Here is a 121,896-nt window from a genome sequence, read left to right as displayed (position 1 = left end):
GTAACGTCTCCATTCCCTCCTTCAGGGAAAGAGGGTTACATATGTAACTGAGACATTTTCAAATCATAAGGGGGTATTACTGATGTATTTTTTTTATCATAGAATAAAACTTGAAAATATCTTTTGCTTTAACCACATACCTTATTTTAGGCAAAAGCCCATTTTAAAAAACTGACTTCAGGACGATGGAATCAGAGGAGCTAAAATGCTAACTGGTTTCACTCTGCAACTTGCTGTTGTATAAAAGATATTATAGTCTTCTAATTTGATTGGTTGAGCTGCAAATAGTACTCCACCTGTCTGTGTTTGTGCATTTCAGATGCTGCATCCCACTATGCCTACTTCTCTACTTTATAGTATGAAAGTATGAAAAAACAGTACAGCAAAAGAGTAGTATACATATTCGAATACATATTCGAAAAACAGTAGGCAAAAAGTACCCAGATGACCTATTACTACCGCAGAGTGTTTGGAGTGCACGTGCAATGGACACTGGAGAGGAGTTGTGAAAGGCAGGTAAGCAACTCAAGTTACGCAACTGTCTATATTAGTGAGACACTGAATTATTTCCTCAAATGATTCATTTTCCGAAACACTGAACAAAATGCAGGTCAATGGACCGGAAAAAAAGTTCTTGATGCTTTTTTGAAATTTGAACTTCTTTTAACTTGAGCAGAGTGTTTTTAGAATGCCATGTCATGCGCACAACGCTGCAAAAGAAGCAAGCACAATGGTCAAACACATCCGTCTAGTGCACCTTTACATAGAAAATCAATGGAAAAGCAGAAGTGGAATACAAAAACGCGTTCTGTGTGAACGGCCCCCATCGGTCTAGCACATTTTTAAATCGAAAGGCAGCACAGTGTAATGCAAAAATGCATTCAACTTCTGTGTGAAAATATGAGTTACCTGATATTAACTTCTTAAACTGTTGTATAAAAGCTTGTGTGTGATATTCAAAAATATTTTACGTTACGTTTGTTTTGCTGAAATCTAATTAGACCTCTCCTTCCAGGAAGCTTGAATTAAGGTCACCTGAAAATGCTGTCTGTGGGCCAGAAGTTGTTGGTGGAGTGTTGGGGGTGTTGCAATTTGGCATCCAAAGCTGCTCTCCCGAATGTTTTCCCACCAGCCCCTGGAAATTGATGGAGCAATGCTGCATAGGTAAAGAGTTTCCAATGTATGGAAAGCAATATAGCGCCACTCAGACCTGTCATGATGCCCATATAATAAATACTATATTTGGTTATAGTAGGCTACATATAGTCACACTACAGATCAGTCATGTAGAATACACTCTTAAAGAATAAATAAAAAACACTGCTTCTGGTTATTTGCTATGCATTTCGACAGATGAATAAAAAACCTTTCTCCCTCTATCACACATGCACAAGTGCACGTAAAAACAATCCTTCTATTCTTGGCCCTAATTATTGAGTCTAGTGATCATCCTTGTTGTGGTGAGAGTATCCTGGCAACCACATCCAGATATTGAAGGATTGAGTGTCATAACGACGATGTAACATTACTTGTGTGTCTAAAACTGTCACTTGGATGGATAACGCCGCTTATTGGTCACCTCATGACTTTGAAAATACAAAATTGGTCCATGTTGCTAAGAATTATGCATATTCTGAATTTAAAAAAAAACACACTGCAGCCAATTCAGTATAAATGACATACAATTTAAAAATTACAATTAGTAAATACATATAAAAAGGCATATAGACATTTTAATACTAGTGAATGACAACATGGATCCTGTGTGCTATTCCTGGGAGAAGTAAAACTGAACATTTTCCTTTATGCTGTTATGTCAAAGCTCTGCTTTTCAACTTAAGTTTTATTGATTTAATAAAGATTTAAAGTGTTAGTTTACCCAAAATTGAAAATTCCATCATCATTTACTCACCCTCATGTCTGAAAAAAAAAAACACTGTGGAACATAAAAGAAGGTATTTTGAATGTCTCATTTTTATATCCTTTTCAAAATATCTTTTGTGTTCTGCAGAAGTAAGTCATATATGTTTGAAATTACAGTACGACAGAACTTTCATTTTTGGGCGAACTATCATTTTAAAGATTATGGTAAAGAACACATCGGATAAATTGTGACAGTTCAAACAATACTGGAATTAAAAAGGAATGCAAAAAAAGTGGACAATGTTGGGAGGGCATATTTACAAAGACAATGATTTGTGGGATTTTACTTTAAAACTGTGTGGAATGCAATTAGAATAAAATATAAACCTAGAACATTCATCCTCATATTATGTGCTAATCATTTAGTAATAAAAATCTGAATTTAGAAATATAAAAACAAAACCCATGCAATGCAACATGCGCAAATTAGTATCATTCATATGATTTGAGAGCGAGCATAGTGTGATTCTTACAATAAAATCAACAGTTAGAATTGGTATTCATATAAATATGTCAATAAATAAAGCCACTGAGGAAATATCATGACATCTTTCCTTTTGTAGATCCAAGATCACAACTACATTTTTTCTATAGTCGGGAATCGCTCCACTAAACCAAGAAAAAGAAACTCCTTTGGTCCCTATCACCAAGTTGATCCTACGAGTCCTGAATTGGAGCCATTGTGAATGTGTTTAAAGATTATGTCACTGCAAAAATAGCCCACCAGTGTCTCTGTATACTTAACGGTTTCATGATGCATGTTTATCTGAATCCCCGAAAGGTCTCTGAATAATTCTTAGTTTTGTGCTAGTCTAAAATGAATGAGATGTGAGTCTCTGAACAAAAGTAATGCAATATTTCAAGCGAGGAGAAAAAGAACAAGTGCATTTTTTGCACTTTTACTGTGAATAAGGATACTGCGACTAACACCTTCACTGCCAAGTAAACAATACGGTATATTATCTTCTTCAACATATCTGCAGTTTGCACTCTGATGCCCAAATGTGTATGAAAAAACATACAACCAATGTCAACAAAACACTCCACTGAAGGTTTCTAAAAATACAGCTGTTCCCTGAAAACACTTGGAATCACACCCTGCCCCCCTGTTTCAATTTTGCAGGCATGACTGTTATTGGAATTTGCAGAAGCCACATTATCCAACACATTCTTATTGGTCAGTCTTTGCAAGCCCTGCCCTCACAGAAACCTTCCTACCTTCTTCAACACTAACTCGGGGTTCGGTTACCACAGTGGGTGAAAGAGTTACAACTCCACCACTGAAACCGATGAGCTCCGTCAGAAGCAAGCTGTGTTCGCTGTGCGGGTGCGTTTGTGTTAGTCACACAATCTCGTCTGATTCCAAGCCGTACTCCTCATAGAGAGCGTCCAGGATGGACAGCTGCTTCCCCATAGCTGGCAGGTAGAAGTCCAGATCTCGATGCATGCCGATCGTAAAACCCTCCTTCAGCTCATCACCTTCATGAGAAACCAGTGCAGCCATGAAGCCCTCATAGGACGGGGCGGCCCGTAGAGCCAGCTAACATAACACAGACAAACACACAAACAGAGTCAGAAAGGCCTAAGGGGATTTTTCCAAAACTGTATATTGTTATTTTTCAATGGAACACAAAACAATATTTTTAAAGGGGTCACTTTTACAAGATGTAAAATAAGTCTCCGATGTTCCCAGAGTGTGTATGTGAAGTTTTAGCTCAAAATACCCCACAGATAATTTATGGAAGCATGTTAAATTTGTCACTTTTTGAGGGTGAGCAAAAACGCTCCGTTTTGTGTGTGTCCCTTTAAATGCAAATGAGCTGCTGCTCCCAAGAAGAGAGCGGAGTTTCAAGAGCTCGTGTTAGCAGCTTCAATTACCTCACTCAGACTCACTGAAAATGTCAGAAACTGTTCAGCCTTTTATGTTCAAACCGGAGTCGGACAATGATGGAGAGACTCAAGAAGAAGTGACAACATGTAGAATGCAACAGGACATTTCTGAACGGATAGTTGATGAATTTATGTAGCTGATGTGGAGTTAACTATCTTAAAGTCATTGATTAGCATATTCTGTCATGATAATCTATAAATCGCTCATGTGGGAACTGCTGTAAAATGCCTACAGAGCCAGAGAATATATGCTGCCTGAAGATAGAAAAGGTATATTTTATTTTAATAAGGTTATAACTTATAACTGTGTTTACATAATATATGTGTGTGTACTGTGTATATTTATTATGTATATATAATATAAATACACAATACACACACACATATTATGTAAACACAAACTTTTATTTTGGATGCGATTAATCACGATTAATCGTTTGACAGCACTATTTTTATTTATTTATTTATTTTTATTTAATTTGAACGTACTTTAAACTGAACTTTCAAATTTTTTATTCCGATCAACTTTTGTCCTTTTTCAAGCTTGACAACCCCTGGTTATTATTATTGTTGTATGGAAAGAGCTGCATAACAATTCTTCTTCTTCAAAAAAAAAATAAATATTGGTGTTCGACAGAAAAAAATAACAACATACGAGTATGGAACGACACTAGGGCAAGTCAATTTTCAGACAAAAATATTCCTTTAAAATGGAAAAGCAGCTCTTAGCACAAAACTTACTGCAAAGACGCCTCGAACAACCCATCCGTGATATTGCCGTAATGTTTTTCCATATGCGTTATCTGAAAAAAAAAAAAAAAAAAAAACTTTGTCTCTAATGTCTCTGAACAGGAGACATTACAAAGCACTAATAACAACATAGGTGACGGACAGTTGTTTGGACATTCCGAACCATGGGTCACTTTCTTTTTACAACACAAACTGTTTTACACTTGATCATGTAACTTACTAAGAGCTCCCTGGATGTCCTTCATGCCTGTATTGATTTCAGAAAGGAATTCTTTGAGGAACTTGAGTCCCCGTTTAAGCCATAGCAGTGCTTCTGTGGCTGAGTTCCGCACCCGTGCCACCTCTGTCTCCACCTCGTGCAGCACGATGCTCTGTAGGGTGGGGAAACTCTCAGGATCGGACACTACCTTCTGCTGGATTTTCTGAAATAAGGAGGATCAACTCTTAGATCAAGTTATGATGCCCTCTAGTGGTTATGGTGACATCCCAAACAATTACAGAGACACTGAATGTGGACATTTGTTGACCCCAGGGCTGGCCCAGGCTGTGATGGTGCGCTAGGCGAGATTTTAGAAATAAAAAAAATAAAAAAATTACTGCAAATACTCATCTTTCATATGAACTGCAATTTACTATTATAAAACATGAATAGTAATAAATTTTAACATAAATATGAAGTAAATAAATGGTCATGATAAACAACAACTAACAAATACAGAAAAGTATCAGACTAGAATTAAACTACAAATTGACAAAATGCAATAAATTAGCTTCCCCATTTTTGAGCATACACTGGAAAATGACATACTTAAACTTAAATGTTTGCAATTCATGACTGCTAGTTATGGTTTCTTTTAAAAGAAGACACTTTGGAGTTTTTTGGTCAAGTAAAAGCAAGTAGCAATATAACTGAAATAAAAAAAATACATAATAGAAGCTTATATTTATATTTTAAATAAAATACACTACACTTTACTTGCAGTTTAAACAATGCTAATGGAAAAACTAATACCTATGGTAACTCCGCTGTCATGCATAATTAACGTGTTATGGTAATGTATTATAATCTCGTCATGTGTTTAAATTAGTCCAACATAACGCTGTCAACTTTTAAGTTTTTTCATTGATGTCAACTTTATTGTAAACGTTTTGTAATCTAAAGTACTAAAAGGATGGTGGCATAAACGCACACAAAGAGTGCTCCATTTAAATTCACTAAAAAGCTGTCATTCATCTCAGTTCATCTCAATCTCACAAAGTTCTGTTATAATCAATAAAGCCGTCTACACTGCACAATGAATCTCTTATTTACATCGTATCTACACTTCGTTTGTTATAATGAGAGGATTCGTAGGCGTGCAGAACTCAGCACTAAACAAAAAGTAGATTCTGACTAACGTAAACACCTCTGATTGGCCATTGCGTTCAAGAAATCAACAGACATGTCTGTGATTGGCTTCATTGCTCAACGCTACAAAAACATGTTGTAAATAGAAAGTCTTTGATACTTTCCAAAGCCCATACAAGCATTTGTCAAATCAGTCTGTCAATATGATATTGTTACAGTATTAACTGAAGGTGCTCTTGCTTTTATTTGAGGGTGCTTAGCACCCTCTAGTGCCCCTGTAGAATAGGGCCTTCCTCTTGTGCGGTGCCCCCCCTGTCATCTTGCACCCTAGAAAACCGCCTATGTTGCCTAAACCACGGGCCGGCCCTGGTTGACTGTGTTAGCCATAATCTCTAATCCAACCTTTGAAAACCTAATTCAAATAATATGGAAGAAACCCCACTACAAACCCATCTCAAATTCATCACGGGCATCACTTTGAGTGGTCAAGCCTATTAACTAAATTTTTGCTCTGACAATTTGCTAAAAAAAAAAAAAAAAAAAAAAAAAAAAAAGACATTCTGATTCAGTATGATTTGATTATATTGGCACAATTCAAAACGTACTTCAGAAATATGCTGAAGACACAAATATACACGTTTGTGAAATTTATAATTTGGAATACTGAAAAAAAAAAAAAAAAAAAAAAAACAATACTCCAAGTTTTAAATTCACAGGCTCAAGGAATTTTGTTTTTCCATGCATTTTAATAAAGAAATAAATGGGTTACATTAATTATTATATATTTTATATTATATATTTGTATTATTATTATAGTGAATCTATAATCCATAAACCCACTGCTCATGTAATTCAAAATATGCCACGTATTATTTACAGTTCTTGCTTTTATTAAAAAAAGGATGCATTGAGTTTCTTTGTTTGCATGTTACACTTACCTTAATGTTTCCCACAAAATCTATTTTAACTGGAGCAAAGACAGTTGGTCCAAGCTTGTCTGAGGGGAGAAAGCCTTTGTAAGTACTTTGTTAATTAAACTTATTTTTTGCCTAAACATAGACTAAAGTTCATAAGTTTGGGGTCAGTAAGAAATTAACACATTTATTCAGCAAGGATGGATTCATTGATTAAAATTGACAGTAATTTTTAGTCAGTAATTAACAGTAATAGAACTAACAATGTCACAAAAAAACTATTTCAAATAAATGCTGTTCTTTTGAACATTCTGTTTATCAAAGAATCCTGAAAATGTATCACAGTTTTCACAAAAATATTATGCCGCATTTCATTACTAATAATAATAATAATAATAAGAAATGTTTCTTGAGCACCAAAAAAAGCATATTAGAATTTTTTCTGAAGGATCATGTGACACAATCATGAGACTGAAGAAAATGCAGCCTTGGTGAGAATAAGAGACTTCTTACAAAAGCATTAAAAATTTTTTACCAACCCCAAACTTTTGAACGTCGTGTGTGTGTGTGTGTGTGTGTGTGTGTGTATATATATATTACACGTGTGTGTGTGGAAAATCACAGTATTTTTTAATTATTTGTGAAGAGCTATAAATGTTTGTGGGAAATAAATTTTCATGTCAGTTCATGATCTCTCTGTACACGGATCCATTCTTGATGTGCAAGTTAAAGCCTCCACCAGTCCTAACCCAATCACTTTCAGAAGCATCATGCCCATTCAAACTATATATTATATATATATATATATATATATATATATATATATATATATATAAAAGTGAGGTTAAAAACTGCAATAGACTGGTGCCCCTTCAAAAAAATAAATAAATAAATAAATAAAACATTACCACATTACTACTGTATGCTCTAAAGAAGAAAGTGTTGTACAAAAGCTTTTATAAGTGATTGCTGATACAGTTCGACTTTATTTCGTTGTTGTTTTAGGCCGCAGTTCTTGGTCAGATACTCACCGAACTGTCCCAGTATAAAGACATAGCAGAGCATGCATGACCATGCCTGAGGGAGAATGAGGGATTAACTGTGCAGACTAATATGAGATGCAGAATAATATAAGAAAAAAAATTAACTAAAATCAAGGGCACCTGGCGAGCTGACACATGCACTGAGTGTCAGAAAGCAATGTCCCCAGGAGCCTTTTACAACCTCTAATAAGCACAATACTAATGAGAGCAGAGAATGAGAAAGCCGACAGAACTGACAGAAGGAAAGAGACAAAGCATAGAAAGGGTGGAAAAGGGAGAGTGAAAGATAGAATGTCCTACCTAAAACTGGTACTATAGCATAGCAAGAATCCAAAAAGGCCTGTGTGGGAATACCACTGCCGTCCTCCAGTTTTATATCACTAAATCTACAAGAAAAAACCACAGACATTCACACAAGGAGAATACATGGGCATTAGTACACACATCAAAAGAAATCACATTTATTTGATTAAATAAAACACCAAATACAAAAGCAGGCATAGCCAAAGCAGAAGAAAACCAGATTGGAGCATGCAGTCCTTAATTAAGAACAGCACACATTAAATACAGGTTTAGTAAATGAAAACTTGTACAACCTTCACACAGTTGTATAATACTGAAAAGGTTTTTGCTTTGATAACACTGCTGGTTCAATTCAATTTAGTTTAAGCCCAATGAAGGTTGTTGGAACAGATTAGTGTTGTAGTTATATGATGACCTCATTATTACATAAAGAAGATGAAAGAATTATGTATAGCAAAAGAGTCTACAAACCCTCATATCACAGGCTGGGCCTCATTTTGAGTGATCAAAAGAAAACATACCATGGTGAACATTTAATCATGGACCATTTGTCTTTCAAATTTTTACATGTTGAAACCATTATATATGAAACTGTGAGACATTTAGTTTATTGTTTGGAACTTTCCACAAACAAGGTACAAATTACAGTCTTAAAACTTTCTTTTCCAGCAAGGAAGGTGCTTGTCTGTTAAATTCCGGAGGTCATTCAAATATTATATGAGTTGTTTTAACTCTGTTACCAAAATGTCACAATTGCATCATTTTAAAATACCCTTTTTAAAATTCATATATAAGCAAAATAGGTAATCCATTTTAGTCTGCTAACTTTGAGATCAATTATTGCTGTAATATTTGAAGTAACAATACAAGATGTAACAGTCAATATAAAAATGCATTATTAGTAAACTTTAGTTTATTTAGAAGGGAATTAGTTATCAAACTTGTGCTAGTTACATTTAAATGTAATGTATGCGTTTTATTTTCATATTACTCTTGCATTAAGACATTAACAAACAATTATGGGATTATTGAACAGAAATAATACAAGATAACTATTAGTGAAGTAGAAATTCAATGCTGCCATTTTGAGTGTGTCCGCATAATGTTGCAGCGGTCAAGTCTGAGCTTGCAGAAAATTCTGTTTTGTTTTTCTGACATGGCGTGAACGTGCCTACTTTATAGTTAACTAAAAAAATGGGATTTGTACCTCTAATGCTGTAAAAAAGTTATGGGAGAAAGTTATGTACCCTATTTGTGGGAAGTGCCTTTTTAAAACCATAATCTAACCAGGCAAAACACTACAAATTATCTCACAGACTTCTGCATTTCAGTCGATGCATTTTTCCTTTGGTTTTTATAAACTGTCCACCAAGTTTTCTGTGGTTTCACAGATTCTTTCAAAACACCTTAGCTTGCACTTAACCTAGACATTCCTTTAACATGGAACAGACAGGATTGATAACATTACTTTATTGCATTGCTGGTTCCTTAGAACACAATGTTACTCTATGGAGATTTCTAGTCCCTCAATCTAGATTTTCATTGAAATGTTGACTCTAACACATTTCTGTAAACAAAATTCTAAGGCCCCGTTTCACAGACAGGGCTTAGATTAAGCCAGGATTAGGCCTTAGTTCAATTAGAGCATTTAAGCGGCTTTTATAAACATGCCTTAGAAAAAAACATTACTGGTGTGCATCTTGAGACAAAACAGTTGCACTGACATATTTTAAGATGCTTTAAGGTGCTTTCAGTTAAAACAGCTCAAACATGCATTTTAGTCTGGGACTAGGTTTAAGCCTCGTCTGTGAAACCGGGGGTATGAGTAGTGTTAGCTATAACTTGACATTAGCATGACCATATCTAATTTTCAAAAAGAACACTGGATTCTGAATTGTGTAAATGTGTGCAGTACATTCATCTCGTTCCCTCAGAGGATCACAGCAACGGAGGCTCCTCATACCTGTGGCTCATGGTACTGAAGAATGTGTCCACCTTATCTTCCTCTTCCCGTTTGTTCTCAGACTGAAGCTCATTCACTTCAAGGTCTGCCTGGATTTCTTCAGTGGCCTTTTCTTCTTTGTTCTGTGTGGGGGTATGGGAGACTTCCTGTTGTTTTCCTTGGGCATGGTCTGCTTCTTCGGGCAGTTTGTCCTTCTCCTCTTCTACAGGTTCTTCAGGGTCATGTGTGCTTGATGAAGAGCCATTATGAGGCTCCATGGGCTCCTCTTGGTCCTCCATTAAACCACTTCCTAAACCAAACAAGACATAGACAAGATAGGAAATGAAAGTTGAGGTAAGTCCAAATGGAGCACATGTAACCAGTTCTGAATCCGAATGACTTAATGCTTGGCAAACCTGTAGGTGGTTCATTTTCTGTTCCACTCTCATGTGCTGATGTTCCTGAGGTGTTTATTAAGTCCTTTTGTCTGCATAACACACATTTTCAACATTTTAGAGAAACAAACAGCTGACCCACAAGAGTCCATTAACATTTCTGAACTCACATTTCTCCTGGGTGCTGACTTTTTGGATCAGTAGATTTGATCTATGGAAATAAGAAATATTTTAGGTTCTGACCAACTGAATTAGAATCCACAAGAGATTTGGTGATTATAGCATACCTTCTGAGGTTTGATGGTAGCCACAGGAGGAGAGCCTGGAGGGGTCTGACTCAGAAGGTCTGGATTGAATGTCCGGCTAGCAATCTGCATACATTCCTCCAGGGTCTTCAAGAAGGTGGTGCATGTGGACTTCACTAGATTTCCTGTCTCATCCCCTACCTGAAACCAACACATACCAAAACTGAATTTCCAGAGTCACTTGACCAGCCTGAGCAGTTCAGGGCAGATTTTTGACCCTTGATTTTGTGATAAAGACAAAGGACACACATTTAGGGTGTGTTCACACTTGGCAGGTTTGGTTCGATTAAAACAAACTCTGGTGCGATTGCTCTGTTAGTGCTGTTTATTTGAATAAGTGTGAACGCTGCCATCCGATCCCTGGTGCACACCAAACAAGTGGACCGAGATCCCTGAACAGATGGGTCTCGGTCCGCTTTCAAATGAACTCTGGCATAACGTCATAGTCGCGATGTTGCCCATCACAGTTCGGTACAGGCATAATAATCGCGTCTCCTCACAGCAGATCTTCATTTGTGTGTGTGACGGCGGGATTCCTGGTGCCGTTTTGACTCCTAAACATTTTCACAAGTTGTCAGCTCCATCATATGCATGCACATACAGCAAGTGCATTTATCCCAGCACACAGCATTGTTTCGGATGTTCGACAAGTTCCGGCACAAAATATACATTATAAAAGCAGTTTATTGTTTTTGTTTTGTATCTTTAGGTTCGGTGTTAAAAATGACAGTGTGAACGCTAAGCGAACCAGGACTAAATATATCATTTTCTTTTTTTGGTCCAGACCAAAAGAACCAAGAGAACCAAACTACAAGTGTGAACACATCCTTAGAATGATAAGGTATGGCAAGATAAACATATAACCCTGCATTACTGATGTTTGACGAGTTTGTAAATTGTTTAATGGTATGCATTTGTGTTTCCTCAATTATGTCCTTGAAATGTGCATAGTAAAGCAGACGGTAGTGAAGGTCGACTCTGAAAATCAACACAACACTCCCTTACCTCCCCGGAATCAGCTGTCATCTCCGCCAGAGGACTTTCTTGTATTTTGTTCACTTGCTGAAGGAGAAGGTCACAGTAAAGCCTTAGCTCAGACATTTTTGTTTTCAGAGCCTCTGTGCTTTCCTGGAGCTCTAAGAAAACAGAAGAGACTACTGTTGACACTCATTTTCTCCATAGACTTAGACTGACAATTCTTTGAAGAATTGCAAAATGAGGAAATATCATGATCTGAATGAGTTATGTAATTTCATTCGAAACCCATGAAATGGTTTGAAGCACAGTTTTGTTTCCTGTATTGTCTATCAAAACAGGAAGTTGAGGACAGGACAACAATATTTTTGGTAAATGTTTTCCTTGAAATATTTTCCTGGAATGTAAGAATCCTGGATATGTAAATATTTAATGTGTACCTGCTAAAAGTTAATTTTGTCATATTGTAGGAGCTTAAAGGCTTATAGACATGGACTAAAGACCAGAACACAATATACACTACCATATATTGGTTGCAATGCCCTATAAATTACTTTATCATATTTGACTGTCATATTAACAAAAGAAGAAAAGTTAGATGATCTACAGAGAATATCTTGTCTGCTTCAGCAGAAATACAACACTCACCCTTCTCTCTCTTGGTTCGGTTGTCTGTAAGACAGGCTTTTGCAGTTCCTAACGCCACAAGCCATTTCTGCCTCTCTGCTGCATTAATTGCCCTGAGATAAAAGTACTGTTCTCCTGGAATGATCAGATCAACCCTTGTGAAATCCGATGGGTGAACTACAATGGGCAAAGGGAGGACAAAGAACACGGATTAGCAAAGTATGCCTTTTGTAAGATCATTCACAATAGTTGTAATACAGTACTTGGGTGTTTCTTACACTACAAACAATTTGGGGCCTGTGGACTGTCCAAAATAGTCTCTTCACACGCTCCAACTAGTTTATTCCATTAGTCTAATCTGCTCACATTTAAAAAAATAATCTGATCATGTCTCATCTTTTATCTCAAGCAGCTCTTTACTGTTTCATCATGTATTAAGGAAAAATTGTTTGATGTAGTAGTGGCAGTAATACTTATACATCATTTTCACACAATAAATATCAAAATAGGTTGTGTTTACTTCACGGTTATAATCAGTGATGGGGGTAGCGCATTACAAGTAACTTGAGTTACGTAATCAGATTACTTTTGTAAAAGTAACTAGTAAAGTAACACATTACTTTTAAATTTACAACAAAATATCTTAGTTACTTTTTCAAATAAGTAACGCAAGTTACTTTGTTTTCCAATGTATTAACTGATAGCTCCCCTGTCTCCATATTGAGAGAAATCGTAAGTAAATGTAGAGGTGTTGTGTGCGATGTGTAAACATGATGGTTATTGTAGTTCTAGACTAAATGTGAGCATTTACTCATCTCACTTGCACATAAACAGAGTCAGTATTCCTCAAAATGAAGAAAAACAGTGAAACACAATCTCAGAATATTGCACAAAAACCTGCAATAATTAAATGTAATAAATTAAACAAATATACTTTATGTATTTAATCTCACTTTATTAACCAATGTCTTTGCTGCTGACCATCGATGATCCAATTCCACCATACTAATAAGCAAAAATGACTTTAGATTAACATCACATTTGTGATCAGCCTAAAGATTATTCATTTCACTTTTGGTGTGAAAGGGCCTTTACATTTGCCAAAAATAGAACTTTTTTGTTGCTATTAAAAAAACAAACAAGAAAGCCATCCCAGGTGAGAAAAAAATAACGCAAAAGTAATGTAACACATTACTTTCCATAGAAAGTAACTAAGTAACACAATTAGTTACTCTTTAGGGAGTAACGCGGTTGGCATTACTTTTAAAAGTAACTTTCCCCAACACTGATTATACTTTTATAATGTAGTTTTATAGCTGGGTTTGACAGTCTGGGTCTTAGAAAAGAGTAAATTGATAAAATCATAATTTGAAAAGTAGCAAAAATAAGTTCTGCGGACATGATAAAAAAAGTTTCCAAGACAGTTTTAATGTGAAATTCACAAAACAAAAATAACATCTGTAATCTGCATGAATGAAAATCAACCCCCGGGACATAAAAGTTCAGGAAGATGAAGAAACATCCACTTGCGTAAGCGTACTATTACGATATCCTGAAGCTTATAAAGAATAGGTGCTGCTTGTGATGTAACCAATATTAGGTTTCCTGCTCAGGTTAGGCATAAACTTTTCCTTACCCTGTATTTCACACACAGATATTTTGATGCTGCCCTTGCATCCTTTCCATGCATCTTCTTGAGAGTCATAGTAGGAAAGAGTGCCTCCTTCAAGAACAAACCAACGGGGCTGCCAACCTTCAAAAGACACAAAGGAGCAATAATGACATTTTACGCTCTAATTGACTCATGTAACAATGTATCTGATGACGTTTATGAACATAATATGGCTTGACTGGTTTTTCTAGTCAAGAGGCTTTTAACTGGCCATAGTCAGAAGTGAATAAAACACAATCCAAAACATAATTTTAAGAACTTTTTTGCAAATGGTTTTAACAGTTGAAATGTATGTGGTTGAGTTGGTCACTGCTTTGGAAAAAGCATCGACACAGACAGTTAAAGAGGATGATGGCTTAACTTCATTTATACACTACAGGAGCTAGCAAACAGGCTAATTGCTTTACAGACTTCTCTAATTTATAACGCATAACTTTAACTATCACAGGATACATACCACTAATATAGTTGGTCCATTTATAGAGAACTCCCTCCATGGTAGACCTTCTCTTGACAATTCATTACTTAGTCGTGGCAAGACTGAACCCAACACAGCCGCTTTGAAAAACTAGATAATTCTTACCTACGACAATCGTATGTAAAAGACGCAAAGTGACTGCTGGAAATCGAGATTACGGCAAACAATTGTCGTAAATGCTTCGAGAATACAAATCCATGTGATCATAGAAGGATCGGCCCATGTGTCTGACGTCAGTGGGATTTTCTTTTAGCACATCTCTGATTGGATACAGTCTGAGCATGTGGGCGTGGTTGTACTGGGGCTATGCGTTTAAGGCGTGTCTTCAAAGAAAGCTGACCAATAATAATACAGTGTTGTATTTTAGGGTGGTAACGTTTGCATTGGGATCTGGGAGTGTGACCTGAAGTCCGTCTAATTTCCCTGAGTCGATTCTTTTGAACAGGTCGTTTCAAAAATCATACTCAGCGAATCTTTTACGCCATTTCGTTGACATCTCAACGTGGCATATTACATTCTCTAAATTAAACGGTCGTTTAGTACGTTTTAGTTAATACAGCTCATAAAAACAAAAGGTAATAGGTTAGGGTTCGGGACAGCCACCTCCCAATTAAAAGTACCCAATAAATGATGATTTTATATATATTAAGCTTACTGATATTTTAAATATTATTGTGGGATTCAATAGATAATAGAAGGATCTTAGTAAACATCTAAAAAAAAAAAAAATATATATATATATATATATATATATATATGAAAAGTTAAAAGTGTTCACAGTCAGATCTAGTCAATAGCAGAAATGTTTATGACTGATTGTATGACATATTAAAATATATAAACTTTCATATATTTTAATATGTCATACAATCAGTCATAAACATTTCTGCTATTGACTAGATTTGACTGTGAACACTTTTCACTCCGTAGCTCGGAATTGTTCAGACAGGTTTGTGAACAGGTTCAAACAATTCATTGAAGAGAGTCGACTCAAAAGAATGATTCTTTAACGAATCGGACGAACATCGCTAGTTTGGGAAAGACCCCTGCAGAAACTTCGCTTGCCACGTAGTCGCGGCTGCACAACTTGTAGTTTGTGAAGCTTTCCATGCTTTGTTGTGTATGAAACATCAGCTGAACGCTTAGAGGTTGTTAAACTGTTCTTAATATTAAGATGATTCCAGAATTGTGGACATGCATTTTTTCTGCATTCTTCTTTTACGTGCATGGAGCAAAACTTCCGGAAGCAGAGGTGAAAATAGAAGTTCTATACAAACCTTTCCTTTGCCATCGTAAATCCAAATACGGGGATATTCTTCTGGTTCACTACGATGGCTTTCTGGAGAGTAATGGCACAATGTTTCATTCCAGGTGACATCTAATGAACCATCTATTGCATGTTCATAAACTTTAAATAGACTGCAAGAACAGACTTCATTAACATAACCCTACTCTTTTGCACTGAGAATTCCTTAGTTAACTGTGAAAATGTGTTTGTTGTCATTGAATACACAATATTAAAGCTTAAACAGTTATGTTTTGGAGCATAGTAGCTTGTTTCTTGCTGATCTAAGGTGAGCATTAGCTGGTCCTAAATACCATGGCCCAAAAACAGTTTGACCACCTTTAGCTGTTACCTGGTGTGTTGCTGGACCAAGATGGTCTAGTTTGGATCAGCTAATGACCAACTTAGACCAGATAGAAACCACCTATCATGTTCCAAAACACAGCTGCCAGCTCAAGCATGTCAAGTATGCATGTTTCTAGGGGGTTTCAAAGTGGGGTCCAGGGACCCCCATGGGGCCTCAAGGGAGTGATAGGGGGTCCATGGAAATATTTAGAGGAAAAAAAAAATAATAATGATAATAAAGAATACATAAAATATTTTAATTAACAATAAATAAAATTTAGATTACAATGAATAAATAAAAAGATACATAGAACAAAACAGAAAATCTTCCAAATAATATTTAGACTTACTCTTAATATTATTTGTTCTTGTTAATTGTTTTTGGCCTTTATACAAGAAACTAAATAGGTGCCTTTAAAATTTTAAGATGGGGATTCCTTGCATGTGGATGATTATATTTTGGGGGGTCCGTGGCATCTAAAGGATTGAAACCCCCTGCTCTAGCGTTTAATATTAACGCACGTCTTGTAATCGGCAGCCGTCATCACGGAGACAAAAACCCTGTCTGGTTCACATTGGGGATCCGTGAGGCGATCAAGGGTTGGGACAAGGGTCTTCAAGGCATGTGTGCGGGGGAGAAGAGGAAACTGACCATCCCTCCATCTCTTGCATATGGCAAAGAGGGCAAAGGTGTGCTAGCAAGACGCATATTTATAAAGCATTATTTGAGGAACTTTGGTTTCCTCCACATTCTGATATTGAACTTGTCATTGACGTTGCATTAAAGGTATAGTCCAGCCAAAAATGAATATTCTGTCATCATTTACTCACCCTCAAGTTGTTCTAAACCTGTATGAGTTGCTTTGTTCTGTTGAACACAAAAGAAGATATTTTGAAGCATTTGGGTAACCAAATAGTTGATGGTCCTCATTGAATTCCATAGTATGAAAAATAAATACCATGGAAGTCAATAGGGACCAGAAACTGTTTGGTTATCAACATTCTTCAAAATATCTTCTTTTGTGTTCAATAGAACTAAGAAACTCATACAGGTTTAGAACAACTTGAGGGTGAGTAAATGATGACAGAATTTTTATTTAAGGATGAACTAACCCTTTAAGTCTGTTTAAGGGTATGTTTACATGACAACGATGTACTAAAAATGGAAAAAAATTCCTTCACGTTTTTCGCGTACAGATGACAATATTGTCAAAACGATCCCCATTCGCACGGATCTGCTAAAATGAATAAAAACGCTGTATTATGCATGCCAGGCCACTAGTTGGCAATATCACTTTGTATGGAAACCAACGCTTTCTCACAACCAATTCGTACGTATTTTATGAGGTGGCTAATTTGTACTAATTCGTACAACCTCACTTGTACGAATTCATACGATTTGTCTAAACCCCAGTGACGGCTAGGTTTAGGGGCGGGTTTAGGGGTAGGTCATTCGTATGAATTCATACAAATTTGACAACTAGTAAAATACGTACGATTTAGCAAAAAACGTACAAATTCGTACGAGTGAGGTCGTACGAATTAGCCACCTCGCAAAATACGTACGAATTGCCGTGAGATCGGGTTGATAGAAACACTACACGCCTATAGACTGAACATGTAATACGCATGCGCATGACGTCACCGTTTTCACAAATTCCTGTTTTTGTAGTTTAGGATGCAATAATGGTATCATTTTCAAAAACATGCACTTTAAATCCTGTTTTCAAAAGTTAGCGTATTCAGGCCCTCAAAACACTGTTGTCATGTCAATGAACGGCCAAAACTCATAGAAAGTTTTCCATTTTTAGATGTGTCATGAAAACAGACCCTAAAAATCCCATAAAAATACAGATTACAGATCCAATTATCTATATTGTCAATGGTTATGCTCTGTTCTCAGGAAAAATCCCTCCAGAGAGCACTCTGATTTTTGACATTGAGATCATAGAGATCCGAAATGGGCCCAGGTCACATGAGTCCTTTCAGGAAATGGACCTCAATGATGACTGGAAACTTTCCAAATCAGAGGTTTGATCAGAACTGCGTGTCAAAAAGCATGAGTTTCATCATAGTAATTTATTTCAGAGAGTTATTTGTGTTATTCCTAAACACTTTTTTATTTCAGGTCAAAGAATACTTGCGCAAAGAGTTTGAAAGACATGGATACGCCCCCAATGACACCCATCATGAAGTGATGGTTGAGGACATCTTCCAAAAAGAAGATGAAGACAATGATGGATATATATCAGCCCGGGAGTTCACTTACAAACACGATGAACTATAAATACACACTCCTGCAAAACTGCACCAATGTTTACCTTCAGAAGATTCCAATATTTACCTTCAGAGATTTGCAGGTTGTCAGTATCATTTCACATCATGTTACAGTAGATATAAACAGTTTATCTACAGGTCACGTATTTAATTTTTTTTTTATTATTATTATTTTTTTAAATATACACTCAGGTGGTATAAGGTATTTTTGAGCTGTTTGTAGTATTTGAAGATTGTTGGTCTTCTTCAATGTCAAGATGTTAAATTCTGCTCAAAGAAAATGTTTTGTCCCTAAAGTGCCTGTTGAACATTTCCATGCTGATTTTTTAATAGTATGTGAGTGTGTTACTTAGAGCCAAATGAATTATGCAGTATTGTTTACAGTATTTCAAAGATGTTAAAGTTAATTTGTCAAGAGTTGCCTCTAAGTATTTCTTATAAAGTATAAAATAAAATAGTCTTGTGTGGTTCTTCACTGTTGACGTTGTAGTTTTATACACCATCACTAGAGGGAGCTCTTCTCTTAGCCTGTTCATGACACAAATGACTTGGTATCATATGCCAATCAAATGTAGTTGTGTGAATTTTTTTTGACTGATTGTCTGCAATGGCTCATAGTCATATGGTAGATATAGATAGAAACATACACTGTAGTGTTTAATAATGAACAAAGGGACAGAAAAAAACTCTGAGACACTCCGTTAAAATGCAGTCAAGTGGCCTTTCATTGACAGATGGCATAGTCATCATTACACACCTACATAATGCAGATGACTAGTTTGTGGTGCATTATAATTTGCATACAGCATTTACTCAGAGCCATGTTTAGCAACATTCCATTCTTTTACTATGGCATTACACAGTTACATAAACTTTTGCAACATTGGTTCAAGTTACATTTACAATTTGTGTGTTTATGTGTACCCAGTTTGCTCCAGTGGCTCCATCTCAAATCACTTTGGATAAAACCATCTGTTTAATTGACACTGATATTTACTCTTTACTAAATATAAATTTGAACAAGCTTGATATTTAAATAATTACATAAAAACTCATTTTTATGCATGCTGGGTAGCCTATATGGTTCTGATAATTGTTATTTATATTGCTATTGTAATGCAAATTAATGTATTATCATTTCTGAAATATTGTTCTACCAAATAATTTTTAGGAATGAGAGAGCTTCAGTGAATAACAAACCTGGCAAACATTCAAGTCTATGCACAACATGGACATATGAAACTCGACTTGGACTTCTTCTCGAAATAAAGCTGTTAGATACTAATAACTTCTCAAACGTACAATATTCAGTAGGTTAATGTAAATCAAACTAATTTCCCCTCGACAATCAGAAAAAAAACTACATATCAGGGTAAAATTCTACATCATATCTACTGTATTTCCTTCATTTACGGTAAAACACTTTTCTTTTAAAAATCCCTTTTTAAAATAAATAAAAGACTTCTTTTAAAAAAAAAAAAAAAAAAAAAAATTGCGAACAGCCAAACAATAAATACCTGCGCCTACAGAGTAGCCTAAACGTCTTTCTTTTTGTAGGCTTCTAACTGAATAATTCATCAATTTATATGAAGCGTTCAGCGTCTCTAAGAACCACCATCAGAAAAACAAAAAATCCCAGATACTGCACACTGCAGAGTGTAGCAGGTATCATTGTCAGTCACTGAAACAAGTCATTGGCTCCAGCAAATGATGTTTTCTTCATAACATCCTCTCTACACTAAAAAGCGAACGACGCAACGCGACAAAATTACAACGCTCTAGCCGCGTCGCTCACGTAAGTGTTTTGACAGATGGATATCTCAAGACTCCATTCACAAATTCCAAAAGACGCGTTGCGCGCCTGCAGTGTAGCTAAACAGCTTCATTATAATCAGGTGGTTCATTTTTTTTTTTCGTAAAGAACAGCATAAATTGGTTAGCTATGCTAGGCTACTTCGCGACAGCAATGTTTTTGTCATAAAAGTTGTTCTCGGGCATAGTGACCCGCACTCTTCGTTTCTCCTTGAAACGGCCAGACCGCGAAACTGTCCAATTTCTCCGGCACGTGTTTTCGTTGAAGGAGGGCTCCAGCTGAGAGTCGTCGTACGTCTCGTCGCTGATCAGATTGTTGTTTCTGCTCTCGCTGCCTGTTTGTTTCGCTGACGTCTTGTCCGAATTTCCAAATTCCTGTTGGGTTTCTTTGAAACTGTTCTTGTTTCTTCCAGTTAAGTTCTTCCACCAGGAGTGTCGGTCTGCCATTCTGTCTAATTCTTCAATTCACACTGAAATGCATATTATATTATTAAAGTTTATAAAACTTAACAAAATTATGTAGCCTATATATGTCCTCAAGATAGTTCTTTTTGTATCATCCTTCAGAAACACTCACCTCAGCAGCCAGTGTGTTAATGTCAGTCTTTCGTTTCTTTTAAGAAAACATCCAGCAGAACAACCTTGTGGCTTTTTTTGTCTATATCCAAACACACAGCATCAAATAGTGCTGCATCTCTCTGTCTAAACTATAATAAGTGATGCATTTGTTCATTTATACTTCACCTGCTGCTCACATGCCCTCTTTCCCTTCTCTCATTGGTTAGTTGAGCTCCTCCAGCTGCCCTCAGGAAGCTGGTTTCAGGTTCTCTCTTCACCTGTGATTTGGTGAAAAAGTTACTTTGGGGCATATACCGTCTTAGCTGCTTGTTCACACCCCTGAATTTGGAACAAGAAAACCGAGCCTAGAGAAAACCAACGCCTAAAGAGAGCTGACCAAGCACTAATTACAGCAACATATTTCACATACTGCAAATGTGAGGTGTTGCAGCTTCAAATAATAACACAAAAACTACTTTCAGATGTTCATTTCGACTGTCATTTTGAAGTCCAAAATCAAGGTCTTCACAGATTTAAAAGTAACCAGATTTACATAATTTAATAAATCAGCATTTGATAAATTACAATCATAATTACAATCATTCTTCACAGAAAATATCTTCAAAAAAATTGTAGAAAGGTCTTATATCAAATAAACTATTTGAAGGAAGTCAAACCAAGGTGACGGTACCGTTTGTCAATATTTTTTTCGAGGTGAACTGATCTCGCCTCAGGAGACTAAGATGAACACAATACACACAATTTTGTTTAGCGTAATTCTTGAAATGGGATCAAGTCCAAGGAGGAAGGAAAAAGCACTAAATAAATGCTCACAGAATTATTCCAGTCACAGATTGATCCATCCATTGTTGTCAGGGTGAACAAAAAACAATTTGAAGGCATGGGTTAAACACAGCATTATTAACACTGGATGAACAAAAAATAACTATTTACACTCCATGTAAAATTAAAAAGTGCTTTACACATGATCTTAATTGTCTTGTCATTATAGCACATATTATACATTTACCAACCTCATGACCCAAAAATATATATTTTTTTAAAATTCATACTTGACACAATTTGTCATTTTCACAATGCTAATTGACCATAGATTCATACGTCATGTAGAGCATTGAGGTCGATGCATCATACTTGTTTGGCATCAGAGAGAAAAAAAAGTACTTTGATTTGATTTAAACAAAATGCCCATCAATAATAATTCATTCAGTATTCAGCATGAATGTTGAATACACAATGTCACTCCATGTTTAAAAAAGGCAATTCTGACTTTTCCTGATTCTGAAAAAATCTCACAATTCTGACTTTTTTCTCGCAATTGCGAGTTATAAAGTCTGAATTGCGATACAAACCATTGCGAGACAAACAATTCTGAGAAAATTCAGAATTGTGAGATATAAACTCCGAATTGCGAGAACAAAATTCAGAATTGTCAGATATGTATTCACCATTGCAAGAAAAAAAGTCAGAATTGTGAGATAAAAGTCGCAATTGTTACTTCATGCTTAACAGCATTTGTTTGATATGGAAGCTTGTTTCCGCAACGGAATAAAAAAAAAGGTAATTGTGACATTTTATCTCACAATTCTGACTTTTTTTCTCACAATTGCGACTTTATATCTCACAATTCAGACTTTTTTCTTGTTAAACTAGCAAAATGCGAGTTATAATGTCTGAAAAGCGAGATATAAACACAATTTTGAGAAAAAAGTCAGCAAAAAGTCGCAATTACCTTTTTTTAATTCTGTGGCAGAAACAAGCTTCCATATCAAACAAATGCTGTTAATTGTGTTTATATCTCACAATTCTGATTTTTTTTTCTCATAATTGTGAGTTTATACCTCACAATTCTGACTTTATTACTTGCAATTCCAAGTTTCTAACTCATAATTCTGACTTTTTTTTTTCTCAGAATTGTGACATATAAACTCAGAAATGTGAGAAAAATCTCTGAATTGTTAGATATAAACTTGCAAATAAAAAGATAATTGTGACTTTATATCACAATTCTATTTTTCACAGAACTGCACGTTTTTGTCTCACAATTTGACTTGACTTTGTGAGTATATATTTCAAAATTCTGAGAACAAAATTCAGAATTGTGAGATATAAATTCGCCATTGCAAGAAAAAAAGTCAGAATTGTGAGATAAAAGTCGCAATTGCCTTTTTCTTTTTAGTTTTTATTCCGTAACGGAAACAATCTTCCATAGTTTGGGGTTTTGAAACACATTGAGTGAAATGTGCAATTAGGTCCAAATTTTGTATGATGTGAAAACATAATATCTTTGAAACGTGAGGCAGGCCGCTTTTTAAAATTTACAAGCTCTTGAAAGTCTTTAAAAGATGTCTTCATTTCAGCTGTTTAAAACAAGATGTCCTCATGCTCTATCAGGAGCTGAACAATCATTTTCTGGTATCTCATATCGTTGAGAGTGGTGAGCGTGTTCTGGTCCGGGGGCCTCATGAGCGTCGGGCCGAAAACGATTCCTAGGTTCTCTGAGTTCATATAATTGTCCTTCTCGTACATGGTGACCCTGATAAAGAGAGAAAAGACATGGAAAAAACACCTCAGACTATACAATTTTGATAATAAACATGCAGTTAAGTAACTGATATACTTTCCATGGATGGGGAAATGTGGCAAAGCTGGCTTGACAAGTTAGAGCTAAAGCACAAATCCTGAAGGAACATTGTAAAGGTTTTCTAGTTCTTGAAGTGCACTGAGCTAAAGTGCCATATTGGGTTTCCTGTTTCCTTATAATCAGTCTTAGAAGTTTTATATTGCAGGGTGACAGGAAGTAAACTCACTCTATAAAGCTGTAGGTAAAACGCTTAAATGCAACAAAAACCTGAACACCCACCGGCTCAATGTGGTACAGAGTCATGAAATAAACTATGAGACCGGTACCTTAGGGAGCAGTAAATGTGTCTGGAAATTCAATACATTTGTGGTTTTACCTCTTCAGGTGTGTCATCAGGTACCGCAGGGTCTCATAGTGGGCTGGAGGAAGTTGGAGGAGACCATCATGAACTCCCTCGAGTCTGGAGTCAGGGTCTGTTATTTCTGATCAGGCAAATGTTTTGAAAAATACTGTTCAGAATTCCTCAAAGTCAGATTTTATGCTAAAAACTGCCACTGGTTAACATAATTTACTGATGTTTAAGCACATACAATGGGTCATTTTTGTATTTTTGAAGTATATTTTCTTTTCTTTTTTTTTACACTACCATTCAAAAGTTTGTGGTCGGTAAGATTTTTAATGTCAAATCAAATCACAGATTACAAGAGAAAGTTCCTGGTTCAATGTCAGTGAATGTGTTCTGAAGTCTCTTACTGGCTGCCTGTATGAATTTGGAGTAGACGTCATATGTGATAACTGGAATGGGCAGATCTCGTAAATAAAGCTTCAGAGCTCCGGCGATTATATTGATGTCTGGGTAGATATTGGCACTGATGTCCGCTTTCTCACCATCTGCAGAGGAGAATTAGTTATTTGTTATGAATAACAGATGAATCACTATACTGTACCAAGAATACATTGTTTTGACTGGAAAAGCCTGGCTTTTTCCATCCAGGTTGAATGTTGGTAGAATAACAGTGACATAAATGATTGTGAGTTAATTCAAGCATGTAAACAAATGTGAAGAGACAATATTTGTTCAACACCTATAATACACATGATTACATCAGGTTTAATGCACCAATAATGTGAAGGTAGAAGAGTTATTCTACTACACACCTCTATCGAAGGCCAGCCGGACATCTTCAATGTGTTCTGTGAAGCCTGACACTCTGTAGAGACCCTCTGATTTCAAACCTGAAAGAAGCAGAAGCAACACATATTTATGTGAACTAACCAGACGGTGGATTTGGAGGCGGACGTGTCAACTAGTATTGATCAAACTAGGGCTGCAACAAGCAACTAATCAGATAATCAATCTGTCGATCAGGATGCTGGATATTCTGCAATCTGCACCCAGTTTATCTATCATCTATTCACCTGTGTGTATAGGAACGTCATCCCTCACTCACTTATTATGGAAAATTTATATGTGGAACAGTTATACAGTCCTTCACTCACTTTGAGATTCTTCAAAAAAGATAGACTCGTTCAATATTTTGGCTAAATTTGAAAGTCTCTTCTATTTTTATTTTCAAATTGTTGTGTTAACCATTACATTCTTAAAAGTAAAGGTTCTTTATTGTCATATATAGCTCCATGAAGAACCTTTAACATCCATGAAAACTTTCCAGTGCACAAAATGTTCTTTATAGTGGAAAAATGTTCTTAAAATCTCCTTCACACTTGGAAATTTGTTTTATTCTTCTAACTATTCACTGATAGGTTCTTTGGGGAACCCAAAATGGTTCTTCTATAGCATCACTGCAGAAACCCCGTTTTGGAACCTTTATTTTTAAGAGTGTATCCTCTGATAATGATACAATAATTGTACTTAAGCAGCACTTTTTTTTTCTGCCATGTTTACTGGCCAAAAATAATGATACTCTATTTGCATATCCATTCCAATTGTTCTGTTACAGGCATTTGCAAACTTTTGATGCCAAAGACCCCCAAAAATACTCTTCATAAAATACAAAAGCAGCTATATAATTTAATTTCATTGTGCAAGTATAATAAAGACAACATTTTGTATGCAAAATTAATTTGGATTTTATGCTGTCATAATATTAGCCAAAACAAATGATTAAAATATTTTCTAAACGTATTGATTCAAATAACATATTATTAAAACTTATTCATTTTCTATAAAAAATTTTAAAAAACGTATTCAGTTTTTATTTCTAGTGCTGTTTTTAAAACTAGGCTGTCAAAAGATAAATAATGGCTAATATATATTAACTTAATTCTTAAAGAATGCTCTCTTTAATGGAAGACGTCACCCAACAAGTCAAAATGTGAAGAATGTTTGCTTCTCTCCCTGTTGTTTTAAGTTAGGCATCTAAGGATTCTTCTTTTTGCATATCTTAATATATATGACAGGGAGACAGTGATTAAGTGCCTTGCTGAAGGCCACAGGTGCTAGAGAAGGTCTGAGCCTGGGATCTCCATATTGAAATGTTCTAACCATTAATAGCACTCCATTTTAGGCCCTGTTTACACCAGGTACTGTATTAAGAAGCGTTTTCATCAATCCGATCACAAGTAGACGACGCAAAATACAGGTGTAAACGGGGTCTAAAACATTTTGAGCTTGCCCACTTTCGACCACTTTCAGAGGTAGTCAAAAACGCATTCAACCGGATTCCTGTTGCATGCATTTTGAATGCGTTCAAACAGCCAAGATCGCCTACTCTCCGCCCACTGACCTAATGCGTAAACATTACGGGAAGCACACTAGCCAGATGGGATTTAAACTTTGGTTTGGTTTGAAGATGAAAATGTACCAAGCACAATGTTCTCTCACCACTCATGATTTCTAACACACACTCACAGCATTCGCCGTGGTCTTGCTGCTATCAGAGCAGAAACGAAAGCTGCTGCTCCCTCTATGTTTTTCTGTCGTCTCATTTCGCATTCCTATGTAAATTGTGTGAGCTTATTTCATCCATTAGATCAAAAGATTGGAAAAAGCCCATACATTTACCCGCCCACAGACCCTCCCCTTGAAGAAATCAGAACAGAAGTGGTCGAAAGTGAACAAAAGAAACGAGGGCTTGACATTAACTTTTTTGCTCACCAGCCACTGTGGCTAGTGGTTTTTCAAAGTTACCAGCCACTTAGCATTTTCACTGGCCACAATTTTGACATTGATACCATGGGGGGGCATCAATTTGGCAGCAGGTAAATTAGGCTGCTGTCACTTTAAGACCTGACACACAGATCCATTATACTGTTACACATCCGTTTCATAACTGACTGTGTTTACATGAATAACTCGCCAAGACCGGCATTTTGACATTATTTTGTGTGTATTTAAGTGCTATAAGCAGTGAAAAAGAACCTAATTTAGTACTGAGCGGCAGCTTCATGTGCGCGCTCTTTGGGTGTGAGCACAAAATATGCAGGAATGAGTAAAATTATACACAATACGCGCAATCCCATGCCAAAATTCAAGCCCTGTAACACCAAAAACTGGTATGATCTATCTATTCTGCGGAAAATGAGTACTGGAAGCGTTTCAGATATTTCAGTATCAATATGTATAGAAAAAAAACGATATTTTTTTCATCACTACATTGTACTTAGTTTATTATTTCAGATGCCTTTTTAAAAATTTATATAAAATTTAACCCACCATAGTGGCTAGTAAGAGTAACTGCATTACACAACACTGCTGAAATCCACCCACATTTGGCGGGTGTTAATGTCAAGCCCTGAAAGAGACGTATTAAAACACCAGGTGTAAACGGGTATGTGTCTCCCTCGTCTACTTGGGATCCAATCAACCAAAACGCTTCTTAATAGCAGGTGTAAACAGGGCCTTACAAGCGATCAGTACCTCTGTGCTCGATCTCTTTGATGCACATGTCCAGAACCATCGGCCGTGGCGTGTTGTGGGCTTTGACCAGAGTGGTTAGATCACAACTGAAGACCTTCTTGATCCTGCGCAGGTCCGGCTGACAGTCGCTAGGCACTAGTTTGGAGCACTGTTTGTGCACGTTCAGCCCACAGTCTGCAAGAGCAACAGGTCAAAAGGTTAGAAGAGCCTGACCCTGTTGTCTTCAAAGAGACAAAAAGACAGTCTCCAAGAGACTCGAGAGCCAAAGCGTGTGCGTGACCAAGGGGAATATCTTCAGGGGTAAAGTATACGTGCAGAGACAGGTGAGTGTCAGTCAAGCTGGGTGGTAAAGTGTGACAATATTTGTCACATGCTGCCGTGTGTTTGTGGCTCTGTCAATCAGAGAACATAACCTTAAGTGACTCTGGGAGAGTTTGCCAGCGGGCCTACATACATACACGTATGTGGGTGCAGGTGTATGTCAGGGTCCTCTTGTCACATACGTGATGAACACCTGCTGAAATTGAAAAACAATTCTTCTGCTTTTGTATCCGAATAATCTGAGTCAAGACTGAATTTTTGTGTCCAATTATTTTCATACATTTTGTTAATTAATGAATCACCACAATGAATCTGTGCTTGTACAGTTCATTTGAAAACTCATCTTGAGTTAACAGTAACTTGTTGTTAACAGTACTTAATGCATCAGGCACTAAGAATAAACAACTACATGTATATAATGTTTACGTCTTGTGGCAATCCTACTGAATCATTCACTTCCATTGTGTCTCACTGTAATCCAAAAAAGAGAGACAAGTGGAAAATAAATTTTGTGGTAAATTTCTGTGGATTGAGCCTAACTTTTATTGAACCTGGAATATTCTTAGAATGATAAAGGCTTTTGATCTGTTCATTATACAGATTATATAGGCTTGGACTATACCTGTCAAGTCACATGCTAACTTTATTCTGTTTTTGGTGCTTGAAACTTTTGGGTCAAATAATGATTAAAATGGACAAAAACAGCTAAAACATTATTTTATGCGTAAGAAAGAAAATGACATGAGTTTGCAAAGACATAAAGGTTAGTAAATGATGACAGGATTTTTTAATTTTTTAAGTTATAAATATACAATTGTTGTTCATCTTTGTTCATAGTATGTCAACTATTATTAATTTAAACTTATACTTTTTAGTATATGTTCAAACAATGCTGTAAAAGTTGGTCATTGTTAATTCATGTCAACCACTGCATGAACTAATGTTATCACTTAGAACCTTATTGTTAAAAGTGACCTTTTTCCTTATTACTGGTGCTTGTTCATACTCAGGTATTTGAAAAACCCCTTTAAGGATTAAACTTCGGCATGCCATCTGTGCGACAGACATGATACCTCAAATTATTTGACTCATAAAAACAGGTGTTGAACCAGAATATATTATGAATAGAATATCTAGGGAATATCATTAAGACTTAAAGGATTAGTTCACTTCTGAATGAAAATTTCCTGATAATTTACTCACCCCCATGTCATCCAAGATGTTCATGTCTTTTTTTCTTCAGTTGAAAAGTAATTAAGGTTTTTGAGGAACATTCCAGTATTTTTCTCCATATAGTGAACTTCAGTGGGATTCAATGGGTTGAAGGACAAAATTGCAGTTTCAGCGCAGCTTCAAAGGGCTCCACATGATCCCAGCTGAGGAATAAGAGTCTTATCTAGTGAAACAATCGGTCATTTTCTAAAAAAAAAAAAAAAAAAAAAAAATTATACTTTTTAACCACAAATGCTCGTCTTGCACTAGCTCTGCGATACGCACGCATGACATAATCACATTACAAAGGTCATGCGTGACGTAGGTGGAAGTACCGATCCAGTGACTACAAAGCGAACACGCAAAGATTAAGCTAAACGCCCTTAAAAGGGTAAAACAATGATGTCGGACGATTTTGATGTTGGAGAAGAAAATGAGATTAAGTTTTTCCCCTAACACGGTACTTCCACCTACATCACGTGTGATCTTCCAACGTAATGTGTGGCGCATCACAGAGCAGTGCAAGATGAGCATTTGTGGTTAAAAAGTATATAAATTTTTGTTTTTTTTTAGAAAATGACCGATCGTTTTGCTAGATAAGACCCTTATTCCTCAGCTGGGATTGTGTAGAGCCCTTTGAAGCTGCACTAAAACTGCAATCTGGACCTTCATCCATTGAACCCCACTGAAGTCCACTATATGGAGAAGAATCCTGGAATGTTTTACTCAAAAACCTTAATTTCTTTTCGACTGAAGAAAGAAAGACATGAACATCTTGGATGACATGGGGGTGAGTAAATTATCAGTAAATTTTAATTCAGAAGTGAACTAATCCTTGATTAGAGTTGGTTTTTTTTTGTCATTTGAGCCAGTAAGCAACCACCCAGCAACCACCCAGAACACCTTAGCAACCACATAGCAATGCCCTGGAAACCACACCCAAGCATCAGTGGTGTGTATAAAAAAAAAAAAAATTCTTGGTAGCAAGTATACCAATAATGAGTGCAAAAATGAGTGCCATTTAACTCAACAGATTTTTCATCACCATCAGAACATGATAAAAAGTGAGTAGATTTCATGTAATTTTAGCTGTAATAAACCTGGTTTGAATCCCTGCCTTGACACTGGGACAGTGGTGTGTATGAAGCAGAATGTGGTACTAGGGTGGTCTGTCTCCAGTAGCATTCACATGCTGTCCTACTGTTCTTCATCTTCAGCAATCCCATTAATCACTCTCTCTGTCTGTGTTACTGCCTGCTTGGACCCCTCCTTCACATCTTTAGGCCACAGAGAAAAAAGAAAAACAAAAAGAAAAAACCTCTCTGTTCCTCCATATGGGCCTGGGGACACATTCAACTCTGCTCTAATTCTCAATGTGTCTGATGACACTGGCTCGCCCGGGGGCCTGTGTGAAATAAGAGAGGCTCCTGTGTGAAAAGAAAAGGCTTGAATAATGGCCCGAATGGATGAGACCATTTACAGTGAAAAACCAACAGTAAAGCCTTGTGACTGGATTGAGTTTATGTACAGAGTGTTTTGGGAAAGTGCTGTCAAACAATAACAAGTGCCGTGTTAACATGAGATCTGACCAAACCCGTAATCACGGCATTAAGGTGCATTTGTCTATCTAGGGCACATCAGGGAACATCCTGTATTGAAGATGGTTATGGATTTAATATGGATTTAATTATTTTTATTTTTATTTTTTTTACATTTTTAACCAAAAAAAACAAAAAAAACAAGGCCAGATAAAGCAAGACAAAACGAAGCAAAAAAAGCAAGGTAAAGCAAAACAAAACAAAACAAAACAAATTTGTGACTTAAAGGGATAGTTCACCCTAAAATGAAAATTAAGTCATAATTTACTCACCCTGGTGTTGTTCTAATGCCATATGCCCTTCTTTCTTTTATGGACCACAAAAGGAGAATTTTCAAAAAATGTCCCGCTCGCGCTTGTCTATAATGGCAGTGAATAACTTCCAGCATCAAGCTTTTTAAAAAAGATGCAAAATGATCACAGAATGTATAATGCTCCTCGTGCCATATATCCCATGTGTTCTGGGGGTATACGATAGGATTTGGTGAAAAACAAACCAAAATTCAATGTATTATTTAACGAAAATCCTGACCTTGGCCATTGGTCTTCTCTGCATATCTGCACGACGTGCGCGTTCAAGATCAGCAAAAACATGACATGAAATACGCCTAGAAATCTCCAAAAAAGTATCCATGTACTTTACCGAGTCAAAAATCACCGGACCGGAACTCCGTTTGTCTGATGACAGTTAGAATAACAGCTGACAGATGTGAACGTGATAACTTCTCGTTACGTCGAACACAACACATATATATAGGAATTGCATGGATTGCATTTCATGTTGTGTTTTTGTTAATCTTGATTTCTACAACTCGTGAGCTTTTTCTGGGCAAGCATTTTATTTATTTTTTTCCTAGAGCAATTTTTTCCTGGCAAATTTAAATTAGATAAAATGTAATTTGTTTTTAAAAATTAACTAAATTTAAATAATGAGTCAATACATCATTAATACTGCTTTCAAAATGTGTTTTTGTCTTACTCTGATTCACTATGGTAAGCCTATTCTAAGTGTTTATATTTTAGCCCTGACGGGATGGTTTTCGCTGGAAATTGCGTACATACATCACTCGCCTGTGTGTGTCTCGTCATATCCGTAAATAGAGAAAAGTTGCTACTTTGACGCGTGTATGGTGTGAGGAAGTGGCATAGGTTAGTTGTCACAACGGTTTACATGGAGCAGCTAAATCTCAAACAAATGCCGAACAGAATCTGCTGGCAAAAAGAGAAGCTCGTACTTCTACAAAGTATCCAATAAAGTGTCATACTTTGTGATACAGTACAGTGTGTATGTGCATCTAAGCATGTGTTTACGTATGTCAAGTGTAGCCTGATTCATTAAAACATTCACTTCTAGGCTTAAGAGATATAACCAGTTTAAATGGAAAGGATCCATGGTTGTGGTAGAGATGTGCTGGAATTTATTTTCAATTAGGTAGCGTGTCTATTAATAGGTATAGCTACAGTAATGTCTTCAGCTAGTCAGCTTGAGATCCTTTCCATCTCAACTGGTTATATCTCTTAAGCCTAGTAGTGAATGTTTTATGAGCAGTAAGATAACCATATTCATCCGCAGAGCGGAGTGAACTGCAGCGCTAATGTGCACGAATGCGCACGTCATGCAGCTGTACACAGAAGACCAGCGACCGAGGTCAAGAATTTCATTAAATAATACATTCAATTTTAGTTTTTTTTTTTTTACCAAACCCTATCGTATACCACCAGAACACTTGGAATATACGCCACATGTCGCATGGGACCATTATGTGATACTTTTTTAAAAAGCTTGATGCTGGTCGCTATTCACTGCCATTATATGGACAGGCATGAGCCTGACATTTTAAAAAAAAATTCTCCTTTTGTAGTCCATAAAAGAAAGAAGGGCATACAGCATAAAAACAACACCAGTGTGAGTAAATGCTGAATTAATTTTCATTTTAAGGTGAACTATCCCTTTAAGGGCGATATAAGATCACCCTGTCAAGGTTTATTTTGTGATCTGACAGTACATTATCCCTTAATAAATGCCACAGCTAATATGAAATAAGAATGAACAATACTTTTAATAAAACATTAATTAATCTTGTTAATTAATTAATATCAATTTCATCAATTTGGTTAATTAATAATATTTAATATAGTTAATAATTTAGGTTACCTTCTATATACAAATACATTTTTAACAAAGTTGGGTGCATAAATTAAAGGCATAGTTTACCCCAAAAATCAAAAAACACAAACAAAACATCTTCTTTTGTGTTCCACAGTCATACAGGTTTGAATGGAACAACATGAGGGTGAGTAAATGATGACAGAATTTCCATTTTTTAGTTGAACAATCCCATTTACATTAGTTAATGTGTTATAATCAAACATGAATGAACAATATAAAACACTAATAATCAATGAACAACAGTATACTCTAGATTAAATGCCATAAAATGTTGTTCATTGTTAGTTCATGATACATAATTCATTCATTTTAAAGAATTTTACCTTATTGTAAAGTTATTGCATAATTCATACGCATCACTTCTACAAAGTAACCAATAAAGTGTCATACTTTGTTATACAGTACAGGGCGTATGTGCATCTAAGCATGTGTTTACGTATGTCAAGTGTAGCCTGATTCAATTGGCATTAAATCAAGGAGAATGTCCCGGTTTACCTGGGTGTGCCTCTCTCACAGTACTCTATGGTGTATACAGTACGTACATCTATAAATAGTCAACACTCAACAGAAGGCACTCAACTGGTTTGGACCAGGTGTCATTTAGGAATGCAGAATACTCACACATCAGCATACTAGTTAAAACCCTTATTGTCCCAGGTCTCACTTTCAGTATTTAGCTTTAGGTTTCCACAGCACGTTGGAAAATTTCTACAGGCAATTAGGCATTGTTACCAGAACGGCATGAGAAAATATCTGGATCCTGAGCGGCTATTGATTGTAACTTGATATGAACAATGCTCCTTGGCTGGTGCCATAATTCTGATGGACAGTTTATTTGTGTGGGATGGTTTGTGATTGGTGGAGGGTTACCTGAACAACGGACGCCCTGGGCGATAAGACCCCACATGAAGTTAGCACAGTATTCACACCAGTGCGGCCCTCTGAAGGTGTGCACCTACACCAAAGATAAAGTTGTCATCGTGAGTCAAACACACACACACAAGTCAAAACACATGCACACACACAAGGCCGGTGATTTGTTCATCTCTACATTTTCATTTTCAGTTAAAGCTCACAATGAAAGTTCCACAGAAAATGAATGATGATGGTTTCCAGTGTAATTCTCACTGTACCTGATAACTAACAAAGCGTGTCTCACTCAGACTGGACAAACATAAAGATCAAATCAACAGACCACACATTTATACTTAGACCTATAACGTATAAAGAATCACTGGCATTATTATATTGTAAACGTTGGCAGGGTACTGTTCAAAATTGTTTTGTATTTTATTTTATTGGCTAATTTAAATTAGATTAAATGTAATTTTGTTTTTATTTAAAGGTACACTAACTTTTTTTGTTCAAAATTAACCGAATCTAAATAATGAGTCAATACATCATTAAAACTGCTTTCAAAATGTTTTGCCTTACTCTGATTCACTATGGTAAGCCTATTATAAGTGTTTAAATTTTAACCCAGATGAGATGATTTTCGCTGTAAATTGCATACATATGTCACTCGCCTGTGTGTGTCTCATCGTATCCATAAATAGAGAAAAGTTGCTACTTTGACATGTATATGGTGTGGGAATGGCATAGGTTAGTTGTCACAATGAGTGAGAAAGGTTGACATGGATCAGCTAAATCGCAAACCTTTGGGGAATCATGTTTTAAACAAACGCCGAACAGAGGAGAGTCTTCTGGCAAAAAGACGACGTGACAGAGCTTGTAATAAAACAAGAATCAACATTGGCTTGGCTTTTCAGAGATGGCGAGAACTGAGGGATTTGAAATTGTTGTAAAAGCGAAGCAAAGATGGCATTTGTATTACTCAATAAGCGAGTAAGGTATTTTATTGAACAGATAAATTGCCATATGTAGTTCTCTAACAGAGTTCATTGTAAAGCATTATTGTGAAGGTTCATTTCATTATGGTTGTGGTAGAGATGTGCTGGAATTTATTTTCAAGGAAGTAGCGTGTCTATTAATGTGTATAGCTGCAGTAACATCTTCAGCTAGTCAGCTTGAGATCCTTTCCATCTAAACTGGTTATATCTCTTTTGCCTAGTAGTGAATGTTTTATGAGCAGTAGGATAATAATATTCATCCGCACAGTCACGCAGAGCTGAAGCACAATCAAAACAATGTTCTTCTGCAAAATGCATGCAGTTTTGTTTTGTTTTTTAACCACTAGAGGGCTAAAAGTTGCATAGTATACCTTTAATTTCAATTTCAAAACATGCATTTAAAACAAAACAAAAACATAAAACCAAAAAATTTCCACAGAACAAAAATATTTATTTATCAATTTGCCTCTCCAAAATATTTAAAAAGAAAATCAAAACAAAACAAAAAATAAATTCCACAAAACAAATCATAATAAATATAAATATATAAATATAAATAAATTAAAAATTAAATTAATTAAAATGACTTAATGGATAAATGAATAAATAAATACATTTATAAATAAATAAAAAAAGTTTAAATTTGCCACTTCCCCCCATGCAATGATCAAAAAAAGTTCTGGAAAGGACTGGGAAATATGACTAAATAGGTTAAAACGTTTGCCTGCATGACTATTCAGGCAAAATGTGTGTACACTAACTCTTGGGTCATAAATTCAGTGTATTGTTACATGCATGACGTTTAATGCAGTTTAGGAAACAATAGCCAGTGACGAGTTAAGTTGTTAAAGCTCAGGGAAGTGTCAACCCCACTATCTCTGTCAAACCCAGAGACAGAAACCAAGAACTCAAGGGTCAGTTTGATGACAGACACAAATTCGGAGACAACATTTCTCCTAGCTAAATTTCAGAGGAAAAAAATCAAGCCTGAAGTAAAGACTAGAGGGTGGTACTGAAAGAATGTAAATAGGGTAGACCCCCTGTATAGACACAGTCCTGATTTTATTTTTTAAATTATAATACATGTGAGTCAGATTACAGGATTGCTGGGGAAAATAATGTGTCTGGCATCTGTTACCAAGCTGCCGAAAGTCACACGCAAAGCATGTTCTCACGCACGCCCTTGTGCTGTCAAAACACAGCTCAAAGATGGACAAAAGAAAAGATGCAACACACAGAGTTTTGGAACAAAGCCCAGGTTTATGAATGCTGAAATATAAATATCATAATGAGAAAACACTTCATCTGTGTCCACAACTACTAGTTACAAAACCTAGTGATGTGTCTACATTCAAATTGAAATGATACTCAACAAGTGACATCTCTGTGCATCAAACAAATAGCACAAAATATACATAGCACACATAAAATATGGGCAATTGGGCAACTGTATTACTTCTAAACATTACAGTTTTTATTAATTATTTTTAGCATCAAAGAAAATGAAGTATTTACAATCAATAATAAATATTTCTCTCTTCTTTGTCCACCATCTTGGATTTACTCTTTGGCTGCAGCCGAAATCGCATACTTCCTTACTATATAGTAGGCGAAAAACAGTATGTTACAAAAGAAGTATGTCCGAATTCACAGTACTCATAAAAGAGTAGGCAAAAAGTACCCGGATGACCTACTACCTCCGGCAAGATTCTGAAGTGTGCATACGATGGACTACTATCCCATGAGGCCACGGGAGGGGATTTGTGAATGGCAGTGAAGCTGGTAGGTCATGTGATGAGGGCAACATGGCGAATGTAGTACGTCCAGATTACATTCATACTATATAGAACGTATTTTTTTTAGCAATTGTGAAGTAATTACTTATTTAAAATAAGTACCTACTCAAGAGAGTATGCGATTTCGGGTGCAGCCTTTCACTCAAGCTTTCTATGATTGCTTTCTTGAAGGATATATTCGGTCAAAACAAAATATCTCAGGAGCCAACATAAATTACATTGTCTTCGCTTCAGTTGTGCGCCAGTGATACCTTAAAAACTCTATCTACTGAGTGAGCTCACTAGGTTTTGGAACACAGCATGTGTGAGAACACTTATGAGGGAGGTGGATACTGAATAATCCATGATGCTCTTATGACTGCAGGTGACATCATGAGGAAGATGTTGCAAGAAAGCATCCAAGTGACATTCTGAAGTCAGATGATTGCTTTGTTTTGGTCTTTTAGGGTTTAAAAAAGGAAGTCAGATGACTATACACTGTTTATTCTCAGCCTTAGTCATTTTTCAGAAACTGAAAAGGCATGAAATGGGAGGCTCTATTCAGCAGCTCAGCAGCAAGAGGTTATTGATTTGTGCGATCAATCTTATCAGTCAATAGTGCTGTTAATGGATTAAAAGCCTAGGCAATTAGGCTCATAGGATAGATTTAGGCTTATTGATACAAGGCTCACAGTACCATGCATTTAAATGCTGTCAGCACATAAACATTTGAACGAGACATTAGTAAACATTCGAACCACCTCATAGTATCGGCAATTATATAGTGCAATAAAAGTGAATGATTTCATCAGGCTCACAATCAACATTTTGGTAGTTTTGAAACAAATTAAAGACTTCAAAAAACATCCTCAGTTTGTCCAATATCAACATTTAATACAGGCCATCGACTAAAATAACTGATAATTCTGCATGAAACATTTGTGTTAACATTAAAATTTACTTCATGTCAAAATGATCGCAATTATGAGATGACATCCTCGGACTCAGAAATTATTCTTTCATCATATTTCTTTTTCTCGCATTTTGGATCATCCTGTAAAATGGATCCACGTGCAACTTTGTTGTTGATGGGAGCAAAATACTTTTATTTAATTCTTCTATACTCTCTATGCTTTTGTAAAATATTTTAAAAAATGAATTAGACATATGTAGAGGTGGTTACCCAGCTACCTTTACCTGTCGAAGTTGCTGCCATTTTGGTTCTTATTACATGACGTCAATTGAGAGCATATGATCAGATAAACAGTTTTTAATAGTCAGTAATTTGTACACTACAGTGCAAAGGTTTGGGGTCAGTAAAATTTTTATTGTTTTTTAAAGAATTCTCTTATGCTCACCAAGGCTGCATTTATTTGATAAAAAAAAAACACACAGTAAAAACAGTTTTATTACAATTTAAAATAACTGTTTTCTATTTTAATATATTTAAAAATGTAATTTATTCCTATAATGTCAAAGCTGAATTTTCAGTATCATTACTCCAGTCTTCAGTGTCACATGATCCTTCAGAAATCATCCTAATATGCTGATTTGATGCTCAAGAAACATTTTTCAGTTTTCGCTGATTAATTTATGGGGAACTGTGATACACATTTTTTTAGAATTCTTTGTCACTTTTGAACAATTTAATGCATTTTTAATGAATTTAATTTTTTTTTTTTATCTTACCCCAAACTCTTGAACAGTAGTGTAGTTACCATAATTCTGACATGATGTACAGTAGTCGTAACACTTACCTTAAAGTTGTGGATCTTCTCGTAGTTGCAGTGTTTCTCCGGTCCGTCCTTGAGTGTGGTGCGTCTGCTTAGCGGTGACGGGGTGATCTGTGAACAAGCCAAAATCTTTAGAGGCTTCCAGAGGAGGGCACCTTTATTGCCCAGATTCACCCCCAGAGCTAACGCCAACAACTCCTGGTGCTTACGGTCCTTCTGCTTAGCTCTGTGAGGGGCTAATTCACCTTTTGCTGACCCCTTAGGGCCAACAACCAGGGCCCTGGGCCTCGAAAGATCCTGCATCTCCTCTGCAGAGGAAGATGAGAATGATGTGGAATGGGGGATAACAGTGGCAACTGTTGTACAGGAACTGAGTCAGTCCTTCACTCCTTGGCAATCTGGGCCGAATGAGAAGGGGGACAGCCTGGTCCTGCATGGGCAGGGCAGGGGCTGGGGGTTGGGGGTGTGGTGGGTGGGCTGCCTGGGGGCAGGAGTGTGTCTCAAACAATAGCACACATTCAGCACTGGCAACATGAGAGAGAGAGACATTGGGAGGAGTGAATGTGTCAGTCTTGTAGATACATCTCAGCAGGTTTCTTCAGTGTGATCAATAGAATCCAGAACACTGCAGGGTTATTATTGTTAACTATTATGTAGCCCCACACCTGACATGCAGAAAAAAAAATTGATTAAAATTTGGAACCAAAAATTATTCAGACACTTTGACCTGACCATGTTTTGCTTAAGTGTTATCTGACATAATTAAGATTATTTTTTTCTGACACAGTTTAACTCTGAGATCTTGTCATATTTCATTACCATTTTTTTAAACTATATCAAATAAACTGTATGAATGAATGAAATGTTCAAGGTGTCTGAATACATTTTGGTTTGACTGTGTATATATATATATATATATATATATATATATATATATATATATATATATAAAGCCTATACAGTAAGGGGTACAGTAACTCATTTGGGGGGGCATGGCCTGACTGAAGCACAGCACTTCCAGATGCGATTCGACTGCAGTTCCCCTTGAGTGCGGACAATCCTACATCTCAAAGCCAAGGACCTCAGCTTTACATGCAAGAAAATCAGACATTTACTCTGAGAAGAGTCAGTTCTCTCTCAAAAAAAGGTCTTTATTAGGTCTAGTCCCTGTCTAGCACGTACACTTTTATGTGGTTTATCCTTCTTGTCCTCTCTCCGTCTCTTCACTTCTGATCGTAACTTCAGTTACAAATCGCATCAGGATTTAGGCAGTTTACAGTCGTAATCCTGCATCACGGAAAAATCCTATAGTGCCAGAATCCCTTGTTTAAGGATTCAGACGTGCTTAGACCCCATTTAAACCTGGTCTTATGATCCGTTGCAGGTAAACTAATCAAAAGTGGGTAGCACAAAACATGACTCAAAATGCTTTGTGATCTGGATAACTCAATCCACATTTGGGGCTCACTGAAAAACAGTTGGTGTAGGATTTGCTTTAAACCAATGTTCACTGAGAAATTGCTACAAATAATTACAAAGAAATGCCAATACATTGAAATAAATGTGAAATTTTGAAGTATAAAAGGCATTGAAGAAGGTCAAACATTTGTCGTTCCTTAGTAAAGCTGAGAATTTGGATGTCTTTTTCATCTTTACAGTCTGTGGGCCTTTTTGCAACTTTTTGCCTATTTGGATTATTGTGGTTTATGCAACTACACTTTTTAGATTTTTTTAGGTGCTGTGAGTTTTTGATATTTTCCTCTGAAGTAGAAAGACTGAAATAGTACTTTCTTGTAAAACATACAATATCATTTTACAGTGAAGTCGAAACATCATATATGGTCAAAGGAAGCTTAACTGTACTTGCATGAACAAACCTCATTGGTTCTACTCAATAAAATTGTGGCAAAAGATTACAAGCAATTTTGTTAATTAAATTCAACATATAAGAATTGAGTTAGAATGAATCAAATTAATTCATTAAAAGTTATCCATTTAAAATGTGTAAAATTAGCAAACACCATTACAAAAACCACAAACTGACATAAAAAGCAAAGAGTCAAACTGGCCAACTAAAATAAACACTGATCACCATAATGGTGACCAAACATTTTTAATAAAATCAACACAAACATCTAAACCTCTGTTAATTCTTGTGTTTCTCTTTCCTTAAATGATTCTGCTTGTTATCATCAGGTGTCTTCAATGTTGGCAATAAAAAATAAAGAGTTCTTAATTCATCTTTGATGTATGTCTGTCTATTCAGATATTTTTGTTTAAATTTTACTCACTTTAAATGGTTGGCATTTAAGGAATTAATTTGATTAATTCTAACTCAATTCTAATTGTTGAATTTAATTAATAATATTGTTTGTAATCTGTTGCCAAAATTTTGAGAAGATATAGCGTATTACTTTTTACAGTGTAAGCAAGCAGCTCTGCAAATAAAAGCCTAAATAAAATCTGTTCATCATATATAAAGTGAACATCTCTTCAGAAGACTTGGATTAAACTGTTCATATGGATTACTTTTTATAATGTCTTTTTGAAGTGTCAAATTTTTGGTTGCATGGACTTTTAATGGAGGGACAGAAACATTTCAGGTTTAATTAAAATGAAAAATATCTTAATTTGTGTTTTGAAGATGAATGAATGCCTTATGGGTTTTAAATCACATAAGGATGAGTAAATAATGACAGAATTTTCCCTTAAGTACTGCCTACTTATAGTACCTGTCAATCATCTACTGTGTTAAAACAAGCATTTTAAACTTTTAAACATGCATTGTAAACAAGCAAATAAATTTGTCTTTAAAAGAAATTAAACTTCTGATCTTAAGACCATCAACCTTTGTAATCAGATTATCCAAGACAGATGATACTAAGTACCAGGTGTAAATAAGGACTCTAGACTAATTTTCAGGCTGGGGGACCATGACCCTTCTCAGCAGGAGGCTGATGCCGAATCCAGCAACATTGTCTGGGTATTTGCTGAAACATCCTGTGTAGAACACACATGAGACTTCCTCACCTCACAGATACAGCAAAACTGAGGGCCTAGTATGGGTGGCCGGTCATTTGCAAGATTACATCAATTACCAAAATGATGAGATTAGGAAAGAATAATAGAGATCTGATGAGTAAAAAAAAAAGAATGCTGAAGAGGAAGAAAAGCAACCTGGCTAAGGCTCACATATTCAAGATATGCCACATAGACATGATGTACCAGATTTCCTAGAAAAGTGAGGTGGAGATGAGTGGAAGCCTGTCAGGGTTGTGTTGAGTAAAAGTATGAGCACTGCTAAAAAAGTGCTGGCGTGGTTTTTATTGCTGCTGACCTCCACAGTGACACACATTTTTGTGTGCTGGGGGTACAGAGTAGTTAACATGTGTTCTATTGCTCGACTGATATGGGATTTTCACGGACGATGCCAATATATAGGGCACAATGCAGCTGATGGCCGATATAATGGCAATTTATTTAATCAATATAGAGCTGTTCAGTTTGTAGTCCTAAAACCAAAGAGAATGTTTGAGGAACGGATTCCCTCTGGAATTTCTTTTTACTAAAGCAGTAAACTGGAAAGTTTTTACTAAAGCAGTCTTTTGGTTTAGGAGTAAAATAAGGTTTTTTAAAATACAAATAAATACTTGCTAAAAAGTTGCTAAATGAGGACTAAGATGGTTTGCGAATGGCAGCTAAAAAAATGTTAGCAAATTTCAGAATTCACGTTTGAAACATGACTGTGTGTATTTTATGTTGTAGCACAAAACAAGAATGTCTCTTCAAGTAATGTTAAGCACAGAATCATACACAGAAAACCGCTATGCTAAAAACAACATGGCTAATTAGCCGGCAAGCCTATTGCCCATTAAAAATAAGTACACTTTAGCATACTTTTAAAAACAGTACTTAAGTGCGAACTAAATGTAATGTTTTTAGAAACTTAACTGCATGTTAAATGAAAAGATATTGGTCACGGTCCGTGTCCTGGTTAAAATAGCTTATTTACCTGGATTTAAACATTCTTGGAAACATTTAGGATAATTTAAGTACACAAGTCAACAAAATATATAACACTGCTCTAGTGTTTTTTGGATATTTTAATCCAAATATCTTACATATTGTGCCTTTAGGTGCACTTTCTTTTTCACAAGGTCATGCATAGCTAGCATGAAATGCTAGCAAATGAGATTGCTACAACATTGCTAAAATACAACAAATAAACTATTATTTCACACTTATTTACTCAAAAACCACTCAAAAATGTTTGAAAACAGAAAATGTGCATTTACAACATAACCTAACACAAGAACCTAAGCCAGCACAGATGTGCACAACCAACGATGATGATCTCAAAATGGCTGAATACGGGCCGATTAATCTGATACATCAGCCTATTACTAATTCAAACTGAAAACCAACATCTAGTTCAGATAGCATAAACTGAAATACCAGCACTGAAGTAAAAACAGTAGCTTACTGAGGGTCACACGTTTAAGCTATACACTCAAAAGAAAAGATAAAGGGATGTTGGGGAGTCACATACAGTGATACAAGGGAAGAGGGAGATGGGGCTCATAGACATTGTGAGTGAATGAGCAAGACTTGCACTTTTTGTCCTAAGGCAGATGGCTTCTTGTCTCCTAATAAAATAGGCGCAAAAGCCAAACACAAAAGAGAGACAATAAGGCCTAGTCTCTTTTTAGAGACCCTTGTATTGACAGAAGAGACCCCAGATGAGGAGACAGACAGAACTAGGGCACATAAAGTATGTACAGTGCAAAAACACATCCTATGCGATACACACAGAGGGAAATGTGCTACATTCATTTAATACACTATTCAATTCATTCAAAATACTGTAATATTATGAATTTTCTCTATCAATACTTGAACTTGGAGACCTTGTGGCTGTAATAACATAATGGATTCTCATTTATACTGAATAATGAAAAGACATTTAAAAAAAATGAAGGACAAAAATGAATTTTGCCAAACCGGCCAAATAAGGAAAGCACCAATACACTGTGACTGTAAGAGCCAGTATTATGACTAATTTATAAGGCAACCACAGGAAAGTAAAAAACAGATAATTCCTATCTTTCATTTTAAAAGCTGCAGTGCTGAAATGTAAACAACAATGATAAATGACCACAAAGCTCTAAGCGCTAATTCTAATAACTCCGATCCATCAGCAGCGAGTGGTTTTAGGTGGAACTTGCCAGGCCAGCAGAACACTTCAGCGATTACTGTTATTAGAGGAAGAGAGCCATGTGAACTCTGAGCTGCGCAGATGACCAGACAGGCAAGGTAAGGGATTCATACAGGTTATCACACTGCCGTCATAGAAAGACACACCCTGATTCTGCTCCCTAAATGCTACCTGTAAATGGTCAGACACGGGTAAATTAAGACAGTGATGTTAAAGGGATTTCAGGGTGTGTGAGGTCAGGTCACTGTAAAATTTCAAGAGAAAAAAATTACCTTATAATAATTTGATCGTTAGGTTGATGATGATTACCATTTATTGTTACAAATTAGCTAAGCCTTCCAGGGTAAGACAATTTTCATGAAAAGCCTTAGATTCATAACAATTACATTGTTAAAACACAATAGAGTTGTTATTGCTACCTAAAACTAAAACAAAAACTAAAACTATTAAAAATCATTGAAATAAATGTTATATGTTTGCTTGGCAACTAACTGAAATAAAATAAGTTGAAGTTCTAAAATAACTAAAACTAATACTGAAATAAAAATAAATTAAAGCAATTAAAAAACTAATAAAAACAACAAAAGCACATACAATTACTAAAACATAAAATGAAAATGAAAACTGAAAATATAAAAATAAAAGCTAATTAAACATATGAATAAATACAATAAATACTATAAGGCTACTGCAAGAATTGTAGCTACACTGTAACAAAGCAGCAATATATCACAAAAACAAATATTAAAATTAGAACTGCACAGTTATTATCATGAATCCCTGCATTATTAGTCTGAGAATACTAAAGTGAATATCGGGCTGAAACAAATCAGATCTTTTGAAGTATATACTGTACACAAATCCATATTCACAGCTTGACAGCTTGTTGAGGCTGCCCCCTAGTGGACATCTGAACAAAGCTGTGAGACGGAAAAAACTCCACTTGTTGAAGTGTGCGGAGTTAATTTATATTAATTAACCCTTTAAGACCTGAAGGCTTTTTTTAGAGTTTTTTTTTTCTGAGCGACACACACAAAAGTAAAGACTCTTAACTTCAAAACTGTAGCAAGGAGAGTCAAAAGGTAGGTATCATTTGATAGAACACTTTTTAAATTTTAAGAAAATATAAATTACATTTGGACATTTTCATGCTGAGAAACAGCTGATAAAAGACAAAATATATATATAATTTTTTGTAATAATTTTTTTATTTGACATGGAATAACTCAGGAACGCAATAAGATCGGATAAAAATTCTTTTTTGGTGATGCTCTCCTACATGTGAGCTGCATCTGGTTCAAATTTCGTGGTGATAGCATTAAGTATAGTTTAATAAGTTGTTATTCATTTTTTCCGCAGCCAGGTGGCGCCCACGGGCGGTAAACTCGGGTTTAGAGGCACTTCTCAGCACTCGTTAGGGGTTTTTCAAAATGGTTAGATGCATTAAAAAGATGAGATTCTAAGCTTTAAAATGATATTTATTTTGTGTTATTCCACGTTGGAAAACGAACATGGATGGGTCCGGGATCATTGGATACACACTGCATCCCGGAAAGATGAGAGACATGTTTTTAGCCAAGTATGTTAAATCATTCCGTGAGTGATCAACGCAATATATTATGTTGATTTTGGGTTCATTTTAATCGTGAGAATCTGCTTTAAATATTGATGCCATTTTCTATGATCTGTGCATTTTTCATGAAGTTATGAGCACGTGAAATATACATATTTGTATTCCGTTAGCGGCTGTGCTGTTTTTGTTGTAAACGCATATTACTCAGACTCATTAGAGAGTGAAAACAACGCAACAGAAGCATGTTGGAGGCTTGATATGAAAGTTTAAAGTCTCTGGTTTTGTATGCAAAAATAATTTTTGTGCTACCTATATGGATTCATTTTTTATTGGCTCTTAAAGAGAGACACGCAAATGGGAGCGCCGACGCTCCATCCGGTCTTAAAGGGTTAAAACCCTTAGCGAACTAAAATTCTCTGTCTGGTGTCGGTAACAAAAACAAATTTGCCCTATGCAAACATGACTGTGGGTGATAAGCAAACTACGCTTCCGTTGACTAATTGACAAATGTTTGATCATCGCTTATGTTCATTTCACAGAGCTCTCATGAAGAGCTATTTCACCTCAAGAGTGAGGCAACAGAATTCATAAAGAGGTAGCAGTAGATCTGACTGAATTGATAAAACTCTCCTGTCAGTGAACCAGACAGTGCGTCTGATGAATGAGAGAGGAGACAACACATTCATGGCATTATCTTTCATCAAAGATGCACAGTTGCACACCCTAATGCTTAAACACTCTCACATTCTTATAATCTTCCAAATGCACAGAAAGAAATGCTCCTTATTTGTCTAAATACCATTCTTATAATGATTCGTGAAAGGATGGTGCCTGACGCCATGATTTGGTTTAAAGAAACTGTGTGACTAATACTAAAAAAACAAAAACAAAAATGAATGGATAAGGTCCATTCCATCTACGGGCACATGCATAATGAAGCAGTGCCAGTGTCAATGTCCTGTTATCACTATGCACAGACACAGAGATGTGTTTTTACGATTAACTCTCTGACTGAATTCTGCATGTAAATGTCATCTCAAATACCAAGAATGACTCAAAGGAAATGAAACAGAATTGACAGCATTATTGCTAGTTAGTGTTGAGTGCTGAAATGTGCAATGACAAGCAAAAAATGCCAAATTTATCCCAAGTCTACTGATTAGCCTATAATTAACATATACAATGAAAACAACAGAGGTCCTAAAACAAAGCCCTGAGGGATTCCACAAAAAACAATGCTCTTTTATGATTAATTTCAATAAAAATTGTCCTCCTTCCTCATCATCTTTATTTAGCATAAACGACCAAGGTTTTATTATAATGTCTTATGATTATGCAGTATATGATATCTTATTATATTTTTATCTTATTATAATATTAATTTATCATACATTGCTGACACACATGCTGTAAACTTTAGTAGAACATTATAATCTATATCTGAAGAGGTATGTACATTACCTTGTCCTCGTGTTGGAAAGTAACTTTTTTGGGCTCAGAGCGGGTCCGGTTGAGTCGGTGAGTGATTTTGTCCCTTAGGAGAGAGGTATAGCCCAGATGCTGGTAGATAGGGTTTGTGGTCATCTTGGCAATGTACTCTGCTGCCTTGGTCTCAATATAGAGAGTGATGAGACCGTCTGTAACCAGATCATGAACCGACTCGAAACGTTTTTCTCCCACAAAGTGCTTTCCATCATGAAAGAGTCGGTAGTTCAGAGTCTGGCCACCAAATCTGAGTGATAGACAAGTAGTACTGCATATTATATTACTGTATATTATAATGCAGTATGATATAATATTATTCTGATAATATTATAATAATACTGTATATTATAAAACAAAATATATTCATATATTATTTTCGCAATTTGTAAAAAAAAAATAAAGTCGAATAAAGTCGTTATTTTGGGTTTTTTTGGTGCACAAAAAGTATTCTCATCGCTTCATAATATTAAGGTTGAACCACTGAAGTCACATGAACTGTTTTAAACACGTCTTTAGTAGCTTTCTGGGCATTGTAAATGTTAATTGTCTTGCTGGCAATGCAGGCCTCACTGAGCCATCGGATTTTATCAAAAATATCTTAATTTGCGTTCTGAAGATGAACGAAGGTCTTACGGGTGTGGAACGACATGAGGGTGAGTAATTAATGACAGAATTTTCATTTTTTGGGTGAACTAACCCTTTAAAATGATCAAAAGTGACAGTAATACCTTTTACATGGTTACAAAAGATTTCTATTTCAAATGAATCACAGTTCCCACAAAAATTTTAAGCAGGACAACTGTTTGTAAATAAGAAGAAATGTTTCTTGAGCATCAGATAAGCGTCTTAGAAAGATTTGAATGAGGATCATGTGACACTGAAGTCTATATTAATATAATATGATGATGGATGGATGAGCGAGCATAATTAGGGAAAGGATAAAAGAATAGATGGCATGTACCTCAAAGCAAGTGTATAAGTTCCTGGTTGTCTCTGACTCTCTCTGATGAGATAAGCACCTTCTGTCCCTGCCAGCAGTTCATCTGCACGCTCTCTGGAAATCAGACCATGGAACCTGTACAGAGACACCATGATTTACCCTGGTGCACACACACATGCTTACATATTCACATGCACATGCACAGACACTCTAACTGACACAACTGACACAACATAAATCACAGTCCTTTTCTCTCTCCCTCATACACTCATATTAGCACCCTCACACACATCACTACACAAAATCAATGAGCACCGCCACTCATAATGGTCTTAAATAATAAATTCTGCTAACTCACTGCAAATTTCAGACGCATACTTGAAGAAAGGGGGTAAAAAGTAACTAGACAGCTACTAGAAGTAATGTAATAGGAATAGTAATATTGATGCTTTGCTTCCAAAGCACTACTAATAAAGTTAGACACTCACTCTCTACCATAGTATTTGGGTCTGCTTTCCATCTGCAAGCCAGAGAGAAGAACGTAAGAGAGAGAAATACATTGAGAAACACAGTTTGCAACACAAATCACTTTGTCAAACTGCTCATGAGGCTTTTCTAACAGGCAAGTCTTTTCTAACAAGATGAACATTTTGTGAACATGGAGACAGTCTGAACATCTGCTCCAGTGTTTAGTAAAAGATATGCAGACTGAATCAATATGAGTCATGTTTGAAAAACCTTGGAAGTGTTTACACACATTTTTCCTGTACTTACCTCCTGAGGACATGTGATCCTCTTTGGTCTTGGTGCTTCTTGTTGTAATTGGTACACTGACAAACAATGAAGAAAAATATTTCTAAATTTTTTTTTATAAATTAATATTTTTATATTTTGAAAATAAGAAAAGGTTACATTGATATTGAGTCTTTCGGCATGAGAAGCAGCTCATCAGAGGAAATTCTACAGTTTATTTTAGCTTATTTTATCTTTATAACGCTGTGGTGAGATGTTGGTATATATAGAGCATGTCAAAACACAACATTCTCTCTTAGACATTAATCCATTAGGTGTGAACTCGAGGACACACACCCACTATCACTTCTGTCAGACTAAGCTACAATGCATTATAAAAGTAGATTGGGTAATATTGGTAAAGCTATTGAAAAATGAACACTGCGCAATAGGCATACAGATAAATCAACACCAACAGTTGGTCAATATGGGAAAGGACTACATGAAGGGCCAGTATTCAGCTCAAGGGGGTTTAAGCACAGATGTTTTGATTGTGCCTGTTTGTCTGAAAATGTAGTACAGAGAATGGAGGTTAATACCAGGAATTCCTCAGGTTATCCTCTCCTAAATAATCAGCTTGCACAGGCAAGGTCTATTTGCGGTCAGTTCGCACACATTCCTTTGATAGTGAGTTACTTAGTCTTCATTCTCAATGATAAAAATGGGGATTTTGAATTTTAAGTCATCACTAAAGTGAAAAAACACCTGTATCTCCATACAAATAAATAGACCTTGTGTCTACAAGGTGCTAAAATGCCACTCCAACACTTGCTGCACCTGCAGTGGGTTTCAAAAGTCTGAAACTTCTTTGAATTTTTTTATTGAGACCTGGAAAGAATCATGAAGTTTTAGGATTTTGAACACTAAAACAAAGAAAAATGTACATATTATGAATTAGAAATATATGGATCTATTAAAAATTCCTACGTATTCTTGAATACATCTCTTTTATAATGAATATATTGTAATGTTCTTAATTAAAATACTTTGTAAAGTTTTGATATTATTGAGGCGGGGACATAAAAGAATACAAGAATAAATTCTTTATCATTAAAATAATTCTTAAAGAAAACATTAGGTAGTTTGGCAGATCTCAATGGGGAAAAATATCACGCTGGATATCTATACTGATATGGACTGGGTAATGTGTTAGAAACAAAAGGAAGCCACATATAATAATTATCAACCTACAGAGGACTAAATTTTCAAAGAAACCCTGAAAATCAAAGTGAAAAAATGATGCAGCAGGCTAGTCCATTTTGCTGAAATTTCATTGCAGCAACTCAAAATGGTACTCAGTAGCTTGTATGGCCCCCACGTGCTTGTATGCACGCTCCTAATGAGACGACGGATGGTATCCTGGGGTATTTCCTCCCAGATCTGGACCAAGGCATCACTGAGCTCCTGGACGGCCTGAGGTGCAACCTGGTGGCGTTGGATGGACCGAAACATAATGTCCCAGAGGTGTTCTATTGGATTTAGGTCAGGCGAGCGTGGGGGCCATTCAATGGTATCAATTCCTTCATCCTCCAGGAACTGCCTACATACTCTCGCCACATAAGGCCGGGCATTGTCGTGCACCAGGAGGAACCCAGGACCCACTGCTCCTGCATAGGGTCTGACAATGGGTCCAAGGATTTCATCCTGATACCTAATGGCAGTCAGAGTGCCACTGTCTAGCCTGTAGAGGTCTGTACGTCTCTCCATGGATATGCCTACCCAGACCATCACTGACCACCACCAAACCAGTCATGCTGAATAAATGTTACAGGCAGCATAACGTTCTCCACGGCTTCTCCAGACCCTTTCACGTCTGTCACATGTGCTCAGGGTGAACCTGCTCTCATCGGTGAAAAGCACAAGGCGCCAGTGGCGGACCTACCAATTCTGGTGTTCAATGGCAAATGCCAATCGAGCTCCACGGTGCCAGGCAGTGAGCACAGGGCCCACTAGAGGACGTCAGGCCCTCAGGCCACCCTCATGAAGTCTGTTTCCGATTGTTTGGTCAGAGACATTCACACCAGTGGCTTGCTGGAGGTCATTTTGTAGGGCTCTGGCAGTGTTCATCCTGTTCCTCCTTGCACAAAGGAGCAGATACCGGTCCTGCTGATGGGTTAAGTACCTTCTACGGCCCTGTCCAGCTCTCCTAGAGTAACTTCCTGTCTCCTGGAATCTCCTCCATGCTCTTGAGACTGTGCTGGGAGACACAGCAAACCTTCTGGAAATGGCACGTATTGATGTGCCATCCTGGAGGAGTTGGACTGCCTGTGCAACCTCTGTAGGGTCCAGGTATCGCCTTATGCTACCAGTAGTGACACTGACCCTAGCCAAATGCAAAACTAGTGAAAAACAGTCAGAAAAGATGAGTAGGGAAAAAATGTCCATGGCCTCCATCTGTAAAACCATTCCTGTTTTGGGGGTTGTCTCATTGTTGCCCATCTAGTGCACCTGTTGTTAATTTCATTAACACCAAAGCAGCTGAAACTGATTAACAACCCCCTCTGCTACTTAACTGACCAGATCAATATCCCAGGAGTTTAACTGACTTTTTAGCAGTGTATATATTTAAATTCACTATAAAATTTTTAGATGAAAGCATAATAAATAGTGGACTCTTGGACTTTTGGCAGTGTATATTATCAATCTGAACAAATTAGTTCTTTACTGTGAGGAAAAAGTTTAATAATGGCATTTAGATTAGTGTGAAGAAAGCAGCGGTAGTGAAATGATCAATACTGGCTCAAAAACCACAGCAGATGTGCGGGGGCACTTCAGCTCGACATGGACGTGACCTTCTCTTGATGACTTCATTAAAAGCTGCTCATCATGGAGAGCAGCGATTGGCCGCCGCAGTCTGAGCACAGACAGAATCTGGACTCAGCGCTCAGATTTTTCCTCACAGGGAGCAGGAAGGCATCTGACAGCGATGCCAAGTTTTTGTCAAAGAAGCTCAGAACAAGCAGTGGGTTCTGGACAACGTCCACTAGAATGACAAGGACGGGGCCTGCTCTAAAAATACTGCACAGTGGGAGTGAATGCGAGGGAAAATGAGTTAAAATGTGGGCTGGACTAGAAAAATCTGAGATAATGCTCACTGGTTAGGAAAACCTTGACAGGAGAATCACTCCTGTCATGGTCGGATGCCACTAAAATGAACATAAATGCCACCACATTCAAGATAAGGGGGAAAAGTACCTTGCACAATTAAACCAAATCTATCCGCTTGTTAAGTCGTGACTTAAGGAATGCCTTTTCTGGGTCCAAGCCTCGAGTCGTTTCACTTGAGAATGCCATCTCGACGGCCATTTATGTGTGCTATTTAATCATTTTAAACATTTAACATTTTAAAAAGTTAAACATTTAAAATACTTAGTCTACACAACAGTCTCTGTGCTCACAGCATCACAGACATTAATATTTTAACGATTTATAAAAGATGAATCACTGTCTGGCCATCTGAGATTTTGGTATGGAGATAAAGATTATGATTATAATTTTTTGGTAGTATTACACCACATCGTGTGTGTATATTAGCACCTTTTGTTTTCTTGTGGTATGAGATAGAGCGTTTGGACCCAGAAGCGCTGCCACGTGATGCCAGACTTAACAACCGAATTACAGCTGTTCTGATTAAAGTAAAATGTGAAAATAAATGAAAAATGTTGATTGCGGCATTACATTTAGACATGCTCACATTGCATCAGATTTCCTTTTACGGAGTTTTCTGTAGCGTTGCGCATTATAACCAATCACACATGTCTCTGTTGAGCTTATGAATGCAATAGCCAATCAGAGGCATTTAGATTAGTCACCACTGAAAACACCGGTGGTTTAAGTGTGCACTTCAACTGAATTCTCAGCTTGTTTTGTTTATGTAGCCAGAATATGACAAGCCACAATTTTACTGGTAAAAGTCTATAGTATTTTGATTGACTGAAGAAATTAAATTTAAGTATATGACTTAAAAGACAACACAGATATATTTATTAAGGAAATGATCAAAATGGCTCTTACAAAGGTGAAAAACATTCCCCTGTATTGCCCTGTAGTGGTACAGTTAATTTCTGACCATGGTTTATGACCACTTGCTCTATGCCAGACCACATTCCCATAATGCAACACTCTCATGTTTGAAGCCCAGATTATTGTATTTCTTCAGTCAAGTGTGTTTTATTCTGGATGTTAGTGTCAATCTGTCAACTGGACCTAGTTTTGAGACATTAAAATTGTCAATCTGTACATATATAATGCTAAAAGAAAATACTTACAGTAGGATTTCCATATCGGTGGCTGATAGTCTTCAGGATCTATAAAAAAAAAGGATAATAAAAGAATGTCAGGATGTCTTCTGTTCTGTGCTACGAACATGTGTTAAAATAATCGTCTATTGTCTGTATGTTCTCATTTAACACAGTCTATGAAACTTACTGTCAGGTTAGAGTGTGTCTGTAATCCAAGGTTATTATATTGTTTCCTTAATGTTAAGTTATTCTGTAAGCTGTGATGTGTAATGCGCATGGCTCTGACAACATAATCCTTCCTCTACAATGCCCTCGGGGTATACATGTTTTAACACTTCTTTCATTTAGTTCCCATTCTCAAAGACAATAAATCTACAAACTGTTTTTTTAACACACTCGTACAGCTAAAACACAAACACACACACAAGCATAGGTTTTTGTAATTTAAAAAACATGGACTTTCAATCAATTAAACACTTTAACCAAATGAATTACATTATTATTACAATATACAATTAATTGCATTTAGCATAAATGTAACATTTGAGGAGAAAAGCACCCACATGAAGGGAATTCAAGAATGTTAGATTATTGTGGCAGACAAAATCATTGAATAAATATTCAAAAATGGATTGAGAATGTTTGTTTTGCTTCTGTTCCATTATGTTCCATTTTGTTGTGCTATATCGAGTTGTTTTTTGAACTTGGCAGATAAAAAGAGAGCAATAATCTGTTTCACAATTTCACATATTAATACTGTATGATTCTTGAGTGAGATGAAGGTAAACTGATTTTAGTTTGCAGCCCACCCAGGATGACTTAATAAATAACAGAAATGAATAGAAATAAGGTGGAGTTGGGGTTGTGGAAGGGTGACAGAACAATTGCCACAGAAATGAGATAAGACGCCATTTATATACCCGTTTATTGTCATCGACATGCTCCCCCTGAATAGAGCTCCATTCTATGGAAGCTTGTTTCCACCACAGAATAAGTAATAAAAAAGAAAATTGCAACTTCTTATGTCTTTAAGTTGGAATTGTTTAGAGTTTACCCAAAAAATGAAATTCTGTCATTAATTACTCACCCTCATGTCGTCCCAAACCCGTAAGACCGTTCATCTTCAGAACACAAATTAAGATATTTTTGATGAAATCCGAGGGTTTCTGAACCACACATTGGCAGAAGCGTCATTGTACCTTTTGAGGTCCAGAAAGTTAGTAAAGACATTGTTAAAATAATCAACGTGACTACAGTGGTTCAACCTTAATGTTATGAAGCGACGAGAATACTTTTTGTGCGCAAAAACAAAACAAAAATAATGACTTTATTTAACAATTTGAACTGTTGTCATATGCAGCTGACGTAGTGAACGTAGTGCAGGCTTCCGTGTTTATGTCCGAACGCCGACTCCGTATTGGCCGATGCTTTACACGTGAGCAGCATGACGCATGAGTGTGATGCTGACGCAGGAGCTGGCCAATAATGAGTCTGACGTAAACACGGAAGCCTGCACTACGTCAGTTCAAATTGTTGAAGTCGTTATTTTTTGTAGTCACATTGACTATTTTAATTATGTCTTTAATACCTTTCTGGACCTCAAAATTCAATGACGCTGTTCAATGACGCTGCTGCCTATGTGTGGTTCAGAGTTTATAACTCACAATTTTGACTTTTTTGTGATATATAAACTTGCAATTGCAGGGGAAAAAAAGTCAAAATGGTGAGATATAGCCTAAAAAGCCACAATTACCTTTTTGGTGGAAACTAGCTTCCATACCATATAGTTTGCAACTGGAAATTAGTTGGAAATTTGTTTTCCAAATCTCTCAGAAATCCTCTTCCAGTTTAAGCTTTGGGTGTCTATCTAACGTCACATAACATTATGGTATATACTTTCAAATCTAGTGTGATATAAATGAATGGGGAAGCAGCACCTCTAGTAAGCAAGTCATTTCTCAAAAGAACACAAGTCAGAGCCTGACATGGTTCAGTACGGCTGTTGAGCACAGGATATGGAGGTTCATTTGCATACATCATGCATACTAATGAGAATGGCAGCCCTGTCCATCTAAAACAGAAGAACACCTTAAAACACTATTTTCATTAAAAAAAAAGAAAAAAATCTCAATTGCTGTTTAACATGTTAATTTAATACAGTAAATTACTTTAAAAAAAAAATGAGATAAAAAATTAACACATTTAATCATGCCCTCCTGAACTGTATGCAAATTATATAAAGCAATTTAATCTGAGCAATTCAAGCTTAAAGTACTAAGTGCAGAGTGGCTCAACACAGCTGTCCCATGTGAAAAAGAAGTGCACTTGTAATGTACATCAAAAGATGTACTTGCAGATAAAATAATATTTGTAAAACAAAAGGCTACTTACAGTGCATCCGGAAAGTATTCACAGCGCTTTTTCCACATTTTGTTATGATACAGCCTTATTCCAAAAGGAATTCATTATTTTCCTCAAAATTCTATAAACAATACCCCATAATGACAAAGTGAAAGAAGTTTGTTTGAAATCTTTGCAAATTTATTAAAAATAAAAAATAAATAAATAAACCACCACATGTACATAAGTGTTCACAGCCTTTGCTCAATACTTTGTTGAAGCACCTTTGGCACCAATTACAGCCTCAAGTCTTTTTGAGCATGATGCTACAAGCTTAACACACCTATTTTTGGGAAGTTTCTCTCATTCTTCTTTGCAGGACCTCTCAAGCTCCATCAGGTTGGATGGGGAGCGTTGGTGCACAGCCATTTTCATATCTCTCCAGAGATGTTCAATCAGGTTTAAGTCTGGGCTCTGGCTGGGCCACTCAAGGACATTCACTGAGTTGTCCCGCAGCCACTCCTTTGTTATCTTGGCTGTGTGCTTAGAGTTGTTGTCCTGTTGGAAGATGAACCTTTGCCCCAGTCTGAGGTCCAGAGCAGGTTTTCATCAAGGATGTCTCTGTACATTGCTGCATTCATCTTTCCCTTGTTCCTGATTAGTCTCCCAGTTCCTGCCACTGAAAAACATCCCCACAACATGATGATGCTGCCACCACCATGCTTCACTGTAGGGATGGTATAGGCCAGGTGATGAGCGGTGCCTGGTTTCCTCCAGACATGACGCTTGCTATTCAGGCCAAAGAGTTCAATCTTTGTTGATCTCATGGTCTGAGATTCCTTCAGGTGACATTTGGCAAACTCTAGGCGGGCTGTCATGTGCCTTTTACTGAGAAGTGGCTTCCGTCTGGCCACTCTACCATACAGGCCTGATTGGTGGAGTGCTGCAGAGATGGTTGTTCTTCTGGAAGGTTCTCCTCTCTCCACAGAGAAACGCTGGAGCTCTGTCAGAGTGACCATTGGGTTCTCGGTCACATCCCTGACTAAGGCCCTTCTCCACCGATCGCTCAGTTTGGCTGGGTGGCCCGCTCTAGGAAGAGTCCTGGTGGTTCCAAACTTCTTCCATTTATGGATGATGGAGGCCACTGTGCTCATTGGGACCTTCAGTGCTGCACAAATTTTTCTGTACCCTTCCCCAGATCTGTGCCTCAATACAATCCTGTATCAGAGGTCTACAGACAATTCCTTGGACTTCATGGCTTGGTTTGTGCTCTGACATGCACTGTTAACTGTGGGACCTTATATAGACAGGTGTGTGCCTTTCCAAATCATGTCCAATTAACTGAAATTACCACAGGCGGACTCCAATCAAGTTGTAAAAACATCTCAAGGATGATCAGTGGAAACAGGATGCACCTGAGCTCAATTTTAAGTGTCATGGAAAAGGCTGTAAATAATTATGTACATGTGATTTTTTTTTCTCCGTTTTTTATTTTTAATAAATTTGCAACGATTTCAAACAAACTTTTTTCACATTGTCATTATGGGGTATTGTTTGTAGAATTTTGAGGAAAATAATTAATTTAATCCCTTATGGAATAAGGCTGTAACATAACAAAATGTGGAAAAATGAAGCGCTGTGAATACTTTCCGGATACACTGTAAGTGTGCTTAAAGAGAGTACACACACATTACTATGTTTCTTGTAACAGCTTTAAAAATTACAATTAACATTCAAGTGTCTGAAAACATTACACGAAGTATGTTCTTTTAAAGTGAAAATTTGTTATGTGATTAATTAAATGTGATTTATTTTGAATATCGTGAAATTAATTTTTAAATTGACTGGCAATATTAATTTATAATTTATGAATTATTACCGATCATAAAGTAAACAGTATAAAATCTGCCAAATAGGTCATTAAATTATGCACCTAAATCTTTCTTTGAAGTCTAAATACAGAAGCCTGAAAGCATCAAATGAAAAATAAATAAATAAAACAAGATTTTCAGGAATAAATCACAACAGTTCCTCTCACAGTCTAGCCAGACAGGCTTCTAGAAAAATCAATATTAGTACGTAAAGTAGGCCTGACAGTAACAAACCCATAAACAGAAATTTGGCAATAAGACAAAGACACTCATTTCACAATACATGCATGTGTGAGAAATAAACAAGACTGTGGTGATGATTAGCATTTCCTCATCCAGAAAAGGACCTGATTATCTGATCATTCATGGGAAGATTACCAAAAAATCCCACACTGCATCGTAACCAATGACGCACTCATTGTGTGTGTCTGAGAACAGTATTATACAGCCCTGGAAAGTATGTGAAAGTTCAGAATGACTGCGTGATCGAATAAGAAAAATAGAGTGGAAAGTAGTAGCTGTTGTTTTGTTTTAGTAAAACAATCTCATTGAATGCATAAATCAATGTGTGTTTTCTTCTCTTCCCTGAATACGTGCTGGTCTCTACGGATCCATGTCTTATTTCAGGCACTGTCTCTTTTAATGTCAGCACTTTACTGCGGCCAGTCAGCATTTCCTCACTGCCTACACACTCACAACCAAACACAAGCTCAAAGTCCAAACCACAACACACACACAGCGCTCCATCCAAACCCGCTACAACCAAACATACAACAACTGTTACACAACATGGGCTCACTCTGTATATGTCTTGTCAAAGTTGTAAACATTTAGTCAGATTTGTTTATAAAGCCACAGGTGAAAAGCACACAAAAAACTGAGCTGCCAAGTAAAGATACCAATAATGCCTTGACTTGGCAATAGCTATGCTGAGCCAGAATGAAAGGATTTTATGGTTTGAGGCTTTGGCATGTGCTTGCAAAGAGAACATTTAGCAAGAACATCAAGCGATTTAGTCCTTTTCTTTCTGGAAGACAATGATATAGCGAGGTTTAAATGTTGGCTGAGGTTTGGATTTGTGTTTTTCTGGTCTGAATCCTTTGTATTCATGAAGAAGGGTGAAGCAAAACATTTTACAGGCAGGCAGCAGAGCAACACTAAATATGGAGGAAAACATAAACCAATTAAATAAAGATATAGTTCACCCCAAAATAAAAATTCTGTCATCAATTGTTTCTTTCTTCTGTGGAACACAAAAGATATTTTGAAGTAGGGCTTCTCTTTCGTTGACAACAGTGAGTTTATAAGAGTTTCTCATTACAATTTTGGGAAGATGGTTGGTGCATGTTGCTGTTAGCGGAGTTCATGTGGAGCGGCATTTACAGTGAACCTTAAAGGGTGCGTTCACACTTGGCAGGTTTAGCTCGATTAAAACGTCTCTGGTACGATTGTTCTGTTAATGCAGTTCATTTGAATAAGTAATGCTGCCATCTGAACACCTAACAAGCAGACTGAGCCTGCTGAAAAGTTTGGTCTCGGCCCGCTTCCAAGAGAACTCTGGTGTGGTTTGACTGAAATATGAACACAACACGGAGCAAAGGCATCTAAACGAACCAAAAATGGGACATGATGTCACAAGATATGCAGCCCTAAAAAGGACAGAATGCTCAAGCATATATTTCAAGTTCTGTCATGAAACCCTAGATGGCGCAGGCTGATGGGTCCTTAACGCAACTTGCTGACAATCACATCGTTAAAGGTGGGATAAGTAGATTTTGAAAAACGCTGTTGGACATTGTTGATATTTGAAATCAACCCAAACAAACCCACCCCTCTTCATTGCTCCACCTCCAAAACTCACACTCCAATCCTAACCACCCTGCTCCGAGTCAGTCTCGAACTCCAGCCCGATCGCTGCTGGCAGGCGAGGCGAGTGCACTAACAATGACGCTAAACTCCGCATTCACTAGCGGGCGTCAGTGTGTAGTATTTACCTGCAAAACTCTCACTATCTAGCCACCGTTACACACACAATGCGAGTGGATGTCTGTTTATCACAGCTGACGCGCAACAAAATGCTTCACGAAAAATAAAGCGCAGATGATGAACGAATGACAAGGAAGCACAAAAAATGAACATACAGTACACAAGAGTTGTCGTTGTTAGTCGCCAACAGCACAGCAGCTCCAGACAATCAAAACCCAGTCTTACTCACATGTGAAGCGGGATAAAATCAGCCTCCGCGTGTGTTTTCAGGCCTTCCCACTTAGCTCTCTCCAGCACTGGAAAGCTTTTCTAACATAAACGCGGTCCTAAAGCGCTTGCCCAGTCATAAACCTTCATTGCAGTGATATTCTTTTGAGCTCTTTGTATTGTGTCTCATCTCTCGTTCTGCAGTTTTTTTTTTTCTTTTTTTCAAATTTCCCTCTTGCTCGTTCTCTCTCCTCGACCGTCATATGCCCCCTAATGCTGATTGGTTACACGTTTGTTGTTGGTGTCGGCCTGACTAACTTCCAAACAGTGTTTTTGAAATTCTACTGACTCCACCTTTAACTATGTGATAAAAGCTGTTTGGTTCCTGTTGCATCTGTAGCCAATGAGCTTGCTGCAACATTTAAATAGTTGGTCAGTGTTTGCTGTAGCAGTTTGCAGCAGTCTGAAACCCTCCACCTTCCCCAGCTCCACCTGTACAGATCTGCTATACGGGTAATTTCATCTATGCTATTTGTGCAGCAGCAGCATGTCTTGCTCACAGCAGCATATCTGTACAGTATATGTATTGGCAGCAGCAAGTCTCTGTACTTGCTCTGCAGCAGCAATAATCAACAGCGGCAGCAATATCAGCAGCAGAAATAATCAATAGCAGCAGCAGCATAGCAGATCTATTTTGCAAAAAAATAAATACATTAACACTGTCATATCCGTTACCATTCTAAACTCTTCCGAGAGTTGTCATGATGGAATGGAACATCATGCCCATTACAGTTCGGTACAGGCGTCGGAACCGCTGTCTCCATCATTTGTGTGTGCAAGGGAGACATTTCTAACACTGTTTTGTCTCCTTACACATAAGCTTACATTAGACATAAGCTCTTTGTGCACAAGCAAATTTATCTTAGCACACAACATTGTTTTGGATGTTCGGTAAGTTCAGTCACAAAATATATGTCAATATACGTCACTTTTTTTTGTTGTTTTGTATCTTTAGGTTTGGTGTTAATAATGCCAATGTGAATACTAAGCAAACCAGGAATAAATGTATCATTTTCTTCTTTTCAACCAAGAGAACTGAACTCCAAGTGTGAACACACCCCTGAGACACAGAAAACACTGGATCAGGAGCTGCTCGCAAGTACATGAACAAAGTGCCACGCTTCACTCTGATACATGCAGCGCATATATTTATTTATTTAAATTGCAGCCTTTGCGATTTGATAATCGGACTAAGCCATATCGCAATTTCAGTTTTATTTCGATTAATCGTGCAGCACTACTTTGAAGAATGTTTTTTGTCCATACATGGAACTCAATGGCTTCGAAAACAACACTGATTGAACCCTTTTGACTTTCATTGTATGAACAACAAACATGACATTTTTCAAAATATCTTCTTTGTGTTCCACAGAAGAAAGAAAGTTATACAGGTTTGGAAAGACATGGGGGTGAGTATTTTCATTTTTGTGTGAACTGTTTCTTTAATTGGCCCAGTATCAACTTTACAGTATTCAAGCGAGATAGATTAGCCTTCAATCAGTGTTTATATGAGCGTATGTTTGGATTAGTATTGTCTGCTGGAGCTCAGGGGTGCTGGCGTGCTGCAAACAATACAAAAAATGAATTATTCTTCAGTGGCTCGTTTGGAAAATTTGTGATTTCTTTTGGTGATCTGCCAGGTGCTTTCTTTGCACTATCGCTGGATCTAAGAGAGAGGCAGGAGAACATTGACGGAGGAAACCTCAGGGTCAGGAGGTGCAGACTGCCTATTCACAAAACACTCCCGACTACTTGCAGTATGTCAATTAACCATGAACAAAGGTTTCAAAAAGCCTGAATAGGAAGAATATTGAAGTCAGTGCGATTAGAATGGTGAAGGTTGGTCTTTGTGAAGACTATGAAAAGATGTGACTGAAAGATTCAGTACAAAATCAAACTATACTGCATCTTTCTTGATTAGAAACCAGATTTGCTGTGGTCCTCAGGAGAAAAAGACTTTTAATTAAGCAAATTTCCTTGCCTCAATGCTACAGGCAATCTGTGAGGAGTGTTTGCCATTACTGAAAAAAAGAGACTAGATGAATCTGATTACAATGTTCCAAGGACAAATTGTTGGAGATGTGCTGTAAAAGCTCTTATTATATTCAACTTCTCCCATAGCTCTAAAGCACAGGCATCCATTTGAGGTAGTATTTTACAGGCTGGGTAATGTTAAATGTCATTTGCTGTTGACTTTCAGGCTGTTGCAGGAAAGATACCATTGCTTAAAAGAATCTGAGAGCGTAAAAGCTGCATTGAGATGGAGATTTGGGCGACTATCTGCAGCTCACACACACCCTCACAGCTCCCACTTTCTTGGGCAGACTCTTATCTCTCACACAAATTAAAGCTCAGCGGATGAGAGGGAACAGGCATCCTTAGGGCAGAACATAGAAATGCAGAAACAGACTAGCAGTATGTACTTCAAACAAACATCCCATCTAAAATATCTGCATGTGGAGGAACACAGCCTTAGCAAAACCTGACGAAAAAAATATACTATCTAATCTCAACACCTTCACATATACACACTCATTGTGGGGACTTCTGTTGTTTTTATACTGAACTAATGATTTTCAATGTCCCCACAGGTTTACTATCCATTATGGGCAGTGTTTCTTTGTTAACAGCGGCAGCATCTTCAGGCCCACGGCAAAAATTATTTTATTTTTTGAGTTGTGAATGCGAGTTTGTCTTTATTGAATGTGAGGCAATTAAAAGATATACTGGCAAGAAATATCTTTCTATCAAGCTGTACACACTGGCAGCATGCAAAAACAAGCAATGCCACCACTGTTATTCGACTCACAAACAGGAGTCTTATGACCTGTTTTTTTAGTGAATCAAAAACATAGGCTGAATTCGGAACAGCATACTAGAATACTACTCTTAATATTTCTGCCATATAAAGTAATTGCAGAAATAGTCAGAGTATATGTTAGTATGCTGAATTCAGCAATAGAGCACGATTACTGTGTGATTTATAAACAAATTAAGGCCCATTCGCACCAAAAACGATAACTAATGATAACTATAACTACAGTTTTAGTAATCTTTCTAATTCTATGAGATTAGAAAAGTCTACACTACAACTAATAATGATAATGACATAGAAGAACGATACTGTTTAAATCACTTTCAGAAAGATTTTTTTCCAGCTCATGTACAATAAAAACATTGACAGCCAATCAGAATCCACACTTAAACAGTTAGTTCACCCAAAAATAAAAAAAATGTCATTTATTACTCATCCTCATGTCGTTCTACAGCCGTAAGACCTTCGTTCATCTTCCGAACACAAATTAAGATATTGTTGATGAAATCCGATGGCTCAGTGAGGCCGAAGATGAGAGCAAAGCCATTCAATCTCAAGGTCCATAAAGGTCCATAAAGGTACTGAAAACATATTTGAAACAGTTCATGTGAGTTCAGTGGTTCTATCTTAATATTATAAAGTGACAAGAATACTTTTTGTGCGCCAAAAACCCCCCCAAAAAAACCACTTTTCAACAATATCTATATGGGCCGATTTCAAAACACTGCTTCAGAGCTTTATGAATCTTTTGTTTCGAATTAGTGATTCGGAATGGCTAAACTGCTGAAATCACATGACTTTGGCGCTCCGATTCACTGATTCGATTCGTAAAGCTCTGAAGCAGTGTTTTGAAATCGGCCCATGTAGATATTGTTGAAAAGTCTTTATTTTGTTTTTTTGGAAAAATATTTGTTTTTCTTGTCGCTTTATAATATTAAAATAGAACCACTGAACTCACATGAACTGTTTCAAATATGTTTTGAGTACCTTTATGGACCTTGAGAGTTTGAATGGCTTTGCTCTCAATGGAGGCCTCACTGAGCCATCGGATTTCATCAACAATATCTTAATTTGTGTTCGGAAGATGAATGAAGGTCTTACGGCTGTAGAACGACATGAGGGTGAGTAATATATGACATTATTTTCATTTTTGGGTGAACTAACCCTTTAAAGCAGCAGACTACATAACTGTGTGCATGCATATAATGAACAGAATGTTATTTTCCGTTAGTATGGACTTATCGTTATCATTCTTGATTAACGAATCAGTCTGAATCTTTCATTCCCCTGAATCTATCAGAGCTGGTTACTGATTCTGAATCTTATCCAATATTTAACTGAATTACATGATTTCATTCTTTTTGGTTATCCAAATAAAGCAGGTTTTGTATGAATACAGACTGCCATATGACAATGTTAAAGATACACACAAAAGGCTAAATTTGCAGTCATATTTAATGTTGTTCTGCAAATTTTCACATGCAAAATCCAGTCAATAGGAATCTGCACAATCTGGAATTTCATATTAGGGCAAAAGATTCTCCCCATGCGGATTTCACATCAGGTTCAGTTGGTCATGCGAATTCACCTCGTTTAAAAAGTGTGTGTCCACTGGTGGAGCAGAGCCTTTTCAATTAATTCCTATGGAGGTGAGCTTCAGATGGGTCAGAGAAGGCATCTGAGAGAAGCTCAACTTTATGCAAACATCAAGGGAAAAACAGACGGCAGCCTATCGCCATGAGATGCAGATAGTGATATTATATGTAAAATGTTAGGCCCACTTTTGTTTTTTATCGTTATTGTTGTCTTATATTAAAGTGAAATTTGGATGTGTAAAACCCCCAAAGAATTCTGAAGAAAACATTGCCTATAGAGACATTTGGGCCAAAAATGTCAGCAAAACCACGTCCACACACACAGCAGTCTGTTTCAGTCAACATACATATGTGAATATGCAATACACACACACACACATTTAGTGCTGATCCAGTGTTTTTGGGGACATGTTCCAGCTCCTGCGGGGAGGCCATCTGTACAGTATGCTGTTCTGTAAGAGCTGGGGTACATTATTATACAGACTGTACGTCTCTCTGAGGCACAGAAAGCAAAGCCACACATCACTTCCACTTCACACAATGAGCCTAAAGAGTGTGGGGATCTTCAGGAACAGAACTGGCAAGAAATGTGGAGAATTTTGTGACTATGTGCGAGACAAGGCATCAGACAGAGTAACTGTGAGGGAAAGCAAGATGAAGAGTGTTTATCCTGTAACACTGAATGCAAGTGAGGGTGGGTTTGGGTATTTTCCTGTATGGCTGTATGCCTTTGTTTAATTGTGTGTGTGTGTGTGTGTGTGTGTGTGTACACATACATGCGCATGTACTGTTGGAAGCCCCTCACTTCTGATTGGCAAAGGAAACACACACAGTCTCACGTAGCCAGACATTTGACTCACTGTATACAATGTCTGGTCTACAATACATATATTATATTATATTATATTATATTATATTATATTATATTACATTATAAGACTTGGTTTTCATAAAAGCTGACTTGGTATGAATTTCAGTCATCCAAAAGTACTGATAATTTTAAAAACAAAACAAAAAATGGAATATATCTCATTCCGTTCACGAGTTATAGCCATTTTAGTAAAAGTGGCTACACCCACTTTGAACGTTTTGGCGGCCCTTAGGGACCGTGAATGGAAATTTCAACTTTTTTTGATAATTATTGACAATCAGACTCCAGAGAATCTTGCTGCACTGGTTTGGTTCCGATCGGGTCAAAAACCTAGGACTAGTTCGCAAAAGTAGGTTTTTCAAAAAAATCCAAAATTTAAGAAAAAGTTGGAAAAGGATTCCAACGATATAAGACACTTAAGCCTACGCCTAATGTACGGAGCCCCAGACATGACATGCAGGAAAAAAATAGTAGGCTAAATCATGCGCATGATTTATAAATCGAGGGAATGGAATAGTAAATCGTGCGCACGATTTAGTAAATTGAGGGAACGAATTAGTAAATTGTGCGCACGATTTAATTTTTTTCTTGCATGTCATGTGCGGGGCTCCGTACTAATGGTTTAGGGGTTACGAGCCATTTTGTACTTTAGACTGCTGCAGCGCCCCCATCAGGCCGATCAGAGTGAGCCTTGGTGACGTTGTAGGCGGTGTGAGTACTACCAGCCCTCAAAGTTTCAAGTTACTAGGACTTACGGTTTGGTTTGCCCGATCACTTTAGGGGAAAATGCTGATCCTTGGAAATTTGCACGCTTGAACCCCTAATAAAAAATCCCTGTATACACAAACACCAGAAAGTCTAGTCAATCAGATAAGATCTTGCCAGATCAAGAAAGTGATTTCCAGTTTTGTGTGCAAAATGGATCAGACGGTCAGTGAACAGACTGTTGAGGGTCCGTGGGCCTGCCATCTAAGATTACACACATATACACACACATGTACAGTACACAACCACACACAGACACATCAATAGCAGGGAGATCCATTGTTTGGTAATGTGATTCCAGAGGGTGATGGATGACCATGGGGATATCCACAGAGGTGATTAATAATAAATGCAGAGACACGGGAAGAGGTGAGCACTAAAAACTCTCTTCTATCCTCTGGTTCTCAACAACACTCTATCCACCAATAAAACAGCAGGCTTAAATAAGCCTCTTATTTCACTCCGACTCACTGACTGTAAAACTACAGCGGGAATCACACAAGAAACCATGAAAACTATTAAGATGACCACTAATGGACAGACCGTATTACAGTGGCTTCAGTAAGAAACGAAAGCCTTTAAAAACAAGACTATAATAATGAGCAGCTTTGCAAAGAGCGAAAGAGAGAAAGTACCATTTTCGGGCCAGTAAGTGATGTGCACGCCTCATTTAGCAGCTCTGTCATCATCACAGGCTGAGCTTCCATTCAATCTTTCGCCCCTTCATTCATGCTTTTTTTAGCTATGTGCTTAAGGTTCTTTTACATGACCACTGCTATGAGACATTTACCCAGACTTCAGTCTTCAGCTTAAGAGTGATTTTGTCTGCATGGTTTTAAGAGTTCTTCTATTCACTTTTTTCCTTAGCTGTTGACTTTGATGTTAACCAACTCCAGGACAAGGAACAGAGCTTTATACCTCAACAAGCAATGCAATGCAAAGAGGCCGAGGGAAAGGACAGGCGAGCTCTGTTGTGAGTTATCTCTCTTGCTGTTTGCTTAGCAGAGCTTTTAATCATGTGATCTGTTCCTGCTGTAGGACTCGCCTTCACTTCCAGAAAAACACAGAACAGAACCACAAAAAACAGACATCATTTTCATGATGACTATGACCAAATACAGATGTGCAGACAATATGAAATCAAAAAAGACCATTTTTAGATCAATGACACAAATATATTGGTCCAAAACTACTAATTTATTTAAAAAAATTATATGATGACCATGTTTTAAACTTTTAAAGACAATTAATTTTCATATTTTATATATATCATTTTTTTTTTAAAACAATTATCAAATCAAAGTCATATGGTGCAACCAACATACAGAAATATCTTTATAAGACTTTGTAAAGGTCAAGAAGTATCTTAAAATATCAGATAATTAATTCATTATGTGGGTCAATGACATGACGGGTCATTTTTTTGTCCATAGGCCTTAATAATAAAAAACAATAATATGACATCCAAAGTAGTACAACTAGATCTCTTTTATTGAATCCAAAAGGTTTTAATTATATTTTGCTACATATAAAGGTGTTTTAAAGATTCTGAAGTGTCAAAAGGTCATTCGGTTTAACCGTCCGAAGGCCAATACAGCCATTTCATTTGCGATTAAAATATCTTAAAATGTAATAAATGTATATATTTTTTATTCTGGCATGATTTTATAACATCAATATCAACATAGTGCAAAATGGTATTAAAATTATGTGTAGAAGTCGTTGCTTTGTTATGAGAAAGAATGTCCAGAAAAATGAATTTCATTGATGTCATTCGGAGTAACCAAGATAAAGAGACCTTTTTGGATCAAGTCATGCGGTCAGTATCATGTGACAGGATGTGACATAATTCAGACACCTGCAAAGGACCACATGGTCGTGAAGCAAAGTAACTAACTCTCTTTTAACTGTTTGGAAATTTCATGTTTTCACTCGCATGTCCCGAAACATCAGGTCATTCAGTACAGCCGCTATAAAACATGGAAAATGCTGTAATACTTTAAAAAACTTGTACTAAATATAAAATATTTGATTGTCCTTTTGCTAGCTAGCTAGATATCAGCCTGTTATCATTGTTTGAAAATATCGTCATTTGGTGTAACCAAAAATGTCATTCGGTAAAACGAGATTTTGGTGACAAATTTTGTCCATCTTGTAATAAATGGCAAAAGCAGTGTTAATTGATTATAAAAACCACAATCTCATTGTTAACACTTAATAAAACTTCAAAATTAATTATATCTCCATTATATTTTTGACACTTTTATAAACCTTATTTGTCATACACATACACACACACACACACGCACGCACGCACGCACGCACACACGCACACACACACACACACACACACTATACCAGTCAAAAGTTTGAGGTTAGTACGTTTTTTTTTAAAGAAATTAATACTTTTAATCAGCAAGAACGCATTTATTCGATCAAAAGTGAAAGTAATGTAGAATGTTGCAAAAGATTTCTATTTCAAATAAATGATGTTCTTTTGGGCTTTCTTTTCATCAAAGAACCCTGAAAGAAATCTATCATGGTTTCCACAAAAATATAAAGCAGCACAACTGTTTTCAGGACTGGTGATAATAAGAAATGTTTCTTGAGCACCAATTCAGCATATTACAATGATTTCTGAAGGACCATGTGCCACTGAAGACTGGAGTAATTCTGCTTGTCCATCACAGAAAAAATATTTGAGAAATTACACATTAAAATAGAAAACAGTTATTTTGAATTGTAATAATATTTCACAATATTACTAATAATTAGCAGTTTTAAGTAATGATATTATTAATATAATGAAAATTCTTATATTCTTACTTGATCACACCACATGATATGAGTCAGATTACAGAAGTAAAATAGGTTGTAAATGCCGTTCCATGCTGCCTTTTAAAGAATTAACCCCATGCAGATTCATAATTATGCAAGTAGTCATTTAGCAGTTGCTTTTATCCAAAGTCTTATCCAAAGTGACTTACTGAAGTGCACTTATTATCTAGACAATCCGTCTGGAGCAACCTAGGGTTAAATGTCTTGCTTAAGGGTACAGTGGACATGCGACTCCCTCCGTACTGGGATTAAACCAGCAACCTTCTGGTCAAGTTCCCCAAGCTTAAGTCAACGCCACCCCTTCAGATTAGAAGAAATCAAATCAGCACAAACCCATGAAATTACCCAAAATTTCAACATCGTTCACAAGCTTGCAGTTCTGAGCTGCAGTCCCAGTTTTCCTTTAGGGAAACATCAAAGCTCAAACTGGCCTTTGATGTCAGAAGAGCTGAGCAGAGCGGCATCCATCTCGCTCTGCCCTGCATTTGTTTACAGCCTTGTCCTTGGCTAATATAAAGCATAACGGGTGCGCACTACACACGCACAAACTAGATGAAACATGGTTTCTGCCAAAAAAGTGTTTTTCCAACATAATGATACTCCTGTGACAGACATGGCGAGCCTGGTAGAGGCGCGGTATACAGCATCCAATGATTACACCGGGGGCACAGAGCTAATGACAGCTCTCCATACCGCAGGCAGAAAAGACTCTCCGCCTTCTGCAGGCCTCGCGGCCACAGTGCAGTTCTGCTTCTTCAGCAACATGCATGTGAGATAATCTATTTGGGAATGGATGGCGACCACGGAGAGTCATGGCTTGGCTTGATCCCTTTACTGGATCTCGAGAGCCCGTGGCTTGGCGTGGGGGAGGAATCGCGGTTCTGTGCGTTTGGATGAAGAGTTAAAGCAAGCATGAATTGAATTAGACAAACTCTCTCTCCCTCTCTCCCAAGGTCACTATTGAGCTTCAGTGAAATGAGTGCATACTTAAAAATGGTTATTCTTTACACGCCCATTCAACAAAGCTTGTTATTTGAACTTGTACTCCCTTGAGACGTGTAATGTCCCTCAGATCATACACATCCCTCCATTTGTTCTTACAAACGCAATGCCAAGCGGAACAGCATGAGAACAGGGTGTTAACATGCATTTCTATGTGGGAGTGATTCTGAGTGTGCTTCCAACCTTATCTCTCCTCACACTTGTGATCGGTTTATTTAAACACCTGCACACCCTTTTGCGCTTTTCACACCTCCAGCCAACCTCACGCTAGACATTTACTGTGTTTTGTGTCTTACAGGGAATTTATGGATAGTTTGTGCATTTAACCTCACAAAATGTGAATAAGTCATACAACATACATCAAGTTCGGGGTTCTTTTTTTAAGAAATTAATCATTTTATTCAGCAAAGACACATTAAATTGATCAAAAGTGACAGTAAAGACAAAATATTAAGCAACAACTGTTTTCAACATTAATAATAATAATAATAGATGTTTCTTGAACACCAAATCGGCATATTAGACTGATTTCTGAAGGATCATGTGACACTGAAGACTGGAGTAATGATGCTAAAATTTAGCTTTGTCATCTCAGGAATAAATTACATTTTAAAATATATTAAAATAGAAAACAGTTATTTTAAATTGTAATAATATTTCACAATATTAACGTATTTGTGATCAAATAAAGGCAGATAAAATCTTACCAACCCCAAACTTTTGAGCAAGGGTAGTGTACAAGGGTGTAGATCTAAATGTGTGTAGTTGGTAAAAGATGCACTTTGGTACCTGTGTGAAAATTATGTCAAAAGTTTTGAAAATTAACAGGTGGAAGTTAATATATTGGCGATCAAACTTCTGCACATGTGATAATGCAGCTTAAACACCATTCAGCTCGGCTACGAAGATGACAGGTAATTTTAAAAGCTCATTTTCAACATCAATAATTTCTTGGGGATAATAAGATCAGGATAATAGAAAATCTTTCAAGTGAATAAAACGGAGAGAGGAACAGCTTTTAGGGTAATTAGTTTTCATCACACGCCCATGAAAACGTTTGATGACTCATTTTAGATGCGAAAAATTCTGAAATGTTGGGATTTAGGATATATGCCTGTTGTAATCGCGATCCCTTGAGACAATGGGTGGGAAGTGCATTTGTACTGGATGTGTCCAAACCAGTTTTTGGTTCCCACGTTACAACATGTTGAAATGGACACAACATTACCCAAACATTCCAGTTTTTAAAGTTTAGAACATTTTCAGAGAGACATTACTGGCAGTGATATATACTTGGGATATTAACAGTTGACACTGATGACAAATTTGTGAACAATGCTGACATTGTACTATTGCTGTTATGCCCAAATCACACTTGGGTCATTCCGCAAAATAAGTCTTTTCCGGTTTGAAAAGGTGAAATTTCTGTATGATTTTAAACATTCAAACAGACCAAGTCTTTAATGTTAATGTTAATGAAGTTGCGAGTGTAGAGTGTTAAAGTCGCGATACAACAGAAGTAGTGACAGATCTTTTCTTCTGTGTTGTGATGTAAATCTGAGTAAAAATGTTATCAAAAAAGAAAAACAATGTAGTGGTAGGACTTGGTTCATCAGGTTTTGATTGGATGGAGGAAGATCTGAATGTGAGCTTAAAGTACACTGAAAGAAAGAGGCAGGGTTTGTATGTGAACTAAATGATTGGACAAGTCTGACATTTCAAGGAAAAAGCAAGTTATTTTGATTACAAATCATGCGATCAAAAAAAGAAAAATGCATGAATGAATCATTCACAAGGTCATGAAACTGTTTCCTCAATATATGCTATTTCCACAAATATCCAGGTTTCGATAATCTGTTCTTTAATGTATAAAATCATAGTAACAGAGCTGATTATTTAAGATTTTTATAGTAAACCTCACAAAATATAAGATAAAAGTTATTTATGGACTTAAAGAGAAGTTATAGAATGGTTGCCACAGGTTAATATAAATATATATTAGAGAGAGAAAATACAAAATGCTTTTAATTCTACATAAAATTTCAGTGCATGCAGTAACCAATGATATTTCACTGAGGATTAAAAATGAGGATATCATATGGAAGAATTACAATAAGTATAATTGAGCACTGTGCGCATTTTTTATTTTTTTACCTCACGCCATAATGTAGCAAAAACCAAAGACTCATATTGCTCTGTGTTTGTTATATCATGTACATATAATCAGATAGAGGTGGCCTGTAAAACTCGTGCACTGTGAGTGTGACATTACACAACCCTCTGTCACCGTGCGTTGGTGATATCAACGACTACATGCTTTTACATTGGTGAAGGAAGTCAAAGGTGGGTCTAGTTCGTCCAGGACGAAGGAAAGGTACTGTATGACACACCTCTTCACCATGTTCTATCCTGTCTGCTTTAATTACATCCAAAACCACAGAAATGAAACTGGCAACCATATCATTTCTGCCATTAATCACTTCAAGTGCTTCTTCATTTTCCCAAACAAAATGTTTCATTTTGATTCAATAGTACTCACCCGAAGAGACGGAGGAACCCGACAGACTGGAGTTACTGGACGCTGCCATCTCGTCTAAATCACTGAATTACTGGCGTCTGTTAGGGCTTGACAGCTCTCCCATCTCAGTCTCTGCTCTCCTGACCTGTCCGTAGCTCTCCGGAGTTCCTCCTAAACAGCCGATAATATCCAGCTGTGAGAGTCGGATCAGACGGGAGTCGCCAACGCTGCCGCATTTACAGACGCGAGTGTGGCAGCAGAAGAACCATATGGTGAAACTAGTTGATACAACATCAAATATACGTACAGAAAATATGACAACTCATCTACTCGTCATCGTAATGAAATGCAGAATTCAAAAAAACTTCCAAGCCGTTCCGTGCGCTGTCAGTGCCAGTAGGTTTCGCCATATTTAGAGAGAGGGATTTTACTGTATCGCTTCCATGTGCCACTTCAAGGCTTGTAATAAACACACAGTGTGTGCAACGGTGAATCCGCCTTCTTAAAGTGGAAGAGACGCGCGTCACTACAGCGCGCACATTCCTCCTGTCTACCTGACCATGCTGTAAGTGTATACCCTAGTTTCAGCCTCTCGACTGTGTGCTGTGGGAATGTAAGAAAGTTGAATTCCTAGTGCTGTTCAAAAATGTTACATGTTCAAAACATTGACACTGATACACTATAACACCGATACACAGTACAGTAACAGTGATACAGTAGCTACACTTTGGTGTTGCTTTTTAAAAAAGCATTAGATGCTAAACTAGATATGCTTGATAAACTGCTAACTTAAAGGTAACCTAGCATGAAAAGTAACTCATTTTAAACACATCAAATGCTTGTAGCTGAAGTTTATAACATGTCACTGTACACTTTAAAACATGTAATTTTGTCACACCCACGTAAAAAGCATGTTGCACTTTCCACAAATATGGTACAGAGTACTGTAGGTCCAGAAAAGAAATTACACTTTTTATGTCTCAAATGGTCATTTATCTTCAGCAACTGTTGCTTGTCATTCTCAAGAGGTCAAAGTCAAACTGTAAGCTGCTTTTTTTGCTATTCATTTTCTATGAGGTTTGCAATTTTGTAACATTTGGAACATTTGAGTGTATAAATACAGTTTAAACCCCTCATTTGTGTGATTTTCTAGCAATAAACATCAGAATTGAATAGTTTGACGAATGCAATCACCACTACTTTTTGTGTAAAAATGCATTATTTATTTGTGCTCTAGAAGAAGCCCAAATAATGTTATTTCACTCTAAAAAAATATTTACATGATTTGTTATCATAACTTTTTTCTTTTGGTAAATCAACTTAGATAATAAATGTGGTTCAGATAACATAATCTGAGTTTCTGTTGGTTAAACCAATCGCCTTCATTGTATTAACTCAAATTTTTAATTTCAGTGAACTCAAAATTTTAAGGCAACCAGGAAACTTAATTTTTCAAGTTAAACCAAAAATTATTTTTTACAGTGTTCTTGGGTGTCGCAATTTTAAAGAATCTTACATTTTTATAATGGGGGGAAACCTGCTTATATGTAATGTTAGACACAGCTAAATATTACATTTTTGGCCATTACAGTTAATTAATATTTAAAGTTAATTACTGCAATATTTACCACAACATATCGGCCAAAATTATGATATTGTTGCATGATTTTAATTGTTAGATACTGTCGACAATGTCAAGACAGACAGGCCAAAATCAGGATTACATGCTTCTCAAATGAGCTGTGACTTGTTATACAAGGTCAGAATAAGATTTTATTTGAGCAAGTTGTTACATGTATTTTGAATGTTATGAATTTTTACAATTTATTTAGTTGTTGGCCAAAAAAACAAACAAACAAACATGTTTTTCTGTTTAATGAATTGTTTTGGTTTCATAATGTTTTACAGTGTTTGTATTTTTATTAAAACCTGGTTAGATTCTGTTCAAAAGTCCACAATAGACAATTCAATATCAGGTGTCATTCTAACAATACCAAATATTATAACAACATGCTTCGTTTTTGAGAAAAAGTTCAACTTGTGTTCAACGTACTACAACAGTAGACATGTTCAGTGACTTTTTGTAGTTAGAAAAAGGCTTTTAAAAATATAGCAACATTAATACTCACTTGTGTGACAACTAGTATAACAAATGCATATTGAATATATTGGGAAAGCTGGTATGTGGGTTGGGGACTGCTTCTCTCAAATTGTCCTGTAGGGGGCAATGTTCTCGACTGAAGTTCCTGGTTCACTGTGATCACATGACACAGCACCCATATAGTCATGTGACAACAGCCTGATCTTTTACTTCAGTTTCATGCTGATGCAAACTGTCTGGATTTCTTTTCTGATTGACATTTGGCTTCAAGGTAACTATTTTTATTGATCAGAAAAAGAAGATGTGTTTGAATTATCTCGTATTTGATTTGATAGGAACTCTTAACAGCCTATCACAATTACAGTTTCTGCACATTTTCTGTTTTGCTCTTATATGCATAACTTAATGTGTCGCATTTGTGCGTTAATGATCTGTATTTGCAATGTTCGGCAGACTGACAGGAGATCTGTTGTTGTTTCTCTAGTTTGATATGTTTAGACATGTAAAGACAGGTAGAAGGTAATATGAGCCTTTTAATATCATTCTTGATCATTGATCCCAGTGTCATATTTCTATGCTGTCTGCAGTTAAAACTCTATAATGCTGAAGCAAACGCTGAGGCTGCTCTTCCTCTGGGCTGTGCTGGAGTCCGTCTGCTCCCGCGGATGTTCCTCATTCTTCTGCCGCAAATCACATCGTGTGAGCGGGTCACATTTTGGAGTTGACCCGGGCAAACCTCTGATGCTCACCCCCTATCTGGAGGAAGGCAAGATAGAAGAAGGTATGCTTTTTGTTTGCATATAATTGTTTCAGTTCCTCATAAACCTTCATTCCCCTGTTGAAAAAAAACAGCATATGCTGGTAAGGTAGGTTTTGAAGCTGGTCCATGCTGGTCCTATGTTAGTCTTGGACCATCTTAGGACCAGCTTTGGACCAGCATAGGACCAGCATAAACCAGCTCAAACCAGCATACCAGCTTCAAAACCTACCTTATACTGATTTTTTTCAACAGGGTCACCATCTGATAAACAGGAACATAGAAAGTTTATCATAACAGGGGGGGAAAAGGAGCAAGAATGTCTTTGTTTTTTTCGATATGAATAAGGTAGTGAGAAATTGATAGATCAGCTGAACTCAAATTACAGTCATGAAACGGAAGCTAAGATTGTCTTTTCTTCCATATTGTGACCTATATTTGAGTGAAAGGGCTTCTCGAACAAGAAAAAATGTAGGGCCGGTGTGGTGCCGAATTCCTACCCCTGCCAAATTATTACCCCCCTAGTATTGGTAGGTTTAGGATTAGGTGTGGGGGAGGGGTTAGGATTAGGGGTGGGGTTAGGATTAGGCAATCAGGTAGCGACTTCAACGAGGGGGGTAATAATTTGGCAGGGGGTCGAAATTCGGCACAACACCTGTTCCTACTTGTTTTTGTACATCGGAAATTGATTGGATGGTTGTTGTTTAGAATTTCTGTGATCTCATGGGAGTGACAGGTGTTCCCGCCCTTGAGCCAGTAAATACGTCATCAGAGAAGAGAGAAATCATTTTTTAAAAATACTGCAATATTCCATAAAAAAATAAGAATTTTCTATTTTGATATCATGGTGACTTTAAAACTACTATCATAATTTACTGATCTTTCTGACCTGTTTGCTAATACAAATTCATTTATGCAGCCAAAAAACTTAGTTTGGTGGGACCCCTTCCTGGTGCCAATGTCAAGAGTTTCTCAGGATATCTCACTGTGAACAAGACCTACAACAGCAACCTTTTCTTCTGGTTCTTCCCTGCCCAGGTAATATAATGTTATACACTTAGTTTTGTTACACTGTATACGAACAGCACTAAAGATAAGACTGATCTGCTGACCGTATCTTCTGCGTCAGTTGGCATCACTTGAGTCAGGTGTTTTCAGAGGTCGTTCACAACAAATTACACAGTCCACAGATTTTTTTCTGATTTAGAGTGATGTTATTGACGTTGACTGCACACTCATTTATTGCTGCATGTTCGTCTGTGTTTAGGATAAACCAGAGACGGCTCCGGTGCTGCTGTGGCTGCAAGGAGGACCCGGAGGCACCTCTATGTTTGGCTTGTTTGTGGAGCATGGCCCATATTTTGTACATAAGAACCTCACATGTGAGTACAAACATCTCTATGTTGTGTTCCAATATGTTGGAGAATGGCATGTTGTCTTATGCACGTTAAAGTATGGATGTTCTTAGACCAGAAATGATCGTTTTGCTTAAAGTGCCCTTGTTATGCTATTTTAAAGGTTCCTTCCTAATTTTGTTTTTGGAGGTCTCCTACAATGTTTATGTGCATCCTAACCCTAACCCTAACCCAGGTCAAAAAACATGTCAAGTTGTCTTATAATACACATTACAGCATCACCTCTTTTCTCACAGTGTCTGAACTGGTTCAATGAAGAACACTGTCTCTGTAAACTCCTTTCTGAGAGCCTACTCTGCTCTGATTGGTCAGATGGCCCAGTCTGTTGTGATTGGTCTACCCCTTACAGTGTGTGTCGGGAACAAAACGCTCATTACCATATCTAATTTTCAGCTCAGCTTTTCCGGCTTCCTCAGCACTTATACATTGAACAGTAACAACACCATCCCTTTTACTGTACCGGATTTGCTTTCGCAGCACAGAAAACAGTGTCTTCTTGACATGTCGACAACATGAACCAAACTGGTTCCTCAGCTGTGACTAGAGTGTTTGAGGGCAGGGCAAAGTAGATGTTGTTCACAGGCAGCCAATGAAGTCCATAGGCTGGCATTATGTACATTTTGTTGTAAAGGAAGTAAGGCTGGAGTTGCTGATTACTCATTTCAGGCAGTTCAGAATCAGTTCTTTCTTTTGGAAGACAATAACTTTGCACTTTGATCTTTGAAATTTTGCAGACCTTTTACATTCACAAACAGCTTTATTACACACAACATTAAAGGGTTGGTTCACCCAAAAATGAAAATAATGTCATTAATTACTCACCCTCATGCCGTTCCACACCCGTAAGACCTTCATTCATCTTTGGAACACAAATTAAGATATTTTTGTTGAAATCAGATGGCTCAGTGAGGCCTCCATAGCCAGCAATGACATTTCCTCTCTCAAGATCCATTAATGTACTAAAAACATATTTAAATCAGTTCATGTGAGTACAGTGGTTCAATATTAATATTATAAAGCGACGAGAATATTTTTGGTGCGCCGAAAAAAACAAAATAACGACTTATATAGTGATGGCTGATTTCAAAACACTGCTTCATGAAGCTTCGGAGCGTTATAAATCAGCGGTTCGGAGCGCCAAAGTCATGTGATTTCAGCAGTTTGGCGGTTTGACATGCGATCCGAATCATGATTCGACACGCTGATTCATAATGCTCTGTAGCTTCATGAAGCAGTGCTTTGAAATCGGCCATTCAATGATTTATCAAAAATATCTTAATTTGTGTTCCGAAGATGAATGAAGGTCTTACGGGTATAAAACGACATGTGGGTGAGTAATAAATGACATTATTTTCATTTTTGGGTGAACTAACCCTTTAAATGTAATAGGGGCACTTTAATAGAGAAACCCTATATTTTTATGGTTTAAAGTCATTGCTGAAATGCAATTCCTTTTAAAAGATTGAATGATCTGACTGTTTACTGTCTTTCTAAAGTGGGTTATAGGGAATTCCCCTGGACATCACGCTACTCAGTTCTCTACATCGACAACCCAGTGAGTTCAGTGTATTTGAATTGTTTTAGACTAGATATGTCTGTAAATTAGGCTGTCAAAGTGTGTGTATATATATTAATCAATCAATCAATCAATTTTAATCAATTATTTTATTCCATTGACAGCCCTACTGCAAATATACTAATGCAGTACGTTTGACCAGTGTCTTTATGGCAGGTCTCACTTTAAATCATTTATCTTAAATGCTTATTTGTGATTTATTTCTAAGGTTGGGACAGGATGGAGTTTCACTGAGGATGACCGAGGATTTGCCCAAAACCAAGATGATGTGGGCAGAGATTTGTACAGGTACAGTGACACAGTTTTCTGTATTTCTAAGATAATGTGAGATGCATGTGATTATTTATATATATATATGGTTTTTTTTGTTTGTTTTTCTCTTCAGTGCCCTGACTCAGTTCTTCCAAATATTCAGTGAGTTCCAGTCTAATCCGTTCTACGCTACAGGCGAGGTGAGGAAAGGGACCTCATTTTGGCTTGATACAATCAGAATCTTGCTCTCTTATACAGTCAAAACAGTGCATTTTTTACAATTATAACTATATTTAAAATTTTAAACCCATAGTCATATGCAGGAAAGTATGTTCCAGCGATTGGCTACTACATCCACAAGAACAATCCTTCCGCCAAAGTGAAGATCAACTTCAAAGGAGTGGCCATTGGAGATGGTCTGTGTGACCCTGAGCTGGTGAATGAAAAGGATATTTCCTTTAAAACACATCACATGCCAGATAATTATGATGTACAGAAGTGCTATTGCCCTATACTTGCTCTAAAGGCATTATAAACATAACAGTAGCCACTATAAAGTTTCATGAGTTTAAATACAGGAGTGAGTCCCCTAAACTATCGTTCCATGTGTGTACAGAACACGACTCTCTCCCAAAATTACGATGATTGATACCATTTTAACCATTACAATGTTCTGCTATCTTGCATGTTTTTCTATTTTTGACCAAAGTAATATATCAGCCAAAGACTATTCTACAGTTTTAACTAAACCACCATTGACAGAGGAATCGTGTTTTGTTTGTTCTTGGAAGGCTGTTTTGCATAGTGCTGAAGTGATGCCATGTCCTCTTATTATAAGCGTTTTAGGACTCCTAAAGCAATGAAGTTTATAGAGTTATTATATGGGCAAATGCGGGTCGTGATATTTTAGTCTTATTTTCAATATAAAACATTTAAATTTAGTTTGGTTTATTATGGGCTTGTTCTTTATTTGCTTTTTCTAGCAAGATCTGGCATCACAAATGAGTCAAGGCTTGCATCGCTTTCCCTGTGATTTTCTTGCACTGTGCATACAGCAGAGAGACACATCCCTGATGTTATTGGGAGTTAATTTGGTTGTAGAATGTGGTTGTCACTCATATATATTACAAAACTTGACTTTCTGTAAAGCTGCTTTGAAAATAAATTTGACTTTGACTGTTGTTCATGTGCAGACATTAATCTCATCGATCCTCTCTGTCTCAGATGCTGGGAGGCTATGCAGATTTCCTCTATCAGACAGGTCTCGTGGATGAACTGCAGAGCCAGCATGTGAAGATGCAGACAGATGCAGGAGTCAAACTCATCCAGGAGCAGAGATGGGTGGAGGCCTTTGAGGTGAGCATGAGAGTTCAAGACATACCTAAGGCCGGGTGCTTCTCATTTCTTATTTGTGCATCCTCGTTTCCTTTACTTGCTTCCTTTCCTTGCGTCTTAGCTCCACCCTCCTTAGGATGTGAGGAAAGGATGCAAAGGAAGAAATGAAGACTAGGAAAGCTTATTTGTACATTGGAATATTCTTGGTCACTCAAGCGTCACTTCAAAGCATCATCAGCTGCGCTCAAGGGATCCGCCCTTATGTTGTTAAAGGGATAGTTCACACAAAAATGAAAAGTCTTTTATTAATTACTCACACTCATGTCGTTCCAAATCCTTGTTCATCTTCGGAACACAAATGAAGATCTTTTTGGTGATATCTGAGAGCTTGCTGTCCCTCCATAGACAGCTATGCATTTGACACTTTGATACTTCAAAAAGTTCATTTAGAGATCGTAAAACTAATCCATATGAATCGAGTGGTTTAGTCCAAATTTTCTTGATCGCTTTATATGATGAACAGATTTAATTTAGGCTTTTATTCACATATAAACATTCATCAACTCACACATCAGTTGTGGTAAACGGAAGCTCAAGCATGTTTGCTTGACGTGCAAGAACCAATGAGGTTCATTCTTGTGTGTTACCCAGCACGTTTGAGCTTCCACAAGAACCAATGAGGTTCATTCTCGTGAGAATTTTATATGTGCATCAGGATTTTTGACAGGAAAGGTTTCCAAATAGGACACACCTGTGCATCCTCGCTCACAGCTCTTCTGGAAGCTTCCTCACTCCTCGTTCCTCGCCTCCTCATGGTGCAATTAGAGAATTGAGATGTCATTCGAGATGGCTAACTTGGATCGGTATCCGGTTCACAGGCTGGAGGACAGAGGAACAAGGAAACGAGGAAGCATCCATTTGAGTATTGAGAAGCACCCTAAATCTGTGGCACTGAGGCTTCATAATACATCAGTTCTGAAAACATCTCGTCTGTCCTCTAGGTGTTTGACAGCTTACTGAATGGTGATCTTGTTCCTTATCCCTCATACTTCCAAAACGTCACTGGGTGCACCAACTACTACAACTACATGCAGTGTCAGGTACCAGCACATTTCATTACAAGTAAACGGTGGGAATTGGGGGCTCTGGATTTAAATGTGTCTCATTCTGTTTTTTTTCCTAAATAGGAACCTCCAGATCAGGAGTATTTTTCTTCATTTGTGACTCTACCAGATGTTCGACGTTCCATCCATGTTGGGAATCTTACGTTCAATGACGGCTCAGAGGTTGAGAAACATCTGCTTCAGGATGTCATGAAGTCCATCAAGCCCTGGTTGGGCATCCTCATGGACAACTATAGAGTGAGGAAACAATTTCATTTTTGGTTTGGGAGTTTTATAGACTTGGTTAAATTGACCTTTTAGACAAAAAAATCTATAAAAAAAAAATAAAAAAAAGTTTGCATATGCTTTTTTTTTGTTGAATATCATATTTCATAGTATCATAGTATGATATAGGAGAATATGAAGCTCACTGTTATTCAGTGGCCCAAAATAGGTGAAATATTACTAACAATATAAAAGTTAGTCTTGCTTTTACTTTATAAAAATCAGTAAAGATTTCACAGCAAAAAGACACGGATACTACCTGAAGATGGACGGTTAAGCAATGAGAACGTTTTGGCCCGACAGAAAAGTGGCTAAAAGTGACCTTTTACTACAAAAGTATGAACTATCAATCAGATGACAGAAAGGCATGTAGAAGATGGTGTACAACAGGTTTTTCAGCAAAGTTTTTGATCATGTTGAAATTTAAAGGCCATCAAATATGATACAGTAGGCTTTATAGGGTAAATAGATTTATTATATAATATTTGAAATGTGCTGTTTCAAAAGGTTGATTTTAGTTTTTAGTATTTTATTTTTTAATTGTTAAATTGATAATTCATCTGTTTATTTAGACAAAATTGCCTTGTGTGTTTGGTTAATTTACTTGCTTTGTATTTTTAATATAGTGTCCCTTGAAATCAAACTTAACAGACCCCAAATCTATAAGGACAAGCTCTTTGATACGCCCTGTAAATATTATACTTGTGAAACATTTTGTGGGTTTAAATAGCATTGTGGTCTTCATTTTGACAATGTCTTCCTTTTCTGGAGTAATTCCCACTTTGGATTAAACTGGGACTGATTTGTTTGTGTACTCAGGTGTTGATCTACAGTGGACAGCTTGATGTCATTGTTGCAGCCCCTCTGACTGAGCGCTTCCTGCCCACTGTGAGCTGGTCAGGAGCAGATGAGTATAAAAGCGCATTACGCATGCCCTGGAAGGTCCAGCCCAGTGACACTGAAGTGGCAGGTTACGTACGACAAGTGAAAGAGTTCTTTCAGGTGAGGTTTTGCAGTATTGCTATATTATATTATATTATATTATATTATTATAATTGGCAGATTAATTTTGAAATTATTGGCATCGGCTGACAGCCATACCTATTGTCAGTTTCAAAATCTTCTCAGTTTTTTTTAGTAGATAATAAACAAATATACAGTATATTATTTTTAAATATTGTGTAAAAGATGTGATGAATAGATACATAGAATAGTAAGTCTTCATATTAATGAGTCAAGTGTTGACAAAAAAGATGTGTCTTCAGCCGTGTCTTGATAATGGCTAGGCAGGTTATTCCACCAGCTTGGAACAGAAGGTAAAGGTCTGTGAAAGTGATTTCATGCCTCTTTTGCATGGCAAAAAATACAATGCTGATAAATGAATTCCTCTGTTTTCTTCTCTTCAGGTGATTGTCAGGGGAGGCGGGCACATTTTGCCTTACGACCAACCAGAGAGATCATTTGACATGATGGACAGATTCCTTTCTACAGACGGATTCTCTTCACATTGAAACACTAGGATCAAATAGAATGTAAAGCGATTGCTGAATGAATCAGTGTTCAGTTGTGTAATGTGTATTTCAATGCAATAGTTTGTGTGCTATAATAAAGAAAGGGTGTTAGGGGTTATATTTTTATTGGTCTGTGTGTAAAGTGAATGTTTTTATTGTACATGATCGTTTTTTGATTAAAGCAGGCTATGATTTGAGTATAATGTACTACTTTTAACTTGTCGTCTTTTTGAATCCATATGTAGGTTTTTATCTATTCAGTGTGATCAGCACTTTTAGTTGATGTTAGCTAGCATAATTATACATTCATGCATTTAAGGTATTAATGCTTCATGATTCACCGTTGTATCTACACAACTTGAAAAAAAAAAATGGTGAGACTATTTCAGTAACGTTTTTGTAATGGTTGTTATTTTTCTGATAATACATGCAAAGCTGTACTTTAAACTGTAGAATAAAAGACGAGAATGAAACTTTAAAGAGGAAACGATACCGAGGTAAACATTCAAAACCAATATGACCTACTTCCACAGGAAGCAGGTTCATTTTATATTAGGAGTGATAAGAACAAAATAAGTTAAATAGATTTGCCAATAGCACAACATACCATAAAATGAAATGCATTTATATTTAATGAACTCTGTAATTTATTTTCTCTGCCATTTGTTTCCTCAGTGTTTTTGACAGCATTTCCTCTGTGTGTCCTACAGGGGGCGACAGTTGACTGTTAAAAAAGATTTATGTTTCTTATTGGGTAGTTATAAAAGTGAAAGCGTTTTCTACATTTAGTGTCCTAAAGATGTATATGACACTTGTATTAGCCTGCTTCATGCTAGATATTTTTTTTTATGTCAATTTGTATATACCTGGTTGTTAGTTTTTCAAAGAAAGTGTTTGTTTTATTTCTCCATATCTTTTTAATAATTCTATGGTGTAGCGTAATTTATAAATGACGCAGAGAAAATCACATTTAAAATCCAATAATAATATTCAAAAAAAAAATAATAAAAAAAAATTAGTATTAGGCCTATCATAAGACATCCCCTTCAGACAATAAAATGAAAATCCATGTGCTTGACACTTTTGGCAACAAGGATGTGAAGGAGACATGAGTACATGTTAGGTGCCGTCAGTGCTCCATTGTGAGTTCATTTTAGACTATAAGTTCAATAAAAAAATTGTACATCCAAATGTGTTTTCTAAAGTTTTTGGTCATTTTTAATGCACATTTTGTAAACTCAAATACCAAAAAATCTGTGTTAGGCATAAATGACAAAGTCCTTTTATTAGGGGATAGATTTTTTTCTATATAGCTGCACTATTGTTCATTACTGGCAGGCAGTATAATAGTCTTTTTGCCTATGTTTTAGGTTGATGTTAGTAAGGTTTATTGAAGACAGAGAGGAAAAGCTGTACCTTTTCCAGATAGTATTAATGATAGTGACAGCAGTGCATCAGAAAATAAGGTCATAGTAAAAAAGGTAGAAGTTGAAGATCAAGGAAGATAGAAGCAGTAAGGGTGAGGGCAGAGATGAAGAATGAAAGTCATAGATTGTTGTGGAAGTCAGGCATTTTGGTACATTATCCTCTGCTAGTTTGGAAGATGTGATCCATGCTACAACCAGAGGTCAGGAAAGATGCCACTGTCTGTTGGCCTCATTACACTGACAAGTAAATGCTCCAAAAAATGATGACTAAACCAAGTTACATGTGGAAAGTGTGGGGTACACTGAAAAAGAAGAGTCTTGTTGATTTTCACTTGTGCTACAATCATTGATTTGGACTTCCAAGACAGAAACAATGTTAAAGATTGTTTTAAAGGGTTAGTTCACCCAAAAATGAAAATTCTGTCATTTATTACTCACCCTCATGTCGTTTTAAACCCGTAAGACCTTCGCTCATCTTTGAAACACAAATTAAGACATTTTGATGAAATCCGAGAGCTCTCTGACTTGTTTATAGACAGCAATTTAACACCGTCAAGGTCCAGAAAGGTACTAAAGACATCATTAAAATAGTCAACGTGACTGCAGTGGTTCAGAGATTGTTGAATAAAGTAATTATTTTTGTTTTGTTTTTGCACACAAAAAGTATTCTCGTCGCTTCATAAAATTAACTTTGAACCACTGCAGTCACATGGACTATTTTAATGATGTCTTTAGCACCTTTCTAGACCTTGACAGTGGTAGTTAAATTGCTGTCTATTGAGGAGTCAGACAGCTCTCGGATTTCATCAAAATGTCTTAATTTGTGTTCCTAAGAAGAACGAAGGTCTTGCGGGTTTGGAACGACATGAGGGTGGCATGATTTTCATTTTTGGATGAACTAACCCTTTAATGTTTTTTGAAACACTAAGACATGGTTTCACTATTTTCCAGGCAGTGAAGTTGCATCTGAATTTGTGTCAAGTTTTTGACATTTCCACATGTAAGTTCCAAATTAAATACAGTAGCACAAGATGAAATCGAATGTTAACAAAGCTTTTAATGTTTTTTGAAACATCAAGACCTTTTCACTACTTTTCAAATACTGAAAATGCATTTGAATGTGTGTGAAGTTTGCCAAAAATAATTTACCCTAATAGGACAATGTCAGACGAAACCCTTAAAAAAGGTCAAAGGTCAGATGTAGAAAATTTGGAAAATGATTTTAGCCTTAAATATATGTAAACATATAAAGTCATTATTTTTTTTTCAAACTGTGATTTCATAATTAGTCCCATTTAACTGGTATATAGCCGCTTTACCACCATCAGGCCGAACCACGCAAATAGCCGCTTTACCACCATCAGGCCGAACAGTTCTCATTGCGTAACCGTTCCATTCCGTGCCGAGAATTCTGGGCCGAGAACGGTTTGTAATCGTGCCGTGCCGTACCAGGCTCCGGAGCCAGTGGCCAGTGGAAACACAACTGGAACCGTTCCTTACCATTCCAAGAACCGTTCGGCCCGACGGCGGAAAAGCGGTGAAAAAAAGACAGGTTTGCAAAATAGTTTTCCAGGTCTACTTAGGTAACAAAGTGGTACGGAGCCCCGCACATGACAAGCAGGGGGAAAAAAAGTAAACCGTGCACATGATTTAGCCTACTATTTTTTTCCCGCATGTCATGTGCGGGCCCCGTAATACATTTTAATAAATATCCTGACGCATCCGAGCTTTATAATGGCAGTGAACGGGACCAACGAGTATGAGCTGAAGAAAGTGCATCCATCCACATCCATCTATCATAAACGTACTTCACACGGCTCCGGGGGGTTAATAAAGGCTTTCTGAAGCAAAGCTATGCGTTTGTGTAAAAAAATATATCCATATTTAACAAGTTATGAAGTAAAATATCTAGCTTTCGCCAGACCGCCTTTCGTATTCAACATATGAAGAAAGTGTAAAACTCTTGCAGTTTAAAACAGTCCTCCGCCTTCCCTATTCAACTTACGGAAAAAGTGTAACTGACGCGATGCCAATTTACACTTTCTTCGTAAGGGAAGGCGGTCTGGCGGAAGCTAGATATTTTACTTCATAACAAATATGGATTTTTTTTTTTTTTTTTACATCAACGCATTGCTTCGCTTGGGCTTAATTTTCATTTGAAAGTGAACTAATCCTTTAATTTTGCAGGTAATTAGCCTAATATCTTTGTATAATTCTCTGTTAACTTACAGAAAAGGGCTGCTTGGATTTCTGTCAACGCTTCATTTCATGTCATCCAATGCTTGATTGCTTGTTATGACCCATTAAAGATTATCATGGTATAGTATATAGGTTCTTTTGTATATATAAATTTTGTATATATGTATGTGTATTTGTATGTAATTTTGTATACATTTTATATATATAAATCAAGTATTTTATGTTCACCAAAACTGTCCACCAGAGGTCTCTAGTACATTAAATTATCAAACAAAACATTTTGGTGCATAAATATTGAATAAAATAGGTGTAAATTCAGTTATATTTTGTATTTTATTTGCTACTTTAAATTGTAATATGTATAAATACAGTCAAACATTTGGAATAATTTGCAATATTATGACAATTTAAAATAACTGAGTATTTTAAAAATTAATTTATTCCTGTATTTTAAATTGTCATAGTATTGCAAATTATTTCAAATACACACACACACACACACACACACACACACACACACACACACACACACACACACACACACACACACACACACACACACACACACACACACACACACACACACACACACACACACACACACACACACACACACACACACACACACACACACACACACACACACACACACACACACACACACACACACACAAGCTGAAATTTTTTGTAAGTGGCAAAATCATGAAATGGCTTTGTTACAGAACAAGTGCTTTATTTTCATATTGTAATATAGCTGTTGTGATTTCACATCTGTACATTTGCATAAACACAAACTGTTCAAGGCATTAATAAACATATAAAATATACAAAGTTATGCAAGCGTGTGTGAATTCATGAATTCAATATGCGTAACAAACAATGCAATGTTTCAGCTCCGAAATGAACAGGCAAACATTTGAAGACTGCAAGTGCTATGCAAACATTATTTACAAACAAGTACCAAACATGTACTCCTTTCAAAAAGAAAGGTGGTTGCATTACAGGAACAAGATTACAAAAATTAATGAGAATTTATACAATATTTATAGTTTTGTTGCAATGATACATTTATAGTTTTATTAATGTGTATTCATTGTCCTCCACCTAAAAAAAAAAAAAAAAAATGCACACAAAAGCACACATATACTCAGGCACACACAAAATTCTCCCTCCGTTTTATAAGAATGCTATTACAAAAGTCATCCATTCACCCATCCTAACAAGGACTGGTGCCAAATCAACAATTTGAGATTAATGTCTGTTACTCACTGAGAGCAAGTGAAATATTTCCAGTTCAATGTGTTCTTGTACGTTATGTTGTTTGGGTAAGAGATGACGTGGCCCTGCGTAGATACGCTCCTGACCACCTTGCTTTGAAATGTCAAGACGCAGGAGATGAAATACAATGCAACTTTAGACTGTTGACAGTCCTCCTTGGAGATGCAAACTGCTGTTTAGCAGGCCCCTCCCACCACCATATTATTGATCATAATGTTGGGTTAAACACTGCAAAACTTGTGAGTGTGGGGTCTGAGACACCAATGGGAGTGAAAATACATGCATACACAGATCTCAAGTTAACTTTCAAGCTCACAATCCAAAAACACTGAAACTCGCACCTTATGTGGTCATCAGAATCCCATTTGAAACCAGATTACGATGCTACATGCACAAAAGAATATTGAATGTTGGCTTAAAGGGATAGTACACCCAAAAATATCTATCATCACATTAGCAAAATTTTGCAGGCAAGAAAGGTCAGTTGTCTATTGTCTTCTGTATGAGCTGTGCTTCATACATTTCTACACTATTGACAGTTTCAAACAAAGCAGCTTTGTGTTGGTCAACGTAGCGAATCAGTTGCAAATCAGCGAGGGGAAATTTCTGACCACATGCAAAATTACTATAGATTGCTATTGAAATTACAATATAGCCCACATAAATCTGTTAAAAAATGGTAAATGTGACTGCACCAGCCCCGCTTATGCTGTTCCAGACTGAATTACTTTCTTCTCCAGAAGACAGAACTTATTTTGAAGAATGTCTCAGCGGTTTTTGTCTATGAAAGTCAATGGGGTCCCAAAAGTTTCAAGCTCTAAAAAGAACATAAAGGTAGTGTAAAATATAAAATTATTTATTAAATATGGTGCCATGTCAGTAATATCAAACCTCATCAGTTCTTGTGTGCCACATGATGTCATGACACAAGAACCAATGAGGTTTGACCTTACTGACGTGTCGCAATATTTGATTTGGGCTCTGTATACAGTAAAACCGAAATCGCGTACTGTTGAGTAGGTACTCCATTTGAATCTAAATTTACTTCATGACCGTTGAAAAAGTACGTACTATATAGTACAAATGCGTGTAGTATGAATAAATTCGGACGTAGTACATATGCCATGTTGTTACTGTCACATGACCTACCAGCGTCAGTTACGTCCCTTCAACTCCATTCACATATCCTCTCCCGTGGCCTCAGGGGATAGTAAAGTGTCCATCGTATGCGCACTTCAGAATCTCGCCGGAAGTAGTAAGTCATCCGGGTACTTTTTGGCTACTGTTTTTCGAATACTATGAATTCGGAAATACTACTCTGTTCGCATACTATTTTTCGCGTACTATATAGTAGAGAAGTATTCGAATTCGAACGCAGCCTACAAGTTGATCAATGTTTTGTTTTGATTTGAGAGTGAACAACCACTTTAATGTCACTCTATTCATCATACAACATAATCATATCACTTTAGAAGAGTTAGATTAAACCACTAAAGTTGTTTAGATTACTTTTACAAAACCTTTATGTGCTTTTTGGAGCTTGAAATGTTTGGACCCCATTGACTTTCATTGTACTGACAAAACAAGCAAAAACATTCGTCAAAATGTGTTCTGCAGAATAAAAGTAATAATACGAGTTTTGAAACAACTTGAGGGTGAGTATATGATGAGAGAGTGTTCATTTTTGGGTGAACTATCCTTTTGAGAAGATGTTGGGAAACAACCAATCTACTGAAAGGTCCAACAAAATCAACAATAAAAGCACAATCATGTTTCCAGTTCACCTTGATGTCACCCATTTCACAGTGTGAAAAACAGGCTATAGGGACAATTTAAGTCTTAAAGCTACAGGAGCACCGTACTGAACGCCGCCCAACCCGAGCCTTCAGGGTTCAAATCGTGTCCTTCTTGAGGCGACCCATTCCGGGCTCCATTCCGGTTGGCCCGCACAAGTTGCATTGCTCCATAGATTGACAGTGGCTGGCTCTCGCTGGTGTGGGAACTGGGAATCGCTGAGTCTTCTATATGGCTATTCCACCCTCTGCTGCACACAGAGGTCAAAGTGCATAGACAGCTACAAGATTTCCACCTCTCAATGTGGAGGTCGTTTTGCACGCTCGTGTTCCAAACACAGTGCTGCGAGGAAAGGCGAAGGGAATCAATATGTTCCATTTAGGAGGGACGAAAATCCTCTACAAACTGTGAAAAACATGAAACAGAGTTCTGAGCTTAGCTGCTGGAAGAAAGGCCCTTTTTCGGCAGAGGGGAAACATTTTGGTGCATCTCTCCACATGATGCTAAGACATGTCCAGCTGGCCTGTGTTCTCATCACAGGCCTCCTTGGGTTGGTAGAAGAGTCCATAATAACACCAAAATGAGTCCAAAACAAAACAGTGTCTGCATTAAAACACTAGTAATTAGTCGTTACAAAAAAGCTAAACAATGTCAAGGCCTTAAAGTTCAACCTGAATTGAAAATAAATGTAATGATATCAAGGTATTACTAAGGACTGACATTCTTCGCTATGTGAGTATTTAAGACACATATTCAGGCACATAGTGACATTTGGAAAGCAGTGTCTAGATCGGTCTAGATCAGTACCTGCGAAGAAATAGTAAAATGCTACATTTTCCCAGCAGAGAAAAACAGAAGTGGACCAAATTGCATCATTATTTGCAGTTAGACAAGGACAACAGGACTAAAGGCCATAACATACCAAGCAGACACATCTGTCAGGTCAGTTTTTAGTTGGACCCCGTCGGCTGCGATCACTCTGATTGGCTGTTCGGCTTAGGAAACAAAGTTCCCGAGAAGATTCTTCTAGTTGTACATCATGTAAATTCGCATTCCAAAATGCGAATAATTTCTTAAAAACTGTCTGGAATGAAGAAAATGATCAACATGATTCATATTCATGAATGACGAACACAGACAACTGCCAACTGCTGGTATGGAAACCTCTCACATAGGTGCAGAACGTACATGCTAGTTGGCCATTGGCTGTTCAAGGCGAAAACAACGTCGGCATTTGCCGCCGCTAGTTCTTTGATGCCAGTTTGGTGTGTCACAGCCTTAAAGGGATTTAGGATTTAATGTAAGTGACAGTGTCCATCTTACAGCTCATCGGTCCGTGATCATACACTCGTGAGGTATACAGGACTTTGCACACGCATCCCTTAAAATTACATAAAGGGCACAAGTTCACATTGGAATGTTATTATTAGGGCCAGTTCACACAGAACGCGTTTTCACGTTCTACTGCGCAGCATTTATTTGGGTGCATCTCAATCAGCTCCCTAGGTTGTGAATGAGTATGTCATTTGCACAAATTCCGGCACTGCTACATTGTAAAAAATTATTTTCATGATTTGTTATCACAACATTTTTTCTTTTGTCAAATCAACTTAGATAATTAATGTGGTTCAGATAACATAATATTTTGGGTTTCTGTTGATTAAACCAACTCAAATTTTTAATTTCAATGAACTCAAAATTTTAAGGCAACCAGGTAACTTACTTTTTCAAGTTAAACCAACAACAACAACAAAAAAATTTACAGTGTAAGAAACCTGGCTCACTACACATTGGGATGTTTCTGACAACATGACAAAGCACTTGCATTGTAAAATGCCACCACTGTTATTTATCAAAAACAGGAGGACTGATATCTTTTAAAGGTACAGTCTGAAAAATATTTTGATTGTTACATATCCCTGCAATATTTCAGCCATAAATTAATTATAAATGTTAGCTAGATTATGTTCACTACTGTCTAGTGATGTGTCTTTATGCTGGAATTAAATAATAGTTCATCTTTTCAAATATTCTGTCACGTAATGTATTGAGTTGGCTTGTACGATTTATGTTTCGCGCTTCAGAAATTGTGACGTATTTTCCAGTAAGGGACCATTGATGCTCCCTGGTTTTTGTGGTGGATTGGGGGCTTTTTTAGGGAGTGAACATTTCAGTGTACTGGAAGGATTTCACGATTGAGACAGCCCTTAAAATGGCCGACACCCTGATCAGTGGCCTGACTAGTAAACTTGGGAGCTGATTGAGACGCACCCTTCATTTTTCTATGTAAACATCTGCTACACGGACGCAAAAACGTCTCAAAAACCTGCGTTCTTTTCGTTCTTGTCTTTCGTGCTTCATCCAGTGTTTTAAACGCAAGAACGTGTTCTTTGTGAACGGCCCCTTACAGTAAGATGCTAGCTGTATACTAACATCTCCAATTCAACAGCACATTTCCAGAACCTTAAAGGGTTTGACAGTTTCATAGGGACTATATTCAAGTGCAGAGTTTACCTTGGTCCATGTCAAGAAGGAAGCCTCATGATTTCCTATAGGCAGCAAACAACTCTGTTGAAAAAAACAGCATATCCTACGCAACTAGCTCAAGCTCAGGACCAGCTTAAACCAGCTTATGACCAACTAAGGACCAGTATAAACCAGCTCAAACCAGTTGCCATGCTTCAAAACACACCTAACCAGCATATGCTGTTTTTTTCAACAGGAAAACCAGAACTTTGAACTGGGACTTATCAAAATATATCCTATCACAATAAATCCTATTAAATTCAATTTATCTCACAGTCAGAATGCCCAAGGAAGTTCTAAACAATACTTTGAGCCAAAACGAAAGCTGATTTTAAGAATCATTTAACAATGCATTTGGCTCACGTGGAAGTTTTCCATAGCCTCAGGTAAAGCAAAATCCTTCCAAAAGTTTTCCATGGCATTATTCTTGTGCAAGATGCACTCGAGGAGTGTTTTGGATAGGGTTAGAAGGCCCATTGTATGAGTATTTAACATATAAAAAATGTATTCAAGAATACATTGCATAATACTTAGTCGACTCGCTGATTCGAAACAGATACTGAAATGACTGCCAGTAAAAGCAGTACGTAAACTGACTCGGGGGTAAATTTGACCAGAAGTTACACCAGCTTAAAATGAAACAGCTGATGGCATCTTCTAAAACATTCGGATAAAAACGCCAAGTTAGATGTCTTCCTGATGCTACACGATTGCAGCTGTGATCTCAGCATTCTGGAAATGCTCTGAAATCTCACACATGTTCAGCAGGGCATATGCTCACAAGAGCCTGTGTGAGCTTGATAAATGCATTCCATTTACATGATCTCTACCAGCTAAGGAGTCAAAGCTGTTTTGTTTTCAAAAGATAACTTTTGAAATGATATCTGAAATGACAGGAACTAATAGGTTGAACTTAACCTGATCTGGATTCTGGTCCGAATGACCAAGTGAACATAATCAGATTGCTGAGCATGTCAGAGATTCATATTGCTTCAGGTTACTTTCATTATGAATTCCTAATGGAGACTGACCTTCCTAATTTATCCTTTTGTATTAGATGAAAAAGGGAATGTGAGAGTATTTGTTATAACAATAAACAGAAACAAAAGGACAGCATCTTTTTGGCAATGGAAAATTCATAGCAAAAGCTATCCAGCTCTCTGAATTTTGTAATTTGTAAAGGCAGTTGTCCAGTAGTAATCCAGGAACAGATGTAGCAGTCGTGTTTTCACAATTACCCATCAGTGATGTTCTTGACAAGCGAGATGGTGCCCGATGAATTATGCAGACTCTCTTTTTTTAAGCGGACTCAAATGGTATTATAAAACAAAACAGAACTAAACAAAATGTTAATCAGTTTACATTTACAAATTACAAACAGAAGAAAAAGCTGCCACAGAGGCACAGAGGTGAGCCTGTCCAGAGTTTGCAGTCGGGATGTCCAGCGTGGGGGGGGCGTCAGGGGGACGAGTCTCTAGTGGATGGGGTTAATATCTGTGCGGTGATTGGGTGCCGTGCTGGAGGTGGTGATGGTATTGTGCTGGATGACTTGCTGCTGGGTTACAGGGGTGGGACTTCCTGCTGGACTGCTCTCTGGACCTGAGGGACAAGAGGAGAGATGAAGATGTCTGTCTGACGGCTGTCCATATCTGTCCACATCTGTCTGGCAGTCACATCTTTACATCACTCAATCCATCCATCAATCCATTCATGCTCCCATCCAGCCATCCGTCCGTTCATTCATCTGTTCATTCATCCATCCATCAGTCCATATTTCTGTCTATCCATCTGTATTTCTGTCTATCTGTCCTTCTTTCCATCCATCGATCTGTAGGGTTTTCTATTTGTCCATCCATCCATATGTCAGACTATCTTTTCATCCATCCATTCATCTGTATGTCTGTCTATCTGTCAATCATTTAATGTATCCATCCATCCATTCATATATCTATCTGTCCATCCATCCATACATCCAACCATCCATCCATTCATCTGTTTGTCTATCTGTCAATCACTTAATGTGTCCATCCATCCTTACATACATCCTTACATAAATACATACATCCATTCATATATCTGTCTGTCTATCCATCCATCCATCCATCCATCCATCCATCCATCCATCCATCCATGTCTGTCTATTCATCCATCCATCCATCCATCCACCCATGTCTTCATCCATCATCCATATTTCTGTCTCCATCCATCCATCCATCCATATTTCTGTCTCCATCCATCCATCCATCCATCCATCCATCATGTCTGTTCTTATCCATCCATCCATCCATCCATCCACCCATCCATCCATCATCCATCCATCCATCCATCCATCCATCCATATATCTGTCTCCATCCATCCATCCATCCATCCATCCATCATCCATCCATCCATCATCCATCCATCCACCCATCCATCCATCATCCATCCATCCATCCATCCATCCATCCATCCATGTGTGTCCATCCATCTGTATGTCTGTCTACCCATCATCCATCCATCCATCCATCCATCCATCCATCCATGTCTATCTGTAAATTCATCCATCCAGCCATACAGTATGTCTATCTGTACATCCATCCATGTCTGACTCCATCCATCCTTCCATCTATCCATTCATGTCTCCATCCATCCATCCGTATGCCTGTCCATCCATCTGTATGTCTGTCCGTCCATCCATCCATTCATCCATCCATCTGTATGTCTGACTATTTGCTGTTTAGGAAATACAACTGAGATATTGAAGAGATCTCATTTTTTAATTTTTCTCTTTCCTATGAGAAGACTGAACAATAATGTAAAGACAATAAACACCACACTTTGATGAATATATAAACATTTGGATTATTGATGAATTTGGAAGTTTAGAAAGACATTTACTGAAGGCTTTAACTGTACTTCAAAGTGAAAATGGAAACAATATTTCTATTTCCTGCATCATAAACACCACTAAGACAACAAGTTCTTCAGTGACTGAGAAAATGAGTGAGTTATCCCCTCCCCTATAACCAGGGAGTGGCAGCCTCCATACATTTAAAAATTGTCACAAGTATCTATATCAGTGGGTGTATCCAACAAACAATACACATCCGTTATTATGTAATGTCACCCCTGGCCATGTGGGTGCGTGATAGTACTCACTGAGGTAACCTTGAGACTCTTTCTGCATGGCGGTGATGGGACAGTCCTTATGTGTCAATAAAAGCTGTTTCAGTTGTGTCACCTCATTCTTTAGCATAGTGACCTCGTTCTGCCAACAAACACAATAATAATATGAAACACTCACAAAAAGTCTCTATGTGTTTACAGGAATTGAATAACTTCAGTGAAACATCCAATCATACACATTAGCAAAAGACATAAAACAAAACATTTTTTTCTGGTGTGTAGCAAACATAAACATAAACATAACATTTCAAGCAAAACTAAATGTCCCTCATTATTTCACAGATAAAAAACATGTATATTTCACAAAGTTTCCTGGATACAGTCTGGCCTGGATTTGAATGCTTAAGAGTTATTGTTCATTGAAATGCCTTCGTAGTTTAAGATTAAATTTAAGCCATGTTTGTGAAATCACGTTTGTGACAGCTAACCCCTATGGTTCTTTCCTTAGTATGTAAACATATCTAAACAAAGGCACACATGTTTATGATGTTTTGTTTTTGTCATAAACCATACAATACTTAACATAATTATGACAAACATGTTGGAAAAGGACTCTGGTGGATGTATTGGCAGCTTCACATCAAACCTCCCAGCAGACACACTGAATTAAAGGCCAGACAAGTCTGGGTCTCATTAGAAAACCTCATAATGAACAGGCGGTGAATTCTCTGCAATTACCGTTGTGGGAAACACTAACGTCAGATCACACAGAGTTCTTGAATTTGATTAAACTATTTAGCAGAACCAATATGAAAACATGGCAGCGTTTCAGGGATGTTGGTGGAGAAGAATCCCCGCTTTGACAGGTACAGTACCATGTTTGTGACTGTGGGGTGAATATTTCCGATAAGGCAAAACAAGCCTGAACAGTGGGACTAAGGGAGTGCCAGGGTGTCTATGAGCATTCTGTCCCACCTCGTCAAACTATGCAATAACAAAGAAAAACAAACACATTTAACATATTTTGTTCTATTGTTGGTGGAAACTAGGACTGGGTGAAATTATGTCTCAGTATTTTTCAGCCTTTTGACAGTATAAAATATATATCTTGATATTTATGTATTTGCTTGGATTAAAAAATGTTTTTTTGCTTTGTTTTGTTTTTTGTTTTTGTCAGAGGAACCTTCATTTCAATGAAAGCTAATTTAATTTATAATGTTTAATGCAAAAAGCAAAATACAGTAAAAACTGTAACAATCAGGCATGTTTTTCCACATTTTTGACTAAATGGAAGGAAAAAAAATATTTTATATTTTTGTTTTGATGTATTTATATGCACCAGTATAAACAGAAATATTTGCCTACATATTTTTCACACATTTTCTTATTTTAAACAAATTAAAGCTTTTATTCAGCAAGGATACATTAAATTGATCAAAAGGGACAGTAAGACATTTATAATGTTACAAAAGATTTCTATTTTAATAAATAAATGTGGTTCTTTTGAACTTTTTATTCTTTCATCAAAAAAATCCTGAAAAAAGCAGCACAACCATTTCAACTTTTATTTTAGCATCAAATCAGCATATTAAAATGATATCTGAAGGATCATGTGACACTGAAGACTGGAGTAATAATGTTGATAATTCAGCATACTTCACAGTTTTTACTGTTTTTACTGTATTTTCAATGAAATAAAAGCAACCTTTGTGAGCATAAGACACAATCTTACCCACCACAAACTATAGAACGGTACAGTGTAAGTATGTAAATATATGTAAATTGGCACACAGAGACCTCAATGAACATTTCTGAGACACTATGCCACAGAATATGTGTCTTGAACTGATTCTCTGAGATAAGACAAAGAGGATTTACAAAACGTAATGAGACAGAGTGATCACAAAACATAATTAAAGGGTTAGTTCACCCAAAAATGAAAATTCTGCCATTAATTACTCACCCTCATGTCGTTCCACACCCATAAGACCTTCATTCATCTTCAGAACACAAATTAAGATATTTTTGATAAAATCCGATGGCTCAGTGAGGCCTGAATTGACAGCAAGTTAATTTACACTTTCAATGCCCAGAAAGGTACTATTTAAAACAGTTCATGTGACTACAGTGGTTAAACCTTAATGTTATGAAGCGACGAGAATACTTTTTGTGTGCCAAAAAACAAAATAACGATTTTATTCAACAATATCTAGTGATGGGCGAACACTGCTTCGTGAAGCTTTGAAGCTTTATGAATCATTTGTTTCGAATCAGTGGTTTGGAGCGTGAATCAAACTGCCAAAGTCACGCGAACGAAATTTTCAAACTTCTATGATGTAACAAAGCCTTGTTTACTGAAATCACATGACTTTTACGCTCCAAACCACTGATTCGAAACATAAGATTCATAAAGCTTCAAAGCTACACGAAGCAGTGTTCACCCATCACTAGATATTGTTAAATAAAGTCGTTATTTTGTTTTTTTGGTGCACAAAAAGTATTCTTATCGCTTCATAACATAAAGGTTGAGCCACTGTAGTCACATGAACTGTTTTAAATATGTTTTTAGTACCTTTCTGGGCATTGAAAGTGTTATTTATCTTGTTGTCAATTCAGGCCTCACTGAGCCATCGGATTTTATCAAAAATATCTTAATTTGTGTTCTGAAGATGAACGGAGGTCTTACATGTGTGGAACGACATGAGGGTGAGTAATTAATGACAGAATTTTCATTTTTGGGTGAACTAACCCTTTAAAAATCAAACTTGCACATATTCGGAGTGTCTATTTACACTAAGTGCAAAGTGCTCCCTTGTTGGAAAACACTATTTACACTAGCTCGGCCCACCAGATAGCATCTAATTACTATTTACTCTTATTGCAAAGAACTGATACTTTTACATGGTATAAATAGAATCTATTGCTATTTTCACCTAGTGTAATTAGCATATTGCTAAGAAAATGCTGCTATTGTCACTGAGTGTAAATAGAATATATTGCTATTTTCATTTAGTGTAAATAGCATCTACAACTATTTGCACTAAGTGTAAACAGCATCTATTTGCAATATTCACAAAGTTGTCTACAGAATTATATTGTGAATATATCAGAAGTATCCTTACATCGGCTAGCCCTAGTAGGAACTTTAGATAAGAGGGTGGTTGCCTAGTGGTTAAAAACAAAGGCTGGTGGTAATTGAAAGGCTCAAACCACACAAAGTGCAACCAGCGAACATTCACTATTGTGTCCCCGAACAAGACAGGTTAAGAGGTTGGAGAACAGCAGAGAGTGAATGATGTGGCATGATGGGGAAGACCACCCAAAGATGGTCAGGCTGTTCTGGTTTCCTGGTTTTAGATGGGCTTTAAACACGTGTCATGTGGTTAGACTACGAGACCAGATGGCCGACCAGCTAAACCACCTGAACACCAGCTTGAACAACCAGGGATACCTGCTGAAAACCAGTTTAGGCTGGTTTAAGTTGTGGGCAATGCAGTATATACTCAACACATCCTCCAAAAATAGACTTACATACACACGGCATCAATCTTTCAGGTAAACCTCTATGCAAATTCAAGGTCTATTGAGAGCCTAAATGGATGCGTTCAAATGGAAACCTCAAAATGTGCCGTGATACTCAGAGGTTTTACTGGCCTACAAACCACACATTCAGCTGCAGCTGGCTGTGCTCTGGTTACTCTATAGACCTCAATAACCCATTGACCCTTGCCTCCTCACAGCCGTCCCCTTCTGCTCTCCATCTACAGTAGCTTCAGCTGTCAAATGAAGGGTGTTTATGAGCTTCTGTGGTCTAGCGTAAGCTAATACAGAGTGAAATATGACGCCCCGCGTGAAATACATCTCAGTGTGTGTTCCAAAGTCAAGTGCGTTTTAACGCTTAAGAACCGAGGCCTTCAGCTGAGGAGAAGTGTGTGAATGAGTGATTCTGACCTGCAGCTGCATGTTGGTTTGGGTGAGCTCCTCCGCTTTCTTTTCTAGCGACATCACCCACACTTTCCTTTTCTGTCTGCAGCGTGTGGCGGCTGCGCGATTCCGCTCCAGGAATTTCCGTCGGCGCTCGTCGGGGTCTTCGTCCACGACACGCCGGCGACGACCTCCGCTGGGCGGCGGGGATTGAAGGGTCTGCGTCGGCTGCATTTGCTGCGCAGCCGGAGATAACTGTAAAATACAGGACAACAAAAAGTCTGAGGTTGCATTCTCTCCCGAGGCATCATATTCATATTCATAGACTTGGCTGCTGGCCAATCACCTGCCAAACATCTCCTCGTTCAGACCTCTCCAGCCAGAAACTTCCTGTCTGGGAGTTTTCTTTAAAACAACATGTGCCCTGTACACGTGGCCCTACGGCCCTATGATGGACGTCTGGGCGTGAGAAACAGCAGTCTGATTTACAGGCTGCCCCACCCTCATAAAGAGGTGTCAGGGCCCAGTTTTCCACTGCACACGTACACTCGGACCAATACTCTACGACACCCTGAGAAACAGGGCCACTACCAGCGCACAAGGCCCACAAAAAGCTTCTTTGACACATGCTTGGCAGTTGCCATGTTTGCTGTCTTTAGATCATTACAGGTTTCTGGAGGCGATGGAAAATGCAGTGGCTTTGATGGTTTGTATGTATACAGGGCCCCTTCTTTGGCTTAATAACACATTAAGGCAGAATTTCTGAATCACAAAATGATGGATTCAGTCATCCTAAAGAGTTTAAGTGTCCAGACTTGAAGGTTCATACATATATGTGGAAGCTTCTTTCTGCCACTGAATAAAAAACAAAACAAAAAAAAGGTAATTGTGACTTTTTATTTCAAAATTCTGACTTTTTTTCTCAGAATTGTGTGATATAAACTTGAAATTGCGAGTGATTAAGTCAGAATTGTGTGATATAAACTCACAATTGTGAGTTATAAAGTCAGAATTGCGAGTTTATAACATGCAATTGTGAGTTTATAACTCGCGATTCTGGCTTTATTTCTCGCAATTGTGAGTTTATATCTCACAATTCTGACATAATATATATAGCAATTCTGACATTACATCTCACAATTCTGTCTTTACTTCTCGCAATTTCTCAGAAATTTATATCTCGCGATTCTGAGAAAAAAGTCAGAATTGTGAGATAAAAAGTCTCAATTTTTTTTTTTTTTATTTAGTGGCGGAAACAAGCTTACGTACATATAAGAGTGACCACGATAAAAGCAGAAAAAATATTTTAGAAATCTAGTTTAAAACACATGTTCCATGTTCTTAGAAATGTACTCTTGATTTCATATTATTTTGTAAAACTTTTACACCATTTTCAACAAAAATGTCATGTGGTGCAAGTAAAACATAACATACTGTTTTAAATTACATTTACTTTACGACATACAGTACATTTTCTTACAGCTTGAATACATGTGAGTGTACATGTTTTTTTATTATTAGAAAAGATTTTAAATATATTTTCCAAGGTAAAAAGACTTTTTTAAAACATAATGAATTAGAAATATCACAAGTTTTTGAGGAGTCGCACATTTACATTACATTTTACAACCTGAACTAACATTGCGTTTTCATAATGAGGTCAAATTATCGGATATTATATGAGACTTATTGACCTTGACACACAGTCATGAGTCTGCAGGGGTCTCTCTATGATATAAGTTCTTGTTTTATGTTTTTTCTGTGTGTCTGTATGTTGGTCACATCACATGACTTCGATTTGGCAGACAAAGGTTTTTGTTTTCTAAATATTAATAATAACTACTTCAAGAAAACTTAAATTTTTTTTTTTTTTTAATAAACATTAAAATGTTATGCCAATTGTTAATCTTTTTTCATTATTATATCAAGACAGATGTACAATTCTGAAATTTATACTTATAATAATATGATATATAGTGTTATTATAATTATAACACTTATTACACTGTAAACCCTAATGCTCAAAATAATTAATTGGTTTGAGTAGGGTAAACTTAAATTAAACAAATTAGTTCAAACAACTTTTATGAGTATTTTGAACTTTCTTTTTCTTTTGAGTTCACAAAACTGACACATTTTAAGTAAACTGAACTGTTTCATTGTTTTGAGATTTATGAACTTTCTTTTAATTTAGACAAACTTAAATTTTCCTGAAACTGGGCTGGGATTTCTATTTCACTCGAAAGGGAGAGTAAATGCTAAAATGAAAGCCTGGTTTCACAGACAGTGTTTAGATTAAGCCAGGATTAGGCCTTAGATCAATTAGGACATTTAAGTAGCTTTTATAAACGTACCCTAGAAAAAAACATTACTTAAAACATTGTATTTTAAGATATGTCAGTGCAAGTTGCTTTCAGTTAAAACAGCTCAAACATGCTTTTTTAGTCTAGAACTAGCTTAAGCCTTGTCTGTGAAACTTTTTTTTTTGAAAAGAAGATTAATGTTAAGTGGGAGATTAATAATCTTTAATGTTTTGCTATGCTTATTTAGAAGAGTTACTGTTATGGGGGTGTTAAAGCTAGACAAGTTTCCATTACTAAAGATATTTAAGTTCAGATTACATGATATTTTAAGTTAAATGTATGAATTAACTTACTCAAACATTTTAAGTTAAGAGCAATTAAAATGTATGAGTACAAAAATAATGTATGAGCCAGTTCTGCGTACTTAAACTTTGAATTTCTTAACTCAAAAATTTTGACTGATAACTTCAGTTTTTTTTAATTTTGCCAGCTTATTCAGGCTTACATAAAAGAGGTGTATTCAAGTAATGTACAGTATTTTTGAATAAAATCTGAATAAAAACACTTTTTAATTTTATGCCAGATGTTCATAACTGAGCCCCAGTTTAACTTTTTTTATTATCATTTATTTGACATGACTCAAGTAAACTCGAGTAAGTTCAATAGAGCATTAGAACCTCAACCCAGTCCAGTACCTGTGAAGCAGCGGAGTGCATGGGTTGGTGTGGAGAGGTCTGGTGTCCGTGTGCAGGGTGCAGGTGGGGCGGGTGGGTGTTGTGGTGCCCGTGGCTCTGTGGGTGGTGATGGGCACTCTGTGCATGGCTGGGGTGGTGGTGGGCATGGTGTGGGTATCCGTGGGGTGGGCCCTGCATGTGCTGGTGAGGGTGAGAGTGCAGGTGGTGGTGACCGGCCTGATCCTGCCGCGATGGCATCATCTCCATCATATGACCCATGGAGTTCATGCTGCCATTCGACATGCCCCCCGGATGGTGGGCAAGGGCAGCTTTCAGTCTCTGAGTAGGAAAATGGGGGGAAATGGTATATATTAGCATTATGACTTGCAAGTTTCAAATTTTCCATTTAAAAAGTGTATTTTATTTGGTCCATTGTACAAAAAATAAAATAACCTGTCACTTTGATTAGCATCTGGGGGGCATGTTGTGAATGTGAACATTGCATTAATTGTTTTTATAATGAGCATTTTTATTTTCCAGTAAAATATCTAAACATCATTAAAAAATTATTAAATATAATTAATGAATTATATAATGAATTATAATTGCACATATATATATATATATATATATATATATATATATATAGGCAATTGTTTCCTATTTTTAAGTATGCAAAAATAAAATAAAATAAAATAAAATAATTCTTTAAAAAATGTATTTGGCAATTAGATATATTCTGTGAAAACAAATTATAATTTTGCTACCCAAGAAAATATATCTTTATTTTTTGAGGATATTTACCTGGGAAACTAGACCAAATGTCTGATTCATTTAAATTTCCGTTAACATGACAAAACATGGCTGTCTATTGAGTCGACAAGTGAGCGCTCATATTTTTCCGATAGATTACATGTGACCGTTCGCCCACTTTGTGACGTACATGAATGTCCGAGCTAAGCCTGTCACTCCCATTTACCCTCTCACCCACACACCTACACACCCTCTTACACACCCAAACACACTATTCCACTATCTGTCGTCACTGTCTAAGAGCTTCATCTGAAGAACGAGCCCAGCGCGGTGCAGGTCTGGCAGCGAGAGGCCCCTGAGGACTTTCTCCCCCGATTTGCCCATTTCCCCTTCGGCCTACGCACTGTTGCTTCAACCGTGTGGTCTACTTAAGCTTTCACCCAGGGCTGGTCTTGGAGTCTATGACTCTAGAGACGCTCAAAGCGCGTCTGTGTTTGGAATATGTTTACCTGGCTGCTCTCTCTCTCACAGAGCTGTTTTTCTGGGCAGCTGAATAAGACAACTTAGGGGTCTGAAAAAAGCCACAAGTATAAACATACCTCCCGCCAAAATATGTCCGATGGTTTGATCTGTTGACGGCACATGTAGACAAAATGAAAAAAATGAAAAGTACATAAGCATGTGCATATATACTTATATGTCTGTGTCCATTCAGTTTGACTTTTTTAAATTTGAGCCAATGCAAAAAACTAGGAGTATTTTTAGAGAGTGTTGAGTCTACGATATATATATTTCCACAAGAGCTGAGCAGGTAGACTGACTTTATAAGAAATGGGTCTGAGGTTCGAAAAAACAAACCAAAAACACACACACAAAATGAGTCAAATAAATGAAAGAAAACATGAAATGAAGTCAAGCAAGGATAATCTCTTCATGGAAAGTAACACTTAAAAAAAATCAAACAAAATGACACAAAGGTGCACTCAGTAGTTTTTTGTTTGTTGCACTGGCCAATATAGCCTCTTGGACTTATACTGACACCTAGTGGTGTGGATGCAGCATCATGCAAAAGTATTCTGTCTCAAAAGCCATTGCAGAAAATGCACAATTTTTAGTCAGCCATGAACATTGTAGGGGGTAACGCATTACAAGTAACCCAAGTTATGTAATCAGATTACTTTTTTTCAAGTAACTAGTAAAGTAGCGTATTACTTTTAAATTTACAACAAAATATCTGAATTACTTTTTCAAATAAGTAACTCAAGTTACTTTGTTTTCCATTTATTGACTGACAGCTCTGAGAGAATCAAGTAACTTTCTCCAACACTGGCCATGAATACTGTAAGAATCCAATAAAATGAAGGGTTACTAAGATACTTTATACTACGGGGGCTGATGAATGCTTGATTCTGATCAGTAGATGAATGTTCTTAGGTGTGCAATCATTTTCCAGTAAACACACAGCTAAAGTAGTTCCATGCAGGTCTTGACTGCATAACATTTCATATCACTTTGCCAAATGATTTCAGTTATTTCAAAGGTCCTTACAGCCTACGACAGCAAAAGAACCAGAACCCACTAAGCAAATAAATACAACAAACAATAGGATAAAAATGACACACTATTTCCATGTTTTTCCCACAAAATTATAAAAAGCACATTCTCTTTCACATACAGCACAGACAAACACAGAAACATACACAAGCACGCAACTCGTTGTCTTCATTGCCCTACAACTTTATCTTTAAAATAGTTTCACAGCTGAAAAGCCACACGACATTTCTCACTAAGGTAGTAACGTCAATAGCCGCTTTTCCGCCAAAATTACCCGGAACAATTTTGTCCCAAGAACTTTTTTCCCCCAGACCTGTTGCTGTCTGCGTTTCCATTGCGATCTAAAGTACCGTGAAGATTTAGTCTGGTGATGTAGGACTGGTCGCAACTTTCCAGTTCCTACTGGATTTCGTCCTCTGCATATAAGCTTAATAAAGACTGAACCTCGACATTGGTCCATCGGTTGTATTTTTTAAACTCCAATGTTGATTCAAATAGCAAACAACTGCACACACTGCAACAGACTTTTAAAAATGGTGGTTGAAATAAAATGCTGCATGGAGTCAACCAATCAAAATGCTGCGTGAACTCAACCAATCAGCATGTTCAGCACCCAAGTCCCACCCCTAAAAGTTCCTGAATTTTGAAAAAGTACTACCTCGTGAGCAGGGACTTTCTGAGGGGAATTTTTTTACCCGGAACTTCATTTAGACCCTGGTTTCTATGGTCGAAACACACCAAGTACCACCCCAAAGTCCCTAGTTCCTGGGAAAGTTCCTGCGGTGGAAAGCAGCTAATGTTTTTGAAGTAGTTAAACTTTCAGCTTTGCTGTTAGTAGAGAAGCAGCTGCCAAAAATGGTAGAGAGACGCACAGACTGAAGTAATTTGACAATCTTAATCAATTTCTCTGCCTCTGTCTCTCTGTATCTCTTATGAATGGCTCAAGCCTCTGTTATTAGCTCTAAAATGACATTTTGGAAATGGGAATGGAGGCTTGGGATGAAATTCATAAGAAATTAGTTCTGCACACAAGAGCATTTTAAGTACAAAAACCTGACAAATGTCTTGAAATAAAATGTCTGAACAACGTCGTGAGGCATGGTAACCATAATACAATATAAGCAGAATATGCGTCATGGCCACATTACCACCTTGGGTGTGCATTATTGTTCTAATAATTCAACGGCCCGTCTTCAATCATTCCTTACATATCAGTTGGTAGTTTGTGATTTCTGCTTTCATAAGGCAACCCACTCCATGTAAAATAAAACAGGCTACCAATACAAACAGAGGCTTCATCTCATGTGAATGTACATAAAATTTACACATATTTTACAAAATTACGATTCACTTCTTTATGTGCCCATTTTTTAATTTTCCCTTTCTGTAATTTAAATCGCATACGTTTCCACAAACAGATCCAGAAGAATGACAGAAAAGAATCAGACATGTCCCTGCCATGCTCCTGTTCTCCCAGGCGCTCCAGATGCTGTGGGTCAGAGAGGCCAGTGTCCAGAGCTGTGTGTTTGTAACAGGCAGCACATTCACTCTCTGAGAGTCATAGCCAGCTGGACCGTATGTGAGTGCCAAGGCACAGACCAGAGCACAGCATCCCTTTCTTCTCAAGCTGGTCAACCTGTGAGATTTTTTTTTTTTTCAAGACGTATTTATTCTCTGAATCATCCTAGTTGCTATTTACCAAAACAAAACCTAAACTGATTTGATAAGTTGCTGGCTCTTCAGCTCTCCAAGCCAAGCAAAGCCATACCGTCCCTCCCTGACTCCTGGAGCTGCCAGTGCTTTCTGCCTTCACACACTTGCTGCCAAATGCACAAGCACTAACCTACCCACCCTTACTGCTGCCCTTAACTGGCACTAATGCTGTTTTCACCCACCCGCTGCATCTTAATCCACTCTAACCCATGCCAACACAACAATAATAACCCACCATTGCCTTTATCAACATTTCTGCTGCAGCATGCAGAACACTTTCCGTTAAGAAAACACTGCCTGCCAGCCACAGCGAGGCACCTAAACTTTCCATTTTCTGTTCCCCCCAGTCTGTTATCTGTGTATATGTCTAGTGCATGATTGTATGTATGATTTATATGTCTGGATTAGCACATTATTAGCACAATATCAAAAAAAAAAAAAAAAAAAAAAAAAAATTTTGGAAGCTACCTAAAATATATCAAACATTTTATTGGAAAAAGTGCAGTGTTTGAATATATACACACACTACTGTTCAAAGGTTTGGTGTCAGAAAGATTTTTATTGTTGTTTTTGTTTGAAAGAAATGAATGCTTTTATTCAGCAAACACGCACAAGTGACAGCAAAGATTTTACAATGTTACAAAAAATTCTATTTCAAATAAATACTGTTCTTTTGAACTTTCTATTCAAAGAATTCTGAACAAAATTAAACACGGTTTCCACAAAAATATTAAACAGCACAAGTGTTTTCATCATTGATAGTATAAAAAATATTTCTTGAAATCAGCATATTAGAATTATTTTTGAAGGATCATGTGACACTGAAGACTGGAGTAATGATGCTGAAATTTCAGCTTGGACATTAAAGGAATAAATTACATTTTCAACATATTACAATAGAAAGCAGTGATAATAATAATATTAATATTATTATAATGGGATTATATAATATAATATAATAAAATAATATTTTATATAATATAATATAATAATATTTCACAATATTACTGCTTGTATTGTATTTTGGATCAAATAAATGCAGCCTTGGTGAGCAGAAGAGACTTCTTTCAAAAACATTAAAAATCGTACCGATCCTAAAGTTTTGAATGGCAGTATATATATATATATATATATATATATATATATATATATTTTAAGCATGAAAAAATAACATTAATAAAATATTTTTAAGCATGCAAAAATAAAAAAATATAAATAAAATAATTCATTAAAAAATGTATTAGATATATTCTGTGAAAACAAATTACAATTTTGCTACCCAAGAAAATATATCTTTATGTTTTGAGGATACTTGGAAAACAAGACCAAAATTATGATTCTGATTTATAACACACTTCTTTCAAAAGCATGAAAAAAATCATAATCCCAAACTTTTAAAAGGGTATATCGAAAAATGACTACGAAATTCTGCTTGACGGAACAATCTGGTTTGATATTTTGTTATCCAATGCAATTAAATTGATATTTTTTAAATTATAAAATATTTTGGATGCTTTAATATTTAATTTTTTTTTTTTAATGGAATTTTGAATTTTGCACTTATACAGCACAATAATGGTTTAATGGTATATTTAATCAGTGGTTAAACTGTTCAAAAATGAACAACAGTTCAAAACTGTCAGATGCAACAAAACATACCGACAATAAGACATTTTTATATAATATACCGTGTCTCACTCTCTCCGCTCATCTAAAAAATGAGACCTCTATATTAGGTTCTAATATGTGTACAAAGATGGAGTGTATCAGAATCACAAGAGCCAAGGGACCATCTTTCATCCATTAACATACTTGACATACTGGGGTCACAGTGCACAGAAACACCTCTGACTGATTGCGCCACCTGTCCATCAACACTCTCACTTTGATTGGACCTGGGCAGCTGTGCAGTGTGCACCTATCTCTCCCTCCCTCTTAGTCCGGGGCAGATTGCGCCGAGTTCCCACACGGTGGAATGCCACTGTCTGAAGCCATGCCACAAGAGAGAGGACAGACGCGGGGCCTCCTCATATAAAGCTCAGCTTGGCAGTGAGCCAGCAGCGGTTGGAGGGAGGAAGCGGGAAGGGGGGTATTGGAGTATCTTTCTCTTCCACAGGAAGAGACATTCATCCATCATTTGTGGGGCGCAGGGAGATCGTCCGCTATCAGTGCTCTAATGTAATCAGTCTGGCGCTGAGCAGGGCCCCAGAGTGCCACACGAGGTCAGAGGCCAAATGAGCCACAACAGGCTGAGAGAGAGAGAGACGGCACAAAGCAGGAAGTACACACTTAACAGATACCTTGTAACCATTAGACACACTACTGATACGGAATACACACGCTATGTGCTGAAACACTTGACCAAACTTGAGAAAAAAAGTCTGAATTGATAAATATACACTCAAAAAAAATGCTGCGTCAAATACAATCCAAGTTGGGTTGAAAATGGACAAACCCAGTGATTGGGTTGTTTTAACCCAGTGATTAGGAATGTTTGCTCAGCGTGCTGGGCAGTTTTATTTAACCCAACTATTGTTTAAAAATGACTATATGGCTAGCTTAACATTTGAAAAATTAATAAGCAGTTTAATAAATGTTTATTGTTTAGTTATTATTCATTAAACTTAGTAATAAATGTTCATTTATTAAACATATTAATAAATGTTAATTTTGGGTTCATTTTAAGCAAGCAATACAGTCATTTTTAAACAATAGTTGAGTTAAATAAAACTACCCAGCAGGTTGGGCAAAAATTTAACCCAACCGCTGGATAAAAAGAACCCCATCACTGGGTTTGTTCATTTTCAACCCAACTTGGGTTGTTTTTAACCCAGCATTTTTTAGAGTATAGTATATAAAAAAATGGTGTAAAGAAATTTTACCTCAGAACTAGTAAATTTCACAAACAATTACAAAGAAACGGCAAGAAACACAATTTTGAAGTAGAAAAAATGAAATAGTATTTTTTTGCAAGATGTACTCTAATAAGCTTTGTTTTATTTACAACATCGAGAGCACATAATCATCTACAAAAGACCATAAAAGAACAAAAGGCACACTTATCAGACAGACATTCATTCTTTGAGCTTTTGGTAACATCAAACAAACCGCTGAAACCTGCTCTCCTGCTGGCAGAAACCCAGAATAAACATGAACCCATTAGTCACTCGACGGGACAAAAATCTGACACATCAAAACTAGAATGTTCAGATCACATTTAAGCAATTTCTTAACTAGGATTTTTCATCCTTTACACTTCCTACCACAAATTGGACTCATCAATAATGTACACCCTTAAAAATAAAGGTTCAAAAAAGTTTTTTTTGCAGAGATGCCATAGAAGACCCATTTTGGGTTCCCCAAAGAACCCCAGTGAACAGTTCTTAAAGGAAACATGTTTTCTTAGTGTGAAGAACATTTAAGAAATCCAAAAAAAACTTCTTCCACTATAAAGAACCTTCTGTGCAATGGAACGATTCCATGGATGTCAAAAGTTCTCCAATAAAGAATCTTTATTTTTAAGAGTGTAGCAAGAGCAAGAAAGAAATAAGAATAAAAGTACTCTCACCCAAGTACTTCAAGGAAAACTTTCTCTTCCAAATCTGGCAGGTAGAAATGAACGGTGCAGGGAGGCTTGTAATATAACCTATTTATGTTAGGTGTCCATAATCTCTTATGACGTTAACTGAGAACCCAGATCAGCGCTGATGTGTGTCACTGAGTAGGTCTCATCTGCCTCTCATAATGAGGTGTAAACAGACATTAGAGTCGAGCCCACAGAGCTGAAACAGCAGCTGTATTAGCCTGTAATGATAGTGCTGTCTTGCACGCTGGCACTGCAAAACCTGAGAAAAACAGTCATTACTGTTACACAAGTGTTGGCCTGTTGAGAAGCTGCCCTTCAGAGATAAACTCTCCTGAACTGATTCACAACAGAGAGAAGTGTGTGAAGCACCTGTGTGTGTGTGAGATGTAACCAAATATTCAAGACAGGTAGGGAATGAATGTACAAGTTTAAGAATTGGTAATCTTGGGAAACTTTTGTGGTAAAGCTAAGCACTGGATTTGCCAACGTTTGCCAACTTAAATCTTTTGAAAGATACTGAAAGAGTTTTGTTTGAAGCACTTAGTAGCAAGTTAAGTAGATATCTACTTGGAAGTCCATTTTTGTTTTTTCGCAACGCAATTTTTTAGACTGACTGTTCAAATTGCAAGTTAAATGTAGAGGAGATGTGAGAGATTCATGTCAGATATGTCACCATGTGTGAGATTTTAGCAATAGATGTTTCCCATTTCAAATCCAATCACACACAAAGACAACAAAAAACAAGAAGAGGCGACATATAGAGTGTTTTAATTAAGTCTTTTTAAGGCTGGAATGCACTACGCGACTTTTAAAGGGGTCATGAATTGAGAAATCAACTTTTCCTTGGGGTTTTTTAGATTTATAATAATAGGTCATCGTACTATATGAATATCCTATAAGTTTCAGAACTGAAAACTTCCTTGTTAGACACGGCCCTACGAATGACTGATCCTGGAATGAATCTATAGTTGAAACGCCGCCTCCACAGAAGAAATCAACGCCTACTTGATCATTGCAACGTTAGCCCCGCCCACTGGGGTGTTAGTAAGATGACAAGGAGAGACGAGGATCAGGATACAGGACTAAAAATAACATTACCTTTCAAAGGATCCTAATGCTAGGAGTATGGTTATTTATTTTCAACAATGTGAATGTCTCAGTTGAGCTTTATTTATTTGTATTCAGAACATTTCAATGTGAAATCTTTGGTAAATCAATCGCATTTCTGCGCAGGCTTTGCAAACAGACTTTTACAACAGTAATGCAACAACATGTAAGTAACTGCGAAATTTGTCAACTCAGACCACCCAAAAAAAAAGCAGACTAGCTATGATGCTCGGAAACTAGCCTTGGCTCCTCCAGACTGCAATTTAGAGCAAAAATCTGTATGAAAAAGTTGTGTACTGTATTTCAGCCTTTATCGCAACAAGTGCCACCTACTGGTCAATATGAAAAATGTCAATATGACAAATTTTGCTTATAACTTCTAAATATAGTAGTCAAAATCTGAAGTGGATCAAAAAAGTTCATCAAAGTTGCACTAAGAACTAAGTTGTCCTAAGAAGAATGTTTTAGGACAACTTTGATGAAAGTTTTTGATCCACTTCAAATGTTGACTACTGCAGTTCATCTAAAAACCATGAGACTTCAAATTTAAACATATTTCAACTTGTCCCACAACATATGATGGAAAAAAAACCCAACATATCTCTAGTGTACGTTTAGAATGAGACGCAAAATGAACAAACAAAATTCATAAAAATAAACAAATAAAAAAAAAAAAAAAAAATTCACACCACCTTTGAAGGTAGTTTGGATCTATTAGTTTTTCAATGTTTTTTTCCTCTTTGGACAACAAAAACATTTTAAGTTGGATGGGCCAAAAATATGATTTTTCTGCCTGTCTAAACAAGGCCAATGTTTTTAGACATTTTCCACTTTTCTGTACAAATGTTTGTGAAAACTGTGCCATTATTTGAATTCATTTGTGTATAATATATAAAAATAATACATGCACCTAAAAGCCACGACAAGCTGCAAATTGTACTAAACTGTATAGTGAAAAATGTGGCAACATGAGACTAAGGGGGATGTGTCTGTAATAATACCTTCCACAGCATCTTGAGAAATAACTCACAAATTTCTCATCCTGTTCCTTTCCTTCTACAAATCAATCATCAGATATTTTAAGCAATATAAAACATAATATAGCTCAATAGAGCCCAGACGACAATCTATCAGGTTCGTTCATGTGATATCCACACAGCTATCCTGCAACGTCCATCCGTCCACAGTCATAAGAGCAGCAATCGTTTAAAATCCGTCTCCGTTTCATCGCTGATCTTTAGCCTCTCCTTTCTGACCTCTCATTTCTCTCACTCACTCATGTGTTTCACAAGGCCTGAGGCATGATGGGTAATTGCACATTAATGGTATTTATTAATTGCCTCTTCCTTCATGACACTTGTGTTTAAGTGATATCATCGCAAATGCATCAAGGTGCATCTTGACAACAGACTCGGTTTTCTGAAGACGGAGGGATGACTTCATATCAATAAAAGAGTGTAAGGAGAGAGGGAGGGCCACACCTGCTGCTGAAGGAGTAAATCAAAGTGAATGAGGTCAGAGGCAAGAGGGAGCCCCTGGGTAGAAGTGGAGCAGGACAGCGTGTGTGTGTGTGTGTATGTGTGTGTCTTGCCAGAAAGAGCTTGTATGCTGTCTGCCAGACTTGCTGCCAACTAAACTCACTCTGAACCGTATCAGTGACAGCTCTACCTGTCTAATACTCCTTCTGTCAATCTCGTGTTGTTCCTTTTCTTCTTTACTTCCTTTCATCTCTCTTCTATTCCCTGCCTGTAATGATTAGACTTTATGAACTGTGAGACTGTTCTCTCTCCTTCCAACATGAACCAACTGAGAAAGTCGGAGCTCTTGGTTTCATGAAAATCTGTAAAATTTCAATTTTTCTAAAATTTCTATATACACAGGGCTGTGGCCAAAAGTATTGGCAGTGACATAAATTTTCTGTTTAGCAAAGTTTGCTGCTTCAGTTGTTGGTATTGATTCACAATGATTCTAGATGCTTGTGAAGAGCAGCGTTGGGGGTAACGCATTATAAGTAACTTCAGTTATGTAATCAGATTACGTTTTCAAGTAACTAGTAAAGTAACACATTACTTTTTCAATTTACAACAAAATATATAAGTTACTTAATGTATTTAATCTCACTTTATTAACCAATGTCTTTGCTGCTGACCTTCAATGATCTAATTCAACTACACTAATAAGGAAAAATTACTTTAGATTAGATTTAGAAATAAAAGTGTTGAACTTCCTTCTCCTGCATCTTATTCTTCTTTAATCCAGAATGGCAGCACAGCTGAAAGGTTTTTTTGAGCTGCGGCCTCTACTGTACAGGCGTAAATATGCATTTCCTTTAGCCTGAGGCATATTCATTTCACTTTTGGTGTGAAAGGGCCTTAACATTGGCCAAAAATAGAATTTTTTTGTTGTTATTAGAAAAGAAACAAGCAAGTCCAGCCCAGGTGAGAAAAAAGTAATGCAAAAGTAATGTAACGCATTACTTTTCATAAACAGTAACTAACGCAATTACTTACTTTATTATTATTATTATTATTATTAATTTATTAATATTGTAATGCATTACTTTTAAATGTAACTTTCCCCATCACTGGTGAAGAGTGATCAATGCATTTTAAAAATTTCAAGAAGCTTCACTGGCCAAAAAAAATAACTTTTTTATCTCAAAACCCAAATTTTTCTGGCCCTGGTAAAAAAAAATGACCAGCTAACATCATTTCACTAATCATATCATCAGCACATGAGAAAGTGTGAACAAGTACTAGTCAGGTGAAATCACTCAATCATTCTTATTGCATTATAAGAGCAGACTGATTACTATAAAAGGAGGGAAGAAGTGTTCTTGTGTTAGCAACGGTTACCTCCAAATAAAGATATGTAGCCATCGTTGCTTTGCATCAAAATGGCCTCACATGCAAGGAAATTACTGCAAAGAATATTGCACCTGAAATTACCATTTACTGGATGATAAAGAACTTCAAGGAGAGAGATTCAGCAGTGAAGAAGGCTTCAGGACATCCCAGAGTGTCTAGCAAGCGCCAGGACTGTCTCCTCCTGTGGAATCGTCTCACCACCAGTGCAGAGCTGCTCAATATTGGCACCAAGTAGTTTCGAGTGCATCTGCACACCAAGTGAGGCGAAGACATTTGGACAATGGCCTGGTCAATAAGGGCAGCAAAGAAGCCACTTCTCTCCAAGAAAAACCTCAAGGACAGACTGAAATTCTGCAGTAAGTACAAGGATTGGACAGCAGAAGTTATTTTCTCTGATGAAGTCCCATTCAGACTGTTTGGGACATATGGAAAATCTATTGTCTGGAGAAGAAAAGATGAACGCTACCATGAGTCCTGTGTCGTGCCAACAGTGAAGCATCCCGAGATCATTCATTGTGTGGGGTTACGTTTCATCCAAGGGAGTGGGCTCTCTCACATTTCTGCCCAAAAACACTGCCAGGAATAAAGAATGGGATCTGCAAGAGCAACTTCTCCCAACAACCCAGGAGCAATTTGGTGATGATCTGTGCATTTTCCAGCATAATGGAGCACCATGGCACAAGGCAAGAGTGATAATTAAGTGGCTCAGAGAGACATTGAAATTCTGGATCTGTGGCCAGGAACCTCCCAGGATCTTAATCCCATAGAGAACCTGTGGTCAATCCTCAAAAGGCCAGGGGACAAGCAGAAGAACACAATTTGTGATCAACTCTGAGCACTAATAAGGCAAGAATGGATCGCCATCAGTCAGAAATTGGTCCAGGAGCTGATATCCAGCACGCCAGAGTGAATTGCACAGGTTATGAAGAAGAAGGATCAACACTGTAAATACTGAATCTTTGCATATAGAGTCAAAGCTGTAAATATTGAATATACTGAAGGTTTTTGCCAATAAAAGCTTTTAAAACTTGTGAAATGCTTATCATTGTTTTCCAGTATACCATAGAAACATGTGAAAAATAATCTACAAATACTGAAGCAGCAGACATTGCAAAACACAATTTATGTCAGGGCTGTATCTGTAAGAATTTTTAAAAAATAAATAAATGCTTTTATTGCAGCAAGGATGCATTAAATTCAAATCAATTTCTTTTCTATTCATAAAAAATTCATGGTTTCCATGAAAAACAACAACAACAACAACAAAAAACAGCACAACAGTTTTCAACCTCGATAATAAATGTTTCTTGAGCTTTAACATTACATTACATTCTAAAATACATTAAAATATTAATGAATGTTTTCATGAAATTAATTAATAATAAAAATAATATTTAATTGTAGTATATTTTTTTATATAATAAATGTGTTAAATTGACAGCATAATATAGCAATATGTAGCAGCAAAATTTGATTTTATCCTTTATTCATACTAGTCACGGCTGTGCTGTTTTACAATCGTTTTCAAACCACAGAGGAGGCTGAAATCAGAGGTATAAACTATATCCTGCACCAGAGTCCCATAGATTCAATGTCTCAGCCACTAACTCTTGCGTCCTTCAACCCCCTGGGTCTGCTTTATGTTCACTCTCCCTCATTGCATAAATCTGAGCTGTAATTTTCCTGGCACTGGTTCCCATTCTCTGTGGGCTCCAAGGTACGAGACGGCCATCTATTTCTCCCAGTTCCCCCTGAACACTGATGCCAGACTCAATAAGGGTCTTGCCCTCGTCTCTCCAAGTCCAGGCCCTGCTGTGCCTCGCCGCGCATGCCCGATCCCTCCACCACACCGCCCATTAGCTCATTTTTAACAACCCCCACCCCCACTCCACTCTCGCCCCCTAAAGCAAGACCCCGCCAGCGGCTGCGAGCTGGGGACCACTTAACTGATTTCTTATGGGAGGGTTTCTGAGCCGGGAGAGGCAATCCTTTTGGTGGGAGCACTGCCGTCAGTCTGAGCTGAGCTGTTTGGCACAAATGTGGGTCTGTGTCAGCTTTGCCAGGCTAATCATTTGGAACCAATTTAATTTAGCTTTACATTGCATTTTGTCACAAAGCAGGAATTTTATATATGATGCAGTTAATGGGAAGAATGACAGCAGGAAGGCAAAATCTACAAGCTGGCATATGTGGCAGAAAAATTTTAAAAAAGGTTTTAATATCATGCACTGTAATATATATAGTTCAACACTTTTTTATTCAACACTATGTGTTATTTGCCATTTTTTTATTATTTGTTAAATTTACAAGAAATTTCTAAGTGAAAACTGTCTTAAAGTAAATCCTACACCGAATGTTTTTTGGTTTACTGTTTTTAAGGACACATGCTCTTCAAATACCAAATTCAGCACCAGAAATCTCCTGGTATATATGACCCAATGGGGATCTGTGGCAGGAGCTGAACAAGGAAATCACTCCCTTAAAGCCGCCCCTGAATGGCAGGCTGGGTAATAGCTACAGAACCCAATCAGGATCACCTAACAAAAGCAGACACAATCATCTCCGCAGACGAGCTAATCAACGCGAGTGCAACTGCCGACACAGACATCCATCACTTTACCATGTAAATACAGCACAGCGTGAAATGAAATAGGCCCCAGCCTTCCCAATCAACCTGTATTCCGTACAGGGTGCATTCAACAAACACCATTTGAAACATTTCAGGGTCAAACAGTTGTAAAAACAGAACTGATTGCACTCAGGCGTGGATATGTGAGCACCACGGGTCCTTAACTTCAAAGAGACAGAGACAGGTAGGTTAATGTCTTTAGCATTGAAACGTATTAGCATGCATTGCATTTAAACAAACAAAAGTATCAGCTGCAGATTTCTCAATTAAGTTTTGGTCCTTTGATGAGGAAAATCATTTTACCAAATCTTAATTTGACATATTTAGTAATACAAGTGCAGAATCACAGTGTAACTTATAAAAAGCACTCATTTCAGCTAATGGCTAATGTGACACATTTAACCACAGATATGTAGTTTAGGGGAAGTTTATTTCAGGTGTGCCTGTAAAGGTAGTTGAGGAAATATCAAATTAGTTACAAAGTAAACATAAATAGCCATGTATATATACATTAGGGTGCACAGATGGTGTGAGATTCGTTCCCATCAGCCTCATGCTTTGATGTTCAAGCCTTGTGTACAAATTCAGATTCTCAAAACTAGCATCACATTAATTTTCTTTCTTGGAAAATAAGGGACATTGCTCCTTTTCTTTATACCACTAATGCCATTTATTTGATAAATAAACTATTAACTGCAGCTGTGGTGACAACTGACCGCACTGTAAAACTAAACCCTTGTGAAAAAGAAAGTGCGCTTAATTTTATTGAATGTGCACTTGTAGTGTGCTGTACTTGCTATCTTAAAAGTATATTTTTTAAAAAACTGTACTTGCAGATAATATCATATCAGTGAAATAAAAGGATTAAAGGCATAATTCATCCAAAATTGAAAATTTTGTCATCATTTACTAACTCTTATGTTGGTCCAAACCTGTATGAGTTTCTTTCTTCTGTTGAACACAAGAGAAGACATTTTAAAGAATGTTACTAACTAGTCAGTTGACGACACCCATTGACTTCCACAGTATTTTATTCCTACTATGGAAGTCAATGGCTACCATCATGTACCGTCATGATTACCAACATGCTTTAAAATATCTTCTTTTGTGTTCAACAGAAGAAAGAAATTCATACAGGTTTGGACCTGTGTACTTAGTACACTTTCATGACTGTTTATTAACACACTTAAGTACACTTTTAAAAAGTGCTCTTTGTAAAAATGTTAAATTAAAGGTTTTACCTTAAAGTACATTTTAAATCATTGTTTTTATAATTTTTTGTTATTTTGATGTGTTGACTAACATACTAAAGCACATGTACTTGATAATAAAAGTATGTGTTTTTTGTATTACAATTAAAGTTAATTTCTATTTCAAATTTACTAAATTGCAACTTCATCTTTTCAAATTGCATATATATTTAAATGATAAACAAGTTTCAACAGAAATGACATTAAAGTATATTTTAGTTACCATAAATGCTTATCAGTACATTCAGCAGTGCACTTTAACCATATTTCAAAGACAATAAAAAGTAATAATGAAAATACATAAAAAGATTAAGTTGTACTTAACATTAGTAAAGTGCAAACTGAATGTAATGTTTTCAGACACTTAACTGCATGTTACAGTAACTGCACTTACTGTAAGTGTCTTAATCTTTTTATGTATTTATGTATATTATTAAAAAAGAATACTATTTCTGTAATAAGTAGTACTCATTTTAAAAAAGTGTATGCTGAAGTGTACTTCTTTTTCACAAGGGAATACTACACATGTAATACAAACAACCAATGATAGAGACAAAGTGTTCATCTTTCACTGTATATGTGTAATGTTTTTACCAGCTGACACTTCAAAACAAAACTGCAATACAAACTCAAGTGCTAAAATGATAAAAGACAGGACTGCATTTCTTTGTTGATGTAGTACATATAGTAATACAAGTTCTGTCATGAAACTCTAGATGGAGCTGGCTGATAGGTCTTTAACTCATCTGCTTGCAATCACATCATTGGTTCCTGCTGTATCAGTAGCCAATTAGCTCGCTGCTCAACCTTCAAATACTTGGTCAGCATTTGATTTAGCAGTTGCAGCACACTTTCAGAAACCCTCCACCTTCCCCAGCTCCACCTGTATAGATCTGCTACGGGTAATTCATGTATGCTATTTTGTACAGCATCAGCGTGTCTTACTTGCTCACAGCAGTCTGTCATGTATGTACTGGCAGTAGCAAGTCCCATACTTGCTCTGAAGCAGCAGCAGCGCAGCAGATCAATTTCGCCATAACATATCAACATATCCATTACCATACCGAACACTCAGAGAGTTGTCAGGACAGAAATTCTGTTTCCTTAAATACAGGACGACAATTTCATATAACAGTATATGTGATGGTTGGCAACCATACATCACTAATATGCTTCTCTCAGCCAAAGCAGGGAACTCTGGAGTTTCTTGCATTTCTAGGCATAAACCGGGCCTTAAACGCTGTTTATTGATGATCATCTCAACACATGTCACAGGTTTACCTAGATAGGCTCAACTGGCATGTGGACCCACTGGCGGCCTCTGAACCAAAACAGGCTGGATGCCCATAAAGCTATAACAACACTGCCATTACCATTAAAACACAAATGCACACTAGATGTTCTCCATCCCCCCCATTCACTCAATGAAAAAAACAATTGTGCATTGTAAATGCATTGGCTGAACGAGATAATCCTTTTGTTGCATTTACAAGGAAAGACTGAATGCACAATGAAACTACAAGATGTCTATTTTGAAACTAACTCGGATTAAGTAAGTAGAGTACTTGACAATTACTTGAGTAAAATGAAATTACAACAATGAATTCATTAATGAGGTTTAAGACAGATTATAGGATATGCTCTGAGAAGTAAATAGTGTAGGCAGTCATTTTGATGAGCGTTAAACTCATTTTAAATGGTTAAACAAAGTTTCATAACATTTTCCCACAACCATGATGGATTTAGTCTCTCCCTCCCTCTTCCTTTGTATGTTAACATATGTTAAGGCTGAGTTATGCAGTGTTGCTTGTTTCAGCTGTGCGTTAGCTCATCACCCCTCTCCTATGACATCATTCCCTGACAATGCCACCATTCATACAGATGTGGCTACAAAACATGGATTTAGATTGTCGTTGTGCAAACAGAGCTTCACACACAACCTGTGCACCAGCTGCAGGTGTCTCTTCACAACTTAATGTGGCCTTCCACTGATGGAGACTGAAATGACATAATTCATTGTATAAAATGAAGTAGAAATACTGAGTCATTGAAACAGTTACACATGATACACAAGTTACATAATTGTATATCCCACATTTACAGCACAAGGTATGACTAAACACTACAGTTTCCATGTAGACATAATATATACATATATAATAATGGGGAAATTACATAAAAGGGATTTAAGATAAAGAAAAGGAAAAAATCTTAAATCTTGAATACATTTGAGTGTACAATTCCTAATCATTATTTTCAAACAAAATGTCATAAATTCATATATCATATATACGTCAAGGTAAATGTTTTTTTTTTCCAGGTATCATGAATTATTAATTCATTAATGTCATAACATGGTAATATTTTACCAAACAACTTTTCTTTTCAGGCTTTCTTTTCAAGAATTTCATTGTTTTAATGAGGATTTTTTTCCTTCATTATCATATTAGTATCACATTTTTGACCACTCCCCCTAAAAATATAAAAATTTTAATTCAGAAATTAACAACATACTCATCACAAAAGAAGCGTATTCAAGTCATTATATGTATGAATCACGCATTTAAAGTATTTTTAAATAAATTCAATAAAATAAAATAACAAAAACACAAATAATGAGCAAATTATGTAATTAATTATGAGCAAATCTACAAAACCTTTTTATAGTGTAACCCAGCACGATTACAGAAACGCATTTGTGACCCTAGACCACAAAACCAGTCATAAGGGTTTTTGGCCGAGATACAACTATTTGAAAATCTGGAATCTGAGGGTGCAAAAATCAAAATATTGAGAAAATCACCTTTGAAGTTGTCCAAATGAAGTCCTTAGCAACACATATTACTTACAAAAATTATTTTTTGATATATTTACAAAATATCTTTATGGAACATGATCTTTACTTAATATCCTGATGATTTTTGGCATAAAAAGAAAAATCGATAATTTTGACCTATACAAATATACCCGTGCGACTTATGACTGGTTTAGTGGTCCAGATTCACATTTATTTGGATATCCTTAGGCATCTGTTTTTTTTTTTTTTTTTTAAATATAAATGTAACAAAATGTAACTTTTTGCTTAAAGTATGTCTGCATCTGAACTCTTTTGCGTTCAGTACTTACAGTTACAGAATGAGGGAGCGATTACATAAGAATCTCCAGCGCTCACATAAAAACTTTACATCACTTTGATAGCTGTATCCCTCAGTGAAATGTTTCTTTAAGAAAGGTTCCTTTTTTTCCACTGCTCAAGTAAAAAAAACAAGTACATTTAAAGCATGCCAAGGATTATGTCATCTGAGCGGCGTGTGCCAGCGCAAGGGCCCCGGAGAAACAGAGCAGGAACATATAGTATTGTTTATCTCATAAAAAAACCCTCACCACATAGCCTGAGGCTTAGTGACAAATTTATCATCTTGGTAACAATGTAAACAATAGATAATTACTCCCTGATAAAACAAAGAACCACAGATTGTTTTTAACTGTCATTGGCATGAATAGTGAGACTAACATTCCAACCAGAATTCGTAGATTTTTCAGTTCTTGGTCATGAGAACTTGTGTGGAGCAACTATAAGCAAATGCCAATGCAAATATTAAACTCAATGCATTTTGCTGATTCTTTGCATAATTAGATTCTTTTGTATTTTGTAAGATTAGAGTCGAATCATTTTAATCGTTCTTTTCTTTCTTTCTTTATTTCTTTCTTTCTTTTCTTAATATATTATACAATTTGCTTCTCTGGTAAATTTAGTTTTAAACATCCAATAAAAAGAAACTCTATTTACATTCTTAATGCACATTTCTAGCCTTGTTTGCCTTTGTAATGATTAATAATAATAATAATAATAATAATAAACTCACTCTTCCTTTGAAACAACTTTCTTTTACAGCTGATACAGGTCACTTAGACCATTTGATAAGTTTAACTTGGTTTGACTTTATCCTGGTATAGAATGGTATTTTTTCACATTTCAATTGAGTCCCGCTTCACTTTTTTCAGGCCAGTGCTGCATCGTCACTAAAGTTTATCATTTGCACGTGTTTTTAAACCTTGCCAATTTAAATATTCAATCGCAAGAAGACACGAAAGAGAACTCAATTTGGTACTCGCACGCTGTTTGAGAAGTTGTGTATCTTGCACTTGAATATTTATATTGGCTTGAATTGCACTTGAACGGACATATTCATGCAAAATGACATCAAAAAGCCTGTCTTGGCGAGTATCCTAGTACAAACAGTAGGTTATGTCTTAAGTCAGTGTTACTCATTGCGCGGCTCGTGAGCCTCCTGCGGCTCGCCAAGCTTTATTTGTGGCTCGCATCGCAGTAAATAATAAGGTGATATGACCTAACATGAAAATGAGCGTGGCAGCCAGAAATCTGCCCCAATGGCTCTCTATGAGCCATCGCGCTGCAGTTCCATTTTTCACCACAGATTTATGTTGGAAATTTGTGGTGGCGCTGTAGAGCTAGGGAGGGCTCTACACACCATCTGAGAGACCGGCTTAGTATCATGAATACATGCCTGCTGAATCCATGCGCTACATTTTAACATATCCTGCTCACTTTACAACTTAAAATAGTTTAGAAAATCTGAAAAAGTCTTAACCACGAAGACTATAAAGAGGAAACAGAGAAACCGCCTCACCAATGAACATCTTGCATGCCTAAAAAGGATTGCAAACAACAAGCTACAAATACAATATGAAGAAAGTCAAGGAAATGCATGCTTCCGCTCATCCCAGCATTAAGGTAATCCTGCTATTTTGTCATTAAGGGAAATCATCTTGTCTCAATTACAAATTTGACTGGTAAACGATAAGAATTTTTTTTCCCACCTTTTGTATTTATTGCATTGCATATTGTATGTTCAGGGATGACAGATTGATAAGCAAATATGCTATTTATGAACATGACAAAATACTATAGTAATTTATAGTAAATACTATAGTGTTTTTGAACCATACTATAGTAAAGTACTTGAATTAATTTGTTGTGGTAATTCTATAGTTGCTGTGGTAATATAACAACTATAGTAATATAAACAAATTACTTTACCCAATACTGTACTAAATTTTCTACAACTATAGGGTATATTATACTACAATACACTACAGTTTACTGTAGTAAAAACTAAAGTATACTACAGTATTTATTACAGTTAATCAGTTCAGTATAGGTAATACTGTATGCTGTAGCATTCATTAACAAAGTGCTGTAAATACTATTATATAGTAATACTATTTATATAGTAAATACTATATATAGTATTTACTATATTATTTACTATAGTATTTTTTCATGTACTGGATGAAACTTTTGATATTTTGCGGTAAAAGTGGCTCTCCTATTGACTTTGTCCTATCAGTGTGGCTCTCATGAAAAAAATAGTGAAGACCATCGTCTTTAGTGAATGTAAACAGTTGAGAAATCCATGCATTCGGTCTTAAAGTGACAACAGCCTAAAATTCCTGCTGCTGCCCTGTGTTTTTATTGTTAAGCCAGGTTCACACAGTACGATTTTGGCCACGATTTGGCCGTCTGAGACTAATTTTGTGAATTCTAAAAGGCCAAAATCTACAATCTTTGTTCACTTAGTTTTCACTAGACATTTTCGCAGACAGCCGATTAATGACCATTGTGATCAAATTTTACCCGAAATTCTGCCAATGTCAGAAGATTTGACGCACAGTCCTGCAGGTGACTTCTCCTATGACAACGCAATTAGTGACACAACAACAAACCACCACTTGCTCCACACACACACG

General features: G+C 36.8%; 5 protein-coding genes across 7 annotated transcripts in view; 2 read left to right on the top strand and 3 right to left on the bottom strand.

Moving 5' to 3' along the window:
- Window positions 1–1,664: 1,664 nt before the first annotated feature.
- Window positions 1,665–14,711, bottom strand: plekha8 (pleckstrin homology domain containing, family A (phosphoinositide binding specific) member 8). The gene is made up of 13 exons (XM_051864784.1): window positions 14,545–14,711; window positions 14,052–14,168; window positions 12,437–12,592; window positions 11,819–11,949; window positions 10,796–10,954; window positions 10,679–10,719; window positions 10,530–10,600; window positions 10,135–10,423; window positions 8,169–8,254; window positions 6,850–6,908; window positions 4,784–4,985; window positions 4,555–4,616; window positions 1,665–3,463 (listed from the first exon to the last, which is right to left on the bottom strand). Exons 1-13 carry the CDS (start codon window positions 14,582–14,584, stop codon window positions 3,266–3,268), a joined length of 1,611 nt encoding a protein of 536 aa, XP_051720744.1. The 5' UTR covers window positions 14,585–14,711; the 3' UTR covers window positions 1,665–3,265.
- An 871-nt stretch (window positions 14,712–15,582) lies between these two features.
- fkbp14 (FKBP prolyl isomerase 14) lies at window positions 15,583–19,936 on the top strand. Its single transcript, XM_051866076.1, has 4 exons — window positions 15,583–15,936; window positions 16,734–16,885; window positions 18,099–18,226; window positions 18,324–19,936. The coding sequence occupies exons 1-4, from the start codon at window positions 15,740–15,742 to the stop codon at window positions 18,480–18,482; spliced, it is 636 nt and encodes a 211-aa protein (XP_051722036.1). The 5' UTR covers window positions 15,583–15,739; the 3' UTR covers window positions 18,483–19,936.
- A 1,450-nt stretch (window positions 19,937–21,386) lies between these two features.
- On the bottom strand, window positions 21,387–72,288 carry chn2 (chimerin 2). 2 transcript variants are annotated; one of them, XR_007925578.1, is made up of 14 exons: window positions 71,121–72,288; window positions 52,259–52,297; window positions 47,973–48,028; window positions 47,687–47,718; window positions 47,220–47,333; window positions 46,235–46,505; window positions 38,010–38,096; window positions 33,498–33,582; window positions 27,328–27,501; window positions 24,606–24,683; window positions 24,201–24,338; window positions 23,824–23,929; window positions 22,705–23,399; window positions 21,387–22,661 (listed from the first exon to the last, which is right to left on the bottom strand). XR_007925578.1 is itself a non-coding variant. In XM_051866073.1 (14 exons), the coding sequence occupies exons 2-14, from the start codon at window positions 71,167–71,169 to the stop codon at window positions 23,228–23,230; spliced, it is 1,401 nt and encodes a 466-aa protein (XP_051722033.1). In that variant the 5' UTR covers window positions 71,170–71,270; window positions 71,407–72,287; the 3' UTR covers window positions 21,387–23,227. The 2 variants fall into 2 exon arrangements, 1 of the variants encoding a protein (XP_051722033.1); XM_051866073.1 differs by having other exon boundaries at window positions 21,387–23,399; window positions 71,121–71,270; window positions 71,407–72,287.
- Window positions 72,289–73,305: 1,017 nt separating this feature from the next.
- cpvl (carboxypeptidase vitellogenic like) lies at window positions 73,306–81,641 on the top strand. Its single transcript, XM_051866072.1, has 13 exons — window positions 73,306–73,471; window positions 73,788–73,981; window positions 74,877–74,995; window positions 75,225–75,339; window positions 76,869–76,927; window positions 77,157–77,236; window positions 77,334–77,400; window positions 77,514–77,636; window positions 78,425–78,556; window positions 79,537–79,635; window positions 79,723–79,896; window positions 80,743–80,925; window positions 81,330–81,641. Exons 2-13 carry the CDS (start codon window positions 73,801–73,803, stop codon window positions 81,432–81,434), a joined length of 1,437 nt encoding a protein of 478 aa, XP_051722032.1. The 5' UTR covers window positions 73,306–73,471; window positions 73,788–73,800; the 3' UTR covers window positions 81,435–81,641.
- A 4,131-nt stretch (window positions 81,642–85,772) lies between these two features.
- Window positions 85,773–121,896, bottom strand: part of creb5b (cAMP responsive element binding protein 5b) — a 90,520-nt gene continuing 54,396 nt past the window's right edge. Inside the window, exons 8-12 of one of the 2 annotated variants that reach the window (XM_051866070.1) lie at window positions 102,018–102,047; window positions 100,687–101,004; window positions 97,716–97,943; window positions 93,798–93,906; window positions 85,773–92,257 (exon numbers count right to left, since the gene is read on the bottom strand). In XM_051866070.1, the coding sequence (XP_051722030.1) occupies window positions 92,133–92,257; window positions 93,798–93,906; window positions 97,716–97,943; window positions 100,687–101,004; window positions 102,018–102,047 (810 nt within the window). In that variant the 3' untranslated portion in view covers window positions 85,773–92,132. The remainder of the gene's footprint in view (window positions 92,258–93,797; window positions 93,907–97,715; window positions 97,944–100,686; window positions 101,005–102,017; window positions 102,048–121,896) is intronic. The other variant, XM_051866071.1, reaches the window with a different exon arrangement.

Source organism: Ctenopharyngodon idella, chromosome 16, assembly GCF_019924925.1.
Source record: "Ctenopharyngodon idella isolate HZGC_01 chromosome 16, HZGC01, whole genome shotgun sequence".
NCBI lineage: Eukaryota > Metazoa > Chordata > Actinopteri > Cypriniformes > Xenocyprididae > Ctenopharyngodon > Ctenopharyngodon idella.
The sequence above is the reverse complement of the archived record's forward strand: the minus strand, read 5'-3'. Positions and strand labels throughout refer to the sequence as shown.

Coding starts and splice junctions, on each gene's coding strand:
- plekha8 (XM_051864784.1), bottom strand. CDS start 14,584: ATGGAGGGAGTTCTCTATAAATGGACCAACTATATTAGTG. Junction 10,955..11,818: donor TGACAGCTGATTCCGGGGAG/GTAAGGGAGTGT, acceptor TGTTGGTTTCAG/GTAGGGGATGAGACAGGAAA. Junction 10,424..10,529: donor AGAAAATGAACCACCTACAG/GTTTGCCAAGCA, acceptor TGTTTGGTTTAG/GAAGTGGTTTAATGGAGGAC.
- fkbp14 (XM_051866076.1), top strand. CDS start 15,740: ATGATTCCAGAATTGTGGACATGCATTTTTTCTGCATTCTTCTTTTAC. Junction 15,937..16,733: donor GGCACAATGTTTCATTCCAG/GTGACATCTAAT, acceptor TGTAATCGGCAG/CCGTCATCACGGAGACAAAA. Junction 18,227..18,323: donor GGAAACTTTCCAAATCAGAG/GTTTGATCAGAA, acceptor TTTTTATTTCAG/GTCAAAGAATACTTGCGCAA.
- cpvl (XM_051866072.1), top strand. CDS start 73,801: ATGCTGAAGCAAACGCTGAGGCTGCTCTTCCTCTGGGCTGTGCTGGAG. Junction 79,636..79,722: donor ACAACTACATGCAGTGTCAG/GTACCAGCACAT, acceptor TTTCCTAAATAG/GAACCTCCAGATCAGGAGTA. Junction 80,926..81,329: donor AAGTGAAAGAGTTCTTTCAG/GTGAGGTTTTGC, acceptor TCTTCTCTTCAG/GTGATTGTCAGGGGAGGCGG.
- chn2 (XM_051866073.1), bottom strand. CDS start 71,169: ATGGCAGCGTCCAGTAACTCCAGTCTGTCGGGTTCCTCCGTCTCTTCG. Junction 27,502..33,497: donor CCAGGGCGTCCGTTGTTCAG/GTAACCCTCCAC, acceptor TTGCTCTTGCAG/ACTGTGGGCTGAACGTGCAC. Junction 23,400..23,823: donor CTGATGACACACCTGAAGAG/GTAAAACCACAA, acceptor TCTCTTTATCAG/GGTCACCATGTACGAGAAGG.